Source organism: Monodelphis domestica, chromosome 1 (genome assembly GCF_027887165.1).
Source record: "Monodelphis domestica isolate mMonDom1 chromosome 1, mMonDom1.pri, whole genome shotgun sequence".
In the NCBI taxonomy this organism is placed as follows: Eukaryota; Metazoa; Chordata; class Mammalia; order Didelphimorphia; family Didelphidae; genus Monodelphis; species Monodelphis domestica.
Window position 1 is genome coordinate 20,798,264 of NC_077227.1, and position 142,589 is coordinate 20,940,852.

At 49.3% G+C, this 142,589-nt stretch overlaps 2 protein-coding genes across 12 annotated transcripts in view; both read right to left on the reverse strand.

Annotated features, from left to right (window-relative positions):
* Positions 1-9,297: 9,297 nt before the first annotated feature.
* On the reverse strand, positions 9,298-49,023 carry CCDC6 (coiled-coil domain containing 6). The gene is made up of 9 exons (XM_056795788.1): positions 48,384-49,023; positions 33,201-33,350; positions 23,199-23,327; positions 19,439-19,542; positions 18,745-18,905; positions 18,444-18,600; positions 18,079-18,179; positions 13,901-14,025; positions 9,298-11,859 (listed from the first exon to the last, which is right to left on the reverse strand). The coding sequence occupies exons 1-9, from the start codon at positions 48,774-48,776 to the stop codon at positions 11,683-11,685; spliced, it is 1,497 nt and encodes a 498-aa protein (XP_056651766.1). The 5' UTR covers positions 48,777-49,023; the 3' UTR covers positions 9,298-11,682.
* Positions 49,024-133,704: 84,681 nt separating this feature from the next.
* Positions 133,705-142,589, reverse strand: part of ANK3 (ankyrin 3) — a 754,092-nt gene continuing 745,207 nt past the window's right edge. For all 11 annotated transcript variants that reach the window (XM_056795799.1, XM_056795855.1, XM_056795804.1 and 8 more), the window contains one exon: positions 133,705-135,169. The gene's annotated coding sequence lies outside the window, so the exon portion shown is untranslated. The remainder of the gene's footprint in view (positions 135,170-142,589) is intronic.

Below are 142,589 nucleotides of genomic sequence, written 5' to 3' on the forward strand. Positions count from 1 at the left end.
AGGACTGATTGTCCTTGTTTCTCCAGCACCTAGCACAGTGTCTTGAATGGGAAGAGGGGCTTAATAAATGTTTGTTGGATTGGACTGGTATATTGTGAATGAATATACCCCTCCCTTTGGCTTTGCTCTCACTTCCTTGGGGCTATTAGGGATTTCATTTTCAAGCTTTCCATGAGTAGAGATTTAAATTCTTTTTGGTCCAGATGTGTTACTTTTTGTTTTTCAGTTGTTTTAGTTGTATCTAGCTCTTCATGACCTCATTTGGGGTTTTCTTGGCAAACACACTGATGTGGTTTGCCATTTCCATCTCCAGCTCATTTTATAAATAAGGAAACTGAGATACACAGGATTAAGTGACTAGCCTAGGGTCACACAGCTAGTGTCTGAGGCCAGATTTGAACTCCGGAAGATGAGTATTCCTAACTCCATGCCCAGCACTTTATTCACTGTGCCACGTAAATGCCCATGATATTTCACATTCAAGTTTCCTATGGCTGTTGATTTCAATGCTTTGGGGTCCAGACCTGTTATTATATGAAAAGGCAAAATTCCTGATGTGCAAATTCCCTTCACCAGGGCAGATCTCATCTTCATTGTCTAGGACACTGAGAAACAAATGATTTGCCCAGCTAGTGTGTGCAAGAGTCTACTATGTGTCACAGCCACAGAACTAATGCTGGAAGAATAAACTGTGTTGCCTCCAGAAAGTGAAATATGAAAGACTTCATTTTCCATGTTGGTCTCCCTGATAATATCTCCAAAGATGCAGAGTGTGGGGAGGTTCTGGACCACTTGTGGATGGGATTTATTTTTCAGATATGAGGAAAAGTAAGCTAAATATATCGGAGATTTGTGATTTCGCTTATGTACTCTCTTTTCTTTTTCTTTGTATATGGAAATATTTATTTGGTTTGGCTTTATAAAATTCAGAAAAATATATAAATATAAAATGTGTTAAGAGTTTGCTACATGCCATGAAATGTTCAGAGACTTGAACCCAGATCTTTCTGACTCAAGAGACCTATTCCCTAGCCACAGTGCTACATCATTTCTCACTTGCCCCATAGTAGACATTTAATAAATGTTTGATAGATCAATGAATGAATGAGCACGTTGGGAAGTTCTGCCCATTATCCAACACACAGGGCTTAAAGTTAGCAAAGGAAAAGCCCAGCTGGCGCAACAGAGGCTTAGTCTGGGAGAGTCAGGCTGCTGTCCTGGCACAGAGACGAAGTCATTTCAAAGCTCTCCCCTTCCCCCAAGATGCTCATTCCCTCCGAGTTGTATTGGGGACCTTGAACTTCCCTCCAGATGCCATCAAGTTCTTTGTGGAGAAGACAAAACTCCTTTATGCCCTTGTATAGTCAAGCTGCCAATGGGAAAGCAGCTCCGGCCAAGGGGCAGCCTTTGCCCCTCCTAAGGCGACTCTGGCCGAAGCCCCGTCATTGGCTCTCCCTGATTCTGGACTCTCTTTTGCCATTTACCTGGCAACCACAGATCGAGAGCAGCCGTTTCCTGGGCTCAACAGCAGCTGATCTTGCCTAAAATTGTTCTCAGATATAGGGCAAAAGCACTGCCCTGAGGAAAATGATCCTCAGCCCTCCTGCAGAGCCTAAAGGATGGGCCACACAGGACTGAAAAACTCACCCATCTTCAGGCAAGTTTTTCATTCACTCTGAAAAAACCAGGAGGTGGAGGAAGGGAGAAGGTCTAGAATTCTTAAACGTAAAACACTGCGCAGATTCTCAGCCGGTTAAACCCCTACAACAACTCTTGTGGGGCCGGTACTGCTGGTCCCTGTGAATCTTTGCAGAGCTCAGGGATACAGGAATGGCTGTTAAACAGAACCACATGTTGAAGGAGTCAGCCAGCAGCTCATGATCACTGACAGATAAAACGTGTCATTTCCTAAATGGTCCTTTTCATTCTGACGGACTCGTGCTGGCCTGCAGGTAAAATCTGCAAACCCCCTCTCCTCTCTCTGAGCCAACCCGCTACATCTGCTGTCTCCCCTGAACCCCGCTTTGTGGAAGGAGGTTCTCCTCTCTCTCCATACCCCAAAAGCCCACGCCTCCCTTCGGGGGTACATCCCTTCCCTTCCTCTGTTGATTTTTAAGACAACATGCAGAAGCTTTGAGCATCCTCCCAGAGTTAGAGTATACGTGCTCGCCAAGGACCAGCAGGATCAAGGAGGGTGCCAGGAGGCTGGCAGCCCAGGGGAGGACTCGATTCAAGGGGTTCCATCATTTATGGTTAAAGGAATAAAAAGAGAAACCAATCGTCCTGCCATTGGCTTAACTCTACTTCCAGCTCCATGAACAGCTTTTTAACTACAACAAAAGCTTCACCAGTCAAAGGTCTCACGTCCGCTTCTGCCACCCCAGCATGGCACATGCCCCAACCAAAACTAAAACATGAGTGACAGCCCTTTTGGGGAGAAGTTTGGCTTTTACCTGACACAAGGTGAAAGTATGAGCTTCTCTGGGGCTTCCAGACTTAGGACCTGGAGCTCCTCCCCATGGCAACTAGCGCTCTGGTCCTTCAATTCAATAGGCACTTACTAGGTGCCTACCAGGTCTGAGTTGCTGTGCTTGGTGCTGGCTAGACAAAGCCAAAAACCAAACAGTCCCTGCCCTCGAGGTGCTTGTGTTCTACCATCGATAGCAACACACACACACACACACACACACACACACACACACACACACACAGGGTCCAGTCTCTGTCCTCTCAAATCAAACCAACAAAAATTTATTAGGCATTTTCAGTATACCAGGAACTATGTAGCTCAGGTTACATAAAGACAAAACTCAATGGTCCCCTAGTGCTTCCTCTCTCTCTCTCTCCCCTCTCTTGTCTCTCCATGCCTCTCTCCTCTCTTCTCTCTCTTTCACCCTCCATCTCTTCTCTGTCTCTCTCTCTCCTCTTCTCTCTCCATCTGTCCTGTCTCTTCTCTCTCTCCCCCCTATCTCTCCCCTCTTGTCTGTCTCTCTCCCCTCTTGTCTCTCCATGTCTCTCTCCTCTCTTCTCTTTCACCCTCCATCTGCCTCTTCTCTCTCTTCTGTCTCTCTCCCCCTCATATCTCTCCACTCTTCTCTCTTTCACCCTCCATCTCTCTCCATCTGTCCTGTCTGTCTCTCTTCTCTCTCCTCTCATCTCTCCATGTCTCTCTCCTCGCTTCTTTTTCACCCTCCATCTGTCTCTTCTCTCTTCTCTGTCTCTCTCCCCCTCATATCTCTCCACTCTTCTCTCTCTTTCACCCTCCATCTCTCTCCATTTGTCCTGTCTCTCTTCTCTCTCCCCTCATCTCCATGTCTCTCTCCTCACTTCTTTTTTGCCCTCCATCTGTCTCTTCTCTCTCTTCCCTCCCTTGTCTCTCCATCTCTCTCCCCTCTTCTCTCGCCATCTGTCCTCTCTGTCTGTCTCTATTCTCTGTCTGGCTGTCTGTCTCTCTCTCCCCCTCTTGACTCTCCCCTCTCTTCTCTCTTTCACCCTCCATCTGTCTCTTCTTCTCTCTCCCCTCTTCTCTCTCCATCTGTCCTCTCTCTTCTCTCCCCATTTGTCTTTTCTCTCTGTCCCCCGTCTCTTTCACACACACACACACACACACACACACACACACTATATATATATATATATATATATATATATATATATATATATATATATATATATTCAGTTGAATAAGTCTTTTCAAGTGATGTACTATGCTAGTGCTGTCCTGGCTATACAAGGAGAAAAACAATGATGCAATCCCTAACCTCAAGGAGCTTACCTTTTACTACACATAAATAAATATATTCAAAACACACACACAGGTGCTAGGGGACATAGTGTATTGAGCCCCAGACTTGGAGTCAGGAAGACTCGAGTTCAAATCCTGCCTCAGGTATTCAGTGGCTATGTGATCCTGGGAAAAGTTGCCTGCCCTCTCTTGGCTAGTTTCTTCATCTATAAAATGGAGATATTAATGGCCTCTACCTCACAGAGTTGTTGTGAAGAGGAAATGAGATATTGGTTAAGTGCTTTGCAAACCTTAAAGTGATCTATACATGTCAGCTACTTTTATTATTACATATATATATATATATATAATCCTTTTTTAAAATTCATTTTATTCTTAACATACAAAAAACCCAAATAAAATGGATATTCCCATGAACAGAGAACAGAAAAAAAGGATTGCATAGAAACCTCCAACTCATCCTTTTATATTATTACTCTGTGAGGCTTTCCTGGCCCTCCTTAATCTTCTCTCTGAGATTAGCTCCATATATCTTCTTCGTTCATTGTTTTCTGCATGTTGTCTCCCCCATTCAAACATGAGGTCCTTAAGAGCAGAGACAAGTTTTGCTTTACTTAGTGAACCCAGCATTTAGCAAATTTCTTGGCACATAGTAGGTGCTTACTAAATGTCTACTGGTTTGACATAAACAGCTATCTTTTCTTTTTAAATATGTAAGCAATTCAATGCATAGCTTTCAAGGATGTCCTATTTGCCTGTTATTCTTTTTGGACCTTCCTCCTATGCTCTAAAAAGAAGATACCTCAATGATCTTGCTTTCTTTTCTCTCTCCTTTCTTCCTTCCTCCCTTCCCTATCCTTTTCCTTCTCACTTCTTCCCATTGGGGCAAAAAAAAAAAGCAAAGCCCTTAAACAAGCCTAATCAAGTAAAAACACTTCCCACATTGACCACATCTAAAAATATCTTCTGCATCGTGAATCCATCATCTCTGTCAAGAGCTGGATAGCACGCTTGCTCCATCAGACGTAAATGAGACCTGAGAGTGGTCAGTGGGAGCCTTTAAAGCATTTTTCTTGACAATATTGGAACTGTATACTTTGTTCCGCTGGGTCTCACTTTGTGAGTGCTCACCAGTATTGGTGCACTGATGAAGAGCCATTCTTGCGAGTGGCCGAAGGAGCCACTTCGAGGAATGCCTTGATGCAATGAGGACCGGGTTGGGATCGTTTAATGAAATTGAAGTAAAGCCAATCGGCACAGTTCTGAGTTTCTCTAGTTTCATTCAGCTGCGTGTTGTGGGGAGGCACTGGATGGTGGGAGTAATCCAAGATCTGGATTTGTTAAGCCATGATCGGAAAGAGGACAAAGGGGAAGACTTGTGCCTAAAGGATGGTGTCCATTTGGACCGATTCCCTAAAGAGGGTGAGATAAGGAAGGGTGTGTAGTCGGTGCAGAGGTGATGATGTGGGTAAAAACTGAGAGGTGGCAAGATGGCAGGTCAGGGCAGTAAGACGGCAGGAGATCAGATCAGGATCAAAGCTTCCCGGTGCACAAATGCAGAAGGGGCACACGTGTGAGGGGGGTCCTGGGAACAGAGGAGACAGGACTGGGAAATTGGAGGAAAGAATATCAACTGGCACCCTGACGCCTCCTAATCCACAGACAGTAGTTGAGGTGGAAAAGGGCACTGATCTCTTTGAGGAAGGAAATCTCCTGGAGGTAGGTCAATGATAGCCACCACAAGTCTGGTATAACATGTTCTGGCGAGGGTCACCATGGTGCAAATGGCTTGGGACCCAGGTGGTCCCTGAGTGTAGGATCTGCCTATCTTCTAAGTCATCTGCATTCCCAGAGCAGCTGCTGCTATCTCAAGCCATTTAGAATGAATGGATCATCTCCAAAGGCTGTGGTAGCCTTGGATCCTGAAGCTAACCTCTCATGAGTCAATTCTCCAATTTCCTTCATCCCTCCCGAGTTATTTTATTTTATTTTATTTTATTTTATTTTATTTTATTTTATTTTTTAAGCTCTTACCTTGCATCTTAGAATCAATGCTGGATATTGGTTCCCAGGCAGAAGAGCAGTAAGGGCTGGGCAATGGGGGTCAAGTGACTTGCCCAGGGTCACCCAGCCTGAGGCCAGATTTGAACCCAGGATCTCCCAGCCTGGCTCTTAATCCACTGAGCCACTCAGCTGCCCCTCTGAGTTTTATTTTTAGAAATTGGCAGAAATCGATTCTCTCTTCCCTACTCCTTACCATTAAAGATAATGAAAGTTCTAACAAATAGAAGTCAAGCAAAACAAATTCCCTCATTGGCCCTGTTTACAAATGGATGACTCATTCCATACTAACACTGCCATCGCCTCATTCTCCTCCTCTCACTCTGGCCAGTCCTCAGATTCCTTTGCTGGAGCCTCATTTATGTCTCATCCAAGCATGTAGATACCCAAAAGGTGCTTTATAAATTCTTCCTTAAAATGGATTCCTTTGAACCCCAACCACAGTACAGTCCTGATTTCCAGATAGAATGGAAGTCTCCCGAGGGTAGGGATGACATTGTTTTGTCTTTGTATTCCAGATCCTAGATAAGTGACTGCCTCATCCTAGGCACTAAATCAGCCAATCATTAATTAAATCAATTAATTAGATCATTAATTAATTAAACCAACCAATCTATTAATTATCTATTCTGCGCCAGGCACACGGTGGGCATAAAAGGGTAAAGGTGAAGCAGCCTCTGTCTTCAGGAACTTTCGCTTTGAATGGGAGAAGCCAACATAAAAGGAAGATGGAAGAGGAGAGTGGGAGCAAAGTGGGGGAGCCATCCAAGTCGGGGAATGGTGGTAGGGGAAGTCAGAAGCACGCCTGGGAGAGGAATGCAAGATGGCGGGACAGTGGGATCTTCCAAGGTAAGAAGGCAGATGAGATACATGGCGGCAAAGTCCAGAATCAAGAGGCAGAGCCATGTGAGAGGAAGGATGGTGGGCTTGCCTCGAAGAAGGGAGATGTGGCAGCTCGGGGAACTGTGGAGGATAGAACAATTACTGATGCATAGCTGGATGGTAAAGGCAGTAAAGAAGTACAAGGAAACTAGAGCTACTGGAGATCCTTAAATGTCCACTGAACTGGGGAATTAGGAGAGAGCCAGGCCTGGAGATGGGACATCCTGGGTTCAAATCTGGGATCAGACCCTTCTTAGGTGTGTGCTTGGGGGCCTCCCTCTTGGGACTCTTCTGCCTTGGAACCAATACTTAGAATTGTCAGATGTTATGGGCTTAATTCTTTTTATTGAAATGAATTAGAAGGGGAAATAGACAGGAATTTTCAAGTTGTCCCCATTTCCTTCTCTGGGTAAGGTCCGAGTAGAGAGCTGCCCCTCTGCCTTAGCCCCCCTTCTTCCTATTTTGCCTTAATTTTCATTCTTCTCTTCCTTACGTTGTCTCAACATCTAACTCGGAGATCTCCGAGTCCCTGCTGGAGGGTCTTGGTCTCCCATGGGTTCATGGTCAGACTTGGAAGACAAGGCATCCGGGCACGACGCTGGGTTGGTCCAGCATCACTGTATCAGACTGAGGAACGAGAGCATGGAAAATGGATCGAAGTCAGGGGCCCCAGACCAGCCACTTCCCTTCTCAGCACGATTATGGGCTTCTCTGCAGTGAGGAAAATGGTCACAATCTATGAAGTCGGTGAGTGGTGGCTGCCTTCCTGGACCCCATCTGCCTCAGTTTCCCCATCTGTAGAATGGGGGCTACACTAGCCCCCACCCCCATCCCCAGGGTGGCTGTGCGGTGTTTCTAAAGCAAACCTTTCATGTACTCTATAAACTCTACGTTAGTCATCCAGGATCCTCCGACTTTTTATGGAGTCACCAAGCCAGCAGGCTGGGGGACAAGCTAAGGTGGCCCGAGGAACAGCTGATCCAACGTCTTGAGCTCCTCCCACAGAAATCCTAGAGCGGGCAGGGCGCCGGGCGCCTCTGGATCTGGTTGAAGAAAGAAGTCATTGACGGGTCGCCAGCTTGGGAGGGCTGCCCGGGGCGGCTGGACCCTTTGGGTCAGGGACGGGGCTGACGGCGCAGGGGGTGTCCGTCCAGGCTGCAGGTGACCCAAAGGCTGGGTGGGCGGCTGTCGCCCTGGGGGAGGACGGTCAGGACCAGCCCTCGGCTGGGTCAAGTGTGCCCCGTGGAAACGGAGAACGTGGGCAGCCAGTCATCCCCAACGTGCCGGTTTTCAGAAGCCCAGTGAGAAGAGTGCGAATGTGGAGGACCAGGCGAGGATGCAGGAGGTGGTGCTGGGGGGGGGGGGGGGCGGTGCAGAGCCCTGGGCAGTCGTGGGTAGCCTGGAGGGCGTCCAGGGGGGTGCTGGGGGTAGTGCAGAGCCCTGGGCAGTCGTGGGTAGCCTGGAGGGCGTCCAGGGGGGTGCTGGGGGTGGTGCAGAGCCTGGACAGTCGTGGGTAGCCTGGAGGGCGTCCAGGGGGGTGCTGGGGGGTGGTGCAGAGCCTGGGCAGTCGTGGGTAGCCTGGAGGGCGTCCAGGGGGGTGCTGGGGGTGGTGCAGAGCCCTGGGCAGTCGTGGGTAGAAGGGCCTCACAGTGATCAGGGGAGAACTGAGGAGGCTTAGACTGGACAAGACAAACAGGTGAGGAGCTTGGGGAGACAGGACTGCTCTGCTGGGCCCCCGAGGCCAGAGCCAGGGACAATGGGAGGACACCTCAACAATTAGAACACTCCCCAAGGGGAAGAGGAATAGTGGGGCTCCCAGAGAGAGGGGGACCCTCCAGATCAGGGGCTCCTCCCTCACTTTTGGCCATCTGGTGAGGCCTTTGGATCCCTTCTTGGAACGTTCTTAAGTGCAGACCCCACAGTATGACCAAGGAAACCAGTTCTATGCAGTTATCAAAATGCGCAATGGAGTCAGGTTGAAACTTCCTGCTCTGAATCACTCTCCCGTGGAAAATTTCACCCCCAAAATAAATAATGTTTTATTTAGTTATTTTTAAGTCGTTGACCTTCTGTCTTGGTATCAGTTCTAAGAGAAGGGCAGCAAGGCCTCGAAGTGTGAGGCTAGATTTGAACCCAGGACTTTCCATCTCTAGGCCTGCCTCTCTCTCCGCTGAACCAAGGACCTACCTGCTCTTCCCAATCAATGTCGTCCCGCCACCCCCCCATCAGTATTTTAAAGAAGGGCAATCACTGCCCACTCCTCTCGCTCCACACAAGGAAGCCTCGTGGGGTGCTTTGAAAAGGCACGAGTTGCACCCCCTTTCCCTTCCCCCTTCTTGCCCGGCCGGGGCTCCCCTCTCGCAGGACCCATTTCTGGGTCTGGCCGCACCTCTGCCCAACCTGCTTTTTGCCAAGTCCTTCAGGGCAGGGCGGTGCCCGTCCAGGGGATGAGGCTCCTTCCAGCGCTCCCTGATTGGGCGGCGGGGCGGCGGGCCGTCGCGGCGACTCCCCTGGACTCTTCACGTCTTCTCGGAGAGCTTTTCCTAGCAGGAGGAGCGAGAGGAACTGGAGGGAGCTCGAGAGCACGGAGGGTCCGAGGCGTCAGGGGGCCATTTTAAAAAAATTATCTTTATTCAGGTTCTGATTCAGCACACGTATCAAAGACTAATCAACACAAAGAGGCAAAGAAGACATTAAGTGGAGGTCGTACATCTCTCTCAACTCTGACCAAGCAAGATCGTCCGGACGCCTGGGCTGGGGGGCCGGACGCCTGGGTCCCTCCTCCGAGGCCCCGAGGGGCCGGGAGGACACGCTTTTAACGGCCTGCGTGAGGGCCGAAGTCCAAAGGAGGCTCGGCCCGATGAGAGGATGTTCTTGGAATCGGTGCTGTTGGCCGGGTGGTCTCGGCGCGTTTCTGCGGGAGTTTCGGCCGGGACGTTCGGACCGAGATGCAGGCTACAATCTAGTCGACGAGGCAAACTCAGCCAGGAACCAGTTAAGGCATGAATGAACACAGACACAGGCAGGCAGGGCGCGCGGCGCCCACCCCATGGGAGGAGCGGGTCCCCCCCCCCCAAGCAGAGGCCGGGCGCCGCCCCCAAAGACTGCCTCGAGGCTGGCGGCTGGCCTGTCTCGTTAGAAAACTCCCTTAATTGGTCAGAATGGCTCTCGAGCGCGGAGCTCACGTAGCAGCTTCAAGACTGGCTCACGAATCGTGGGAAGAAACTACCGTTTGCTACCTCCTCTTTGGTAATCCGAGACGGTTCTGCGTTGGTTCCCCGCGAGACGGGCCGCAGCGCTGAGCACGCACGGCTCCTCCACAGCCCCCTCGGCGGGGCGCCGACCGGCTCTTGGGTCCGACCGTGGAAAGGCCGATCGACGGCGGGGGCAGAGAGGGCGCCGGGCCGAGCCACACCCTGGTCACGCCTTCGTTCCACGGGGCGGCCTTCCTCCTCCGAGCTGGCGAGGCCCGGGGTCTGCGGACAGCCGCCTCCGGGAGGCCCAGGGTAGCGCCGCCCATTTACAGCGTCATCCGCAGGGGGGCCGCCGGGATCCTTCGTCCGAACAACGCCGGGGAGGGCGGCGACGAGGCGGGGAGCGCCCCCTCCGGGAGCAGAGGCGGCGCAGCAGCGGCCCGTCCCCCCGAAGGGCGCCGGGGCTTCCGCTCCCAGGCCTGGAGCAAGGCGCTGCTTGCTCTGGCTTCCGGCCGTCCTTCCCCTGCCTCCGGTCCGCCTCCAGGGGAGTCACCTTTGGTCAGCCGTGGGCTCTCTTCGATGCTGACACTCGTGGGCTCTGGCTGGGGAAAAGGCCTCTCCAGCCACGGAGAACACGAGGGGACAATCCTTCCGGTGCGGAGAGCCTCTTCTTTTCTGGGCCGCTGGACAGCCGGGATGCGTGCCTCAGGCACCCCCATCGCTGGGAAGGGGGCCCTCGGGGCAGGGGACAAGGGGAGCCTGGGCTCAGGGGCCGGGCTGGGGCAGCGGCCCCAAGAGCCGCCCGAAGCAGGCCTGGTGGCTGGGCACACGGGCAAGGCTCACCGCCCCAGCCCGAGCACACGCGGGGCCGAGGGGAGCCCCTGGGCGGGGGCAGGGCAGGGCGAGCCTCGACTCTTAAATAGGGACTCGGAGGCAGAAAGGACAGGCTACAGGACTGCACAATATTTAATATCTACAACGTTCCTTTGCAGGCGGGTTCCACAAGGGGGCGGCGAGGCGGTGCGCTCACACGGGGACGCGGAAGGACGGTGTGGCTCTGATTAGAGCCCACACAAGTTACACACTCACGGAAAGACTGAGCGGATGGGCACACACGGGGGTCACTTCACTACCACGGACAGAAACAGAAACGGGACCCCCAGGGGCGGCGTCCTCCCGCCTCCGGGCGCTCCGCCCTCTCCGGCTCTCTCCTGGCCTGCCTTCCTGTCCTGTCCGCTCAGTCCGCCTCTGGGAAGAATCTGCTTCCTGAAAACCCGCCTTCCAGCTCTTCGAGGAAGTCCTGGCGATGAGGGGGGGCCGAGGGGGGTGGACACGACTCGGACAGAACGTGCCGGACACGCCGGCGTGGTCAGCTGACGGGAGGGGAACCATCGGGCCATCTCACGCTCGGCGGCCCCGGACGAATCCCACGTGCCCGACGGAAGGGGGCGGATGGGAATCTGACTGGACACAGGCCTGCGGAGGGAGCCGACTGTCCTTCCGGGGGCACCGGCCGCCCTTCCTGCCAGGGGCCGAGGGGGAGGGCCGGGGAGGGGGAAGACGAGCGTCTCCCTTCCGTTTTACCAACCTAAAAGCCAGGAGGGAAAGCTCTAGAGCCGAGCCAGCGAGTCCCAGCCACAAAACAGCTGCCGTCCATTCAAGTAAAGGCCGACGGACAAAGCGGTCCCGGGAGTCGGCGTCATCGGCCGCAGGCTAGCCGCGTCTGCGCAAACACCGCCGCCGCCATCCGTCCAGAGGCTCCGGCTGCCTCCCCGCCGAGCCCCCGCCGCAGCGCATGCACTAGGGCTGAGGGGGGGGGTGCACCGAGTGTGGCGAGGGGGCGGTCGGCGACGCGGCCGAGGGCAGGGAGGGCTGCAGGGGCGGCGGCGGCTGGACGGGGGTCTGTGTGTTCGGGGACGGCGGAGGCGTGGGCCGCTTGAATTTGTCCGGGCTGTTGCTCCTGCGGGGCGAAGGCCTCTGTGGATGGAGAGAGAGAGCGCGTTAGCCGGGGAGAAGCGGGGCGACGAGGGGGCTTCAGAGGGCGTCGGCCGGACCCCTCCTGGGCAGCAGCGTCCAGCCCGGCACGGCGTAGCCGCCAGAGGCCCGGCCGGCCGGTTTCTCCCTGGATGGACCCAGGCTGACGGCCCATGAGAACTGGCTTGGGGGGGACGACGTACGTGCCCGACGGACCTCCTGAGGCCCCGGGCAGGGGTCCCCAAGGGCAGCGGAAGGTCCTCAGGGCGCCCCAAACTCGTGAGGACGTTCAGTGGCTGAGTGTCTAATGAGGCATCGCGGATAGAGAAGTGCAGAAGCTGGGGAGGGGCACAAAGCCTTGCTGAGCACGGAAAGGGGTCGAGACAAGCGGACCCCGGAGTCGGAGGACAGGAGGGGCGGCACCGCGGAGAAGGGAGCCTTTCTTCATCAGGTGTGGGCTGGACCTGGAGTCTCTGGGCTCCTTTCTCTCCTCATTACCCTCCGGCCTCCACTTAAATACTTCCCAAGATGGAAGGCTCACTCCCTGGAGGGAGGCAGCGAGGGGCGCTGGAAAGCCACCACCAACTGCTGGGCTAGAGGAGCCGGCCTCGGACTTTCTAGGGGGGTCCCCCCTCCAGCGAGTCCCCTAAGCTCTCTGGGCCCTCGATGAGGGGATGGGACAAGGTGCCCTCCCAATGGTCCTCCTTACGGGATGCCAAAAGCTGCCACCAGGCCATGAGGGTCCGGCAAACGGCAGGCACACTTTTTGCCCCGTGGCCCAACTCGGACCAATCTAGCCCTCCTCTGGCCGCAGCCTTCCCTCCCTCCACGTTCTGGTCCTCCCTCTGGGGGCTCGAATGCCTTCGACGCTGCCACGGATCTCAGCATCGGAGGGCCAGGACCGCGGAGGTCATCGAGCCAGCCTTCTCCTCTTACAAATGAGGAAACTGAGGCTGGCTCCCTCGCCGAGGGCCCGAGACCTCCGAGGCAGGATCCAGAGCGCGAGAGCTCTTCCCGATTCCACGAGCAGCCGAGGCAGCCGGCCACCAGAACTCGGGGGGATCTCAGCCCCCTTGGGGAGCGCTCCCGACTCACAGCCCTGTTTCCGTTGGCGTCTCTGGCCAGCGGGGGACGCCGAGGTCCCCGAGGCAGGACACTGGCTGCTACTTCTGCCCCTGGCGTTGCCCCGGCCAGCGAGAGGCCCCGTGACTCGAGCAGGCACACCGCTCCGGGGGAGCCCTGGTGAACCTGCCTCACCCCACGGAGGCGAGCAAGAAGGGAGCTCCGAGACCCGGATCACTCCCCGGCCCCCGCGTGGCACGGCCGAAGGGGTCCAGTCCCGTCCCTGGGCCCCGTTCTGAAAGCTCCGAGAAGCTCCAGGCTGTCCTGCTCTGCGGCCGGCTGGGTGGCCCTGGGGGGGCGGAGCTCCTGGCCCGGGAGGCTTGACAAGGCGAAGGCCCATCGGTCAAGATCTGCACACGGCCCGGGTGTGGGGCGGGCAGAGGCCCGGGCACGGCCGTGGGCCCTGGGCAGCCCCCCTGCTTCCTCTTTTGTCAGCGAGGGCCCCCACGGCTCAAGCTCTAGTCCTGTCCTGGGGCCAACAACAGAGCCAGGGGACCGAGACTGGCTGGCAGAGACAGGCAGAAGGGGCAGGCGTGGGTCACCCCAACGCCGGGGGGGGGCGGATTCTGGAGCTGACAAACATCCTCGGCTGGCACTGCCGAGATGCGCCCGCCACAGGGGGACGACTGATTTCAGGAAGACGTGAGGACGGCCTGGACCACGGCAAAGGCTGCAAATGAGGGGGGACGGCCCCCTTTAAGCTCAGGGGGTCAAGGGGGCGCCTGCGCTCCTGCGCCTGGGACGGGAAGCGTCGGCTCTTTGACTGATGACCAAACACCTTTTCTCGGGGAGAACCTCTTTTGGGGGGGAAAATTCTAGTTTTGCATTTCAAAAGTGGGTGTCCAAGACAACAGGCTTCGGCTGACTCTGGAGGCACTGTGGAGGGAGGGCGGGCGAGGCCGAGCGGGACGCCGATACTCACCGTGATGCCGTGGGAAGCTCCCATGTGCTGCACGTGGAGTCCGGGGGAGTTGTAGTAAGACATTCCGGCTCGAGGCAGCGACGTGGGTGGGGTGAAGCCAACCGTGTGACTGGCGTACGAGAGACCTGAGAGGGCACACAGGAAGGGCCCGGGGTCACTCCCAGCTCCAGCGGCAGCCCCGTCTCCCCACCCCCAACCCCCCGCCAAGCCCCTGGACACCTGCCCAAGGGGCATCGAGGGCAGGGCAGGAGACGGAGTGATGCCCAGCGGCCGGCCCTCCTCGCTCTCCGTCCCCTCTCTCTCCCCCAGCCCGGTGGCCGGCCCTCCTCGCTCTCCCCCAGCCCGGTGGCCGGCCCTCCTCGCTCTCCATCCTCAGCACAGCCTGCATCCAGGCCTCTATTTCTTCAGCTACAGAATCGGGGGGTCCCTCAGGTGCTCCCAGAGCGGGGCCGGATCCCCTCTAGCCCAGGGGCTAAGTAAGGCCGGTGCAAAGGAAACCAAAGAGATAGTTTAAGGCTGAGCGCCGGGGAAGGAAGCTCACGCAGAGCGGGGCTGACGGGGAGGAAACGGACACCTGCAGGCCCCGGAGAGGACGCCTGCGAAGGGCCCGGAACGGCCAGTGGTCGTCGGCCGGCTGGCGCGGAGCGTCCTCAGAGGGAACCAGACGGGGGCGGGGCGCTGGGGCTGGGCGTTCCCCTTTGGTGGCCCCAAACCCCAAATCCGCCTCCCCCGTGGCACGCCGGGTCCTCCCCGGGGCTGAGGCCGCAGCCTCGGATCTCTTCACGAGGTGTGGCGTGAGGGGAGCCCCAACGGCGCGGCCGGAGGGCCTTTCCTTCGGACGTCTGCCTCGCGGCCGGGCCTCCGTGGAAGGGGCGCACCCAGGGCGGCCCGTCTGAACAGGGGCGCGCGGTTCACTCCGGGGCTCCAGGGTGAGCGCAGGCTGTGTTGGCAGGCCTCCTGCCAGGGCCGGGAACCCTCCGGGCCCGCCCTGAGGGCCGTCGTCGGGAGAGAGTGGACGGGCCGGGCGGCCAGGCGCCCGGACCGGCGCCATGGAAGCCTCCTGCGATTCTCCAGATTCGGGCGGAGCCGTCTCGGTGGAGGACGCGAAAGCCGCCCCACGAAAGAACCGGAAGCCCGTTCCAAGGGCCCATCACGGCCCCTCCCGGGCCTGCTCCGGGCAGGACCAGCCCGGAGGGATTCGCCGCCGGCTCTCGGGTCCCGGCCCTGCTCCAGAGGACGCCGCCGATGCTGACCGGGAAAGCCGGGCCGTCGGCGCCTGCACGCTCAGGTCCGTCCTTCGGTCCTCCTCTGCGAGGGGCGCTCTGCCCCTTGGCTGTAATCCTGAAGGCTTACAGCAGCCGAGCACGCGGCACAGAGCGGAGCAAAGCAACAGCTAAGGGAGTCGTGGAAGACGTCCTCAGCGGCTCAGGCACCAGGCCGCCGCCGCCAGAAGATCTGGGGGTCTGAGCAGACCGTGAGGTGGATGAATGGACGAAGCCCCACGGCAGCCGGAACCCCAAATGATTTCTTGTGACACGAGGAACAAGGCGTCGGGAGGGCCGAGGCCACCGAGCTCCGACGGGGGGCCGCCTCCAGAGTGCCGCCCTCCTGGGGGAGACGCCGCCGCCTTCCCGGGTGTCGGGAGGGACTTCAGCGTCTTGGCAGGGCCCCGCTTCAGCGCCGCAGGGCAACGAGAGAGGAGGCCCTCCTCGCGCCGGGGCAGGCCGGCCCGTCCCCAGGAACGCGCTCCCTGGGGCTCCGCTCCCGAGGACGCAGACGCGGGCTGCGAATGCCGGGGCGGCCCTCTGCCATGGAAGAGGAGGCCCCCGGCTCTGCGGGCTCCTCCTTTTTCCCTTGGGTTTCTCACGAGGCTTCCCGCCAGTTGGTGAAGAGGAAACGTTCTCTCCTCGGTCTCCTCGGCCTCGCTCCTCCGCCACCCAGAGGCCGCGTGGCCGGTCCGTTTCCCGTGGCCGAGCGCCCCGTTCGGCCCTTCGGCCTTTCCTGGGATAGTTGTGCCCGCCGGGAGGCCCTGCTGGACGCCGGGGCTCCGACGTCATGCTGCTGAGCCGGACGCTTCCGGCGGCGCCATCTCCCCGTTCGGCCCCTCGGCAGGAGGGCCTGGGCTGGCGTCCGGGGTGTCGGCCCGTCCCCGCTCCCTCGCTGCCCTCTTGGGGGCGCCAGCCCCGGCCTCACAAGGACAGACACGGAACCGTTGCTGCCTCCGGGAGCGCCCTCGTCACAGACAGCCGCGCGGGGCCGGGCATCGAGGGACGCCGCCGCAAAGGGAGCAGAGGGGGCCGCTTCGGAACGAGCATGCCGAGGACCAGAACAAGCTGGGGAGGAAAGCCTGCTTTACGAGGGGACCCTTTAAGAGACAGGTCTTGGGGATGGGAAGCCCGGGGTTTAAACTTGACTGCAGAGGCTTCCTGGCGGGGTGGCCCTGGACGAGTCACATCCTGCTCTTCTGCCTTAGAACCGCACAAGGCAAGGAAAGGGTTAAGAAAAGGAAAGAAACGGAACGTTTGGGCCCAATCCAAGATGTCACCTCTGTGGTCACACGTAAAGGAAGGATCTTGGACTCCCAGCACAGAGGCATCCCGGAGGCCTGAGGCTGGCCTCCCATTTAACAGATGAGGAAACTGAGGCCCAGGGCCCTGAAGGGAACAACTGGGAACAGAGACCTGAAGTGTGTGTGTGGGGGGGCCTCAGGGAAAGCCTTGACGCCGGAGGAGAGACCCCCCAGAACAGAATCAGCCCGATCCGCCGGGAAGGACTCCCCATGGCTGGGCAGAAGGGGTCCGAGCTCCCTCCTCCCCAGCAGCTCCCGATGGACAGAAAAGCCCGACGGGCCCCGCGATGGTCTGGCTGCCCTCCTGGCTCTCCTCGAGGCACCCCGGGTCAGACACGGCCTCCCCAAGGAGCCGGAGCCCAGAGCCTCCAGCCCGCCGATCCCACCCCACGGCAGAGCTGGCTCTGGCTCTCCTGCCATTTGGACAGGAAGAAACGCTCTGGCTGAGCCTTCCCTGGACACGGCTCTGCCCAGCAGGAACGAGCCGGCCTCCTTTTCCCTCCAATTTCGCAGACTGCCCACCTCGGGGCTTCATCCGGGCCGGACGCGGCCCCACAAAGCACAAACACCAGGTCTTGCCGCGGACGGGCAGAGGAGCCGGGTCCAGCGGGACATTGGACGTGGCAGGGAAGGGGGGGGAACATCCCTCCTTTCGGCCAGGGGAGGTCCCGGGGAGAGGCTCCCAGTGCCGCCCATCCGCAGGGCTGCTCCCGGGCCGAGAGAGGTGCAAAGAGGAAGGTCAGGCTTCCACACGGCGGGGGGAGGAGGCTCCACACGGCGGGGGGGAGGGGGCTCCACATGGGGGGGGGAGGGGGCTCCACATGGCGGGGGGGAGGGGGCTCCACATGGCAGGCGGGGAGGAGGCTCCACATGGCGGGGGGCACTCATGTGCCCTCACACTGCCACCTAAGGGGCAAGGCTGGACCTCTCTTCCCGAGCCAGACATGGCTGCTGTGGCCAGGCCCCCGCCTGCTAACCAATGGCCGGTTCACCCAGAGTGAGGCCATCTCCTGACTGACCACCGGACCGTGCGAGGCTCTGCGCGTCCTCAGGAGCTTCTCCTCAGGTGCTGCCCAGAAGCCTCGGCTGAGCGAGGAGTCGGAGGAGCTCGGTGGGTGCCAGATGACGCTCTCAGGGGCTGTTGGGGCAGCAGGACGAGTGGCCCAGAGGGAGCCGGACGCCATCTTGTCTCAGAGTCCATCCGCTCTGGAGTTCTCCCCCATGATCCTTTGCGCCGGCTCCCATCCAACATGGACAGCTCCACCAGTCAATGAGCCACAGGAGCTCAGGCTGGGTGTGGTCTCGGTTTCCTCTCCCAGAGCTGGGAGAGCCCTTGGGAGGCGCCTCTGGGAAACAGGGGCCGCACCAAGATGGCTGCCAGGGCCGCGTGGCTCCCTTCAAACCATCACCTTCCAGGGTTCCTGGTGAGGAAGTGTCCAAGGGCAGACAGGAACCCGGGACGTCCCCCTCTAGGCCCACTGAAGCCCCTGAGCCCCCCACACGGCTCCCCGTGTGCATCTGACAGATGGGGCAGCGGAGGCTCCAAGAGGCCGTCCATCGGGCCTTCCCTTCCCAGGCAGCCTCCCCCCGGCCTCTGAGGAAACTTTACCGGGCGAGATGGGCCTGCTGGAGCTGGGAGAAGGCGTGTAGGGGATTGGGCTGGACACAGTGCGTGGCCTCAGGCCTTGGGCGGACATCTCGTTAAAGTATCTGCAAGAGAGCCAGAGAGGAGAGTCAGGGCGCTGCAGTGTGCTCAGAGTCCTTCTGAGGAGAGGCTGATGGGGAGGCAGAGCCAGGGAGACTCTGGCCCTGAGCCCGGCCTCCCCGCCTCCCTCTGCACCCCTCCCCAGCCCCCCCAAGGAGTCTGCCTTGGGCTCCCCTTGATCCCCTCCTCCCAAGACCTCCGCCGGGCTGAGCCTCTCTCACGGGCGCTCTGGGCGTGCTTAGTGGGGATGCCGGGGGGTCGGGGCTCACCTCTCGTCGTCCATCTCCAGGCTGGACTCGCTCTCGGAGAGCTGCCGGCACAGGGCCTCCCGGCGCTCCATCTCCCGCTGCAGCTTCCTCTGCAGCCGCAGGTTCTCCTCGCGCATGTGCCGCTCCTCCTCCAGGTACTGCGCCATCTTCTCCGAGTCTGCGGGCACAGCCGCCTCAGCCTCTCCCCCCTCCTTCCTCCCCTCGGCCCTCATCCAGAGGCAGGGAGGCCGGCCTCACTCTCCCCCCCCTGGGGCCCCCCAGAGCAGATCCCCGAGACTCCCCGCCTCCCCTCGGGCCTCACGCTGGAGCTGGGCCGCCCGCAGCTGCTTCTTGAGCCGCTCCACCTCGTTCTTCAGGAAGCGGATGTGGCGCATCATGTTCTCGGGCGAGTCAATCTCCATGGAGATGTCCCGCGGCGACGGCGGCGCCGACACCGGCTGGTCCAGCTTCTCCTGCAGGATCCTGGCCGGGAGAGGAGCCGAGAGGCCGGCCGGGAGTCACCCGCCTGCCAGAGCCCCGAGCCGAGCCCCGGAGCCCCCGCCCTGGCATCCACCAGAGAAACGGGGGGCAGAACCCCCGCTCGGGGCGCTGCAGGCCTGCGGAGGAGGCGTCTGGCCAAAAGCATCGACTCGGCACGTGGAACGAGGGGCTCCCCAGCCAGCCCAGCTCCCTGCCAAGGGACGTGCCATCACGGACAGCCCCGAAAGGGGGCCCCAAATCCTTCACAACCCCCCCAGCCCCCCAAGCCCTCACAGAGCCCCCAAACCCTCCTGGTCACCTGCACCCCCACGCTGACATCCTCCCCATCTCCAGTGTGTGCTGGGGCGGGGGGGAGGGGAGCTTAGAGACAGACAGACAGAGACACAGACAGGACAGAGCTGGGCAGACACAGGCCAGGCCTGAGTGACCACAAGTGACCGCCGCGCCCGGGGGCCAGACAAGGGGAGACGAGGCCCAGAAGCCCCCGAGCCGCCCCGCGCAGGGCCCGGACGCACCGTTTCTCGGCCTCCAGCTTGTCCATCCTCTTCCAGAGCCGGTTGACGAGCGCCTCCTGCTCTTGCTCCAGCGTGTTCTCGAGGTCGATCTTCTCGCGCCGCAGCTGGAGGACAAGAGCCGGAGCTCATCCTGGGCTCGGCCGCCCCTCCCGGCCCCTCCCGGCCCGGAGCTCTTTGCTGCTCCTGAACCTCCGGGCGTGCCTCATGAGTGCCTGGATTGGGGCTCCCCCATGTGTCTGTCCCATCTCTAGGGGGCAGGGCCGGCCCTGGGGTCGGGGCCCACTGCCTCTCGGCCTCCGTTTCCCCGTCACGCCAGTACTGTGGAGGGGAGGCCAGGCTGAGAGCCAGGTGCCCGGCGGCGGGGCTCCGGCGGAGGCAGCCTCTACCTGGAGCCGCCAGACAAGAAATCATGAATCAGGGAAGGCGGGCTCACGTGACCCCTCTGGGGGGCACCGAGGGAGCTGGAGGCTCGTCCGGCATCCCACAGTCGGGACTGGCACTCGGTCTGGGCCCCCATCTGCAGGGAGAGCTCGAGGCGGCTGAGAAAGGACGAGCCGCCCTCCCGGCCTCCCCAGGCTCTCCCCGGAGGCCTCGGGGCCTTCTCGGGCACACAGCCGGCAATTGGCCGCCTGAAGCATAAAGTGTGATCAGGACAGAGCGGAGGAACAAGCGAGGGCGCTCTGTGAGAGGAACGGCCACTGCGGGCCCAGGAAGGATGGAGGGAGGCCGGCTGCCCGGAGGAGGCTCCTCGAGGCGGAGCGGGGGCCTGGCTGGAGACTCGAGTTCAGATTCTGCCTCCGACACGGAGCACCTCATTCTCTGCAGAGTGGGCAGGTCCGGGGGGTCCTGAGGCAAGGCCAGGCCGGGCCGGGCGCCCCCCTTCAGCGCCGCACACGTGCCTCTGGGTCAGCCCTGCAGGGCCTGCCCAGAGCCAAGCGCCGACCAGGCCTGCTCGGTGAGAGGAACCTTCGTGGCTCCGCGTGTGCCCCCAGAGCAGCCGTCTGAACCATGGTCAAGGGTTCGACCAGCACACAGGCCGGGGGCAGCGGAGGGGACCGCACATGCCCCGTGGGAGTCTGGGAAAGGCAGCAAAGGGGCAGCGGGGTGGGCACTGGGTGCCGCCTCCTGGGACATCTAAAAGGCCTCCTTCAGCAGCCTCCAGGGACACCGTGATGGGCAGGTCCCCGAATGCCGCCCACCCTCCCCGGGGCAGCCTGGATGGCGGACACAAGCCACCATGTCGCCTGGGGCCTTCTGAAGACGTTGGCCGGAGGCCGCCAGGCAAGGGCCCGAGGCCTGGCTATGGCATTCAGGGCCCCTGGCGGAGCCACCCCTCCGGTCAGTCCTCTGAGTCCCGTCCCTCCCCTTCTCCGGGAAGCCTGGATCAGGTGACCTCGAGTGTCGCCACCACAAGACTCTCCAGAGGCTTCGCGCCAATCATGGGCCCAGGAAAGGGGCCTCCCGGAGTCTCCCCCTAGGCCAGAGGCAGGAGGGGAGGCTCAGAGCCAGTGCAGGAGGGGCCTGATGGGCAGAACCAAGCAACGCGGCCTCCCTCATCCCGCCTGTCTGTACCTCTGTCTCTGTCTGTGTCTGTCTGTCTGTCTGTCTGCACCTCTGTCTCTGTCCCTCTCTTTGTCTGTCTGTACCGTTGTCTGTCTGTCCCTCTCTTTGTCTGTCTATCCCTCTCTTTGTCGTTCCATCTGTCCGTCTGTCTCTGTGTCTCTCCATCTGAGTCTGTATCGATCTCTCTGTCTCTGTGTCTGTCTGTATCTGCTCTCTCTGTCTCTGTCCCTGTCTGTCTCTCCATCTGTCTGTCTGTATCTGTCTGTCTTTGTCTGTCCCTCTCTGTCTGTACCTTTGTCTATGTCTGTGTCTCTCCATCTGTCTGTCTGCACCTGTCTGTCTGTGTCTCTGTCTGTCCGTCTCTGTCTCTCCATCTGTCTATCTGTCTGTCTCTCCATCTTTCTGTCTGTCTGTCTCTCCATCTGTCTCTCTGTATCTGTCTGTCTGTCTCGGTCTGTACCTCTCTGCCTGCCTCTCCATCTCTGTCTGTCTGTCTCTCTGTTTCCCCCCTCAGGCACACAGAACAGATTTGGCCCCCCTCATTGGGCAGCCCTCCTGGTGAGCAGAGGGGGGACCATTAGGGAGGCCTCTCTGAGGCTGCCTCAATCCTGCCACAGCCGGCCATGTGGTCCCCAGGAGGCCGGGGTCCTGTCGTGGGACATCGGGTGCTCTCTGGCCGGACGGCCAGGACCAGAGCCCTGAAATGCCCGTCCAAAGCCTGCAGGGGGCGGCGTCAGCGCCGACCTCCATGCCTGTCTCTGCCTCCTCCTGGGGCCTCGCTGCCCTGGCACGGCCTCCCGAGGTGCCCACAGGCCGAGCTGTCCCCCCAATGGTGTCTGTCCTTGGCCACGTCCGAGTGTTCCCGGGGTCGGTCCGGGCACGCACCAGGCGCCGTCTCGGAGGGAAGCCTCGCAGGAAAGTCAGAGGCGATGGTGGGCCTCAGCTGGGGTGTGTTGGGGCAGGCGCAGACAGGACCCAGCGGAAGGACGCCGCCAGGCTGCCCCGGAGGTCCGCCTGTGCTGGGCCCCTTTGATCGACCCTGGCCCGGAGTGAGGACGTCGGCCCCCATCCGAGGGCCAGAAAGGGTGTCCGATGGGGGAGGCCCTCAGGCTCAGGGGCCGATTCTTCATCAGGATCCCCAGGAAGGCCTGAGTGGAGAAGATGCAGCCTTCTCTCTGCAGGGGAGCCCGGCGACAACCCTCACAACCTGCACGTCCCTGGGCACACCGAGCCCCACCTGGGGCCAGCACAGGAGCCCCCAAGGCAGACTGCGGGGGGGAGGAGGGGGGCGCCTGGAAAGAGCGGCAGCATCACTCCTGAGGGTCACCCTCGACCCTGGGTTGGCGGCGGAGTACCAGCCCCACTTGTGGCTGTCACCAAAGTGGAGCTGGCGGGGCCCCCATAACCATCTTCCTACACCCTTGAGGGAGCTGGTAACAAGGACAACACCATTCCTGCAGCCCTTTGGGATCACAAAGAGCTCCCCCAAAAGGGTTTCATTTTATGAGGGGAGGTGCTCTTCCTATCGCCATTTTATGGATGGGGAATCTGAGGTAGAGCATGGCTAAATGACTGGTTCAGGGTCACCCAGTCAAGTCGGAGACAGAATTTAAATACAGGCTTTTCAGACCTGGCTCTGTCTGGTCTGCCAAATTGACTCGCCATCCTTGTATCCACCATCATCAGGAATAACTAACTAGAGAGCCCACTGTGGCACCGGACCCCAAAATCAGCACAAAATGGGGCCACAAGCTGGTCCAGAGCAACGGACACTGTCTAGTTCTTGGCCGTTTCTTATCCTAGGCTCATCCTAGCATGTGGGGGACAGAAGACACTCAGCCCTCCCAAGAACTGACCCTCCAGAAGGCTTCTAGGGGCCACTCAGGCCTCCCTCAGCAGAAGGGAGCAGGATGGCTCAGCCACCTCCTGCCTTCCACTAAAGGTGGCCTCGGGGACCTACCTGGGGGCCAAGAGCACAGGCTATGTGCAAGGGCAGCCAGGGACGGCCAGAGGCTACAGGGCTCCGGGGCATCCCAAGTGGACAGACAGAAGTTGCAGGGCCCAGGGGAGTCTTGAATGGGTCAGCCCTCCCAAGGCAAATACCCAGGTGAGGCCAGATAGGACAGCAGAAGCTGCAGGTCCCAAGGGTGTCCCAAGCGAGTTAGCATCCAATGAGGCCAAGTAGGGGGAGGCATACCTGCTCCAGTGTGAGCTGCTTTGAGATGGTATCGTTCTCCAGTTTCTTGATTTTCTTCATCAGTTTATTGACCTGAAACTCTTGCTCCTGTTCCAGGTGCTGCTCCAGTTCTGCTTTTTCATGCTGGAGCTGGACACGGGAGAAGCAAAGAGAGAAGGCCATGAACTAGGGGACCAGGAGTCCAGGAACAACCTGCACCCCACTACGCCTCTCCCCAGCCAGGGAGTTAATTAACTGGATTCAAGCCCTTAGGTGACTCAGGCTCCAATCCACAATCCCTTTAAGGAGGGGGCTCCATAGTCCTTGTGGTCACTTGTGGGAGGCAGTGAGGGTTTTGCTCCCCCATCCCAGAGGAGGGCACTGAAGCTCAGAGCATCACTGAGGATGGCCCTCCCTCATTCCCTCCCTCCATCACTTCCCCTGTGGGGTCCCTGAGATGGGGAGGCTCCAGAATGATGTCCTGGGCCCAGGACACCGATTCGGTAGATGTGGACGGATCCCATCTTCAAGAGCTGCTCTGCCTCCCCATCGTGTCCTTCCAGGGATCCTGCACCTCCAGCTTAGCATCACAGCACCCCCAGCCACATGGCCCGGGGAGAGGCAAGGAAATGTGATGAGAAGGACCCCAGCCAGGGAAGCGATGAGAACTGGCCCTGGGGCATTTGGGGGAGCCCCACTGGGGGAGGGAAGGAACTACCTGGACCTCCCCAGGCTCACCACTTCTCTTTAGGCTGTCTTAAAGAGCTGCCACAGTGTTTTGGAAGGGAGATTTCCACCCGAGGCTTCCTCCCTTCAAAGTCAGCCTCTACCCCACCCATTGTGGTGCCTCTCGGGGGGCTTTTAACTGACATCCGTTACAGGTTTCTAAAACATTGCTTACAATTAAACCTTACTGGGGCAGCAGGGTGGCTCAGTGGATTGAGATTCAGGCCCAGAGACGGAAGGTGCTGGGTTCAGATCTGGCCCCCCCCATTGCCTAACCCTGACCACTCTTCTGCCTTGGAAACAATACTTAGCCTTGATTCAAAGACAGAAATGAGGGTTTAAAAATAATTTAATAATAACCATTTTACTTTAATATAATTGTCCTCCCGTGTAATCTCATATATTTGATTTAGTGCAAATAAAAATGTTATTTTGAGAAAGGATTCACAGACCTCACTGCCTTGACTCTCAAGAAATCATTTCCTAAGAACAATATCAGCTTCATTTAGTGCAAGTTCTAAATGCACCTCCCAAATGGGAAAAACAGGATTCCTTGCATTAAAACAAACACATCACAAAGAATTTCCAGCAGGCAGGGGCCCATTCTTCATTTTTATGTGCACTTCCTTGAAGGAATGAGAATCTCCAGGAGGCAGCGGGCGAGGGTCAATGAACCAGCCTCCACGGCGGTCAGAAGACTCGAGCCTAAGTCTCTGCTGAGACGAATTGGCTAGAGGATCGCGGACGAGCCAGCAAAGCTCCTCCGATGAGAAATCACCCACTGGCTGTGGGCCTGCATGGTGGAGGCGAGTTTCCACCCTGCAAGATCCCAATAAAATCAGTCTGGATTTGCTTCCAGGGTATTTGCCTTTTACCCGGCCAACATCTATTTGGAGTTGTTTTTCTTTTAATCCGACAACACAGATGGGGTCATCGTAGGAAGTTTAAATGACACGCAAACTTCAAAAAGAACGTTTGCCTCAGAAACGAGCCTGAGAAAGAGAGAGAAAAGTGGGCCTGTCGGGTTCAAAGTGAGGGGATCTGTGAGCCTCTCGAACACACAGCAAAGAAAATCGGGCACGGTCCTCGAGAGCCAGGCCCGAGTGCCAAGGAAGGCAGGATTCACCTTCGCCCACAGACACAAGGAAACAAGCAGCTCCGCTCCCAGCGTCTGCCGCTGTGACTCAGGAGACATCACAGTTCGGAGCAGGGTAATGAGTTCGGTTTTGTTTTCTAGAGAGAAAACAGGAGACAAAACGTATCGTGCCGTCTTGGAACTGAAAAACAAATCACTCGTGAAAATAGCAGCAGGCAAAAGATGAAAACCAATGGGGCAAAAAAAAGCCGGAGATGAAGATGGAGGAGGAAGCGCAGATTAATCGCAAATAAAGTCCACGAGTTTTCCAACACTTTCTTCCAAAGGAGGCAGGTGAAGAGAACCCCAAGATTCTTCTCCAAATCCTTCCATCTTCTTGGGAAATACGCCCGCGTGCCAGCACCTTGTTTTGTCATGATGACTTTTGTGGATACCGATGGCAGACAAGCCGAGCTCTATCATCGACGCGACAGAACAACCCCGGCTCACGGATGGAGGACGAGTGTCCCGAGTCACCGTGGCCACAGGCCGGCCGCACGACGGCCAACGGGGCCAGGCCGAACGGCGATGCTCACAGACGTCTCCCAGACCGGACGCTGTGGAGGGCCTCCCCCCGAGAGCCCACGTGTGCCAGGCTCTGCTGCATACATGGAGGGCACGAGGACAAAGAATGAAGAAAGCCCCCTCGCAAGGAGTTTAGGCGCAAAGACGGGCGCTAGCAAGGCCGTGTCCACCAGAGCATGGAGTCAGTGAACACAGACCTACACAAGGGAGTTGGGGGGTCGGGAAGGGCTCGTCAAGAGCCCGCAGGGGTGCCTGTTCACCAAATCAAGAGCCCTTTTCTTTTCCGTGATGGGGACGCTTCCGTGCTCCAAAGCTCCGAGTCATTGTGCGATGATGCGCACGGCCTCTGCTCTTGACTCGGGTGTGTAGCCTCTGCTTTCCCTTCTTACGGCCTCCTCGAGGACGTCCTTGATTTGCACAGGGAAGGCTTGATCCTGCAGACGGCACGAGTCAGAGAAGAGGCCCAGAGGCCAGCGGGGACGGCGGTCCCTCTGGCGCCTCTCTTCGGCAGTGATGAGGTATCGAGTGGGGGCCCACGGCCACCCCCAGGCCCTCCCCAGAGCCTCGGGCCAACCAGCCGCTTCTCCTGCCTCTGTTGCCCCTCTGGGACAGGGACATCCGGGCAGTCGTGCCGCTCGCTCCGGCCGCGGCCGTGACTTGGCAGTTCGCTTCTACTCTTCTTCCGTCGGTCGTTCTCCTCATCCTCGGTGGCCTTGGTGCGACTGCTCCGAGCTGCCTCCAGCCCGGGTTCTCTTCCTTTCTCCCCCTCACCTCCCGTCTTGGAATCAAAAGGCAGAAGAGCGGTGAGGGCCGGGCCACGCCGCGGGGGCCGCGCAGCTGGGAGGCGTCGGAGGCCGGAGTTGACCACCAGCTGCGCCCTCCAGTTCTCTTTCTTAAGACCGTGTTTACCCCCGTGCCGAGGGAGCTGGGTGAGACTCTGTGGAGGAGATCAAGGCCTGAGCCGGGGCCTCTGGCCGCCGTGGCGCTCAGGACTGCTGGCTCGCCTCTCGGGCTTGCTCGGGACGGTCACTTGATAGGGTCAGCCTCTGGGGCGAGCCGTATTCTCGCCGCGGCCTTGGCTCAGTAGACGCGGCCATCAGCATCGTGTTCCCTCGAGGCCGAGGCCTGGCATGGGCGGCCCCCGATGATCCAGCACAAACGTGCCTGAGGCTACGGCAGCGTCCAGGGGAGGGTTTCAGCCCCCACTTGGTGACGCGAAGCCCCTCTCCGCTCTCGAAACACCGTTCTCTGGTGAAACCCGTTTAAGAAAGCGGCTCTGCACACGCACAAGCGAGCCTCACGACGCATTCTCTGTGGAGGAGCCATGGCAGCTGGGAGGCCCGTCTGCCTCCCCCGGTGCGCTCTGGGGCGGCCACGAGCTTGGCCAGCACAGCGGCATTTGGGGTTCCAGCTTCCTCGTCGGTAAATTGAGTCTAAATCTGGCTGCTTCCACCTTCTCCGCAGCTGCATTTCTCCCCGAGGGCGAGGACGGCCTTCGTCGCCCCCCGCCTGGCACAGAGCGGCTGCCGAGGGCCGGCCTGGGCCCCGCGGGGCCCCGCACAGCCGCTCTGTCCGGGCGCTGCCGCGGGGGTGGGCGTAAGCCACGTGGGGCCCCGTCTGACCTCACGAGGAAGCCCGTGTCCTCGTCCTGCGGGGGGGTGGCTGGCGCTTAGCTTCCCAGAGCGCAGGGATGGCAGCAATCGCCCAACTCAAACCCGTCCTGTTGCAGAAGGGGATGAGCAGAGAAAGCGGCTGGGTGGCCTCCGGCAGGATTCCTCACCTTCCATCCTAGAATCAGGGCCGGGCACTGGTTCGAAGGCAGACGGGGGGCGAGCCAATGGGGTTCGGTGACTTGTCGGGAGCCGGAGGCCACATTCAAACCCAGGGCCTCCGGCCTCCAGGCCTGACCTTCCTTCCCGAGTCACCTCGCTGCCCCCCCAAAGGCTGACTGCTGCATCCAGGGCCTGGACTGGAGAGACGGGACGGCAGCAGCAACAAGGGGCCGCGGCAAGCTCCTGTCTCCGGTCTGGTTTCAAGAGGCAGCTTGGAACAGAAGGCCCGTCCGTGCGTCACCCGCCCGGACCTGAGCGGACGTGCTCGGGCACCTCTCGGGCAGGGGCTGCTCACGGCGACCTCGACAGGGACGAGCGTCGGACTGGCCGAACGTCGAAGAGGCTGGAAGGCAGCGAGGCGAGCGGCCTCCAACGCTCCTCCGACGCTCCTCGGGCGTGCTCCCAAGTCAGGCTGCGGCTCGGGGCGCGCTGCTGGGTTTCCCCAGACTGCCCCAATGACACAAACTCCTGCCTGGCCAGGCACCACCCAGAGACAGTGTGGAGCCAGCAGGCCCAGCCCGTCCTCAGAAGGAACACCGACTAGGCCCCGGGCTCTCAGGCCAAGCGCATGCCGGGCTTCCTCTGCCCAAGAGCAGGAAGATGGCCTGCAGCCACCACAGGGACTGCCAACGAGAATGGGAAGAGGACGGGGAGGAAAGGCCCACCAGCCAGAGAGCTCTGCCATCCTTGGGGCCGACCCCTCCAGAGGCAGAGGGCAACCTTGGCCCGCCTGCACCCTCCCAGAAGGCCCCTCTCCTTCCAGGCGACCCTAGAGCCTTCCCTCCAGGGCTTCAGTCTGGCCTGTACCCTCCCAGGAGGCCCCTCTCCTTCCAGACGGCCCTAGAGCCTTCCCTCCAGGGCTGTAGCCTGGCCTGCACCCTCCCAGAAGGCCCCTCTCCTTCCAGGCGACCCTAGAGCCTTCCCTCTAGGGCTTCACTCTGGCCTACACCCTCCCAGAAGGCCCCTCTCCTTCCAGGCGGCCCTAGAACCTTCCCTCCAGGGCTTCAGTCTGGCTGGTACCCTCCCAGAAGGCCCCTCTCCTTCCAGGTGGCCCTAGAGCCCTCCCTCTAGGGCTTCAGTCTGGCCTGCACCCTCCTAGAAGACCCCTCTCCTTCCAGGCGGCCCTAGAGCCTTCCCTCCAGGGCTGTAGCCTGGCCTGCACCCTCCCAGAAGGCCCCTCTCCTTCCAGGCAGCCCCTGAGCCTTCCCTCCAGGGCTGTAGCCTGGCCTGCACCCTCCTAGAAGACCCCTCTCCTTCCAGGCGGCCCTAGAGCCTTCCCTCCAGGGCTGTAGCCTGGCCTGCACCCTCCCAGAAGGCCCCTCTCCTTCCAGGCGACCCTAGAGCCTTCCCTCTAGGGCTTCACTCTGGCCTACACCCTCCCAGAAGGCCCCTCTCCTTCCAGGCGGCCCTAGAACCTTCCCTCCAGGGCTTCAGTCTGGCTGGTACCCTCCCAGAAGGCCCCTCTCCTTCCAGGCATCCCCGGAACCTTCCCTCTAGGGCTTCACTCTGGCCTGCACCCTCCCAGAAGGCCCCTCTCCTTCCAGGTGGCCCTAGAGCCCTCCCTCTAGGGCTTCAGTCTGGCCTGCACCCTCCTAGAAGGCCCCTCTCCTTCCAGGCGGCCCTAGAACCTTCCCTCCAGGGCTGTAGCCTGGCCTGCACCCTCCCAGAAGGCCCCTCTCCTTCCAGGCGGCCCTAGAGCCTTCCCTCCAGGGCTTCAGTCTGGCCTGTACCCTCCCAGGAGGCCCCTCTCCTTCCAGACGGCCCTAGAGCCTTCCCTCCAGGGCTGTAGCCTGGCCTGCACCCTCCCAGAAGGCCCCTCTCCTTCCAGGCATCCCCGGAGCCTTCCCTCTAGGGCTTCAGTCTGGCCTGCACCCTCCCAGAAGGCCCCTCTCCTTCCAGGTGGCCCTAGAGCCCTCCCTCTAGGGCTTCAGTCTGGCCTGCACCCTCCTAGAAGACCCCTCTCCTTCCAGGCGGCCCTAGAGCCTTCCCTCCAGGGCTGTAGCCTGGCCTGCACCCTCCCAGAAGGCCCCTCTCCTTCCAGGCAGCCCCTGAGCCTTCCCTCCAGGGCTGTAGCCTGGCCTGCACCCTCCCAGAAGGCCCCTCTCCTTCCAGGCGACCCTAGAGCCTTCCCTCTAGGGCTTCACTCTGGCCTACACCCTCCCAGAAGGCCCCTCTCCTTCCAGGCGGCCCTAGAACCTTCCCTCCAGGGCTTCAGTCTGGCTGGTACCCTCCCAGAAGGCCCCTCTCCTTCCAGGCATCCCCGGAACCTTCCCTCTAGGGCTTCACTCTGGCCTGCACCCTCCCAGAAGGCCCCTCTCCTTCCAGGTGGCCCTAGAGCCCTCCCTCTAGGGCTTCAGTCTGGCCTGCACCCTCCTAGAAGGCCCCTCTCCTTCCAGGCGGCCCTAGAACCTTCCCTCCAGGGCTTCACTCTGGCCTGCACCCTCCCAAAAGGCCCCTCTCCTTCCAGGCGGCCCTAGAACCTTCCCTCCAGGGCTGTAGCCTGGCCTGCACCCTCCCAGAAGGCCCCTCTCCTTCCAGGCGGCCCTAGAGCCTTCCCTTCAGGGCTGTAGCCTGGCCTGCACCCTCCCAGAAGGCCCCTCTCCTTCCAGGCGGCCCTAGAGCCTTCCCTCTAGGGCTTCAGTCTGGCCTGCACCCTCCTAGAAGGCCCCTCTCCTTCCTGGGAGCCCCTGAGCCTTCCCTCCAGGGCTGTAGCCTGGCCTGCACCCTCCCCGAAGGCCCCTCTCCTTTTAGGCATCCCCAGAGCCTTCCCTCCAGGGCTGTAGTCTGGCCTGCATCCTCCCAGAAGGCCCCTCTCCTTCCAGGGAGCCCCGGAGCCTTCCCTCTCTGACACTCCAAGTAGAGCTTGTCGTGCCTCCTTTTGGCGCCCCAGCATGAGGCCGTCAGCTCCAGGTGGGCAGCGAGCGCCACACAGACGAGGTGGATAACTGCCTGCTCAGGCTGATGAGCAGCCTCCGACCAGGCCGGAAGCCCATCCTATGCTCCATGCTGGGCTGGGAGGAGTGGAGGCCAGGGAGCCGCCGCTCTGCCTCCCAGGGAAGAGGAGGGAGGCAGGTGAGCCAGGGCCGCTGCGGACACCCCACACCTTTAGACAGCGTCCGTCATGCCTCTCTGGAAGCTCTGGGTTGGGCGTCGCAGTGAGTCCTTCAGCTCGGGAACAGCCGCCTTCCAAGGGGGCCCCAGAGCTGGGGCAGCTTCACAGGCCGGAAGAGAGCGGAAGTCCTCAAAGAGCGATAGACAGAAGCGGCACAAAGGGCTGTGAACAGTCCAAAGTCCTCTGCGATTTTGGGGGTACAGAAGGATGCCGTGCACCCCAGCACATCCCAGACTGTGCAGAAAGGCAGCTGGGCACCACAGGGTTCTGGGAGCAGCGAGTGCCAGACACGACGAGGAGCCGAATGACTGAGAAAGCTTGGGCGGACTCGGGGACCAAGCTTCAGTGTCAGCATCGAGAAATGCCTCTCGGCAGGGAAACACGGGGCCAACGGCTCTGCTTAGACGTCTGATCGTGCAGACAGCCCAGGGGGCAAAGGCCGACTTTGAACCCTGGCTCTGCCCCTCGGGGTACATCCTGGGACCTGGCGATGGTTCTCATCTATAAGATGAGATTGGAGGGGCAGCCTCAGCAGAGCCACTTCCAAGACCCCAGGCTCTTCTTCTGTTGATTTAGACAGTGCCTCATGCGGCACCTTTGGGCCATCCAGAAGCGTCTGTAAAGAACCTGTGCCAGGCCAGGAGGGACCACGTCCAGTTCTGGGGACTAACCCAAAAGCATCCCTACCTTACGCTAATGTGTATCCCATGAGCAAATACCAGATCGTGGGGTTGGGGGAGTCATGGAGAGAGAAGACAAGAAGTGGAATCAATAAGGCCTCCTTGGGGGCAGTTGAGTGGTTCAGTAGGGAGCCAGGTCTGGAGACAGGAGGTCCTGGATTCAAATCTGGCCTCAGACACTTCCTAGCTGGGTGACCCTGGACAAGTCACTTTACCCCCATTGCCTGGCCATCATGGCTCTTCTGCCTTCAAGCCAATAGGTGAAGGCTTAAAAAAATGAACACCATAATGCAGGGAAAAAAAGAAAAAGCATGTCCTAACCGTGTGATTCCAGGCAAATCGCTTATCTCTGATTGCCTGGCCCAGTGATGGTGAACCTTTAGAGACCTTGTGCCGTGCCCTGCCCCCTATACCCACCACTCCCCAGGGAGAGAGAACTGCTCCCATTGGCTTCTGAACAGAGGGGCAGGGGAGGGGAGTGGCTCCACCCAAGTCCCTCTGCCTGGGGGTGGGAGGGAAAAGCATGTGCAGACAAAGAGCACTGCATGCCGTCTTTGGCCCCCGTGCCACAGGTTTACCATCACTGCCCAGCCCTCCCCACTCCTTTGCCTTGGAACCCATACGCAGTACTGATTCTAAGCTGGAAGATCCGAGTTCATGAAGGAAAGGTCTTGTCTGAGTCAATGATTGCTAGTTTCTCCCACTGACATTCCCAATCAGGAGTCAGTCTCCTCGCCCACTCCCCAGCTCAGTTATCCCGGCATCATGCTTCCTCCTGCTCCAGGGGGGCCTCTGGGGCTGCTCTGTGCTCCAAGCCGGCTCTCTTCTCCTCTCCTGAACAGCTGGCCTGGAAAAGGCTGAATCCATCGACTCCCAGTCCTTCTGCCCTAGTCCATAGCTCAGCAATCCTAGTGATTCCCGCTGCATGCCCTCTCCGGAGGCAGGGGGTGCCAGGGTTCCTCTCTGGAGGCAGGGGGTGCCTGGGTTCCTCTCCGGAGGCAGGGGGTGCCTGGGTTCCTCTCCGGAGGCAGGGGGTGCCTGGGTTCCTCTCTGGAGGCAGGGGGTGCCTGGGTTCCTCTCCGGAGGCAGGGGGTGCCAGGGTTCCTCTCTGGAGGCAGGGGGTGCCTGGGTTCCTCTCCGGAGGCAGGGGGTGCCAGGGTTCCTCTCTGGAGGCAGGGGGTGCCAGGGTTCCTCTCTGGAGACAGGGGGTGCCAGGGTTCCTCTTTGCCCACATGGGGGCTTGGTTGCGGGCTCGGCCTCCCTGGCACTAGCACGGGGCTGGATGGAGTCATCAAGAGGAAAGCTCACGGAGTCAGAATCTGTTCTCGGGGCTCCCTGGGTATCCAGAAGCCTCTCGAGGCTGCTTCGTTCTCCGTCGTTTCCGAATGAGTCTTCCGGCATTCAGCCCTCTCCAAGAGCAGGCATCCCTTTAGAAGGCTGCGGGAAGGGGTCCCGAGAGCCAGGCCTTGAGACAGGCTCCTGGGTTCAAATGCGGATGCTTCCCAGCGGGGTGACCCGGGCAAGTCCCTTAATGGCCCAGGCCTACCAGCTGGAAGGGGAGGAGGGCTGCGTGACTGCGGAAGAGCTTCCCGCCCCCCATGTATGCGCCCATTCTCCGGCCGGCCGGCGTTCAGTCGTCTCTGGTTTTCGGCTGCCGTGAAGTCTGGCGGCGAGCGTGCCGCCCCCGCACCCCGCTCCGGAGAGCCAGAAGTGGGAGGCTGGGCCATGCCTCGCACCCCAGCACAGAACTGTGTGTTTAAACGCTCACCTTCCGCCTCAGGGTCAATGCTGTGGATGGGCTCCAGGCCAGAAGAGCAGCAGGGCTGGGCCAAGCGGGTCCCCCGGCCAGGCCCTGCCTCCTGCCTCCAGCCCCTGGGCCCTCCTGTGGGCTCCCCGACACCAAGTGTCAAGGAAAGCGTTTGTAGAAGCAAAGAGGCACGCCGGGCCCCAGAGGGCCCCGGGGCAGGCCGGGCGGTGCCCGCGTCTGCCCCCTCCCGGCACGGCCCGGCTTACCTGCATGAGCTTGCGGGAGAGCTCGTTGGTGAGGAACTCCTCTTCCTTCTCGTAGTTCACGGCCAGCGTCTCCTTCTCCTTCTGCAGGGCCTGGATCTTCTTGAAGAGCGTGTTGCTGATGAACTCCTCCTCCTGCTCGGCCCGCGCTTGCTGGAACACAAGAACGCAGGCACGGTCAGGACGCGGCACTGCGCCGAGGGGTGCCGCCGGGCCCCCCAGCCCCCCGCTCCGGCTGCTGCCTCTGGTGGCAGAGAGGAAACGCCTCCCCACCGCCGACCGCTGCTGGGCTCGCCGCGAAAGAGGCAGCTAAGAGGAGAAAGTGCTCGGCCCGACCGCCCGGGCTCCACGCGGGGCCCTGGAGGAAACACAAGAAGGCCCAGAAGCAGCCGGACGTCAGGGAGCGGCGAGAGCCCAGCTTCCCCCATCAGTGACACGGACGAGGCCTCGGGGGGAGCTCGGCTCCCGGCCACCTCCTCGGAAGGCCTCGTGCGTGCCCAGAGGGGGCCCTGCATTGGGGATCCGCCCCGGAGGGGCCCCTGCATTGGGGATCCATCCTCGACTGTCACAAGGGCCAGGGAAGCTCTGTGCCAAGAGGCAGAGGAGAGTAGAGGCTGCAGGGCTGGCCTCAGCCTGTCTTAGACGGGGGTGGCACCCCTTTTGGTTCCCCCGGTACCCCGTGGCAGGCCTGATGGCTGGACGGACCCCTCACTTTATGGGAATCTGAGGCGGGGGAGGTCCTGTGACTCCATTGAGGTCTCTGTGGCAGGTCTGAATCCAGGCCGAGGCCGGGCACTCGTTCTGCCAAGAGAGCTCCCCAGAGCCTGGGCCGGCTCACTGGCCTCTGCCCGCCTCGCACCCAGCACCCTGGGGGATGGGGGACCAGGGCGGGTGGCCGGGCCACGACAGGTTTAATAAACAACCGCTGAACGGCTCCAAGCCCTCCCCGTGAGGAGGGGAGCCCCCCCCCCCCACGGCCTCCAGAACCCCGGGCGGGCGGGCAGCCCCCCAGACTCCCCGGCTGGCCCCCGCTTGTGCTATGCACACAGACCCCTCCTCATAATGTGCATTAAATTAATTGGGCTTTAAAGGAAATCACTTCTAGCCAAGTACGAGCCCACAAAAGGGGAAGCTTTAAGCCTGGGAGGTGCTGCGGGGGCTCACACCAAAGTGGGGCCCCCCATCACTCCGCACTGCCCGGGCTCTCGCTCGCCTCCTCCCGCCGCCTCCTCCCCAGAAGCGGCCTTTCCGGGGTGCTCGGAGGCGAGCACGGGCGGGGGCCGGAGGCTCCTCTCAGAGGCTCCGGCCTGACTTCCACCATTCGGGGCCTGGCATGCAGCCGCTCCCTCGCCTTGAGACTCAGCCTGGCGGAGGCCCGGCACCCCGAGAGTCTGGCCCAGAGCCGGGGTTCAGGAATGGGCCAGGGCCGACAAGGGCCCGTCCGGCCTCCGTCCCACCCCCCCTCCCGGGCCCAGGTATAGGTGGTGCCTCCCTCAAAGCCAAAGCAGCACGTGGAGGGTGGCGGCTCTGGAGGCCCAATGGGGAGGCCGTCCCTTTGGGGGACTCCTCCAGGCATCCCTCGCTGACCCTCAGACCGTGAACTCTCAGCAGGTCTTAGCTTTTCTTCATCGGGAGCCAGGCCAGGCCCAGCACCCGGGCCTCCTCCCCGCCTCCTCCCCGCCTCCTCCCTGCCTCCTCTCCGGTTTGTGGAAGTGTGTTTGATTCTGTTGAAAAAGAAAAGACTCGGAGCTGGCTGAGGATCCGGCCTTCTGGCCTCCCCCCACGGGCGCCAGGCTTGCCCCTAGCTGAGGCCCTGAACCCGAGCTGGGGGCGGCCAGGCGTTTCTGGGAGGAGGCAGGGAGGCTGCTCGGCCTCCGTGCTGAGAGGCAGAGGTGTGCCCCGGGCATCCCTAGGAGAGGCTGAAGAAGGGCGCCAGCTTCCTGCAGGGCTCTTGGGGCTCCCCCTCACACGCACAACTCGCCTTCACAGCTCTGAGTGTAGATGCGGCAGGGACAGGCAGAGGGTGCCTGGGAGGGAGGGAGAGGTTCTGGGTTCAAATCTAGTCTCCTACTTCCTAGAGGTGTGACCCTGGGCAAGTCACTTCTGCCTTGGAGCCAAGAGGCCATTCTAAGGCAGAAGCTGAGGGAAGGGAGCGGAAGAGACAGACGGACGGATGCTGATGAGGCCACGGGTGGCGGGGACCCTCCTCCAGCGCCCCGAGCAGCTCCCCGAAGCCCAACTTCTCCGGCCTCCCATGAGCGCCCCCTTCCTCCGCCCGTGTCCTGCCTCCATCTAGCAGTCAGCAACATGATGTGTAGAGCCCGAGGCCCCCCCTCCGGGTCCACGGCTAGTCAGCAGCCCACGGGGTGGCCAGAGGCTGGGAAACTGGACTCTGGGACCAGGGGAGCCGGGCAGCCCCGTGGCCATCTCCCCCTTCAGCCGGCTCTGCCGAAGCTCCCCACGTGCCCGGGAGGACGGAGGAGCAAAATGAATACCTGAACCAGCCTCGGTGGTGGACGGCAGGGAGGGAGGCAGGGGAGGCCCGCAGGAAACGGAGGCCAGGGCGAGGGGGGCCGGCCGGAAGGGGCTCGGCCCTCCTCGTTGGAACACGGGAACAGACGCCCCTCCAAAGAAAAGGGCAAAGAGGGAAGACAATTGGAGGGGCTGCGGCAGACACCAGGACGGGCGAGGACAGGCTCGGGGCTCCCACCCAAGGGCTGAGGTCTCGGGGGTTCCCCCATCCCCAGGGGTCCTCCGGAGCCCCCCAAGTGCCCAGGCCTGCGCTGGGCCCCGAGGAGGCCCCCCCACCCTGCCCTGCCCGACGGCCAGGGGCCCCGGCGAGGTCCTCGTGGGCAGGGCCGGGGGGAAGGACCGCCCGCCGAGCGGCCTAGAACAGGCCCGACGGCGCCCCCACCAGCCTCCGGGGCCGACGTTGAGTGCCCAGCCCAGCCTCGGGGGGCCCAACAGAACCAGGCGGGCAGCCGCACCCCGGGCTCCCCCCGGCACAAGGCCAGGCGGGACGTCCGAGGACAGACGGGGCCAGAGCCGCCCGCGGGGGCCTCCCGAGGGAGCCCGGAGGCCAGGCCGGGTGGCGCCCAGAGGACGGGGCCTTCCCGGAGGCCGCCAGAGGAAGCGGCAACGAGAGCAGGCGGCGCTTCCTCTCCTGGCAGCCGCCCGCCATCCCTCGGCCGTGCTCGCGTGTGCTGGAGAAGCTCCAAGGGCCCGGGGCGGCCTGTCCTCCCCCGAATGAGGAGCTCCGCCGGCCCGAGGCCGTCTTAGGAAGAAGTGTGTGCGGGGCAGCGCCGGCCGGCCGAGAGCAGCTCCGGGAGGCTCTTGGGCGGAGAGAGATGACGGGCGGCTGAGCAGGGCAAGCGGAGCTGCCGGAAGCCTCCCTCAGCCTGGAGGCGTCCGGAGGGCCGGGCCGGGCCGGGGCTCCCCTCCAAGGGCAGCAGCCCCGCTTTGTCTCCCCTGGGCTCGGGGTCCGAAGGGAGCTCGTGCCCAGGGCTGCGGCCGGATCTCACGTCGGGCTTCCGCTAACTGCCGGTCCGAGGCTTCCGGGCCGAAGCACGGCCGGTCCCCAGGAGGAGCTTCGGGTCACACAGGATTCGGGCAGCCGCCGACCCTGCCTTCCGCGGCCTCCCGCTCGTTCCCGCTCTGGGGGCAGCGACGGAGGCGGGACCCCAGTTTGTTTGGGGAAAGTCAGCCTGGAGGGGGAGCCTGGACACCCTCTGACCCCTCGGCCAGGCTCTCTAGCCTTCAGGGACGTTCGGCCTTCTGGCCTCCCTCTGTCTGAGGCAGCCGCCCAAGAGCAGAGCTGCGGCTTTGGACTGAAGGTAGGCCTGGGGGGGCTCGTTTGTCACTTCCTTAAGTAACGGGGTGAAACGTGACCAGGAGAACGGTGGCGGTCCAGCGGCCAACTTCACAAAGCCGAGAATCCGTCGTCCCAGGACTGGGCCCAGAGCGGGCCGGTCCCTAAAGTCATGAAGAAGCAGCGAGACGCCAGGCACGGGCCCAGCTGGCGTCCACGGCCAGCGGGGCAGGGCAGGCTCCGGCCAGTCTTCCTGGAAGCCGTCTGCCCCGGCGAGGCTCTTGCGATGTTCCGGCAGACCGCTGGGATGGGCACAGAGTCCTCCCGGTGGGACGGCCGCCCCACTCTTCGGCACGACCGGGTCAAGACGCGATGGCCGTGGATGGGGATCCTGGGACCGTAGAGGCAGAATGAGGAACTCTTCCATTGTACAGAGGAAGAAACTGAGGCCTGGAGGGGTTCCCTGACCAACCCAAAATAGACACCGCGTCTGGCCCCGACACGCGGCAGGTTCCGAGCTCTCTGGGCCTCGCTTATCCCCAGTAACGGCGGGCTTGGACTCGTCAGGCAGCGCGCACTAAGAGCGGAATGCCCGCCCGGCCCGCGATCCTGCGACTCGGGCCTCCAGCAGCCCCGTCTCCCATCCCGCGGGCCGGCCCCCGCCTGCAGCGAGGAGCCTCCCGCTCGAGAGCCCTCCGGCTCGCTGGTTCGCCAAACCTTGGTTAATATCAGGCTGTTCGTATCAAGCAGCTCGTCAATGTCACGCCATCCCGGAGAGCTCAGCAGAAGGGGCAGGACGCAGTCGGCAAGCACAGGAAGCATCGCCGGCTCCCCCGAGAAGGGACCGTCTGCTCCGTGCCAGGCGGATGGGGGTCCGTTTCCAGGAGGAGGTGCAGTCCGATTCCCAGGAAGCAGCCCCCGTGGGCCTCCACGCTGGTACTGGTACTGGCAGGGTCCACTTTCCCACACACACCCGGCTGGATTTTCTTCCTGCAAACACCTGCCGATTTCTCTCAGCTGTTCCGTCCAGGAGCAGCGTGGATGCTGAAGGAGGGCTTGGGCTGGGGGAGGACGGGAGCGGATCCCAGCAGGCACACCACCGGCCTGGCCTCCTGTGAGAGCACCACTTAAAACAGGCCACAGCCCCGGCATGAACGCTGCTCTAGGGAAGAACGGAGTGTGGCAGATCCTCAGCAGACCCGGGGCTGGACAGTCCTCTGACAACCATGGCCCCAGGGCCTGTCCAGAGGAGAAGAAGCCAAGTGACTTGTCTCGGGGCACGCACGTGGGCCAGTCTCAGCAGGACGGCCCCCCAGGCGCCTCCCTCCCAGGGCACCGTTATCCGAAGGGGAAAGTGTGGGAAGGGTCACATTTTCAGAAAATCATTGCTTTTCAGAATCCTCGCTTGGCACTTTAAGGGAAAAGGATGGGGGGGAGGGGGCTACCGCAGTCTCTCCCCACTCTAATCATGGGGGTGTCCTTTAAGAGAGGTCCCCATGCTGACCCACCCTCCAGCCACACCATGAACCTGGGCTCCTCGAGGAGCTCACGCTATGAAGCGGGGAGCACCAGCAGGGCGCAGACAGGATCCCCCAGAAATGATCCCAGAGCTCCCGCCCCTTGTATAGGCTGGGCCTGGGGGGGCATTGGGAGGCAGGGGGACAGCCAGAGGAACGCAGGCTGGGGAGCCGGGAGCGTCCCTGGATGGAGCGTACGGGAGGGCATGAGACGGAGAGGATGCAACGGGATCCCTGGGCAAGCGGGGGAGTAAACCGGCCAGAAGATGGGGTGAAGGAGGTGAGAGGGGCCTGGAAGGGCTCTGAATGCCAAAAAAGGATTTCCTGCCCCGTTCTGGGGTGATGGGAGCTCCTGAGGAGGGCACGCGCTCGGTCAGACCAGATTGCAGGAAGATCACTTGGACAGTCAAAGGGAAGCTGGACGAGAGGGAAGAGCCGTGGGGCCAACAGACCCATTCCACAGTCCCGGAAGGAGGGGAGGAGGAATGGGGCAGCGACAGGCTCAGGAAAGCAGGGGAGCATTCAAGGAAAGACAGGCAGGCATTGTCAGACTCTGAAAATGCTGATGAGAGACAGGACGGGGCGCCGCACAGGGGAGGGCTGGCTAAGGAGATCACTAAATCCGAGAGAGCCGATGGGACTGCCCAGTGGAATCCTGACAAGGAGAGGGCTCGGGCCAGGGTCCTCCAGCTCCTTGACTTCCCTGGAGGAGGAGCAGGCGGCTGGGCGGGGGAGAAGCAGGAGACAGGCCTGCCCCGAAAACCCGGAAAGATGAGGGTCTCAGCAGCAGCAAAGGCTAGAATGAGGCCGAGGAGGAGGAGGAGGCCTGGGAAGAGGCCACTGGAGATGGACAGAGCGGGCTACGTAGACGGTGAGGCTGGACGTCAGGCAGAGGGCAGTGAGCACAGAGGAAGCGGAGGTGCCCCTCGTCCCTCGAGCTCAGTCCTGGCTAAGAGGAGCCTCCACAGAGCTCAGGATGGAACCCATTGCCCCGTGGATGGGGCAGGAAGGGCCGCGGACCACTGGGCTCTCTCCACTCCCAATCTACGTCTGAAGCAGCCCTACACAAATCAAGGAAGCGGATGACCAGAAGAAGGGGGAGAGCCCTCTTCTCCCGGCTCTCCTGCTGTCTCTGACGCTTTGGGGAGACGGACATCCACCCAAGAGATAGGGAGGGAGCCTCCCCGTGTGCCCAGGGCCAGAGAGAGGGGGCAGAGGACGAGAGAATGAGCTCCTTGGCCTCCTTCTGAGTTCAAACCTTTCTGGGGGGCCCCTTCCCCAGCCAGCGTCTTCTATCTACTCCACACACACATGTGCCTCATATGTACATGCGTGTTTCCATGTCAGCTCCCCAGGGGCAGGGCCCTTTGGCCCAGTGATTCGTACACGGGTAGGGCTTCCTAAATGCCCAGGACAGAGCGGGCATCGAGCAGGTCTGCAGAAAGCATGTCCCGTACCCAGGCCAATCCCCAGCAGGCACTTCGGTGTCCTCGGGGGGTGCCGGGAGGGTTATGATCTCCTCTGAGCCGGATCAATCGTTGTCATACCCAATCCCCAAAGTACGTGTGTCTCCCCGAGGGGAACGTCAAGGTGGGTGGCTCAGAGCTTAGCTGGAGCTTTTCTAGGGCAGGGAGGAGGCCGCCAGCTGCCCCTGGAAAGCCTGCCCAGCGAGCTGCCTGGCATCTGGAGAATGTGCCAGCTCTGCTCCGCACCGAGAATCCAAGCCTGCCCAGGGCGGCGCTCACACAGCCCTCCCTAGATCCCCACCGGAACCCCACTGCCCACGGAGTAGCCCAACCGAGGGTCTGCCTGAGTCCAACCTGACCCCCCTTCTTGGTCCGCTGGGGTTCAGATTCTAAGCCGCTTCTGGACCAAAGCTGGGAAAGCCACATGGTCCGGCCAGAGTACGCAGGGCCGTGTCCAGCTCCTGAGTGACCGAGGACGCATCCCTCCCTCTCCGAGGGCCTGGCCCAGATGACCGCTGAGCTCCCCTCCAATTCTCAGGTTCTGATGTCCACCATAAGGCCAATTCTAGGTGTCCCCGTGGTCTGAATGAGCTGTTTGGGGGCACAAACCCTGATCTTCCACCCATACGCCGTCGGGTTCCATAGCGAGGCACTGGGGGTTAGGGGACTTCTCGGGGGCCAAATTGGAACCCAGGACCTCCAATGTCTCTAGGCCCGGCTCTCTCTACTCCTAGCTGCCCTCTTTATTGGATTTGAAGCCAACACAGCCCAGTGAGAGGGCGTAAAGGCCCTGCGGCGAGAGCAGGGGGCTGCTCTCTCTCCCCTGAACCTGAGGCCATCACTGACCTGGGGCTGTCCTCTCTGGGGAGCAGCTCTAACGGGCTCCCAGAGGAGCCACCAGGATCAGGTAGACGCTAGCCGGCCGATGAAATTCAAGTGGGGCCGCACCTGGGTAAACAGGATCACGAGCCCCAGCCCGTGGCCCCGGCGCCTCAGAAAGGTCAGCTCTTCTCCGAGGCTGGCCAGCTGTGGCACCCAGAGTCCTGGAAGAGAGAGCAGCCCCTGACAGCAGGCAGCGAGCACCTCTGAGCCAAGACACATTAATAACTAAGAGAGGACAAGCCGGGCTGCGGCCCTCCCAGAGCACGCACTGGGTGCCAAGTCCCTTGTGCTGGGTCCCGTGAGCCGGGCACCGTGAGCCGGGCACCGTGGGGCACCAAACGCCCACAGGGCTTGATTAGGATCAATGAGGCCCTGAGTGGGCCGAGAAGGGAGGGGCCTGGGGCAGGAGCCGGCCAGAGGATGTCAGCCCTCAGCACACGGCGGCCGTCCTCTAAGGCTCCGAGTGATGGAAAAGTGGCCGCCGCTGTGCAGGCTGGGAGTCTCCCCGCGACAGAGCGGCATCCCAAGTCTGGACCAAAAACAAAATAAGCCCCGAGGGAAGCCAACACAGCTTGTCGTGACTCCACAAGCGGTTTTGTGGCTACAAATTTAGGTCCGTCTCCGGCGTGACAGAGTCCCGATGAAAGAAAACTGAGAATGTGGTTGGGGGTGTCGCGGCCATGTTCCGAGTCTGGCTCGTCTGCGCTTCTCTCGGGGCGCCGGCAGCCCCGTCTCCTCAATTCTGCCGACAACGAGCCTCCTCCGAGGGGGAAGGCAGAAGGGCCCGAGGTCCGAACCTCCAGAGAGCCAGAGGCCGCCTGCCCGCTGCGAGGAGCCTCCACGCCAGGAGTGAGAAGCAGACGCCTCCCTCGGTGCCTCCGTGGATCAGAAACGTGTCCTGAAATACAGGCCGAGGGCAGGACCCAGGAAACACCAGCGGCTCGGGGGGAGGGACGTCGTTCCAGCCTGCGAGAGCCTGGACAGAAACCTGGAGATGGGAAGTGGATGGACCAGACCAAGTGAGAGAGAGAAGCCTGGCAGGAGCTGGAAACGTGGCCCCCGGAGGCGGAGGGGTCTGAGCTTGAACCCTGCCAGGAGCCAGGCTCTGCGGAAGGCCTGACGGCACCTACAGGGGACGCAGAGTCGGGGAGGCTGGGCTGGAGGAACGTCCGGGGCCTCCCTGGTACCAAAGACAGAAAGAGGAACGAGGCCAAAAGGCACCGGGCGGCCCTCAGCGACCACGAAGGGGTGCCAGGAGAGCAACGAGCAGGGAGAGTGGCGACACCTCTGCCAGGACTACAGAGAGCGCCCCAGCCGGACCCCGCGCACGCTCGGCTGTCCAGCTTCATCCAAACTCCCTCTGAGGAGGACCCACGTTGACCGAAGGAAAACCAAAGTGGCCCTCTCAAGCCCCCCTCCTGATGCTCTCTCTGTCTGTCTGTCTGTCTCCCTCTCTCCTACCCCTTAACAACTCAGAAATCCCACAGTGGGAGCCCTGGTGGCCCCCCAGGTGCTCCTACAAAGCAGGGGCCAAAAGGGCCTCCCCCAGCCAGGGGGTCCCAAGCACAGACACCACCCCGAATCCCTAAGGGCCGAGCCGTCTCCATGGAGCATTGTCGGGGTGCTGCCCGGCCCCCTCTGCCTTCCCTTCCCTCCGGCCTCAGGGGCTGGCGCAGTCCATTGATCCCCAAGGTCAGGGGAAGCCCCACCTGCGTGCTGGGGACCAGCCACGACCGAGGCACCTGGGACAGGGGAGGAGCCCCCAGGGAAGGTGTGAGAGCATCGAGCCCCTGTGGCGGCCAAGGCTCCGAGTTCCAGAGGCTCCCAGGGGGGCCTTGTGGGCCCCTGTAACGTGTTGGGCTGCCCGGCCCCAACTAGGTAACCGGACGGCGGAGCCCAGGGGCGGGGGGGTGGGGTCAGCCCCCCAAAGGATACAATGTATCCCGGTCATCCAGCCAAAGGCAGTGATGGGGGGCCGAGCTAGAGACGCCCCCCTCCATGCCCAGAGAAGAAGCACCCTTGAGGGGGATCAAAGCCTCCCCAGTGAGGAGGGACCCCGGAGGCCCCCTCGCCTGACTGATACCTGCCCAGGGGCTGCCGGACTTCCTAGAAGCCCTCTGAAGTCCCCCCTCCCCGCCCCGGCTGGCTATGGAGAACCTCCGTGCAGCAGTGGAAGGCCCGGATCCCCTCTTGGGGAGGCTCCCCAGGACGGAGGCTCGACTCCCTTCCTGGTCTCTGCATGCACAGATATCCTGGGGGGCCTGAATTCGTCCCTCTGGGTCCCAGAGGGTCTACACGGCTGGCCGGCTCGTCACGGGCCATGGAGCTTCTAAACTTCCTCCGGCCCCCACCGGCCCCCACAGCTTGTCCGCAGCTTCCACCAAGCCCCCCAATGCCCAACTGTGTGGAAGGAAGCGCCTCCAGCCGGCTCTTCTCAGGGTCTCCTGTCCCTTCGGGGGCTCCCGCCGCGGCATCTCCGGCCCTTCAGAAGGGGCTCTCCGTGGCCCCACGGCCGGGGCTCCCTCTGCCCCGCTGGAGAGGCCATCGTGCTGGGCGGCTGGCCCTGCGGCTGCCCCGTGACCCTATCAGAGTGCGCGGCCGCTTCCCTCTCCGGCTCCCTTTACAGGAGGAGTGACCTGCCCAGGGTCACCCGGCCAGGAATTCAGAAGCCGGTCTCTGGCAGCGGCAATCCAGAACAAGGAAAACGATCCTCCGGCCCTAACGGGGCGCAGACGCCTTCTCCCTCTGGCGCGAGCGACTCTGGGACTGTGTGTGGACCCCACGGGTGGCCCCGAGGGAACCAAGCGCCCCTACTTGGTTTTGTCTAAAGGAAACCTTCAGAGAAGGACATTCCGGGGCGCAGAAGCGGCTCCTGGGTCCCCCGGCGCTCCCCTCACTATGACTCGGGACACATGGAACGAAGCTAAAGCCGAGGCACCGAGGCACAAGGAACGGCGCTCCGGTCCCGGCCCAGCAGGGATGGACGAGCCGAGGCGCTTCTCGGGGTGCTGAGGAGCTCCTGCGGCTGGAGACCCTTCAGACCCCAAAACAGGGACCCCGAGCCCACAGGGAGGTTCGAGGTGTTTCTAATCCTGTACCTCCTGGGCAGTCGCTAGGTGACTTGGGGGTTTGGGCGCCAGGCCCAGAGACGGGAGGTCCTGGGTTCAAATGGAGCCCAAACGTTCCCTAGCTGGGGGACCCTGGGCCAGCCACTTCAGCCCATGGCCCAGCCCAATCCACAGGACTGATTCTGAAGGGTTTAAAAAAGGCTCCCGAGCTGGGTCCATAGGCTGCCCGGGCGCTCCAGAACCTTCCCGGCCCTGCTCCAGAAGGAGGCCTGGTCCAGTTCAGAAGCTGCCCGGGTCCCACAGAAAGTGGCAGCAGCCGAACTCGGGCCTGCAGCCGGCTCTCAGTCATCTAAGGAGGCCTCCGCTGCCACTCGTCCCCCAGAAGAGGCTGCGGGCCGTCCTGGAGGACCCGCGCCGCAACCCCGATCGGAGCCTGTCCCAGGCACCCGGGCTCAGCCCTTCCGCCGCAGCTCTCACCAGCAGCCCCGAGCACTGGCCGGCCCCCGGAAAGACTCTGACCAGCCAAACGCGGACCTTATTCACAGGCCGGTGCCTGAGGACCGCCTCATCAGAGCCTGACAGGAGAGCCGGGCAGGTGGAGCAGCTCCCGGCGGTGCTGAGCCCTCTGAAAAGGGTCAAGAAGGGAGGCCGCGGGGGGGCATCGCAGGGGCCCCGAAATGGACCCGGGAACCCCCAGGGGGACGGGGAAGTGGCACGGATCCCCCGATGCTCTCCCCAAATACACCACGGCCACGTTCTCACTCCGCTGGCCCGGAAGAGCACGAGAAGGAGAGCTGAGGGATGGGAACGGCGACGACGCGCGCGTCTTCCCTTCAAAGCAACAGGAAAGCCACAAGCGTCCGAGAAAACGCGGGCCAGGAGTCGGCGGCTCCGGTGCCGGTCCTGCCCTGGCCTGACTCGGGCCGCTGGCCGGAGCCCTAAATCGGTGGTCCTCGTCCTGTGCCTGCTCCTCCTACCGGGGAGGGGAGAGCGAGGGGGCCAGCCAAGAGGGAAGACGACCAACTAGACACCGTCTGTCTTAGAGCCGATACCCGGGATGACCCCCAAGCAGAAGAGCACCAGGGCTGGGCCCGGGGGTGACTTGTCCAGGGTCCCACAGCGAGGAAACAGCTGAGGCCACACTGGAACCCAAGTCTGCCCGGCTCTCGCCGCTGAACCGCCCAACTGCCCCCGAGGCCCCTGTGGGATAAACGGTGGGAGGAAAGATCCATTGGCAATGAGCCAGCGTGTCCCTTGTTGGCCATGGGGCACGGCACAGGCCATATACCCCGTCTGGGCTGTCCAAGAAGGTGCTGCCTCAGGGGGTCCTCCAGGATCTACGGCGCCTCCCCCTCCTCAGCACCTCCACACCCGCCAACACCCCCAGGCAGACCCAACGCTTCTAGTGTTCTTTTCCGCAGGCTGGAAGCAGATGGACAACACAGATGGGCAGAAGGGCACTGACCTGAGGACACACCTTGTGAGACCTTGGACAAGTCACTTCCCCCTCAAAGCTCAGAGGTCTCATTATGGAGAAGTCGAACAAGACATCCTCTAAGGCTCCCTGCGGCCCTTCCTTGTGTGGGTCCCTTTAGCCACACAAAGTACCTGGGAGACCAAACCTCTGCTGCCAAACGCCGCCAACCTGGAGTCTGTTTGTAGACTCCTCCCTCGGCTACCAGACGGCTCTCCCCCAAGGGTCCCAGCGAACCTAGAACGCTGTCAGGGCCAGGGAAGCATCCGAGTCCCCGGAGTCGCCGGCCCCCCCGACACAGCGGGCGGAAGGCCCCATCGGGCCCAGAATGACTGCCAGCCCCCACGCAAAGCTATCTGGAAAGCTCGTTTTCCTGAGGCCACAGCACGCCGACTTTCCTCTGCCCCACTCCGGCAGCCCAGCCCGGCCAGTCTTCAGAGGAGCTTCCGGCTCACCTCCCCTGGCTGCCCACACACCGCCCACGTTCCCCTGCTCACCCCTCTGGGCCGGCTCCCGACGTGCCCAAAGGGGCACCGACCACCCCTCTGGGCCGGCCCTTCCCTACGTGCGTGCCCAAAGGGGCACCGACCACCCCTCTGGGCCGGCCCTTTCCAACGTGCGTGCCCGAGGTGGCACCAACGACCCCTCTGGGCCGGCCCCTCCCGACGTGCCCGAGGCGGCACCGACCACCCCTCTGGGCCGGCCCTTCCCTACGTGCGTGCCCAAAGGGGCACCGACCACCCCTCTGGGCCGGCCCTTTCCAACGTGCGTGCCCGAGGTGGCACCAACGACCCCTCTGGGCCGGCTCCCGACATGCCCAAAGGGACACCGATGGCCCCTCTGGGCCGGCCCTTCCCGACGTGCCCGAGGCGGCACCGACCACCCCTCTGGGCCGGCTCCCAACATGCCCAAAGGGACACCGATGGCCCCTCTGGGCCGGCCCTTCCCTGGCTCCTCCCAGCAACCTGGGGAAGGGGTCCGAATGCTTATCTGTCCAGTCACGCTTCTGCTCCATATAGATTCTGCAACTTTGGAGAAGTCTGGAAAGCTTTTGCCGTGTGGGAGCCCGAACCCAAGCCTGCCGCTCCCTAACTCTGTCTTCCCATAAGGCACTCTCTCCATTGCTCCGAGGATTCCCAGAACCAGCCACCTGGATGTCGGCACCAAGCAGAGCCCAAGTCAGCTTCTTGCCCGTGGAAGCCCAGCCGCTCCCGTCACGCCATGCAGGCAGGCTGGGCTGGGAGCGGACGCAGTAGGGGCCCCCTTCGGGCGAGCTCGGAGGAGGGAAGGCCGGTCCCACTTGTGACTTGGGCTCTTCCTGTGGTGTGACCTGTGGGCCAAGCCATTAACCTCTGCCTGACCCCAGTGACTCTCCAAGGCGTGGAGCCTTCCATTGATCGGGGCTGCTCCTCCCCACCAGGAGGCCCGTCCTTGAGGAGAGACTGGCACGGGGGCACCTGAGGCTCTCCGTAAACTCTGGGCCGGCGCGAGCGGTCCGTGCCCCAGGCCGGCGGGCAGTCGGCGTGCCGGACGCGGCTCTCCCGGGCTCTGAGAGGGCAGCCTGCCCCCTCCCTCACTAGCCATTTCTAATTAGGCTGCCACACAGAAGGCCATTTGAGTCAAAAGTCTGATTTCTGACAGCTTGGGAACGCGGCCTGCTTTGCTCATGCGCCGGAGGGAGGGGGGAGGGAGTGCCTCTCACACCCCAAAAACCAAATAGGGCCAAAGAAATCTTTCCTACTCGCTTTTTCCTGGCACCAGGTCCTCCTCCCTGACGGTTTTTCCAGTCACTCTTCCCAGCCTGGGTTCACTGGCCATCCAGGATGGTCCTGTGGCCTGGGCGGCTCCGGGGAGCTGCCCGGCCTGGGGGGTGGACACACAGACATTCCTCTGGCCGGCTGTGAATGGGGCCGCCTGTATGGGACTCTGCATGTTAATGAGGGGGATCGGGCCAGCCTGGCAGGCACACAGAGCCCTTCCCATGGCTGTCCCTCCTCAGCCTGGGATCCGGCGGCTTCCTGCACACACTTAAGCTCATCCCCTGGCTGGGAGCTCCTGAGGCCAGGTGGCCGGAGCACAGATGGTCCCCAGCGCCCAGCCCCCTCCTCAGCCTCCTGGCCAGCCCCAGCTGGGGGCCACACAGGGGCTCTGAGTCACCCAAGAGGGACTAAGGAGGGCTTCCTGGAGGGAGGGCCATCTGTGGCCTCTTTCTTCCCCTTCTCCCTCAGCTGGGAAACTCCGCCTTCCCAAATTCCCTGCCTCTCTCCCTCTCTTCCCCAACCTGGGCAATCTTGCCAGCTCCATCCTCCCTGCCAACTGAGTGCCCAGCCCTCCTGCCCCCATGGCAAGGGAGCCTGATCCTCTCCTTCCTCCCTCTCTCAGCCGCCCTGCCAGCTTCCCTCCTGGCTGCCCCCCAGCCCTGCCAGGCTCTGCCACACGGAAGGGGGTCCCGAGCCCTCCGCACTTCGCTCAAAGCCCTCCCGCATGCCAGGGGCGAACAAACAAAAAAGCCACTTTCACGGTGTGCCCAAAACGCCTGCAGCCCCTCTCTCCTCGCTCCCCCGGGAGGGCCCTGGAGAAATGGGGTGGGAGGTCAGCTGTCTCAGCCCTCCCAGCGAGCCCCCACCTAGACACGCTGCTCAGGGTGCCAGCGTCCCCGGCCGCTGGGGCGGGCGAGCTGGGCCAGAACACGCCTCCCGTGACAGCAGAAGGGGCCCTTTCCCCGTCTGCGACCCCGGGGGGATGGCCCGCAGGGCCTGCCCTCCGGGCATCACGCCGGACGGACCCACAGACACAGACAGACCCGCTCGGGATCTGCCCATCCTAGTTCCCGGAAAGGACAGACCCAGGCCTCTCCCCCCCACCCCACCCCCGGAGGACGCGGGCTCCGCCTCTTCCCGGCCCGAGGCTCCGTGCCCCCTCCCCCGCGCCCAGGTGCTCCTTGGTGCCCCCCGCCGGGCCGGGCACTCACGATGGTGACGCTGGCCTTGCGCAGGTCGCGGTTCTCCTCCTGCAGCGCCTTGCACTTGAGCTTGTACGTCTCCAGCTCGATCTTGAGCACCTTGTTCTCCTGCTGCAGCGACGCCAGCCGGTTGGTGAGCTCCTCCAGGCGGAACGGCGAGATGACAATGCCGCCCGGCTTCCCGCCGCCGCCGCCACCGCCGCCCGGGCCTCCTCCTCCTCCTCCGCCGCCGCCTGCTCCGCCGCCGCCACTGCCGCCGCCCGTGCCCCCGGAGCACGACGACTGTCCGGCGCCCCCGGGCCCGCCGCCCCCCGGCCCGCCGGGCCCCCCGCTGCCCCCGGGCCCGCCGCCCCCCGGCCCGCCCGCGCCGTCCGTGTCGCTCTCGCTGGCGCTGTCGGCCATGGCCCGCGGCGGGGGCGCGGCGGGACCGGGGAGCGAGGGCGGCCGGGCGCGGCGGGGTACCGCGGAAGGCGCGGGGGACGAGAGAACGCGGCGGGGCCGGGCTGGACCGGGGCTAGGGTCGGAGCCGGGCGCACGCTCGGAGAAAGAGCGGAGCGGAGCGAGCGAGAGAGAAGAGAAGAGCGAAGCGGAGCGCGCGGGCCCGGGACCGGCGGGGCCTGCGAACAGAGACCTCGCCCGGGCTCGCGAAGAACTACAGCGGCCGCGGGCACGCCCCCCGGGGCGGGGCACGCCCCTGGGCACGCCCCACTCGGGCGCGCCCCGCCCCCGCCGCTCCGGGACTCCGGAGGCGGGGCCCAGCCTGCGTGCCCGCGCGCCTGCCCAGCAGGGCGGGGGGAGAAGAGGGGAGGGGAAGGGGAGGGGCTATGGAGGGGAAGGAGTGGGGAGGAGAGAGGGAGGGGTGAGTGGGAAGAGGGGAAGAAGAAAGGGAGGGGTAGGGAGGAGGAGCTCCGGCCCGAGCACCTCCCAGTCCCATGTGTAATACACTGTAATCTACACGTCCGGCATCCATGCATCCATACAGACACAGAGACATGTCTGGGAGCTTATAAATATAAATAAAATGGATTAAGGACTCGCCTAGTGCTGGAGCCCGACCTGCTGCAGGCAGAGAGGTGGGATCAAATCGTCCCCAAGAGGAATCTGACCCCCGCACCAGTCTACCTCTGCCCTGCACATGTTGTCCCAAAAGTCTTGGTGCTGATTTCAGTTTTAATAGCTGGAGATGTAAGTATATGTGTATGTGTGTGCCAGTGTAGACACCATGTCCAAAAGTCTTCAGTGCAGTTTTCAGCTATTAATAGCTTAAAACCAGGTTAAGACTTTTGAGACACCCTTCCATGTGTATATGTATGATCATGTATGTTTTCCTATGGATCTATATATAATATGCGTGTATGTGTGCAGACATATATAGACCCATTGTACTACTGCATGTGTATATCTGCATGTGTGTAGTATGTGTGTAAACCATATGTGTATTTGTGTGTATTTGTGTAAGTGCATATTGTATGTCTATGTGTTGTCTATATGTGTATAGATGCATGTGGGCATACACACAAACACACTCAGGCTCCTGCTCCTTTAGTAAACAAATACAATGTGCTAGACACTGTACTCTGGGCTAGAGACAACAGGAATGAAGCAATTGCTGCCTTCTAAGAGCTAATCCACATTTGGGTACATTTTTTGTATTTACTTCTGGTAAATATTTTGTGTATTTTATATGAAAGCATTTCAACATTAATTTTATATTAAATTTTAAATTAATACTAATTTGATTTTAAATTAAGTTTGTATTAAGCCCCTACGGTTTGCTGGGTACTCTACTGATTTCCTCAGGCTTGAGAAGCTTACTTTCTACCTGAAGGATGTCACTGTTTAACTGGGGGGATTTTGATGAGACAGCTCAGCAGAGTACAGAGGCCTTGGTTAGGAACATCCTCAGAGTATAGCCCCCTGTCATTTTCTGAAACTGAGGCTAAGAAAGTTCCATTTGTCAGGGGCGACATGCCTAGGTGGCTCGGTGGGGGGAGCACCAGGCTTGGAGATGGGAAGTCCAGGGGGGAAGGAAGAAAAAGAAGAGGAGAAGAGAGAGAAGGAAAGAAAGAAAATTATGTGGGCCACTGAAACATTCTGGGTTACTCATTATACCCAATATGTGGCCCAGGTGGAACTGGAGCCCAGCTGTTCTAGATTCTCAAGTCAGCTCTCTCCTTTAGGCAACACTGCCTTTCAGAGCACTCTGTAGTACAGGAAGAGATGGATTCCCATGAACAAGGATTCTGTGCTACTATGGGGCCCCTAGTTCAATGGATGTTTGGGGCCTGTGTGTATATATAGTCTTTGTGTTCAAATTTGAGTTCCAATTTGGCCTCAGACACTTTCTAGCTGGGTGGTCCTGGGCAAGTCACTTAACCTCTACAATGACTTAATCCACTGCCAAAGGAAATGGCAAACCACTCCAACAAACCTGCGTAGAAACTCCCATAGCCAGAAGGACCCACAGAGTCACAAAGAGATCAACTGAACAACAATGACATGTATATGCTCAGCACTGGGAAGGCAAAGACAGAAATGAATTGAGCCCTGACTTTCAAGAGCTTTCTTTGACTACAGATTATATAGTAACATCTGACTGTGCGTTCAATTCAAGAAGCATGTCATTCCTGACACACAGTAGGGACTTTGTTGATTAATCCCTGGGCATCACACTGTCCCCAGGAAATTTACAGAGAGTGCGTGTGGACAACGGAACATTTATGAATAAATATATATTGAATTCAACAAACCTTGCAGGAGCCTGTGCTGGGGATATTTTTTAATGAATTAAGTTTTTACATTTTGAGTGGTAATCCATGTATGATCCAATGGAATTGCTTGTCAACTCCAGAAGGGAGGAAGGAAGGAAGAGGGGAGGGAGAGAACATGAATCATTTCACCAAGGAAAAATATTTTTTAAAATAAAATTATATTAACCATTAAATTCATTCTAGTACATGAAACACATATATATGTAAGATTTATTTAACACATTTATTTAAAAAAAAAACATTTATTAAACACCTATGGGCTAGACATCGTGCCAAGCACTGGGGACATTAAACCCCAAAGTCCCTCCCTGGAGAAGAGTTCTATTCTCTCATAGGATAGATCTACGGAAGGTGTGTGCTGCCATGTCAGAAATGCATGTCCACATGGATTGCCTAAAGGATTTCTCTCTGGAATCTCTCCTACCTCTCTACAAGAAATACTGTGATTCCTGTCTAGGGGGAGCCTGGCTACAATCTAAACACGGTTATTGGGTCTCAGAAATGGGTAGTAAACTGGAATTCTATCTTTCCATCCCCACAACCCCTGCTGTTATTGCTCATTCCAAACAAGAACGCCAACTCCTAGAGTCACTCTTTTAAAATCTTTAGACCCTCACCTTCTGTCTTAAAATCAATACAGAGCATTGAATCCCAAAGCAGAAGAGTGATCAAAGGCTAAGTAATTGGGGTTAAGTGACTTGCCCAGGGTCACACAGCTGGGACGTATCTGAGGTCAAATTTGAACCCTGGACCTTTCTCCATCTGCTCCCCACCTAATCACTCTCAAGGCAGCAAAGAAATACCAAGAAGCGCCCACTTTCTCGGAACTCCTTGCCACCAAGTGCAGGTGTCACAAAACAGAGACTGAAACTTTTTCATTTAAACAAAACAGCAAACAGAGATCCCATCAGAATATACCAGAGTGAATGTGCTCTTTGGATGGGAGACAGAGAGAAACCCAGCTGGAAATCCAGGCGTTCCCTCCCTCGGGGTCTGCCTGGTCCACACTCCCTGAAGAGAGCCTGGGACCCTGGGGCGCTTCTAGAGCCAAGTCTTCCCTCTCTAAAGCTCTTGGACCAATTCTCCGAGATGAGTCATGGCACACTCGGCAGTCTCTCTGCCAGTCCAGAGTCAGGAATCTGGAGCACACAGTGTGCCCCAGGCTTAGATGGAAACCAGATTATACTTGTAACTGATACCCAGTTCAATAAACAAGTTGCTACTGTGTCCCAGGACTGTAAATATGCTGTACAGTGGAGGAAACTCAATTGGAGTCAGGAAGCCCTGGGTTCCAATTCCACCTCAAAATACTTCCTCATTTTGTGATCCTGGCCAAGTCACTTCACACTGCTCTGTGCCTCAGTTTCCCCATCTGTCAAATGAGAGAGTTGGACTCTGGCCTCTGAGGTCCCTTCCAGCTTTAGATCTATGCTTCTAGGCTATTATGTGAAGGAGGTTAGGCTAGGCATTGGGGATACCCTTTTTGTTTTTTAAATGAGAAGGTCCCTGCCCTCAAGGAACTTCTAGGGTACAGGGGTGCCCTTGGATGGGATCCGAGAGAGGGGGGACAGGGGAGAAGGAAACCTCTTTGCTGTGGATCCCGTGCTGGGCTCGCTCATTCCTCTGAGATTCCAGGAACAGGGATGGAAAGAGCCCTGGTCTGGGGTTTGAGTCCCTGCGGAGTGGCTTGAAACCCAGCCCTCCTGCTTATTCGCCCTGTCCCCGAGGAAGCCAAAGGAGGCAAGAGACCAAGGGGCAAGAACCCTGGCTCTGCTCCCCGGCAGGAATGTCCCCTTCTCGGGGCCTCATTGCCTCATCTCTACAATGAGGGGATTGGGTTCTAGATCCACCATTCTAGACCACATCTAGGATCTGGTGCCCAGCACACAGTTTGTCCTTGTTCAGTCCTGTCTGACTCTTCGTGCCCCCTTAGTACCCCCAAGGGTACTGGAGTGGTTTGCTGTTCCCTTCTCCGGGCCATTTTATAGATGAGGACATTAAGGCAAACACGTGTCAGTGACTTGTCCAAGGTCACATAGCTAGTAAGGATCTGAGGCTGGATTTGAACTCAGGTCTGGTACTCTATTCACTGTACCACCTCACTGCCCCTAGCACACAGGGGACATTTAATAAAGACTCCCCATGGATCCAGGGTCGTAAGTGTTATCCCCATCTACAGCTAGGAAGCTGAGACCCCGAGAGCCAGCTCACAAGGGGCCCGACCCCTCATTTCTCTAAATGTTCAGAAAAAAGTTTCAAGAGGTTAAGAATGGAATCACATGTTCCTCCTGCTTGGAAACCCAGCCGTGAAACTGAGCGGACTTGTTTCATTATCTGAGCTTAGTCAACTGAAAAAACAAACAGGTCCTAGCAGAAGGCCAGACGGACTGGGGAGCCCCAGCGCACCCCTGCCCTCCCCCTCCCTTCCCTGCCTTCCTCTCTTCCCTCTTCTGGGCTCTCCTGTCCATTCTGGCTCTCCCCCTCTGCCTCCTCCCCCCTCCTCTCCATCTGTCTGTCTGTCTGTCTGTCTGTCTCCACCCCCCCCTTAGACACTTAAGGGTTGCACCCCGCTGACTGGGGAAAGTGGGGCATCCGTCTCCCCTCAATTTCCTGCAACTAGGAAAGCTGGCCGTTACCAACTGGGGCTGGGAAATGGGAAGAGCCATCCCCTGGAGCGCGGGGAGTCTTTGAAATGACATCACCTCGGAGCAAGATGGCTGCGTGCAGCAGACAGCTCAGAAATGCCCGGCGCTTCTCCAGGGCCCGAGGCTGGGCAGCCGCCGGCCAACCGACAAGCTCCCACGTGGTGCCTGTGGGTCCTGCTCTCCCGGCCCAGCCAGCCAGCTCAGCAGCACCTGCGCTGCAGGGGACCGCCTGCCTCCCACCCCCTGGCCCCTGCTCGCTCCTGGCCCAGATCAATCCCCAGGCTGGCCTCATTGCCTTCCTCTCCCCCACTGACGGGGAGCTCAGCTCCTGCACTTGGGAAGGGCTGCTGGAAGCCCAGCTGGCAGCTCTACGAGAGAAGCCTGGCCTGGCCTGGCAGGGGAGGGGATCAGGGCCTCGGGGGAGCGGTCTGGGGAAACCCAGATGTCCCATTCCTTCCCACTGGTCCAGATTCCAGCACAGCCAAGCTGGGGACTGTGCAGTGTCTGCCCAGCTCAGCCTTGGCATCTGGGGACTAACATGCAAAAGAGCCTTCCTCTGTCTGTCTGTCTGTCTGTGTCTGGCTCCCTTTCTCTGTCTCTCTCCCTCCCCTTTCTCTCTCCCTTTCTCTCTTTCCTCTTTCTCTCTCTCTCTATCCCTTTCTCTCTGTCTCTCTCCCTCCCCTTTCTCTCTCTTTCTGTCTCTGTCTCTTTCTCCCTTTCTCTCTCTCCCCTTTATCTCTCCCTTTCTCTCTCTCTATCCCTTTCTGTCTCTCTCCCTCCCCTTTCTCTCTCACTCCCCTTTATCTCTCCCTTTCTCTCTCTCTCCCTTTCTCTCTCTCTATCCCTTTCTCTCTTTCTCTCTCTTCCCTTTATCTCTCCCTTTGTCTCTTTCTCTATCCCTTTCTCTCTCTGTCTCTGTCTCTCTCTCCCTTTCTTTCTCTCTCTCCCCTTTATCTCTCCCTTTCTCTCTCTCTCTATCCCTTTCTCTCTGTCTCTCTCCCTCCCCTTTCTCTCTCTTTCTGTCTCTGTCTCTCTCTCCCTTTCTCTCTCCCCTTTATCTCTCCCTATCCCTTTCTCTCTGTCTCTCTCCCTCCCCTTTCTCTATCCCTTTCTCTCTGTCTCTCCCTCCCCTTTCTCTCTCTCCCCTTTATCTCTCCCTTTCTCTCTCTATCCCTTTCTCTCTGTCTCTCTCCCTCCCCTTTCTCTCTCTCTGTCTCTGTCTCTCCCTCCCCTTTCTCTCTCCCTTTCTCTCCTTCCTCTTTCTCTCTCTATCCCTTTTATCTCTGTCTCTCTCCCTCCCCTTTCTCTCTCCCTTTCTCTCTTTCCTCTTTCTCTCTCTATCCCTTTCTCTCTGTCTCTCCCTCCCCTTTCTCTCTCTTTCCCCTTTATCTCTCCCTTTCTCTCTCTATCCCTTTCTCTCTCTCTCTGTCTCTCTCCCTCCCCTTTCTCTCTCTATCCCTTTCTCTCTGTCTCTCCCTCCCCTTTCTCTCTCTTTCCCCTTTATCTCTCCCTTTCTCTCTCTATCCCTTTCTCTCTGTTTCTCCTTCCCCTTTCTCTCTCTATCCCTTTCTCTCTGTCTCTCCCTCCCCTTTCTCTCTCTCTCTCCCCTTTATCTCTCCCTTTCTCTATCCCTTTCTCTCTGTCTCTCTCCCTCCCCTTTCTCTCTCTATCCCTTTCTCTCTGTCTCTCCCTCCCCTTTCTCTCTCTTTCTGTCTCTGTCTCTCTCTCTCTCCCTTTCTCTGTCTCTTTCTCTGTGTGTGTGTCTCTCTCTGTGTGTCTCTGTGTCTTTTCACCCTTGACAGCGCCTGGTCCCCACCTTGCCCTCTCCCATCTGGATGGCCTGGCAGACCTAGCTAGCCAAGAGCTAGACTGCAGAAAGTCCGAGGAGGGGAGGAGATTCATTCCAGGGCCTGACTCTCTTAAAGGGGCCACATGAGGAAAGGTTTCCCAAAGTCCTGCACTGGAAGAAATCCTAGCTCTAAAGAAACCTGGTGTTTGGGCCCCACTTTGCCAGTGGGAAGCAATCACAGTCAGAGGAACTGGAGAGGGTGGGAGGAAGAGTGGGGAGAAGACAACCTTCTGTCTCTCTCTGGTTTCCCTGCTGACACTGAGAGGGCAGAGATCCCCAGAACACCCCCCCAGCCATGGGGGCTTTTATTGCCATTGGGGAAGCCTCCCTTGGGCCCGCTGAATTTTCTGTCCCTGCAGAAACAACCCCCCTCTAACACACGCCATTTCTCACCACACTGGGTTGTAACGGATGCCCAAAGGAAAGCCGGGTGGTAAAAGGACCCATCTCATTAGAGAACCCCCCCCCCCAGCTTTCCAGGGGGGATGAATAAGAAGCAGAGCTGGGAGCCAGCCCTCCTGGGCCTCGGAGGAAGAGGAGGAGGCCCCTGGTCCCATGGGAGTCTCCCTGGCAATTCAGCTGGGCCCCAGTTTTCGAGTGGCAGCAATATGGAGCCCCGGGGACAGAAGGGCTGGTGGCCTGGTCCCAGGGCGGACACTTCTTTCTCTTTCTAATTCCAGCGCTGCCACCGACTTCCTTGGTGATGCTGGGGCCTGGCTGGTTCATCAAGAAAATGAGAATGGTGCCAGTCAATGCTGGAGAAGTTTGGGGGCTCCCTTTCTTTAATGGCTCTAAATAATCCAGTCTAAGGCCTACCTATTGCTCACATCCGAGTCATTGGGGGAGGGGGCTTCATGAAAAGAGAATGGAGTGGGCAATCCCAGGGCTTACCAGGGCTATTTAGAAGGAAATTGGGCTCAGTGGAGTAGAGCTGGCTATTGTTGGAATTACTCTGGCTCCAAACCCTTAATCGCCCCATAAATGTGAGCCATTATTGCCAAGGTCCTTGTTATTGTGAGATCATCACAATGGCCAGTGGCATTCCTCTCTTTAGCACCCTTTCCTTTTCTAAGCTCCATCTAAAGGCCACATCTAGGGAACTCATTTCAGCAGCCTTACACAGGGTGGTCTCTTTCAAAAGGCCTCTCTATAGGCACTCCAGCCTTAAATGGGGCTCCTTTGAAAGAGCCAAGCTCCCCCGTGCCAATTAGCATGGGCAGGGGCCAAAGACACTTTTCAAATCCTTGGAGTCCCCCCTTGCTAGCTAAGCCCTGGGAGAGCCATCACCCAGAGATCTCACAACCTTAGAATTATCTCCCCTAACCAGCTGCCAAAGGAGAACTCCATCCCGAAAAGTCTGGAGACACCGCCAGGGAATTCTCAGCTTCTGCTCTCCTTTTCAAATGTGTTTATTGGGTGCATTTCATTGCATAGCTCACCTGCTCTTTCTCCACTTTTCCTTCTTTCCTTCTCCCCCCTTGTTTCCTTCTTCTTTTCCTCTTTTCTTCCCTTCTTTTCTTCCTTTTTTCCTCCCTTTCCCCCTCCTCTTTCCCTTTTTCTTCTCTTCTCTCCCCTCCTCCTCCGTTTTTCTTTCTCTCCTCCCTTCTCTCCTTTCCCTTCTCTTCCTCCTTTCTCTCCTTCCTTCCTTTTCCCCTTATCTTTTCCTTCTCTTCCTCTTTTCACCCCTTCTCCTTCTTCCTCTCTCTTTTCTCTCTCCTCTCCTCCTCCTCCCCATCTGTCCCTTCTCTTTCCTTCCCCTCCTCCTTCCTTTCTCTCCTTCCTTCCTTCCTTCTCCCCTCCTCTCCTTTCTTTTTGTTTTTCCTGATCCAGGAGGATATCCTTGAGAACTGGGCTGTTTTTACCCTATATCCCCCAGTGTTTAGGCCACTGTAATCCCTTTATAAACACTTGTCCAGCTGAATTGAATTCCTCTCTTCTCAACCAGTCAATAAGCATTCCTTAATCGCCTCCTCTATGCCAACCACTACGTGTGATGTTTGGGGCACAAGGACCAAAATGGACCGAATCCCTCTAGAACATCCTGTGGGATAGAGAGCCGAGCACTCACTCAAAGCACAATACCCACTTATTGATTGACTGCCTGCCCTTAAGAAAATTCATTCTTTCAGAGGAAATCTTGTGTAAACCCATATGTCTAGAGGAAATAAATCATTTCAAGGGGGGACCCAAGGGTCCTGGGATCAGAAAAGGCCTCGTGATTTCTGGATTTATTTCTTCTTCCCTCTTCCTTTCTTCTCTTCCCTCCTCTTTTCTCCCTTATCCCCATTGCACCAAGATATCATAACTGCAAAATGAACCCCCTGGGGAAGGCCAATCAGCCAGAACCCCCCTCCCAGTCCTGAAATTGCCCTCAGGACGGCACCCTGGAGTCTGAGTGATGCCTGCAAACCCTGGAATTAAGGAAATCAGGCTGAACCCCAAACCCACCGAGGAAAGGCTGACTAGTCTTCCAGCATGGGCTAACCCTTAGAGGCAGGTTTTCCCTGTGTCATGAGGACCCTGGCAGGCAGCAGCGAAGAGCGTTTATGACCCCTTGGAAGATCTTCCTCGGTTTTTCAAACTCCAGATTTGGGGGAAGCTCACATCACCCAATGGAAAGTGCATGACTTTGGCTGCTCGGGGCAGAGATCTTCCAGACAGAACTTAGAGACATGGGCCATAACCTCTCTGGCTCCAACTAACCTCTGGGTTTTGAGCAGATGCAGCGGAGCCAGCCACTACTCCTGCCATGGAAAGGGGGCTGGTTAGACCCAAAGAATGCTCCTGAGCTCAGATATTCTCTCTACCTCTGGCTGGCCCCTGGCCAGCTAGGTAAGCTCCCTTGTCTCAATTTCCTCTTCTGAAAAATGAGGGAGTTCCGCCATATAACCTCCAAGGTCTGCTCTAGCTCTAAATCGAGGGTCTCAAGTATTCTTCCTAACTTTGGAGAGGAGATCCCCGCCTTTCCAATAGAGGGTTAAATTGATCAGGAGGAGAAGGAAGAAGAAACTCTTTTCTTGTTTGTTTGTTTGTTTGTTTGTTTTAACCCCTTAGAATCAATACTGTGTTTTGGTCCCAAGGCAGAAGAGCCATCAGGGCTAGGCAATGGGGGGGGGGGGGGGGGGGGGTGAGTGATTTGTCCAGGGTCACGCAGCTATGAAATTTTTGAGACCAGATTTGAACCCAGGACTTCTATCTCTGAGTCTGGCTCTCAATTCTTTGAGCCACCTAGTTAGTTACCTGCCTAAGATCACTGATTTTGCTTTCACAGTGAGAAAAAAAAATGTAGCAAAGGGATGGCAAAGATGATCAGAAACTGAGATAAACAGCTCTTTCTAGTTCCTGAATAATGGCTACCCCTGAGGCTTGGAATCCCCATTAGGAGTCTGTGTATCCCACCCCAGAGGAGCCAGACCCCTGAGTGACTTTGGAGTTCTCAGCCCATTTCCTTATTCCCACAGGTTCTCAGCTTAACTCAGCACTCTTGTCTGGAAGGATCAAATCAGGACAATCACTAGGGCTTTTGTCCCCCAGAGAAGTCTCCTCTAAGAAAGCCCAGGCTCAGGGGGAGAACTGAGTTTTCAGAAAGCATTTTTTCCCAAAGCCCCCCGGCCCCTAGTTCTGTGTCCCTCCCTTTCCCATCACGGGCATCTTTTCAGACATGCACTTTATTGGCTAATTGGAGTGGAATTTGCAGGCTTTGCCTTCATCATTAGGCCCTTTGATAGCATTTTTCTGAAAAGAAGGACTATGGCCATCCCTAGCATTCTGGGGCTCGAGCATTGTGTCAGGGCCCTGCCTTCCCAACTCCTTAAAACTGGCTAATGAAACGGAGACCTTTGATTGGCGCTGATTGTGTCTGCCCCTCTCAGAGAGTTCATTTGCACCAGATCAGAAGGGAGGGCTTTGAAGTTTTCCAATGGAGTAAGGGGTTCCTTTCCCTTCCCCAAACCCCAGTTTGGAGCATGACTCAAGAAGTAAATTAGAAAGCCTAAAGAGGGTCCTGGTCAGAAGAGCCTGGGTCCAATGGATGTCCTCTCTGGACTTATGGGTACAGTATTCTATTAGGGATCTGGCCCAGCTGCCTCTGAGCGCCATGTTTTCATAGCCAAAGGAGAGCTCTATAATTCTTAAGATGGGTGACTCCAAGAGGACTCAGGGTCCCCTCTGACCTAATACAATCCAATAAGCACTGATTAAGCAAGGCAGTGCTGCACAGTGGTATGATATTGGATTTGGGTCAGAGTCAACTGGATTTGAATCCTTTGGCAAGTGGCATCCTCTCTAAGCGTCAGTTTACTCTTCTTCTACCCAAGGGAAAGGGTTGAGAGAAGGACCCGTTGAACTCAAAGGTCTCTAAAACCCTGTCTAACCCTGAATCTATGATCTTGAGAAGAAAATGGAAGAGAGAAGAAGGTGTGAAACCTCTGAGGGCCTTCCTAACTCTTAATCTGTGATCCTACCATGGGTAAAATACTTTGGCAGGAGCTGGAAAAATAAAGATTAAATTAAAAAATAGTTCCTGACCTCAAGGAGCAGACACTCTGCAAGAGGGATACCATAGGTAAACTTCTGTTTAAAATTTTGTGATTCGTTTTAAAAAATAGAGAAATTATTTTTCTAGTATGGAGAGAGTGAAAAAACAAAAACAAAGCAAAAAAAAGGATGGAAAGAGTGCTAACATTTGGGGGAATCAGAAAAAGCTGATCCTTAAAATAAGCCTCAAAAGGACAATGGGGATTCTGAGAAGCCGTGGTGTGACTTCATCATTTTTATTTTTAAAACCCTTCTCTTAGAATGGATGCAAAGTATTGGTTCTAAGGCAGAGGAGCAGTAAAAGCTAGGCAATGGGAGCTGGGAGACTTGTCCAGAAAGTATCTAAGGCCAGATTTGAAACCCCATCATCTCCCATCTCCAGGCCTGGCTCTCTCTCCAATGAGCCACCTAGCTGTCCCCTGTGTGGGACCCCATCAGTAAGCAAAGATGTCTTCTAGAGACTGGATAAATAATTCCTCAGACATACCCATATGACATATATGGATACTGTTGTGATTAGGAAAATAGAATTATGGACAGAGCTGGGAGGGATCTTAGAAACCCAGAGGCCAAACTCGATTTTACAAACCAAGAAGGCATAGATGGATTAAATAATTTGCCCAAGATAGTAACAGTCAAAATCAAATCCAGATCTTGTAATTCTAAATAGAGTGCTTTTTCCACTCTACAATCTATTTTTATATAGGCATACATATGTGTGTACACACACAACTAGCTGTTCTCATCATCGAAGGTGGTGCAGTGGATAGATTGCCAGCCTAGGAGTCAGAAAGAATCAATTGTGTGTGTTCATTTAAAGACATTATTGAATTCTTAGGAAGTCTTTGTCCTTGTGTACTGCAAGGGAAGAGGGAGATGTGATTTTTATTCATCCCTCCAGACTCGATGTAATCACAGGATTTCGCAAATTTTATGATGTCTTAATGGGACAACAAGGTGTTAAACTAACTAAAATTTCACCTATAATCCCTTAAAAAAAAAAGAATGACCACCTCTCTGATGGAGTCTGAATGTGATTGGATGAGCAGATTAGCCATGGCCCCTGGAGACTTCCAGTGGATTTGAGAGTGGAGGATCAGAGACTTTGAGGAATGGGGCCTTGAGGAATGGGAGGAATCCCTCCTTTCCTGCCCTTGAACATTTAGTAGAAACTTATCTAGAAGTACACTCTCTACCACCAGTATGAGGGTATGACTGAGCATTTGATGTAAATTTGAAAGAGCCAGAGACCCATCACCTTCTAGACTTGCAGATTCAAAATGGCAGTCACACTCAAGGGAGAGAGCAGCTTTGAGGGATGGAAATCCTGGCAGCAAAGATGAGAGCTAGCTCTGGACTCAAGAGAGAACTAGTCCCGGCAATAGAGATTTGAAACTAGCCCACAAAGGACTTTAAATCAGAATGTAACTGATATAAGGTCTTAATCAAGTTCATTATGCAGTGGAGAAGAGCCCACCATGGGAACTCAGCGAAGCAATCTACCCAGCAGAGATGCTGCAATTGAGGGAAATTGTGGGAGGACTCCATGAAAAGAAAAAAGACTTTAAAGCTGTGGAAGCCAGGAGTTGGATGCTGTCTTTGCTACATATTGTATTTTAAAGTTGAGCTCATTCTAACCATAGAGTTTTGTTTATTTGTGGGAACGTCCACCCCACATGGATGGGAACCACATTGACCCTGCCATCTTGGTAAATGCATTTGCTAAGAGCTAATTATGTCTATTGGCTTATTCTTACTGGAAAGCATACTGGTAGGAGTTCATAAGCTAGAGTATTAGGCCTGGTACCCCACAGAGTTTCCCCCCTCCTTAAATCTTGAGATAGCAGCTCTCTCTGGATAACCAACTCTTGAGTGTGAATTCATATTGACAGGGCGATCCCAGACATGGAACTACATGTATTAATCAACTGGCACAACTGTTATTATACACGATGACAAGAAAAATTTAAAATAATATTTTATTTTTTCCTCAATTATATGTAAAAATAATTTTTAACATTCTTTTATTTTTAAAGTTTGAGTTCCAAATTCTCTCCTTCCTCCCTTCCTTCCTTCTGCCTTCTCTGAAACCATAAGCAATCTGATACAGGTTTTACATGTACAGTCATGTAAAACATTTTTCCATATTAGTCATTTTGTGGATGAGGTCTGAACTAAAAAACCAAACAAACACGAGAGAAAGTGAAATATAGAATGTTTTGGCCTGTATTCAGACTCTGTCAGTTCTTCAAGAAATTAAAGAGAGAGAGAGAGAGAGAGAGAGAGAGAGAGAGAGAGAGAGAGAGAGAGAGAGAGAGAGAGAGAGAGAGAGAGATCCTTATGCTTGAGAAGGCTAAGAAATCCTGGGCTGAATGATCCTGTCCAACCTATCCCCACCCCCTACTCCATCAACTAGAGGTTTGATTTGTCTTCAGTATCTCCCTAATTCCCATTTTGGTTGTATAGGTCTGGACAGGACCTTTATGCTTTCAAAAATTCCTTTCTCATTCATCTGACAAGTCACAAGACTTGAAGACCAAAGACTTGAGTTTGAATGTTGGCTCTACCACTGACCACCCAATGATCTGACCAAAGCCAAATTTATTCCTCAAGGTTTCAGTATTCTCATCTTTTGAAATAAAAAAATAATAATCCAAACCATATGTTTATTTTTAAATTTTTCTTTTAATTTAAAAAATTTTTTCCATAGTTACATGATTCTTCTTGTCTCTCTCCCCTTTCCCCTCCTCCCTCCCAGAGTTGACAAACAATTTCACTGGCCAAACCATATATTTAAAGAACTTAAAACTTTATTTTCTAAATAATGTCAAAATGATTATTTAATATCAATACCCAAACCTCACAAAAAATATGTTAAGAATATCAAGATTCAAAGATTCATGGGAGTAAACCACTAGTTTAAAAAGAAAAAAGGTCAGAACCAGGAGAAGATATCAAAATGCTAGGGAACTCAAAAGTGACAATCATAATTTTGAATGTGAATGGGATGAACTCACCCATAAAATGTAGACAAATAGGAGAGTGGATTAGAATCCAGAATCCTACCATATGTTGTCTACAAGAAACACACATGAGGCGAGTAGATACTCACACGGTCAGAATTAAAGGGTGGAGCAAGACCTATTGGACCTCAACTGACAGAAAGAAGGCAGGAGTTGCAATCATGATATCTGACAAAGCCAAAGTAAAAATAGGCCTGATTAAAAGGGATAGGGAAGGTAAATACATCCTGTAAAAGGGAGTATAAACAATGAGGAAATATCACTAATCAACATGTATGCACCAAATGGTATAACACCCAAATTTCTAAAGGAGAAACTAGTGGAATTGAAGGAAGAAATAGATAGTAAAACTATACTAGTGGGAGACCTAAACCTACCACTATCAAATTTAGATGAATCAAATAAAAAAAAATAAATAAACAGAGGTAAAAGAGGTGAATGAAATCTTAGAAAAACTAGAGTTAGTAGTTATATGGAGAAAACTAAATAGGGACAAAAAGGAATATACCTTCTTTTCAGCAGCACATGGCACATTCACAAAGATTGACCATATACTAGGTCATAAAAACATGGCATACAACTGCAGAAAAGCAGAAATAATAAATGTAACTTTTTCAGATCATAAGGCAATAAAAATAATGATCAGTAAGGGTACATGGAGAGTTAAATCAAAAATTAATTGGAAATTAAATAATATGATTCTCCAAAATTGACTAGTCAGAGAACATATCATAGAAACAATTAATAATTTCATTGAAGAAAATGACAATGATGAGACATCTTTTCAAACTCTAAGGGATGTAGCCAAAGCAGTACTCAGGGGAAAATTTATATCCTTGAGTTCATATATTAACAAATTAGGAAGGGCAGAGATCAATGAATTGGTCATGCAAATAAAAAAAAATTGAAAGCAAACAAATTAAAACCCCCCAGAAGAAAACCAAATTAAAGATCCTAAAAATTAAGGGAGAAATTAATAAAATGAAAAGTGATAGAACTATTGAACTAATAAATAAGACTAGAAGCTGGTATTTTGAAAAAACAAACAAAATAGACAAAATATTGATCAATCTAATAAAAAAGAGGAAAGAAGAAAATCAAATTAACAGTATTAGGGACGAAAAGGGATAATTCGCCTCCAATGAAGAGGAAATTAAGACAATCATTAAAAACTATTTTGCCCAATTATATGGCAATAAATATGCCAATCTAGGTGATATGGATGAATATTTAAAAAATATAAATTGCCTAGATTAACAGAAGAAGAAATAGAATTCTTAAATAATCCCATATTAGAAAAAGCAATCAAACAGGCCATCAAAGAACTCCCAAAGAAAAAATACCCAGGGTCATATGGATTCACAAGTGAATTCTATCAAACATTCAAAGAACAGCTAATCCCAATATTATACAAACTATTTGACACAATAAGCAAAGAGGGAGTTCTACCAAATTCATTTTATGACACAAATATGGTACTAATCCCAAAGCCAGGCACGCCAAAAATGGAGAAAGAAAACTACAGACCAATCTCCTTGATGAACAGAGATACAAAAATATTAAACAGGATACTAGCAAAAAGACTCCAGCAAGTCATCAGGGGGGTTATTCACTTTGATCAGGTGGGATTTATACCAGGAATGCAAGGATGGTTAAATATCAGGAAAACCATCCACATAATTGACCATATTAACAAGCAAACTGACAAAAATCACATGATTATCTCAATAGATGTAGAAAAAGTCACAAAATACAACACTCATTCCTATTGAAAACACTAGAAAGTATAGGAATAGAAGGGTCTTTCCTAAAAATAATAAACAGTATCTATCTAAAACCATCAACTAATATCATCTGCAATGGGGATAAACTAGAAGCCTTCCCAATAAGATCAGGAGTAAAACAAGGATTCCCATTATCACCTCTATTATTTAACATTGTACTAGAAACACTAGGTGTAGCAATTAGAAAAGAAAAAGAAATTGAGGGTATTAAAATTGGCAATGAAGAGACCAAGTTATCACTCTTTGTGGATGACATGATGGTCTACTTAAAGAATCCTAGAGAATCAACTAAAAAGCTAGTGGAAATAATTAACAACTTTAGCAAAGTTGCAGGATACAAAATAAACCCACATAAGTCATCAGCATTTCTATATATCTCCAACACATCACAGCAGCAGGAAATAGAAAGAGAAACCCCATTCAAAATCACCTTAGACAAAATAAAATACCTAGGAATCTATATCCTGAGACAAATACAGGAACTATATGAACACAACTACAAAACATTTTCCACACAACTAAAACTAGACTTGAGCAATTGGAAAAACATTAACTGTTCATGGGTAGGACGCGCTAATATAATAAAAATGACCATTCTACTCAAACTTATCTATCTATTTAGTGCCATACCCATGGAACTTCCAAAAATTTTTTTTACTGAACTAGAAAAAACCATAATAAAGTTCATTTGGAAGAACAAAAGATCAAGGATATCCTGGGAAATAATGAAAAAAAAAAACAACACAGGAAGGTGGCCTTGCAGTCCCAGATCTCAAACTATATTACAAAGCAGCAGTCATCAAAACAATTTGGTACTGGATAAGAGACAGAAAGGAGGATCAGTGGAATAGACTTGGGGTAAGTGACCTCAGCAAGACAGTTAATGCAAACCCAATAGACCCCAACTTCTGGGACAAAAATCCACTATTTGATAAAAACTGCTGGGAAAAAAATTGGAAGACAGTGTGGGAGAGATTAGGTTTGGATCAACACCTCACACCCTATACCAAGATAAACTCAGAATGGGTGAATGACTTGAATGTAAAGAAGGAAATAATAAGTAAATTATGTGAACACAGAATAGTATACATGTCAGACCTTTGGGAAGGGAAAGATTTTAAAACTAAGCATGACTTAGAAAGAGTCCCAAAATGTAAAATAGATAATTTTGACTACATCAAATTAAAAAGTTTTTGTACAAACAAAACCAGTGTAACTAAAATCAGAAGGGAAGCAACAAATTGGGAAACAATCTTCATAACAAAAACCTCTGACAAAGGTTTAATTACTCAAATTTACAAAAAGCTAAATCAATTGTACAAAAAATCAAGTCATTCTCCAATTGATAAATGGGCAAGGGACATGAACAGGCAGTTTCCAGCTAAAGAAATCAAAACTATTAATAAGCACATGAAAAAGTGCTCTAAATCTCTGATAATCAGAGAGATGCAAATCAAAACAACTCTGAGGTATCATCTCACACCTAGCAGATTGGCTAACATGACAGCAAGGGAAAGTAATGAATGCTGGGGGGATGTGGCAATGTTGGGACAATGTTGGGACATTAATGCATTGCTGGTGGAGTTGTGAATTGATCCAACCATTCTGGAAGGCAATTTGGAACTATGCCCAAAGGGCGATAAAAGACTGTCTGCCCTTTGATCCAGCCATAGCACTGCTGGGTCTGTACCCCAAAGAGATAATAAGGAAAAAGACTTGTACAAGAATATTCATAGCTGCGCTCTTTGTGGTGGCCAAAAATTGGAAAATGAGGGGATGCCCCTCAATTGGGGAATGGCTGAACAAATTGTGGTATATGTTGGTGATGGAATACTATTGTGCTCAAAGGAATAATAAAGTGGAGGAATTCCATGGAGACTGGAACAACCTCTAGGAAGTGATGCAGAGTGAGAAGAGCAGAACCAGGAAAACATTGTAAGCAGAGACTGATACACTGTGGTACAATCGAATGTAATGGACTTCTCCATTAGGGACAATGCAATGTCCCTGAACAACCTGCAGGGATCTAAAAAACACTATACACAAGCAGAGGACAAACTGTGGGAGTAGAAACACCGAGGAAAACCAACTGCTTGACTACAGGGGTTGAGGGGAAATGACTGAGGAGAGACTATAAATGAACACTCTAATGCAAATACCAACAACATGGAAATGGGTTCAGATCAAGGACACATGTGATACCCAGTGGAATTGGGTGTTGGCTATGGGAGGGGTGGTGGGAGGGGGGGGAAGAAAAGAAAATGATTTTTGTATTCAATGAATAATGTTTGAAATTGATCAAATAAAAATCAAATAAAAAAAGAATCACGAGGATAAAAAAGACATTGAGATGTGGATGGTCTATATTCTCAGGCAGAATTTGGAGTCAGGATCTAGATGTAAATCATTCATCTTATCATCACTTATCATCTGTGTAACTTTGGTCAAGTCATTTAACCTGGCGGTGCTTTGTGTGGGGGCATTGATGACTCCTTCAGATGATACCTAAAAAGAATTTTCAACCATTATGGATTCCTGGGCAAGAAAGTGAAGACCATCAGGACAGTTTGGACTGACTATTACCCATTGAAGGAAGAGGATGTAGAAGACAAAAAATTAATCTTTAAGTGAGCAATATCTAAGGTCAAATTTGTGTTCCTGGGCTCCTTCTTACGAGAGAGATGAAAAATTCCTAGCCAGAGATGAAGTTGATTTAACTAAGAAATTACCTAAGTAAGAGTATATTGGAACATCAATGGATGGAGAGTCAGAACTAGAGATGGGAGGTCCTAGGTTCAAATCTGGCCTCAGAAACTTCCTTTGTGACCCTGGGCAAGTCATTTAACCTCCATTGCCTAGCCCTTACCCATTCTTCTGCTTTGGAACCAATACTCAGTATCAATTCTAAGATAGAAGATAAGGATTTTTTTAAAGAGTATATTTGCTTGATGCCTTGGCCAATCTAACCTAAAGAGTTTCATACAAAAAAGAACAGAGGAGAGAAATTGACTGTAGTCTTCAAGTTATATACTACTATATAGAGTCACCACAACGAAGAAAAAAGAAACTGCTGACCCCAGAAATTTATGGGAGGCAAAGTCCAAGAAATGAGATGGAAATAAAACCCACAATCAAGAATACTCAAAGTTTAGGCAATAAACAAGAAGAAGCAGCTGCCCTAATAAGAGGACAAATAATTGGGCCTCGTGGGTATTGCTGAGTCTTGGTAAGATGAAATCCTTGATTGGTTTAGAGCACCAGATAGGTGTACTTTATTTAAAAGAAAGAGGAAAGGTTTTTTTAAAAAAGGGAATGCATTGTATTATATTGTATATTGTATATTAAGACATAATCATATGAGGAAGTCCTGGGAGCCAAAAAGGAAATCATGATGAAAGGAGGTGTCTCACTGATTGTCAGTGAAGAAAGAAAGAGAAATAAGAGGCTACTGGAGACCAATGGAATGGAAAAGAAAGAGATGGAGAGTTTGGGAACTAGATCACAAGCCTAGCACAAATAGGCTGGGGGAGGGAGGACTTAATTTATCCATACAACTGCCTTGGTTCTTCCAAAAATAGAGTGGGTACCAATTTCTAGAATTCTGTTGGTGGTAATTTCACCTTTCAAAAGGTAGAGACACTAACTAATGCTAAAGAAGAAGAAGAATTGTGGCCAAAGTCTGCCACACATTCAAGATTTGAGGAAAGATAGACAATGAATAAAAGCCCTTAGGGGAAAAGATAAGAGATGCTCATGAATGAAGTTCTGAATATACAAAGAAAGAGAAATAACTCTATTGGGCAGAGAAAATGGGATGTGTCTGAAGACACTATCCCGTAGGATTATAGGAAACTCCCTGCCTTGTCATAAGCATGGGTCCAAGTACTTTCATTGTTTAGCAAGGAGTTTTCTCCCCTAAAGCAGTCTTAAGTACGGGTGGAGTAGAGGTCCTCCCATTTCTGATCCTGGCGAGTTCTCACATCAAAATGGGGAATGTTTCCAGTAGGGAATTTGTTCCAATTAAGAATTCTCCGATGGGGAAATTTTTAACATTCACAAGTCCGAGAAATTTCAAGATATACAGAACCTAGATTTTTAAAAAGAAATATCCTCAAGATGAAAGTAAGGTCAGGCAATGAATGTATGGCATATCATAAAATTATGAAAATGTTATAGATATTAAAGAGCAGAATGAACCTGAACTAGCCAGGAAAGCTAAAGATAACCAAGAGGATTGGTTTATTTGCTTGTTTTTTGCTATTTTAGGAGAAAAAGTAAGACCAAATCAGGGATAGGATATTTTCTTGAGGGTACATTACATGATATAACAGAAAAGAAACAGAGGCAAAGCTGCTTAATTTTTATTTCATTTCTGTTTTCCCTGCCAAGAAGAATGACCTTGACATTGGAGATAATAAAACAGAAACAAATAGCAGAGAGTTGATACCCAAGGTAAGGAGATAGTAAGAGAGCCCCAAGATTCTTTTGATGGAGTCAAGCCCCTTGACCCAGATGAGCTTAGCTCCTGAGAGAACTGGCAGATGAGAGGCTGAGTCACTGTCAAGGATATTCAAAAGATCATGGGAAATGGGAGGCATGTCACGGTGATGGAGAAGGGCTAACTGTGCACCAGTTTACAAAAAGAGAAAGAGAACAGCATCTGCAAACCAGAAGCCACTGGATGTGGCTTTCAACTCCTGGGAAAATTCTAGAACAGATCATTTAAAAAGGTGACTGGTGAACATCTAGAAAGGGAAGAGGCTATGACTACAAAAAGCCAATGAAGCTTCATCCAGTTCTTACCGACTTCAACTCATTCCCTTTTTTGACAGGATTATTAAACTAGAAGATGAATGAAATTCAATGGATTCTGGTCACATAACTTTTGATAAAATATCTCTTACTATTCCTATGGAGAAGATAGAATGATGTGGATCAGACTATATTACAACCAAATGGATGAAGAACTTATTGGATTACCAAACTCAGAGTAGTTGTTGATGGTTCAATGGCCATAGCAAGAAATTTCCAATGGAGTACCCCAAGGATCCATGTTTGACCTTATGCACGTCAACATTTTTATCTATGACTTGGGACAAGGTGCAAATGGTTTGTTCATCAAATTTTCAAATAATACAGATCTAGAAGAGAAAACTTATCCAGTGTATAACAGTATCAATATCAATAATATGTCAATAAACATCGGGGTGAATCTACTAAAATGATATTCAGTGGGGAAAGATCTAAAGTACTATGGGTACCAAAAAATCAACATCTCAAGCATAAGATGGAAGAGGCATTGTTAGGCAGTAGTTTTGACAAAGATCCTTGGAGTATAATGGATTACAAGCTAAGTGAGTTAGCCAAGTGATAAGGCCATGAAAAAAGTCAAAAATATGATTTGGGGCAACATTAAAAGGAGCTTAGAATCAATATTGATTCTAAGGCAGAAGAATGGTAAAGACTAGGTAATAGGGGTTAAGTAACTTGCCCAGGGTCACACAGCTAGGAAGTGTCTGAGATTGGGGCCAAGATTTTAGGAGGACATTGATAACCTATAGAGTACCCAGAGAAGGATAACCAACATGTGGAACCTACATTTTTGATATATGAAGATTCATCAAAGGAATGAGCAGTGTTTAACCTGAAATAGAAGAGACTCACTGGAGGCATTAAAGCTATCTTCAAGTATTTGAAAAGCAGACCATGGGGGAGTGGAGTGATTTATTTTCTGTTTGACCCCCGAAGGTAGAACCAAGAACAACAGGTAAAAGAAGTAAAAAGGCTAATTTAACCCTGAAATAGGGAACAGTTTTCTTACAACTAGAGATGGCCAAAATGGGAATGGACTACCTGAAGAGATAATAAGAGTAGCCAGCATTTATAGAATACTACACAAATATAATCCTAATTTATTTTCCCAACAACTCTGAGAGGCAGGTGTTATTATTATCCTCCTTTTGCAGAAGAGGAAACTGAGGTAGAGGTTGAATGACTTACCCAGAGTCACTCAGGTGCTGAGTGTCTGAGATAGGATTGAACTTGAGTCTTCTTGACTCTAAGACTATCAGTTTGTCAGATATGCTATCTGGTTGTGGTGGGTTCTCCCTTGTTGGAGGTCTTCAAGCAGAGACAATAATTCATTGGACATATAGCAGAAATCCCTTCCATAATGGACTAGCTGCCTGTTGAGGTGTCTACCAATTTTCAAATTTTGTGATCTGTAAAGACATCAACCTTTATTGGTCTCATTCTAGACATCTGTAGAGTGAGTTCATTTGACTAAAATAGAAATTGACCTTTTTTTGGTATCAAGGACCCTTTGGCAATCTAGTGAAATCTATAAACTCCTTAGTAAATGCATAAAAAATAAAAAGCATATATATATATATATATATATATATATGTATATATATATATATGTGTGATTATTTATTTAAAAATAAGATCCTGGTACCCAAGAACCTGAATACTAGATGATTTCTAAGGTCCCTTTCAATTCTAAATCTATGATCTAATGATTAGATTATTCCTCTTTCAAATTGTTTTTAAAACTATGATTCTACTAGTTTTATCTTGTGCAAGTCACTTCCATTTGGGCCTCAGTGGCTTCATCAATAAAATGAAGGATGAAGGAGTTGACAGCTCTATCACTACTAGACCTATATATATACTCCAGAGACCAAAGAAAGAGGGAAAGGATCCATTTGAGCAAAAATGTCTTTAGCAGCCTTTTTTATTATTATAGTAAAGAAGTGGAAACGAAGGAGATGCCCATCAGCTGGAGAATGGCTGAACAAACCATGGTATGTGCATTTAAGGGAAAATTATTATACTGTAAAAAATGCTGAAAAAGACAGTTTTGAAGAATTGTATGAACTGATGCAAGATGAAATAAGCAGAACCAAGAAAACAATTTCTACAGTAACAACATTATAAAGATAAACAACTTGAAAACATTGAAGAATTCTGATCTGAAATCAGTGACCTCCTGTTACCTGTCTCCTGAAAGAGAGGCGATGGATTTAAGATGTAGAATAATACATACATTTATGGGTATGGCCAATGGGGAATTGCTTTGTTAGACTACACAGGTCTACATACACAGTTTGGCTTGTTTCGATTGGGAGAGGGAGAGATTGGAGGAAAAGGAAGGCAAACAGCAAGATTATCCACTCTTCAAAAAAAAGTTAGGAAGATATAAAGGGGGGCATTGAAACAATTTTTTAATTCACTAAAGAATCAGAAGGAAACACAAGTAAGCAAGACAGCTTTAAAAATTAGTTTGAATTTATTATATACTTAAATAAAATTGAGTAGTATGTAATATTCACAGTTTATGTGCAAATATATATTATATCCTACTTCTTATGTGGGCATTTTCAGAGTTTGGGGGGTTTTTGGTTTCTTTGCTAAGTCCCAAATTTAAAAAGAAAAATTAAATGAGAGGGTTGGACTAGATGACGTTTAAGGTCCCTTCTGGCTGTAATCCGATTCATTGACTATCTGCATCTTTCTATAGTCACTAGAAACCACGAAACCTGTGAAACTTTCATGCTAGCCAAAGAAGATAACTTAGAATTGTAAAGCAAAGTCTCTGACTTCTGAATTTCCAAACCTCATCTCTCTGGGGCAATGGGCAGAGTCCTCTCTATGATGCTGGGAATTGCTGTACTGGTGCTGTGCAGCTCTTCTAAGGATGTTGTGATGATTCCTGGCATCCTAAGACCTACCTCTGACCTGGATTGATTCTACGATGGAAAGTGAGGGTTTAAATCTATATATAATGAGGTAGATACATGGAGATCCTTTTCTCTCTTTGTGGAGTCTCTAGGACTGACTTCAATCCCCTGACCTATCTCACCACCCTCAGAAAAGATATTTTTAAAAGACCTTCATTTCCATCAGCAGCACGAGTACATTTAAAGAACTTGCCTTCCTTTGGTTGTATGAAGAATTGATTTCCTCAGGATAATGACCTTTCTGACACTGATACAGCCCATCAAAGCTGGCAAAGCTCTTTAGAAATATGATCTCATTCCATCTTCACAACAACCCTAGGAGGCAAGAGCTGTTATAATCACCATTTTACAAATGAGGAAACTGAGGTAGGCAAAGGTTAAATGACTTGCCCAGGGTCACACAGCTAGTAAACTATCTGAGGCTGAATTCAAACCCAGTTCTCCATCTGTTTGGTTTCTTCAACTCCTCTAGAGCCTTCAATTTGAGACTTTTAACATTTCTGGAGCAGGAAGGAAGGGGAGGGAGGGACAGGAAACCTTCTAAAAACCCAAGAAAACAGAGCAGTAAAATCCCAACAAAGCCTTTTCATTTCTGTGCTTTGGGGCCCAGGGCCATAAAAACCCTGCCCCAAGTAGACATTCGGATTTTCTGTCTTCAAATGAATAGTTCTTCGGCACCTCTGACACCTGCCTTGGTCCTGGAGTCCAGATGGCATCTATATTGGGTCAGGAGTCCTTTTTTTGTCCTGGAGCCACCAATTTCTTGGTGTGGTGGATAAATATGGTTCCCCCCTGCTCCAATCTATACAGAGAGCATTTTCCCCAAAGATTTCCATATGATTTGACTAAAAGATGGTTGGCAAGAGGATGGCAAAGAATTGATTTGATTGGCTTGTAAAAGGTCTAAACGCGCTACCCTCTTATAGAGAATAAATCTACATTGTCTCAGCCTCAGCTTCCACCAACCCAGGCAGATTTTTCAGTTCTTAATAAAATGTGGTTAAAAAAAGAACAAAACAAAACGAAACGAAACCCAATGTTTTCAGCAGTAGTTTGTTATAATGAGTTATTAGCAATTTAATTGCTGCTTTGGGGAAATGGCTTTTGTTGCTGGGTAGGGTGACTTCCTGATTTTTTTTCTTCTTTAATGACATTAATTAAAGAAATGAATTACTTTTTTTTTCAGTAATGGGAGGAAGATGCTGTTTTCCCTCCTTTTGGTCTGAGAAAGAGGGATAGAAGAGATCTCTGAGTAAGGGCTTGTAATTAGGGTCTTAAGGGAGAAGCTAGAAGTCCCTTCATTGAAGATGATCCTTGGGATCCTTGGGAGGAAAGCCCAAGGCCATGTTCCAAGCAATGACTGGACAATTTAGAGGCAGAGATTCTTCCTGAGAAAACTCACGTCCTTGCTAAATGATGACTATCCTGTAAATTTATATAGTTTTGATTACTCTTCACATTCTTCGGTTTTCAGTGCTTAAACCAACCAAGGAGCTCTTCCCAATTATAATTACATATAGAAGGGTCCACTTGGGCCCAAATGGTGCCATGGCAACCAAGCTCAGAGATAAGATCCTCCATATCTCCCTTGTTAGACAGCATTGGGCAGATGGTAGGACATTCCAATCCTATGATTCTCATCTTTCTTAACCAATTACCAGACTCAGAAAATCCCAAAGAGTTGTAGATAGAGCATTGACCTTAGTGTCAAAAAGTCTTGAGTTAAAATTCAGCCTCATACATTTACTAGCTATAGTGACCCTGGGCAAATCACCTAACCTTGGTCTGACTCAGTTTCCTTATCCACAAAACTGGGCACAATAAGTACTTTTCAAACTTTAAAACACTATAGAAAACATTATTATTAACACATCTTGGTCTTTACCAATTATCTCAGAACTATCTGTTCCTCCCAAAGGAGGGGACATACATCTAATATATATTAAAGATGGAACTTCATTTTGCATGAAAGGGGAGGTTTCGGTATCATCTCAGGAGCTACCACAGCCCCACTCCAATCCCAAACCCCATGTAGGCTCCAGCCTTCTTGGTGCCCAGTTTAGATGGGTGGAATATCCTCTAATAGGAGGACTTGTTTGGACATATAAACTTTGTGTCATGGTTTTTTCTTTTCCTTTCCTTAGGGCAGATACTAAACTGCCACATAAAAAACCTGTTTGAAGGCACTTTTGCCACCAAACATGAGAATTGAAATGGATATATCAATTACTTTTTTTAATATCAAGTACTCATACAGAGAACCTCCATCAAGTGTCTGCAAAAAATTCCTTACCCTCAGGTCAACCCATTTGCAAAGAAATGCTTGAATGTGGTGTGTAAATGGCTTCTAGATTCCCTGAAATGAATATTTGCTTCCCATCCTTATTCCCATTTCCCATTCCTACTTCAGAAAGCCTTAGACAATCCTTGATGCTTTTTATAAATAATAGAAGGTCTTGATATAAAGATAGAGTTGCTTTCTCTCTTTCCTTGATGCTGTAGATAGTTTTGAAGAATCCATTCATAAGGGAAATTTTCCACCCCGTTAGTCAAAGGAATGCCAGGATCCAGAGATTTAGTGGATTTCCTACATTGACTTTTCTGTGCCAAATCTTTGGGGGCAAGACTGTCTACTTTTTGATTTGGATCCTTAGCCCCTAGCATAGTGACTGGCTCATAGCAAGCAATTCCTAAGGGCCATTGGTAAATGGGTTGGAAAGAAGACATGTAGAGAGACAGACACAAAAGGGAGGTGCTGCTTGGGTCCAGAATGGACCATTGGAGAGGGGAGTATGAGCAGAAGGTAGGAAATACACTTACAAATGAGCTCATTTCATAAATCAGTTGGGTAAAGGAGTATAGCCAATTGGAGTCAGTGGATGCTGGCATTAATGCCTGCCTCTGTGGGTTTTGAGAATCAGATTCAATAATGTATGCAAGGTTCTTTATAAACCTTAAATCACTGTATAAATATTATTATTATCATTACTGCTATTCCGCCAGATATAGCGACAGAAGGCCAGCATGGCGTAATACAGAAGTTTTAGTCTCAGGGCCCTTTTAAACTCTTTTTTTTCAGAGTTAATTAATTAATTAAGGTTATATTTTAAGCTCCCTCCCAACCTCACATTAAAAAAAGACCAGCATTTAATAGATATATACAAAATGCTGGTCTTCTTTTAATTAATTTTCATTAATAAATTTTAATTAATATTGGATAGTTCTGTATATATATTCCTTCAACCATATTCATCATTGAGACCTTTTCTTCCATGCTAAGATCTTTCTATATTGGAGATTTATTTCTGCCTTTTTACTATATATATATATACTATTACTATATTTTACTATATTATTATAATTAGATATTAATATAATATTACTATGTTATATTAATTTATATATATATATATATAGAACTATCCAATACATACCTTCATATATCAGTTCTTTTTCTGGAGGTAGACAGCTTCTTCCTTCATAAATCCTTTTGAGCTAAGAATATTCAGATCATTCATTCATGGTTACTCTTTGAATAATATTGCTATTGCCTAGACAGTGTTTTCTTGGTTCTGCTCGTCTTGATCTTCGTGACTACTTTTTATGTTTTTTTAAAACTTAACCTGTCCAGGGGCAACTGGGTAGCTCAGTGGATTGAGAACCAGTCCTAGAGATGGGAGGTCCTAGGTTCAAATCTGGCTTCAGCCACTTCCCAGCTGTGTGACCCTGGGCAAGTCACTTGACCCCCATTGCCTAGCCCTTACCACTCTTCTGCCTTGGAGCCAATACATAGTATTGACTCCAAGATGGAAGGTAAGGGTTTAAAAAAAAAAACAAACTTAACCTGTCCACCATTTTTTTGGGCACAGTAGTAGTCCATCACAATCCTATACCACAACTGTTTTAGCCTTTCCCCAATTGGTGGACAACCCCTCAATTTCCAGTTCTTTACCAATCCCCAAAAAGAGCTGTTATGAATATTTTAGAACATATAGGTTCTTTTCCTTTTTTAGGAAATAGACCTAATAGTGGGGTCAACGGGTATCCACAGGTTTTTAATTCTTTGGGTATAATTCCAGATTGTTCTCCAAAATGGTTGGATTAGTTCATAGTTCCACCAGCAGTATATTAGCATCCCAATTTTTCAACATCTCCTCCAGCGTTTGTCATGTACTCCTTCTATCACTGTAACCAATCTGATAGGGATAAGATGGTACCTCAGAGTTATTTTAACTTGCATTTCTCTAATCAATAATGGTTGAGAGCATTTTTTGTTATGAGTATACATAGTTTTGATTTCTTCTTCCAAAAAGTGCCTGTTTATATTCTTTGATCATTTATCAACTGGGGAATGATTCACGGTCTTCTAAATTTGACTTAATTCTGTATAGATTTGAGATATACGGTCTTTATTTAAAAATCTGGCTAGAAAAGTTTCTTCCCATTTTCTGCTTTCCTTCTACTCAAACTTCTTAATTTAATATAATCAAAATGATCTCTTTGACGTCTCCCAATGTTTTCTGTCCCTTGTTTATTCCTAAATTCTTTTCTGATCCACAAATCTAATAGTAATCCATTTAGTGCTCTTCTCATCTGCTTATGATGTCTCCCTTTATGCTTTATGTCTAGGTCATGAATCCATGTTGACTTTGTCTTGGTAAATGGCATGCCATACTGGGCTAAACCTAGTTTCTAGTGAATTGCTTTCTAGTTTTCCCAACATTTTTTACCAGATAGTGAGTTCTTATCCCCAAAGCTTCGATCTTGGTATTTATCAAGCAGGAGGTTACTATAGTCACTGACTATTGTCTATTGTTCACCTACTCCATTCTATTGATGTACTGATCTATCTCAGGCAGTAACAGAGAGTTTGGAGGTACCAAGGTGGCTCAGTGGATAGTGTTTGGCTTGGAGACGGGAAACACTTGAGTCTCAGAGCCTAGCTGTGTGACCCTGGGCAAGTCACTTTTTTTTGGTAATATAAAGAACTGCGGATGCTTTGTATGGGTTTAGTTTATATCCTGCTCTTTTGCTAGAAATTCTCAAGGACTCCTCCCCAAGGAGTTTTACATGATGTGAGTTTCTACCTGTCTATATTTACAGTGGTTGAAATGAAAATGACTCCATATTATTATGAAAATAGTTTTGACCTTGTGGGTCCCCTGAAATGATCTTAGGAGCTCCGAGGACCCCACTTTGGAACCTTGAGGGTCAAGATCGGGCTGCTGAGCTTCGAATCCTGGACTTTGACTCTTCCATCCCTCATGTACTAGGCGTGAGGCCTCAGCAAATCATCTAATCCCCTTAACTCCCAGTTTCCACCTCTGTAAAACTGAGATAATAATTACCAACAAGAGTTGTTATCTCAATATCAATGAGATAATGTTTGCTCAACTTTATATGAGTGTATAATATTATATATCATAGAATAGAATAAAAATTACATAAAAAAGAAAAATTATATATATATATATACATATATATTTCATACTAGTTTTTGATAGAAAGGGCTCCGATCTTGGAATAAAAAAATTGGGGGTTTAAACCCTGATTCTGGTCTCTGCTAGTCATGTCACCTTAAACAAGTCACTGTTGTCTCGGTTTTCTTATTGGGGGTACTAGTACTTGGATTAGGGTTGTAGAAAGGATGAAATAGTCTAATGTAATACAGAATACCTTAATAAAATACTCAATGCCTTGTAGATGTTCAAGAACTATATCACTGGGAGCTAGATGCACATGTATACTGGCCTATGTGATTCTAGACAAGTTCCATCCACTCTCCCGGGCGCCATATTGTCTTCATCTCTGAAAGAGGGAGGCTGGACCAGACAATCCCTGGGGCTGCTTTGAGCTCTAAATCCCGTGATCATTTAGGATCTGGGGTTGAGTCAGTCTGATTGATGCCAGCTTGAGGCTGCCCCTCTACATTATTATTCCTCCACGTGACCTGAGGACTTTCCAGGAGAACTAGATTTCTACATTTCCCCCAGGAGGGCTTTGCCATTTCCAATCCTCTCTACCCTATCCCTTCCCTATGCCGCTGCTTCTGTTCCAAGGGTGATGGACAGCACCTCTAGGCTTTGACTGTATAACTCTAGACATGGCATTAGCATCAGAGGGCTTGGGTTCAAATTCTGTCTTGCTATTTTCCCTCCTCTATAACCTTGGGCAAAGCTCTTGATCTTTGTGGGGCTCAGTTACCTCATCTGATAAATAAAGTCAAAAGGACCTTCTAGCTTAAATATAATCCTATAGGGTAACTTTTCCTAAATGTTATATTTTTTTCCTTTTTTTTTATTAACCCCTGCCTATCTTGGAATTAGTACTGAGTATTGGTTCCGAGGTAGAAGAGGGGTGAGGGTTAGGCAAATGAGGTTGAAGTGACTTGTTCAGGGTCACACAACTAGGAAATGTCTGAGCTGAGCCATCTAGTTATCCTAATGTCATAGTTTTCAAAAAATGCTTTTTCTAGAGAATTTTAAGAATTATTCATTTAAAAACTATAATAAAGAGAAAACTGGTCATTCAAAAGGGCTCCATTGTCTAGTTGGGAGAAAAGGATAGACTAGCCCTCTGCTAGACACATTATCTCGCCCTTTGAATGATGAATATGCAATCAGCCCAACCTGGGATCATAGATTTAAGGCCAGAAAGGACCCTACCTGCTATTTAGCTCAACTCCCTTATTTTACAGAGGAAGGATGTGAGGCCAGGAGACTTGCAATGACTTACCCAAGGCCAAACCTCTAGTAAGTAGCAGAGATAAGATTTTATCTGAGGTCCTCTAATTCCAAGATGGCACCATCTGGTGGAATGGCAGGAACTCCAGGCCCTTTATCACCTCTTGTGATCCCCCTTGCCTAAACCCTCTCTAGCCTAACAATAATTGGAGCATTAGTTACCTCCAGAAGAGCTTCACTGGGCGGATTCTGGGACAACCAATGCCTAGTCCTTCCCTGGGCCCTATTGGAAACCTCTCCGTCTGGGTGAGATCCGCCAGAGCCTGGCACAGCCCTGGAAAACCCGAGATGCCCCCCGTGCAGGGATGGCGCATCCCAGGAGACGATGAGAGTCCTCGTTTACCAGTTGTCACAGTGCTTCATTTGGGGGGAATCGGTGCAGGTTCTGTGCCGGCTTTGCTGGTTTACATCTTTGTTCTTCTGGAACCCAGAAAAATAAAGCGTTCTCCAAATGCCTTCACTTTCCACAAAGACTGGAGGAGCTGGAGCATCCCAGCTGGCACGAAGCCCCGGCTCTGTGTGGCTCCTGCTGAGGTTGTCTTGGACATCACTGCAGGGAAGGCAGGAGCTCCAGGTGGTTACCATGGTGACCGACTGCAAGCCAAGACACATCCCTCCCTGGGGAAGAATCGAGTCTGTTCCGACAGTGGGAAATGGATTTCTCCCAGGTTGCTAAGACCCCATCCTCTGTGTTCCAGGCTCCTTCCCTGATGCCGTTGGAAGCTGGTTGGGCTCTCTGTCTTAGCAAGCCTACCCTGGCCTTATCTATTCTGCGTTAGTCAAAGACAGAGGGAGGAGGGGCCGACGCTCCCCTTCAATACCTGGCCTTGCTTGGTGTTCATATTAGTAATAATATCAATAACAGTCCCGGGGAACATCGATCTTCAGGTCCAGGAGGCACTCGATGCATATTATCTTGCCTGATCTTCACAATCATCCTAGAGGTGAGGGCTAGACGTAGCTTTTTATCTTAGAATCAGGACTATGTGTTGGTTCCAAGACAGAAGAGTAGTAAGATCTAGGCCATGGGGGCTAAGGGACTTGTCCAGGATCACACAGCTAGGAAGTATCTGAGGCTAGATTTGAACTCAGGACCTCCCATCTCTAGGCCTGGCTCTCAGTTGAATGAACCACCCAGCTGCTTTGATCACTTTTTTTTTTTTTACACAAAAAAAGATCCATAAATCCTGTGCTTTCAATTGTCTGAGGAAGTTCTGGTGTGAAAACTGCCTCCATGAATTTAGATAAGCAACTTTTTTATAATTTATAGTCAGAAAGTGGCTGGAGGTACTGAGAGATAGAGTAGTTTGCCCAAGCAATCAATCAATAAACATTTTTTAATATCTAATATGCCAGGCACTGTGCCCAAAGGTCTCCCAGTCAGGTATAAGAGGGGAGACTTGAACTCAAATCTTCCTCATTCCAAGGCTGGTCCTCTCTGGTCATTAAAGGTGGCATTAGCTTCTTCCCACCTAAAAATGGCATGGTAGTGTGATAGGCGACAAAGTATTGGATAGTAAGTCCGGGGTTTGGAGAGCAAGATTCAAATCCTGTCTCAGATGGTCACTAGTTGGTGGGACCATTTTTCTAAAGTCTCTTTTTCGTCATCTGTAAAGTGGGAATGGTAATAATACAGTACGTGTAACTCTCTCCATCACAGGGGAGTTATGAAAGATCATGCTTTACAAAACTTAGAAGTCACTGTTTAGATTTAATTATTTTTATACCCATTTTATAAATGAAGAAACAAAGTCAAGTTCAATGGTTTGCCCAAGATCACACAACTAGTATAACTCAGAGGCAGAGATAGAACCCAGATCTCAACTGACTCCAACCCTAGGACTTTTCCTACTCTGTCATAATCCCTCAGAAATAAATCTAGGAGCTGGACTTTGAAACCCCCATGCCATCTTCCTTTTCCATACATTGGAACCAGATATCACCTGTGCCTAAAATGCTCTCTCTCCTCGTCTAAACCTGCCAAAAAGCTTTGAGGCTCAGCTGCCACCTGCCCTTCAAAGGTTTCTTTGACTTAGTTCAGTGCATTTTCTCTCTCCTCTAATTTCCCAAGAATACCTTGTTTGGGACTCTTTGCCTGCCTGCCTTCCTTCCTTCCTTCCTTCCTTTCTCTCTCTCTCTCTCTCTTTCTTTCTTTCTTTCTTTCTTTCTTTCTTTCTTTCTTTCTTTCTTTCTTTCTTTCTTTCTTCCTTTCTTCCTTCCTTCCTTCCTTCCTTCCTTCCTTCCTTCCTTCCTTCCTTCCTTCCTTCCTTCCTTCCTTCCTTCCTTCCTTCCTTCCTTCCTTTCTTTCTTTCTTTCTTTCTTTCTTTCTTTCTTTCTTTCTTTCTTTCTTTCTTCCTTTCTTTCTTTCCTTCTTTCTTCTTCTTTCCTTCTTTCCTTCTTTCCTTCTTTCCTTCTTTCCTTCTTTCCTTCTTTCTTTCTTTCTTTCTTTCTTTCTTTCTTTCTTTCTTTCTTTCTTTCTTTCTTTCTTTCTTTCTTTCTTTCTTTCTTTCTTTCTTTCTTTCTTCCTTCCTTCCTTCCTTCCTTCCTTCCTTCTCCTTCCTTCCTTCCTTCCTTCCTTCCTTCCTTCCTTCCAAAAGTTCTGACTAAGCACAAGTTGTGTAACCTGCTGATCAAGGGGAACAGGGATATAGGATGAGTCCTCTGAATCTTCTCCATCTTACATTTACACAGATAAATAGATGCAAAAGAAAAAAAGTGTACATGAAGTCCTTTCAAGGGAAAAGAACACTAAGAAGTGACAGGACTGGGAAAGGCTTTGTGTAAAGAGGAGGAATATAAGTGTCAATGATGCTAAGCCTGCTAAGAGCTGGGTGAAGTGGGGAAAGACAGAAGGTGATTCCAGGGTTCACATCTATCTTAAGGAGAGCATTGCCCCCCTCTCATGTGTTAACCCCACTCCCAACAAGTTCAGTATTTTTGGGAGTGCATCTGCTAAAACCAGAGCTCAAAAGCCCCCACCAATGTGCTTCCTTTTAATGATCAGTCAGCATAAAACCATTCAAAGCAAAGGAAATAACTGAATTCTATAGACTGGGAAGTCTTTTCCTACAGCTACATCATCCACCACCAGTGGATAGACATAGGACCCACACAGTAGGACATTAATTCAGGGCACATACTTGGGGGCAGAGGAACACATATATGCGCATGTGCACACACAGACACACACCTGTGATGCTGAAGAGATGCTGATGGATGTTTGGTGAAGTCATCCTGCTGGGCTTCAGCTTGGGTCTTTAACTGGAGCATCTCCTCTTCTCTTCTCCACAAGAAGAGTAATGAGCTCTGCCATCCCTGGGGTGAGAGCCCAGAGGCTAAGTAAGGTTTGGCTCCTTTAGAATGATGAGGCTCTCACACATCTATTTATCTGGCTAGAGAACAGTCCTACATTACATCAGGAAGGAGGTCAACCTCTCTTTAGACAGCTGGTTGGCCAATTAGAGTCTACCAGTATTTAGTTTGTCTTCTGAAGCCAATTTGTTCTGCTTTCAGCCTCATCTTTTCCCCAGCCTCTATTTGACTTAAAGTTAGGAAGCCACTTTGGGGGCTCTAAACAAGTCCCTTTCTGGCTCCAGTCTGTTCCTGAGTCCTGCGTTCTCCACATCTTCCTACATAATTTCAAGGCTACCTTTCAACAGTCTGCAGAAATCTGAGTGGTTTCCCTTCTGTCCTGTCATCCCAAGGAAAGTTGGGGGGGGGGGGACAAAAAATAAGCCCGAGTAACGAGTGTTTACAGAGTGGTTTCAGGTTTGCCCAGGGCTTGATAAGTATTAGCTCGTGTGACTCTTGCAATGACTCTGGAAGTAGGAGCCGCTGCTCTCCCTGTTCACCAGAGGAGGAAACTGGGGCCAACAGAATTAAGTGAGCCTGGCTGACGTCCCTACCAGCCCATGTCCGAAAGTCTCAATGATTTGGGTTTGTTTCCTGCTTTCACATGAAGTTGAGGCCAGCCAAAACCTCCCAGGCTTCGAGCTGCCCCTGAATTCCATTTTTCTCTATCCACGATACACCCTGGCGAAGGGAAAGGGGCGCCATCTTTTTTCTTCTGTGTATTTCCAGCATCTGCCACATGGCCTTGGACTTAATGTTGGTTAGTTCAGTCTGATTAGAGCAAAGGAACAAGGACTGCTGAGCAGCTGCCCTCCTGCCCTTGGGTTTGGAGTCTCTGTAGCAGGGCACCCAGCAGGCAGCTCGGGCTCCATCTGGGTTCAATGACAGCCTTCACATTTTGTCCCAGTGTCCTACTTAAAGGAATGGCTGCACTCCTGAGTTTCCCCTTGGGCATCCTGCTCAAGAACTCTCTAGGAGGGAAAGTCAATGATTTTTCAAAACTTGCTTAGGAACTTATGGGAAGAACAGAAATTCTGATAGGTAGGAGAAACAAGGCTCCCCAATCTCTCCCACCTCCAATCCCCATCCCCCCCAGTCTCTATTGAGTGGAGGAAGTTCTGTCTGCCTCATAACGCCTCCAATCCATCCAAATGTCCCCCAGACCTTCCATTAGTCTGTGCTTATCAATTGCATACAGGTAGTCAGGTAGTCCAGTGGAAAGAGGGGCAGGATCTGGCAACAGGAAGTCCTGAGTTCAAATTCAGCCTCATATACTTCTTAGTATGACCTTAGTGGGCAAATCACGTTATCCTGCTTGCCTCAGTTTCCCAAACAATTTTACATATAGAAAGCACTTTTCAAACTTTAAAATATGATATAAATGCTATTATTCTGTTAGTTATTATTTATAATGCTAGCTATGATTATATATTGCATCCTGCTCTTTTATTTATAATGCTATTAAAATAATATGAACATTATTATTTATAATGCTGGATATTATATATATAATATAATAGATGGCTATTTTGTTTATAGTGCCATTATAAATTATATTATTATAAATCATATAAGTGCTATTAGTTAGAATGCTATCTTATATAATATATTGACATTTTATTTATAATGCTATTATAAATTCTATAAATATTATTTGAAATGTTAGCTAATATATATTATATGATACATTGCTATTTTATTTATAATCCTATTATAAATTATAATTTTGTAAATCAAATAAATGCTATTACTTAGAATGCTGGCTATAATACATAAAATATTTCTATTTTATTTTAAATGCTATTATACATACTATAAATATTATTTGGAATGTTAGCTATTATATATTATATGATACATTGCTATTTTATTTATAATGCTATTATAAATTATAATATTATAAATTATATAATTGCCATTACTTAAAATGCTATTATATATTATATAATATATTAAAATTGTATTTATAATGCTATTATAAATTCTATAAATATTATTTGGAATATTAGCTATTACATATTATATGATACATTGCTATTTTATTTTATTTATAATGCTATAACTTATAATATTATAAATCAAATAAATGGTATTACTTAAAATGCTATCATATATTATAGGATATATTGCTATTTATAATGCTATTATAAATTATAATATTATTATAAATTATATAAATGCTATTACTTAGAATGCTGGCTATCATATATAAAATATTGCTATTTTATTTTAAATGCTATACATACTATAAATATTATTTGGAATGGTAGTTATTATATATTATATAATATATTGCTACTTTATTTATAATGCTATTATAAATAATATAAATATTATTACTTAGAGCTGTGGCTCTTATCTAGAAATGCTATTATAATGCTAGCTATTATTTTAAATTAATTTATTAGTAGTAGTAAACAAGTAAGAACCTGAGAATTAACTGGGGTCACAACTGGATTCTGGAGAACTAGTTGGAATGTCTGTCACCGATAAGATCAAGCCTTTGAGAGTAAGTCACTCAGTCATTGAATGGTCCAGTGGATAAAGTACTGGGCTGGAGTCAGGAAGCCTCAAGTTCAAATCCAGTCTCAGATACATATGACTGGGCAAGTCACATATACAACCTGTGCCTCAGTATCCTCATCTGTAAAATGTGGGTGATCATAGCACCTACCTTCCAGGGTTGTTAGGGATCAAACGTGGTATTTATAAATAAAGTGCTTGGCACATAATGGACACTGAATGCTGGTTCTCTTCACTCAACACAACGCCAGAGCCAGGGGCCATTTGAGTGGCCACAGCACCAGGACTCACTGGAGCTACTTGGAATCCAGAGCAAAGACTGAGATTTTCTTGGTATTCATTGACTCAAGGCATTTCCCATAACTCTGGGTATTTTTCATCCATTTCCCCCATTTAAGCTGGAAACCTGTTGAATACCTGCCATAGTGGCCCAAGAGAGACCACTGGCTTGGGAAGGGAAATATTCATTCTTCGGTTCTCATCCAGGTCTCAACACATTCGAAAACTATGGAAAAATCACACGTGGGGCAAGTGGCTTGGAGGAGGTAAAAGAAAAAATGAAGAGAATGATTTGGTTTTTCTTTGGAGAATCTAATTGAGAGTCAACTGGTCTAAGGCTATTTAGTAAGTGTTAAAAAAAAAAAACCAAACAAACCAGTGAACGTGGGTGAATAAGTCATAGCCAAAAGGTTTGGGATCTCGTACTTAAAAGTTCCCGGGTCATCACACAGACAGCAAGGGCAATCCTCCTCTCGGAAGGCTGTAGCTGATCTTTTCTATGACAAATTAAGGGGAGAATAAAAAGCCAGTCCATCATCTGGACATCTCTCCTATTCTCGGACTCTGGCACAAAGTCTGGTCTCCCCACTGGGGCTGGTCACAGGTCCCCAAATATGTCGGTCATGTAAACCACCACATCCCCAAGCTCTGGCTCTCCTGGGGCTTTGCCTCTCCTGGACAGGATGTGAAGATGAATGAATGTTGCCCTTGACTGCCAATTGGTCCCATCCAGCCCCCGCCATCTTGGATGCGGTAGCCCCATGCTTTGGCCCCGACCTAATTGGAGAGCACTGAGCAATGAAGGTCAAGCACACGAGGGTGCAGAGAACATGCCAAGATATTTTTGGATCTTTGGTTCATACATTTTAATCCCTATCCTGAACTCATGTTGAAAAACCTGTTAGACTGGAATGATTTGGAAGATCCAAAGAAGGGCTGGCCAGCGTTTGGCGGCCCCGGCTTCCTTTGCTCCCTGTTTTATTATTTGGATGTTTCCTGATGTTCCTTTGTTATAAGGGGGCATGAGTTCAAGTGGTTGGATTCTGGACCCTGTGCAGCCAGACCGCCAGTGCCTCCTCTCACGCTGCTGGAGAACAGACTTCAGTCTTCCTCTGAGAGTGAAAAATGACTAAGAGTTGAGGAGGAATTGTAAGCAGCAGGCATGAATAAATTAAATTTTCTGGGGGTTGGAGAGGGAATAACAAGTTTGCACCTTCCCCAGCTTTCATTCTTATCCACTTTCTTAAAATCTGCTTTTCTACCTTTCTAGATTTCAGTTTAATTTTTTTTTTTTAAATCTGTCCTATCTGCAAGGCATTTGTCTGTGGTTTGGCTTGATGCATTCATTTTACCTGGAGCTCTTGGGCAGCTAGCTAGGTAATATAGCATCAAGAAGGTTCATCTTTCTGAGTTCAAATCTGACCAAAGACACATTACCCTGGGCAAGTCACTTTACCCTATTTGCCTCAGTTTCCTCATCTGTAAAATGAGTTGGAGAAGGAAATGGCCAACCCCTCCAGAATGTCTGCCAAGAAAACCCCAAATGGGGTCACAAAGAGTTGGACTGACTGAAGAACAACATTTTGCCTTCAACAGGCAGAGCTGTCTAGGGATCTTTTTCACCTACAGAGGTAACTGTCAGAGGGTGATGGAGGTCCAGAGGACTGTCCAGTGGGGTGTGAGGGGAAGCCTTGGGGGGGGGGAGGCACCGTAATGTCCCCCATCACCAGCTGACCACAAGCATGGCCATTCTGGGAGATGGGGCAGCCTGGCCTTCAGAAGAGACTGTGACGGAGAAGCACTGTGTAGGGGGAGCTCTGACCCAGTAAAGTGAACCCCTCCAGAGGGTGAGATCCTGAAAAATAGCCCCGTCTGCCTGAGGCTAGGCAGGTTCTGGGGATTACAGGACCTCGAGTGCTCAGTTCAGCAACACAGAAATTCCCAAACCTTCAGAGGTTTCCAGCCTTCTGGAGGTATTTTGAAATGTTCAGTGTCATAACTTAGAAATGGGATATATACAACTAAATCAACAACCAACAAGGGAAGGGGAAGAAAATGGGCATTTGGGCAGCACTTCTTCCATGTGAAATGGCAAACCTCTCCGGTATCTTTGCCAAGAAAACCCCCTGCAAAGTATTGGTGTGCTGTGGTCCACAGGGTCAGTCACCAACAGTGGAGACATCACCAACCAGTAACAATAGCACTTATTTACTCTGTGTCAAGTGCTTTACAAAGATCATCTCAGTTGGTCCTCACAACAATCCTGGGAGGAAAAAGCTGTTATTAACTTCATTTTACAGTTGAAAAAACTGTGACTTTCCCAGAATGACACAGCTAACAAGGATTTGAGGCAATATTTGAACTCAGATCTTCCTGATTCCAGGTCCAGCACTGTATTTTGCCACCACTTGAGTCTTGATCCAAAATAACCAAACCTCTTTGATCTAGCATCTTGTGTCCTGAGTTCTAGTTCTATCAGAAGATTCTGATTTTTTTTAGAACACCAAGTATCCCTAAGGATTTTTAATGTTTCCTCTGTCTTCCATGGGTCTCATTAAAAAAGAAAATACACATTTTTAGTGTATGCTACATCATCATCAGTAAGCATTTCATGCTCTGTCCATGCAGGCAGGATGGGAGATTCCATTCCCATTCCCCTCTCCCCCCTCCAACAGAGTATTCCTTTGTTCTTTTGGACATCCCCCAACTGTATTTTAAAAGAACTAAGTTATTGTTTCATAAAGTTTCCATCACCTGCATCACTAGTTGTTTTAGTCTTGTTCCAACTTCCACTTCCATCATTTACTGTCTGTGTGACCTTGGATAAGTCATTCATCTTCAGAGTTCAGTTTCCTCATCTGCAAAATGAGGAAGTAGGATCAGAGGGCTTCTAAGGTCCCTTCCAGATTTAAGTCAATAATTTAAGTGATAGTGAACCATGTCCATGAAAAGAAACAAACTCTCACCTTCTGTATGGAAATCAATATTAAGTATCAATTCCAAGGCGGAAGATCAATAAGGGCTAGCAATGGGGGTTAAACGACTTGCCCAGGTCACCTAGCTAGGAAGTATCTGAGGTCATATTTGAACCCAGGACCTCTCCTTTCTCCAGACCTAGTGCTCTTTCCACCCAAGATACTTAGCTGCCCCTGAACTATAAACATTTGGAAACAAACCAACTAACACAAATATATGCGAATTCAGTAAAACCAAACCTAACAGAGGGGTGGGTAGCTCTTTTTCAAAGACATTTTTTAAAGGCTTTGACCAAATTAAACTTCAAAAAATCAATTTATTAATAGACGTGCTCTGATGGGAAGTCATTGGAACTGATTTATTTCACTTCTCTGAATCCCAGTTTCTTCAACTGGAAAATGAGGAGCTTGGACTCAGTGCATCCTTGATGTACCTGTAACCCTATGGGATGTATTGATGGGCAAGTGTATGGCTAAGCAGATACTTCCCATCCTGAAAAGAACTCTGTTTTCACCTTTCTGGATATAGGATGGGGGAGGAAGAAAAGGAGGAGGAGAAAGAGGAGGAAAAGTAGGAGGAAAAGAAGGAAGAAGAGGAGGAAGAAAAGGAAGAGGGGAAGGAGGAGGAAGAAGAGGAGGAGGAGAAAGGAGGAAAAGAAGGAAGAAGAGGAGGAAGAAAAGGAAGAGGGAAGGAGGAGGAAGAAGAGGAAGGGAGGAGGAAGAAGAGGAGGAAGAGAAAGGAGGAAAAGAAGGAAGAAGAGGAGGAAGAAAAGGAAGAGGGAAGGAGGAGGAAGAAGAGGAAGGGAGGAGGAGGAGGAAGAAGAGGAGGAGGAGAAAGGAGGAAAAGAAGGAAGAAGAGGAGGAAGAAAAGGAAGAGGGAAGGAGGAGGAAGAAGAGGAAGGGAGGAGGAGGAAAAAGAGCAAGAGAAAGAGGAGGAGGAGGAGGAGGAGGAGGAGGAGGAGGAGGAAGAAGCCAAATTGAGGTTGAGAAACTACAGAGGGCTTTCAGAGGCTTCCAGGGCTCTTCCCACTGTACCACCAGCTCATCAGATACTCTGAGGAGATAAAACTGGTGAGAATGGCCCCAGATTTGGGGAGGGCCCAGTTCCCATTGTCCAATTCCTTGACTGGAGCTAATTTCCACCCACCCTTGCTTCTTTCCATTGTCTCTGCCTTCTCCCACCTGCTCCTTTGTCCAGCCCTGAGGTTCTTGATGCTTCCTGTGGGATACAATCCCACAATGCCATCATCTGTCTGGCTTGTGCCAAGAAGGGAATGCACACACACAGGCCTGCCAGACTGAGCAGAATCAACACTTCGCCATTAAAAGACAGCAGGCTGGCCTACTTAAAAGGTGAGATGCAAATGACTAAATTTAGGAACCTACAAAGCACCCACGGAGGCAGATAGCCATCTCTGTTCCTGTTGTTCCACCCCTCCCATCCTCTTCAAACCACTGAGGCTGCAGCCAGAAAAATTATTACCCTGGGAAGACTGGAGGAAAGAAAAAACAACCTTGGGAGTTTTTTAGAGCATTTGCAGGGTCACAAGAGGAGGAATGAAAAATGCCATGAAAGTCAATCCTAGTAGAAAGAAGTTGGTTCTGGATGCAGTCTGCTGGACAGAACTGGCTGGATCCATTGTCCCCAAGTGGCCTTCTCCATCCTGTCTGGCAATGTTCGCCCCCTTCTGTTACCTGGTCTATATTTTCCCTAAGAAGAGGAGTACTGAAGTCACAAAAACCTCTTTAAAAGAGAGAGAGAAAAGATCTGGGCTAAGCGAAGGGGCTGTCAGTCATTCAAACGCTAGTTTAAATTAATTGAATCTAATTGTTTTTCTAGAAACTCTTGTTGGAGGGAAGGGGAAGAAAAAAGGAAACAGAGTGATGTGGCCTCAAAGATCCAAGTTTGACTCTTGGGTGATTCCCTTCTTTGGGGCTCCCATTTCTTCATCTCTTATGTGAAGGGGCTGGACTAGTTCATCACTGGAGTCCCTTTGCATTCTATATCAATGCTCCTTTGAGCCCAATGTCACATCTCCTCCAGGGTTTTGCACATAGTAGGTCCCATGTTCATGGACTTGAAATGAATGATATTACAGCAAATTATGGTGGCAAAAGATTTGATCAATCCTTAACTGGATACTTCCTACCAATATCCCTTCCCTAGCTCAAGGACTTTCTTCAAGACTCAGATCAAGCACCACCTTCTTCAGGAGACCTTTCCTATTCCCCCACAGGTCAATGCCTCCCCTGAAAAATGGCCTGTGGATTTTGTCTATATTTTGCTCAGATGTGCAAGGTGACATGTGTCCCCCGAATGCAATGTCCTTGAGGGCAGGGATGGTTTTCTTTTTAGCTTTGTATCTCCAGGATAGAGGATGTTTTTGCTTGGTTGTTTGGTTGTTCTTCAGTCATGCTCTTTGCCCAACTCTTTGGGACCCCATCTGGGATTTTCTTGGCAAAATTCCTGGAGAGGTTTGCCATCTCCTTCTCCAGCTCATTTTATAGGTGAGGAAATTAAGGCGAAAACGATTAAATGACTCACCCAGGATCACACAGCTAGTGATTAAGGCCAGATTTGAACTCAGGGAGATGTCTTCCAGGATCTGCCAAGTCTGGCACTCTAATTCACTGTGCCACCTAGCCGCCCCACATAGCAGGTGCTTAATAAATACTTGTCAATCGTTGATTGGGGTGGACATTCCTTCAACCAAAGCAGGTCTCAGCCTTGCTATGACTCAGTGGCTGGGCATGGAGAGATGCCTTGGCCAAAAATGGGTATCAACCTGTTGGTGAGCCTCTCCTAATCTAACTAGGCTGGTCTTTGGAGAGTGGGCACATTGTAATCACTAAGATTGCCCAAACCTGTGATCCACTGGCATCTGCTTTAACAACCCTGAGCTGGCTCCCAGGGAAGGCACTGGAGAAAGCCTGGGATTGGGGGGGAGGGTGGCACCCAGGCTCAAATTCCGCTCTACTAATTGCCACCTGTGTGGACTCTGATCTAGCTAAACTCTCTGAGGCTCACCTCTGGACTGGCTGTAAGCCAAGGAAACTCACCTCTCCCGAACTCAGTTCCTCATCTGTAAAATGAGGGGAATAGACAAGAGTTACTCTAAGGGCCTTCTTGAAACCGTGGATGGCTTTAAAGGCTGATGAATCCAGAGGTGGTATTTTATCCTGTAGGTAGGAAGGAGCCATGGATGTTTTGTAAACAGAGGAGGAACATGGTGAGATCTGAGGTTTCCGAGTATCAGTTTGGCAGCTGCCATGAACTGAAGAAGGGGAGGGAATGAGAATGAGAAAAACTGGGAAGGTTATTGTAATAGTCCAGGCAAGTGGGGGGATGAGAGCCTGAGCTGGATAATGGCATCAGGAGGAGAGATTATAGGACATGAGGAATCAATTGTATATGGTAAGATTTGGGGGAGGGATAGGCTCCTACATGATGGGGCTAGAAGGGGTGACAAAGGACACCCTGTTCTACAAACAACTTACTCATCAGCTTTCCCTGGGTCTTTGATTCCCTCCTTTAGAAATAATCCTCTGTGTTAAGGTCCAGTGTCTTCTCTGTGACTGCCTTTTGGGCATCTCAAGCTGGATGTTCAAGAGACATCTTCAACTAAATATGTTCAAAATGGACCTCATTATCTTTCCCCCTAAGCCCTTCCTCGTGCCTACTGTATTACTGTAGGGGCTACCACCATCTTCCCAGTCCCTCAGGCTGATAACCTGCTTGTTACCCTGGATCCCTCCCTCTCACCCTCATATTCAACATGGTGCCAAGGCCTGTCAATTTCTCCTTTGTACCATCTCTTGAATGCATCTCCTTCTCTCCTCTGACACTGCCACCACCCATGGGCAAGCCCTTTTCTCCTCTTACCTAGACTATTGACAAGAGTTTCTGGGGGAGGGAGGCTGCCTACCTCAAGGCTCTCCCCACTCTAGTCCATCCTCCATTCAGCTGTCACTGAAGGTCACTCACTAAACTCCAGGGGCTCCCTATTGCTTGGGAATCAAATAAAGTCCTGTTTGGGTCAGAACCCTTCCTGACCTACTCCTTTAGGTCCCTCTATGCCTTTCCAGCCTTTTCCTTCCAAGTCTGGAGCATTCTCTCCACTCTCTGCCTTTTGACTTCCCTTCCTTCAAGTCCAAACTAAAATCCCATCCTGAATTGGAAGCCATTCCTGGACCTCTTAACTCTCATGCCTTCTCTCTGTTAATGACTTTCTATTTGTCCTGTGCAGGCTAAATCCTATATAGGGTATCCTGTATTTGTTTGCTTATGATCTCCCCTCTTAGAGTGTGAGCTCCTTGAGGGCAGGGGCTATCTTTCACATATCCCTAAAGCTTAGTCCAATGCCTGGCACATGATAGGCACTTAATAAATGCCTATTGACTTAGGCTCTCAAAGTTATCAGCCATTAATGCTCTAGCTTAATGGAGTCCATAGATCTCAGACTCTTGAAATTTAGAACATCAAGGGACCTGAAACCCCGCCACCCCCATTTTAGACCTAAAGAAACTGAGGTCCAAGGAGATTTCGGAATTTGCCCAAGTATAGAAACAGATCAAAATATTAGAGGTAGGATTTGAACCCAGGTCCTATGACTCCAGATCTGGTTCTTTTCCCAAAACTCTATGTCATAGTCACTTAGCAGGACATATGTAGATGTATAGGGATGCCTCTCTGATTTTATTAGCAAGTTTGCTGATTTCTTCAACTTTTGCAGCCTGAGATTCATCATGCCAACTCTGTTGACCAATTGGCTAGAAATATGTCAATGGCTTTTGTTGTTCAAGAACAAGGACTCAGCCTGCAAAGTGGGTCTCCTTGAGCCACCTATGTTGTAGTTTGATGAATCAGAAGGGGATGTAGGGGATGAATCAGAAGCTATAAGAATTTGCCCCTCATTAAGAGGTGATGATAGACTTGTTCAAATTGGTGTCGCTCCATTTCCTTTTAATGAATCTAATGAAAAACTCTCCAGACCTAAGCTGAGAGCCCGCCTTCTTGGAGTTCGGCACTTGGGCACCATTTCTAGGGACATTCAAGATTTATCTGCAGCGGCTCACTTCATTGGCCAAAGTAAAGTTCCTGGTAGAGATCTGCAAACAACAGCAGATTCTAGACTCTCCCCTTGGCTACGTCTCTGGATCTCACCTATTAGTACAGGCTAGTCCTGTTTTTGTTATAATTGTTGGAGGCTCATTTTTTCTTTTTTTGTTGCGATTCATTATAGTCACGGTGAACCTTGTCAGGACTCCGACTTCCCTGCCAGTAAATCCAAGGCAGGATTTGACAGGAAGCCTTTTGGACTCCAAGTCCAACTCTTTCTTTACTGCCTTCTCTGGCTTCCAAAGCTGCCCTTCAGGGTGGTCCAAGCGATAAAGGGCAGAAACGAAAATCCAAACCATTGCCTGACATTTCCTGTGCGACCCGAGACAAGTTAAACCTCTGTTTGTCTCCTTTGTAGAATGGGTTAATAACAGCTCCTCCCTCCCAGCGTTGTTGGAAGGATCAAATGATTAGGAGGGCAAGCTGGGCTGCTCAGTGGATGGAGAGAAGGGGTCAGAGAGGGGAGGTCCCGGTTCCAATCTGGCATCAGACGCTCCCTAGCTGGGTGACCCTGGGGGATTCACTTCACCCCCATAGCCTAGCCTTTACCGCTCTTCTGCCTTGGAACCATTATACACTATTGATTCCAAGATGGATGGTAAAGGTTAAAAAAATAAAAAGGATCAAATGCTTGGAAAAGCCACAGTGACTGGAACAGAGAAAGGATTATAGCTCTTCTTTTTCTTATTATTCCTCCCCACCTCCACCTCTTGAAGCCGGGAGCTCTCTTCAAGGCTCTGTGGACGCACCACCTGCCCCACAAGGCCTTCTTGGAGCCCCCAGAGGGCCAGTGTCTGCCTCAAAGAGCTAATTCTCCCTCTCAGATTCCTTTGTATTGAATTCCTATCTCTTCTCTATTTCCGATAGAATGCAATGGGCAGTCCCCTCCCCTCCCCTTGCAGTGCCTGGCACCGCCCCGGGGCATCCAGGTGGTGCTTAATAAATGAGAGCCGGGAGGGAGATGTTCCTGGCACTGGCAGAGACGAGCCCGGGGGCTCCCGCCCAGACGCTCTGCTCTGGTCTGGCCCTCGATCCCGGGCGGGCCATTCTCTTGCCCAACCTGCGGCCGCAGCTGCCGGAAAGATTCCTTCTCTTCTCGGAGACCGTCAACACTCAGACTTGGATTTGAAGTGGGTGCCAGCGTCTGTCTGCCTGGAGAGGGCTGAGGGCATTTTTTAGCCCGGAGACGGAGGGCGGCCGGGCCAAGGTAAACAGCCCATTGGTGAGCCGGCCCCGCTCCAGAGCCTTTTCTCCTTCCGAGACCCGGATCTCTGCGCGGGGCCGCTGGCGATCTCTCAGTGTCCTTCCGACCAAGCAAACAGCTCGAGGGGAAACGGGATCTGCAGTCCCAGAGAGGAGGAATCCTCTTTATTCATTAACTTTTGAGGAGCTAGGCCAGATTTCTTCCCCATCACAGATTTTAAGTCCAGCGCGTCTGATTTGGGTAGGAAGCAGGGCCTTCCATCCTCATTGCTCCCCAGTGCAGAGACAAAAAACAACCCCAACCCAAGCCAAATAAAGCGTGGCTTAAGGGGGTGTAACTTCATTCATTCATTCATTCATTCATTCATTCCATTCATTCATTCATTCATTCATTCATCAAGCATTTACCGACTGCCGAACAATGGTAATAATCGCTAGCCATTTATATATTTATCGTTAAGGTTGCAAAGCGCTTTATAACTTTCACCACATTGATTTTCCAACAACCTGGGGAATCAGGGGATGCCAGTCTCCTCATTTTATAGATGCAAGGAAGAAACTGAGAGAGCAACGGACTTGTCCAGGGTCACACAGCCAGGAAGTGTCCGGCCGTTTGAACTCAGGTCTTCAGGGTTCTGCTTCCAGGGCTGCAGTAAGAAAAGCAAAATATCCTCGAGGATTTTACGGTAATGCATCGGTGAATGGAGAGAGAAAGGAGCAGAAGCCAAGCTTCAGCCCCCTCCCCATCCGCCCCACTTCCTGGCCTTTTCATATGCAAATATAGCTGGAGAAAGGCCTCCTGGGCTCTGAAAGAAGGCTGGTGTGACCGACTGGACCCTGGGGGTAGAAGTGGGGGTGGGGAGAAGGATAATGTGCAATAAACCTGATAAATAGAGAGGGCAGGTATGAATTAGAAATAAATGGAGCTTGGGCAGCTAGGTGGCCCAGGGGATTCAGAGCCGGGCCCTCGGGGTTCAAATGGGACCTCAGATATTTCCTACTGGAGGTCCTGGTTAAGTCACTCAACCCTCATGGACTGGCCTTGACCACTCTTCTTCCTTGGAACCAATACACAATATTGTTTCTAAGCTGGAAAGTAGAGAAGAAAGGAAAGAAAGAAAAGAAAGAGAGGAGAGAAAGAGAGAAAGGAAGAAAGGGAAAAGAGAAAGAATTAGAGAGGGAGAAGAGAGAAAGGAAGGAAGGAAGGAAGGAAGGAAGGAAGGAAGGAAGGAAGGAAGGAAGGAAGGAAGGAAGGAAGGAAGGAAGGAAGGAAGGGGCAGGGAGGGAAGGAGGGAGGGAGGAAAGAAGGAAGGAGGGAGGTAAGATCTGGATTGGCTAGTTTGGTGCTTCTGAGGAGGCTGAGATGGAGGATATAGAACACCCTGTTTAAGGAAATTGTTGGAGATATATAACTGAAGACACTCCTAACCTCTATGCCCAGAACTCATTTTTCTGCTTTAAAGTGAGACAGACAGACAGACAGACAGACAGACACACACACACACACACACACACACACACACACACACACACACACACACACACACACACACACCTACATCCAGCATTAAAACATCTCCAGGGGGAAAAAGAAAGCCCAGATGTGTGAATGAACTACATCCCAGAAATAGATTCTTATAAAATCTAGCTGGTGAGGAGCTTGGTTTCCTGGGGTTTCTTGCTTGGGACCACTGTGTCTAATAAACTGGCCCCCATAGCTTCTGGGGCCCTTTTGCCCCAGGAACGTTTGGGTTCAAATAGGAGGATCTGGATGTGCAGTACGGCACTGAATTCTCCCCTTTCCTCATGAATAACTTCTGTATGGCTTTTAAAAGAATTACAATAACTTTTCCAAATATTCTTTTTCGATTTTAAGAGGAAATAAATGTTGTTAAGAACATGGTGCACACTGGAGATCCTGGTGCAAAAATGTCATTTACTCAACAGCACAAAATCGGACTAAATTCATCTGCCAAGGAGCCAACACACTGTATTATTTTTCCATTAGGGCTAGAGCAGGGGGCAAATAGGGCTTCATCCTGGAGAGTCAGCATCCAGAGGGGATGGGCCTCTTCTTGCCCAAGTGCCTGTATTTTTTCTCCATAAAATACCTGGGATGCTGTGTGTAAACCCTCCTCCAGGATGATCCTGGGAACTATTCTGTAAGAAGAAGGCAGAGTCAACCCCTCACCCTTCCTTTTTAAACCCTTATCTTCTTAGAATCAATAATGTGTATCAGTTCCAAGGCAGAAGAGAGGTAAGGCTTAGGTAATGGAAGTTAAGTGACTTATCTAGGGTCACACAGATAGGAATTGTTTGAGGTTACATTTGAACCCAGGACCTCCCATCTCAAGGCCTTGCTCTCAATCCACTGAGCCACCCAGCTACCTCACCAGCAACCCTGCCGCTTTAGGAATTTACCTGAAGCTGGATTGTCCTCTGCGTGACCACCATAAACCCTCAACTATTTTCCCTTCAGATGGGAATATGCATAGCTCTGGGTTTTGCCTCTCATTTTTCAAATATGCCAGCATCTATGGAGATACTCAGCTCTATAGTGCAGGGGAAGCAGCTCAATTCCAAGAGAAAATTGAAATCAGGACTGAGTATAACCCCAGGATAGAGGTATTTTGAATAGAAATAGCCTCGTTATTATTTTTTTCCAATTGCCTTTATTTCCTTTTCCCCTTGATCCTGGAAGAAAGAAATTTATAAGATTTTATGGCTCATTTTCTACATCACACAGATGATGAATTATTGAGAAGCCATTTGGTCTATAAAAATGGAAGGCACAACACGCCCACCTTCAGGAAAGGGGCTTGGATGGGTTCCAGTCACAGTATACTACAGTGACAAGGCTCCAGGAAAACAAGGCAAATCTGTCCCTGATGAGGAGCTCGGATCCTTCAGGGGGAACTCTATGGGGAAACAGCTGCTGAGGAGCCATCTGGGTGGTCATCCTTACTGCTTGGGCTAGACAGTCTTCCCCCAGCAACTCTCCTTTCTATGGTGGATGCTTCACTCACTAGAGTTTGACTTGAGGGAGAGCCTATGTTTCTCCGGCATCTTTGCCACGGGATCTGACTCATGGGCATCCACGAGCTCCATCATTTAGATACAAAACTGTGCCTTGGACTCTTCATTGATCTTCCATCTCTAGTTAGACCCAGCTCTCAACCACATTATCTGCCACTGTTCTCCATCACCTCTTGACCTGGCCATTTTCCACAAGGTAGTCTAGGCTCAAAGGTTCAGAGCTGGTAGAATTAGAGGGACCTTGCTCATCATCCACATGGGTGCCTAGAATCACAGATTTGGAACTCCAAGGGGACTTCCACCTGGTGCAGCCTCCTCATTTTACAGACAAGGAAACTGAGACCCAGTGAATTTAAGTGATTTGCCCAAGGGCATAGTAATGAGTTGCCCATCCCACATTCAGATTCAGGTCTAGCTCTCTTCCCCAGAATCATCATACCTCCTTAATGACCTGAATCATGATGGTGACTTTTTCCCCCTCTCATACAGTCTTCTTTTACTTGTTAGCAGTTCTCTCTCTCTCTCTGTCTGTCTGTCTGTCTGTCTGTCTCTCTCCCTCTCTCTCTGTCTCTCTGCCTCTCTCTCTCTCTCTCTCTCTCTCTCTCTCTCTCTCTGACTCTGTCTCCCTCTCTCTGTCTCCGTCTCTGTCTCCGTCTCTCTCTCTCTCTCTCTCTCTCTCTCTCTCTCTCTCTCTCTCTCTCTCTCTCTCTCTCTCTCTCTCCCTCTCCCTCTCCCTCTCCCTCTCCCTCTCTCTCTCTCTCTCTCTCTCTCTCTCTCTCTCTCTCTCTCTCTCTCTCTCTCTCTCTCTCTCTCTGTCTCTCTGCCTCTCTCTCTCTCTCTCTCTCTCTCTCTCTCTCTCTCTTTCTCACTCTCTCTCTCTCTCTCTCTCTCTCTCTCTCTCTCTCTCTCTCTCTCTCTCTCTCTCTCTTTCTGTCTCAATGAATCAGCAATAAGCATTTATTAAGGACTAAGTACTGGGAAGTCAAAGAAAGACAAAAACAGACTGCCTTCAAGGAGTTCCTCCCATTTTAATGGGGGAGACAAATACAAATAATTCCATCCATGCCAGATATATGCAGAGATCAGGGGAGGTGTTGTTGTTGTTGGTCCTTCTTCCAAGGAGGACCAATGGCATCACGATGTCTTGACTTGCACGTGACCTGCATTTTAGTGACGTAGAATGACAATCTGAATCTGCCTCAATGTCTGTCCCAGTGGCAAGGCGAAAGCCAGGATGAGTGGCCCTGGCTCAGGATGCAGGCGATGACCCTGGCATCTTCCCCATTGGAGCAAGCTCTAAGCACTCCACAGCACCTGCTTCAGCCCGCTTCAGAGCTGTTGGAACAAATGGTTCTGATCTTAGACAGAAGGCACTGAAGGGAGAGCAGAGGCCAAGCCAGGCCTCCTGAAGAAGGCAGGACCTCAGCTGAGCCCTGAAGAAAGGCAGTGACACTGTAGAGATGAGGAGCCAGAGCATTCCAGGCAGGGGAGATAGCTGAGGCAGAGGCATGTCTGGAGGCAGACAGTTATGTTTGAGGAATGTCCAGAGAGAGTAAAGTACTTGGAGGGAAGTCAAATAAAGGTAGAAGAAGGTGATACTGTGAAGGGTTTAAAAAATGAAATAGAAGGTTTTATATTTGATTCCAGAGGTAATAGGGAGCCAATAGAATATTGAGAAGGGGGACTGACATGGTTGGACCAATCATTTTCATCCTGTCTGACCGTTTGTGACTCCATTTGGGGTTTTCTTGTCATAGGTTCTGGAGTGGTTTGCCATCTCCTTCTCCAGCTCATGAGGAAACTGAGGCAAAGAGGGGAAGTGACTTGCCCAGGGTCACCGAGCTAGTAAGTCTCTGAGGCCAGATTTGAACTTGGGAAGTTGAGTCTTCCTGACTCCAGGTCTGACACTCTCTCCACTGTACCACCTAGCTGTCAGACCTGTGCTTTAGGAAGATGGATTTGGCACCTGAATGGAGGATGGTAAATAATTAAAGCCCATACTCAGATCCAGGTATGTAAACCTACAAGTTCATATATGTATTCCCAAATGCATAATTTTACTCTTTCATTCCAAACACTTCTGCCAACACTGTGCCTACCAAGCACACTGGGCTAGATGCTGAGGACAGAGAAAGGATGCAAAGTTTACAAAAACATGCATTGGTTGATCTTGTGGATTTTAGAATCTAGGAAGAGAATCAGAGAAATGAAACCCTCCCAAATACCTGAAATGTGCCTAAATAAGAGAGGTCGAGCCATCTGAGACCCAAGGGGAAATCGTTTCTTTTTTATGAAGATATTTTATTTTAAAATATTACATGTAAGAACAAATGGCCACATACATTTTCCAAAGTTATAGGATCCAAATTTTCTCCCTTCCTCCCTTCCCTCCTCCCTCCCAGAGCAGGCAAGCAATCTGATCTGGGTTATCCATGTATTATCAGGCAAAACATATTTCCACATTGTTCATTTTTGTAAGTGAATAATAAATAAAACCACCCCCCAAAAAAAAACCCAAATAAACTATTTTTTTAAACCTTTACCTTCTGTCTTGGGTTCCAAGGCATGCAACCTTTTAAAGCCCTTTGGACATACTTCTAAATTGCACTCTAGAAAGATTGGATCAGTTCACAACTCCACCAACAATGCATTAGTGTCCCAATTTTACCACATCTCCTCCAGCATTTATCACTTTCCTTTACTGCCATATTGGCCAAGCTGATAGGTGTGAAGTAGTACCTCAGTTGTTTTAATTTGCATTTCTCTAATCAAGAGGGATTTAGAACATTTTCATACAATTACTGTTAGCTTTGATTTCTTCATCTGAAAATTGCTTATTCATATTCATATTGACCATTTATCAATTGAGGAATGACTTGCATTCTCATAAATTTGACTGAGTCCTCTATATTTTAGAGAAATGAGACCTTTATCAGAGAAATTTGTGGAAAATATTTCTTATTGGAATTCTGGTAAGCTTCCTGTATGAAGTGGTTTTTGTAGTCATCATGAAAGGATATGTAGGAATTAAGCAGGTAAATGTGGAAAATAGGACATTGTAGGTACAGAGAATCACATTGGAAATGTTCCAGAGCTGGGAGAGCTCAGAGAACATTTGGGGAATGGAAAAGTAGTCTAGTTTGTTTAGAAAGAGCATTTTTATGCATGTATTGAGAACTAGGCACTGTGGAAATTGCTAGGGAGAATTGCTTAGGGTTAGAGTTAGGGAGATCTGAGTTCAACTTCAGCCTTATTATACTTAGTATATGACTGTGGCAAAATTACTTAACCTGTTTGCCTCAGTTTCCTCATCTGTAAAATGAGAGTAATACTAGACATGCCTCTCAAGTAGATGGGTACCTAGATGGTTCAGTGGATAGAATACTGGGCCAAGGATCAGGAAGAGTTAGAATCTGGCCTCAGACCCTTAATAGCTGTATGACTCTGGGTAAGTCACTTAACTCTGCCTCAGTTTCCTCATCTGTAAAATGGGCTGGAAAAAGAAAATGGAAAACCATTCCACCATCTTTGAAAATTTCAAATGGGGTTTCCAAGAGTTGAAAGGACTCAGCAATAACAACCTCTCAAGGTAGTAAGGATTACAACCCCCAGCTTCTGCTACCTTCCCAACAGGACAGGTGCCAGTAGGACACATAAAACCCCCATAGGATGGGATACTTCACAGGCTATCTCTAAAGCTACAGCCTCACCCTTCCCTGTGCTAAAGGCTCTGTTTGGCACCTCTTGACCATTTTAACCCAAAGTCAATGGTGGCCAGTCTTCTATCCATCATCAGTAACATCTGTTCTCCTTTAACACCCTAGCTTCACATGCCAGAATGGGAACCCAGTTTCTTACACTGCACTTTAGCTCCTCCCCTTGTTTCCATGGTTCAGTGGTGGTTCTCTTAGGGACCATATAATGCTTGCCTTCAGAAAGGAGAGAATGGGTGAATGGTTATTCCAGGCATATCTTTGCTTTCACCTGGAAGGGCTCTCAGTCTACATGGAGTCGTCTACCCCAAGGTTATGTGAAAAGCTTGAGTTTATTCACACAAATTTTGAGCCAAGACACAGATAATATAAAATTTTAAAACAGGATCAAACAGAAGTACAGAAGGACCAAAAACAGAAGAAAGAGCATGTTTGAGGGCAGAGTTTTCAGACAGGTTGCACTCAAAGCAAGATCTTCAGGAGGATCTGTTTGCTTTGACCAAAGGGCTAGCAGAGCATCCCAGAATTTTAGATCATTTAACTCAACTCATACTCAATCAAGAATCCCCTCAAAAACACACCCAGGGTGTCATCCAACCTTTGATTGAGGTCTTCTCCTCAGGAAACCCATTCTACTCTGAGAGAGCTGTAATTGTGAGGAAGGGTTTCCTGACATCAACTCTGTCTTTTTCTAGCTTCCATTGCTTCCAGTTCTGCCCACCGGAGGCAAAAAGAACCAGAATGACTCCTCCGTTCAGTGATGAACCTTAAAAGACATAAAGTAGGTCTCACATAGAAAGTCAGAGTGTTGGGCTTGGCATCAGGAAGACCTGAGTTCAAATCCAGTCTCAGACACTTACTAGGAGGGCAACCTAGTCTCTCAATGCCTGTCTGCCTCAGTTTCTTCAATTATAAAATAGGGATTATGGCATTACTTACCTCCCTAGCTTATTGGGAATATCAAGGGCTCTTGGTATAGTGCTTGGAACATAGTAGGTGCTTAATAAATGCATGCCTCCTTCCCCTTTGTTGGAGCTCAGAGGACAAGTCATGTGTTGAAGCAGAGATGTGGGAGCCATTTCCTTATCTGTGATAGATAAAACCATGAGAGTGAATGGCGTGGCCAAGGGAGTGGGAGTAGAGAGGGCAGAGAAAAGGTCCAAGATGAGCCCCCTGGGGGATACCTACATTAAGGGGATGAGAAGGGCAGGAGGAACCAGTCAGGGAGATTGAATCAGGAAAGGGCATATTGGCTGTGGAACAGGTTATTCTGCTTTAGTCAATACACTAATTGGTTTAAACCTTTCTGTTCAACTTGGTGCTCTTGCATATATGGGGTCTAATGCAATTGTAAGGTAATAAAGTCCCTCCTGCTGTTTAATGGCTTTTGGGTGGGGCGTGGACAATTTTATGAAAGCCATAAGGAGGGGAAGGACTCTGGACAAAGTTCAGGGATGGGACGAGTGGGGGAAGGACGTGTTTCTCACTTCCCCTGACTTTCTCAAGGAACTTTCCAAAGAGTTTATAGACAGAATATTATTGATAGTGGGCAGCTCCTAAACTGGCCATTTCTTATCTCCTATTTTGTTTGGCAAATGATCCATATGGAGAAACATTTCCATCTTAGGGCTTATTTCTTCCTTATTACAGAATCCCTATGACCAGCGAGATTGGACCCTGCGGGGGTGTTCAGAACCTAATGGAGAGCACTCTGTTCTCGGACCCATGAAGACCTGGGTTCAAATATCACCTTGACACTTACTGCCTGTGTGATCTTGGGCAACGATAATAATGACAATGAAAATGATGTTTGGTTCAGTCGTTTTCAGTAACGTCCAACCCAAGTGAGGGTTCTTTTGGCAAAGATACTGGAATGGTTTTCCATTTCCTTCTCCAGCTCATTTTATAGATGAGGAAACTGAGTCAAACAGAGTGAAGTGACTTTCTCAGGGTCACCCAGCTAGGAAGTCTCTGAGGTCAAATTTGAACTCAGATCTTTCTAACTCCATTCCTGGCACTCTGTGCCACTCAGCTGCCAGTGATAATAATTGTCAGCATTTAGAGATTGCTTTTTAAGCCACAAAGCAAAGCTCTTTACATGGTATTTTACTTGATCCTTCCAGACCTGTCAGGTAGGTGCTATTATTAATTGTTGTATGGGGGGGGGAGACTAGAACATACACAGAACACCTTGGATGCTCTTACCCACATGGGTGCTTCTCAAAGAGTTGGGATGATGTGCCAAAAAATACTCTGAAATAGTTTGGAGAGTGTGTAGACATTCTGTTAAATTGGTTCTCGTTGGTTAACTCTTCGATTGACTGGAGAGCTGGAACTGGGGGGAGCCTTCCAAAGGCACGAAGCAGAGCCTCTGCCATTGTCCTTGTCGATCTCTACTGTTGGCTCTTCCCTCTTGGTTCTGCCAACAGCGATTAGAGAAAGCAGTGTGGTAAGGGGGGGAGCCTGCTATGAGGCTGACGTGTTTCCCCATGAAAAAGGCTCTCAATCTTTTGGCTCAGGCTGTCATTTTAGGTAAAGAACATGGATCTCTGTTAAAAAATTGATTCCTTTATTTGATTGCTTGTTACATGGAAATACCCAGTTAACTCCCTCCATCCCCCGACTAGAGAAGGCTAGAATGACTGATTGGTCTGTTGAGAGCTTTGGGATGAAGAGCATTAAGCCTGGGGCTCTGACCCTGTCAGTTGAGCCAGCTGGCCATGGGTCCAGGGATCTGGACTTCCAGGAGTTGTAAGAGTCTAGAACTTTGGAAGATGAGTGCAAGACAAGATTTTGCCAGACTCATCGGGTGGTAAAGCTTCATTTGAATGTGAGCTTGGTGTGACTAAGGCCATCAGGAACTGTTCTAAATCTGTCCCCACTCTCCTCAAAGATCACAGTGAAATAGAGGAAGGACTGATGTTAGTGGGGGAAATGTTAATATTTTTATTCTTATTAGATCTTTGTAAAAAAAAAAAAAGGAAGGGGGCAGCTGGGTGACTCAGTGGATGGAGAGTCAGGCCTGGAGATGAGGGATTCTTTGTTCAAATCTGGCCTCAGGCACTTCCCGGCTGGGTGACCCTGGACAAGTCACTTAACCCCCCATTCCCTAACCCTTACTGCTCTTCTGCCATGGAACCAATACCCAGTATTGATTCTTAAATGGGAGGTGAGAGTTTTAAAAACAAAAAAAAACATGAGGGAGTCAGAGTTGATGGCCCCTAATCCTTTCCAGCTCTGGATCTTGGCACTATGGCTCTTTGACTTGGTCACACATTCTTACTGTTTCTGGGCAGGAAAAGCTATGGCAACATCTGCCAACAAAAGTAGTAGAATGATCAACTTATCTAAGAGGTCACCTTGTTCTCTAGTGGAAAGACAGCTAGGCTTGAAACCAGAAAGACCCGGGTTCAAATCCTTCCTCTGGCACTTAGAACTGAGAGGTGGGCTCACATCCTACCTTTGGTGTTAACATTTATTTATAGGAATACTTACTTCATAGTCATTGAAGAGGGAAAAAATACTTTCAGCTGTGAGAAGGAATGGGCCAGCAAAGGAAGCAGGGAGAACTTAATAGAGGAGGTAGCAAAGTTCTTGAGAGTGAGAGGTGAGGAGGGAAGGCATCCAGGTGTGGAGGGTTACTTGTGCAAATTCACAGAGAAGAGAGATGGAATGCTGAGTCCTAGAAAGAGTTGATCATCCAATGTGCCTGGAGTGTATGAAGGGTGATAATGGACAATAAGCTGGAAAATTCAGGTTGAAGCCACATTTATAGTGTTGTAAACATTTTTATAATCCTTTCTTAAAAATTACCCTTGATAAACCCAAAGATCCTAGTTTTGGGGACCCAAATCCACTATTTGACAAAAACTGCTGGGAAAATTGGAAGACAGTATGGGAGAGATTGAGTTTGGATCAACGCTTCACACCCTACACCAAGATAAACTCAGAATGGCTGAATGACTTGAATATAAAGAAGGAAACTATAAGTAAATTAGGTGAATACAGAATAAATGGTATACCTGTCAGATCTTTGGGAAAGGAAAGATTTTAAGACCAAGCAAGAGTTAGAAAAAAAATCACAAAATGTAAAATAAATAATTTTGATTACATTAAATTAAAAAGGTTTTGTACAAACAAAACCAGTATAACCAAAATAAGAAGTGAAGCAACAAATTGGGGAAAAAATTTTCATAACAAAAACGTCTGACAAAGGTCTAATTACTCGAATTTATAAAGAGCTAAATCAATTGTACAAAAAAATCAAGCCATTCCCCAATTGATAAATGGGCAAAGGACATGAATAGGCAATTTTCAGATAAAGAAATCAAAACTATTAATAAGCCCATGAAAAAGTGTTCTAAATCTCTTATAATCAGAGAGATGCACATCAAAAGCAAAACAACTCTGAGGATCACCTCATACCTAGCGGATTGGCTAACATGACAGCAGAGGAAAGTAATGAATACTGGAGGGGATGTGGCAAAATTGGGAAATGAATGCATTGCAGGTGGAGTTGTGAACTAATCCAACCATTCTGGAGGGCAATTTGGAACTATGTCCAATGGATGCTAAAAGACTGCCTGCCCTTTGATCCCTTTGATCTGCTGGGTTTGTACCCCAAAGAGATAATAAGGAAAATGACTTGTACAAGAGTATTCATAGCCTCACTCTGTGGTAGCAAAACATTTTGGGAAATGAGGGGATGCCCTCTGATTGGGAAATAGCTGAACAAACTGTGGTATCTGTTGGTGATGGAATACTATTGTGCTAAAAGGAATGATGAACTGGAGGGATTCCATGTGAACTGGAACAACCTCCAGGAATTGATGCAGAGTGAAAGGAGCAGAACCAGGAGGACATTGTACACAGAAACAGATACACTGTGGTACAATCAAATGTAATGGACTTTCTACTAGCAGCAAAGCAATGATCCAGGACAATTCTGAGGGACTTATGAGAAAGAACACTGTCCACATCCAAAGAAAGAACTGTGGGAGTAGAAACGCAGAAGAAAAACAACTGCTTGATCACATGGGTTGATGGGGATACGATTGGGGAAATCGACTCTAAGTGATCACCTGAATGCAAACATCAACAATATGGAAATAGATTTTGATCAAGGACACATGTAAAACCCAGTAGAATTATGGATCAGCTACAGGAGAGGGTGGGGGGAAGGGAGAGAAAGAACATGACTTTTGTAACCAGAGAAAAATATTTTGAATTGACTAATTAAATAAATTTTTTTTGGGAAAAAATTACCCTTACCATCTATCTTAGAAGCAATACTAAGTATCAGTTCCAAGGCAGAAGAGAGATAAAGGCTAAGCAATTGGGGTTAAGTGACTTGCCCAGGGTCACAAAATAAGAAATGCGTGACATTTCTATGGTACTCGAGGTTGGCAGAGCTCTCTTATTTGATGCTCACAACAACTTGGGAGGTATTTGCTATATTAATCCCATTTTCTAGATGGAAAAACTGAAGCAAAATAGACATTAAGTGACTTATTCATGGCCATATTGTTAGTATGTAAGTGAGGTGAAATTGGAAACTCAGTTCTTCCTGCCTCTGGGTCTGGTATTCTGTCCATTGGGCCATCTTGCACAGATGGTCCTCAGGTTTCAAAGCATTTATTCCAGAGGCCAGAGAGAACAACTGAAGGTTTTCTTAAATAAGAAAGAGAGTCATACTAGTGACTTAGAGAGAAAATTTCAGATTGGAAAGGCGACTGATTAGTAGGCTGGATAAGAGAAGAGTGAGGGAAAGAGAGCAGTAGCTATGTGAGTGGAGAGAAGAGGATGTATATAAGAAGAACAAAATGGTGGAAGAGATAATGAGAGTTGGCATCTGATTACAGAATCATCAGATCCTGGGTAGAGATCTGGAAGGGACTTCATGGATTGTCAAGTCCAATCCCTTTGTTCTCAAATGAAGAAACCAAGAGCCTGCTAACGTAATTTGTCCATGATCACACAAGTTGTAAAGCTCAGAGGTAGGACTTAAACTCAGGTCATCTCCCCCCAAAGCTGTAGAGCTTAGAAAGATTTGAACCTGAGTGTTTGGGAGGGTTGCCAGTGCCCTTCATAGAACCAGTGAAGTTTGGGGGATGGCCGGGTTTGGGGAAAACCGGGTGAGTTCAGTTTGGTACATGGTGGGTCCAAATGATATCTACCTAGAGACCAAGCTCAGTGCTCTCCTCCTGTTCCATGGGTCTAGAGAATCTTCTGAAGCCAAGCTGAATCTTTTTATTTCTTGCCTTTTTCTTCCTTTTCTCATTTTCCAAGAAGCCCCAGGGAATCACAGGAATCAGGAGAAAGAAGATGAGTCTCTCTACTCAATTCCCAGAAACCTTTATTTTGTCATCTACCTTAGCAAAGAAATGAAAATGAATAACAAACAAATGAGTCTAGCCTCCCAAGGAAGGGAAGGCCTCTAGCAATGCTGGGTGATGAATAGGATTCTGAGCACACTCTTCACAGCAATGAAAATAGCAACACTGCACATTCTGGGGCACTCAGTGCTTTGTAAATGTCCCTCCTCTTTTCCATCCATGATCTCATTTCATTCTTACAGACGTGCTCTGATGATGTCTTAATAGCTGAGGAGATTGAGTTCCAAAGAACTTAACTGGCTTGCCAAAAAGTTGTTGGGAGAGCCAGAGTCTACGAGCTACCCATCTCCTTTTACTCACATATTTATGTGAGGTCAATCTAAGACCCAATATTTGTTGTTGTTATTGTTTGGAGACCTAGAATTTCTTCCCCTCTCATTTGCTCTGAGCTTTCTGCACTCCCGGAATTTTATGGAAAAGCCCATCAACCACTTCTTCTCTGAGATCCACTCAGGCTTGGTGTTCAGGTTTCTATTTATTGAGCCAGAGAAAGGTAGATGGTTTGGGTTTCAAATACTTTCAGTTCAAATCATCAATTGGATCACTTGAGATACAAATCAATTCATTAAAAACTCATTAAGCACCTACTCTGTGCAAAACACTCAGAAGGAAAAAATAGCTAATGGCGACATTTATGTACACTACAGGGGCTTTGCATGTATTAGCTCATTGGCACCATGATAACTCTGTGAGATGAGTGCCATTGGGATCCCCATTTTGTAGATAATCTAAGGAACTTAGACAAAGAAGGCTTAAGTGATTTACCCAGTATCAGATGGTTAGACAGTGCCCAGGAAAGATTCAAATTCAAGTCTTCCTCATTTCAATTCTAATTTCCCTATTCCAGGTCTGATACTCTATCCACTATCCCTCTAGCTGCCATTGCAAACTCCGATGCTATATCTTTGGTGTTCAGTCATTTTTCAGTCGTGTCCAACTCTTTGGGACCCCATTTGGGGTTTTCTTGGCAGAGATACTGGAATGGTTTGTTATTATCTTCTCCAGCTCCTCATTTTACCAAGGAGGAAAATGAGACCAACAGAGGTGAAGTGACTTGCCCAGGGTCAAACAACTAATAAGTGTCTGAGGCAAGATTTGAACTCAGGAAGATGAATCTTCTTGACTTTAGGTCAAGCACTTTATCCAGTGCACCACAAAGCTGCCTTTTTAAAATTTAATCAATCAATTAATTATTTTTAGCTGAAAATTTTTATTTAATTACTTAATTTAGAGTATTTTTCCATGGTTCCATGATTCATGTTCTTTCCTCCCCTCCTCCCCCCCCACTCCAATCCGGCACACAATTCCACTGGGTTTTACTTGTGTCATTGATCAAGACCTATTTCCATATTATTGATAATTGCACCAGGGCAATCGTTTAGAGTCTACATCCCAAGTCATATCACATAGCTGCCTTTTAAACACCTACTATGTGCTAGATGTTCCTTGAAGCCTGCCTTCTATGGGAGGTTGCAAAAACAATAAATATTTGCTAATTGGATGCTGCTACTCCCTTTTTGTCGGTTATGCATTATATATTCATTGCCTCATTCCTGAGTCAGAAAGTTCCTCAACTGTCTCTTCAACTGGAAACCAGGTCAATTGTTTAAGTACCAGCGATTCCCCCAAAAGGTTAGGACGGAGGGAGTTCGGAGGGAGGAGACAGCAGGGAAGACGAGGACTGTTTACAGAAATGAAGTTAAAAAGAATCCAGGAGATGGGAGAGGAGGAAGAAAGAGGAAGCACAGAATAGTCTGGGTCTTGAGTCTTTCTGATTTCTAGATTGGATATGGGTGTGAACTTCTAAGATGGTTAAATTACATGTTATTTTAAAAAAAATTTCTGGATACATTCTGTTGCATTGCACAGTCATTTCAGGGAAGACTCGCTTCCTTGAGGCACTCTCCAAATTGATTCCTTCCTTGTAACAACAATAATAACAACAAAAACTAATTACAGGAAAGTGTCTCCCCACTCACTGATGTCTGCGACAATATCTACATTGTTCTGTGCCAGCCATATAGTATATGAAACTACAGATTCTCAGGAAGGAAAGTCCTGTGTTTTTCCATCTTGCCTCTTGGTTTTAATAAAGGTCTTTTACATCTGGGCTTACTGTGGAACATACACAGAAATTATTCTAAATGTGAGCTTTCCAAGGTATGTGGATTCACTGAACCCTGAGTGGCACGGGGTACACTCAGTTTGGGGTCAGAGGACCCAGGTTCAGGCAACCACTCTGGTTTTGATCCTCTACTAACTGTGTGACCTTAGGCAAGTCACTTAAGGTCTTCGGGCTTCAGTTTCCTCTCTGGTAAAAATAAGGGGCTAGAATAGATGGCTTCTGAGGTTCCTTCTTGTTCTAGCTCTAAAATCCTATGATCTAATCTGGCCTCAGATTCTTCCCAGCTGTGTGACCCTGGACAAGTCCCTTAACCCCCATTGTTAGCCCGTACCTCTATTGTGTCTTGGTACTAATACACAGTTTTGATTCTAAGATGGAAGGTAAGGCTTTAAAAAAATCTTAATTGGGGATGTAGATTCTAAATGATCACCTTAGTGCAATTATCAATATGGAAATAGGTCTTGATCAATGACACATATAAAAGCCGGTGGAATTATGCGTCAGCTATGGGAGGGGGGTGGGAGGAGGGAAGGGAAAAAAACATGAATCTTGAAACCATGGAAAAATATTCTAAATTAATTAAATAAAAATTTCAATTAAAAATAAAAATTAAATTAAAAAAATGTTTGAATCTTAAGCTCCCAGGAAATAGGAGTCTGGATCGAGTCACCATGCTGGGGCCAGGAACACAGAGGTGGGGAACCGGGATGCAGGGCAGTAACCCCGAATAAGAGAAATCAGTTATGAAGTTGGAGTCTGTATCCAGGAAAACAGGCAGGAGTGGGAGGAGGAGAGGACAGGGAAGGAAGAAGCATCATGTTTCACACTCACAGGCTGGAACAAGATTGGGCTCCAAGGCTTCCTGGATTCCCAGCTTCCCAGCTGAGGAGAGAGTGCCTCTGGGACTGACATGCTGCATCATCGCCTGATGGTGGCTCCTCCCATCCCAGCTCTTTGCCTGTATCCCTGGTCCACTGGGTACCCTTCTCTGGAGCTCATCAAAGGTTTGTGAAGACATTATTTTCTCTAAGAGAAACTTCAAGAAACCATTTTCCCCTTTCATGCATCATCCTGGCAATGCTCCAATGCCACCCTGCTTCTGCCCCTTCCCACTGGGCAGAGATCATGCCCTAAAAAAGCCATTCCTGTCCTGGGTCCATCATGATGGACCCAGAGCATTACTCTCCACAATCAGTTAGGAGGAACAATTAATAAGACTAGAGAGAGATACTTTGGCACTAACCAATCCCAAATATCTCCCCTCAAGAGCAAGCTGTGTCCCTGGGAAATTGTCCAGAGAGGCTACAGAAGCTTTCTTCCTCAAAAGGAAAAACAAAACAGTGTGGTCCAATGGTAAACAAAGAGCTACGGTCAAGTCAAGCCACAACTAGATCTATGATCCTACACATGATCTCGAGCCTCAGTTTACTCATCTGTAAAATGAGTGCTTTGGACTTTGTGGTTTCCGAGGTCATCTCCAGCTCCAAATTCATGATCTTATGAAGTCGGATTCTTTAAAGACTGAGGTATTTCCTGTATAATAGCTGTGAAACACCCCCCAGAGAGATGGGCTTTGTTTCTCAGGGAGCCTTGGGATGGATGCTTGTGCCAGAATTTCACAGATCTAGCCCTGATGTGCTCACTTCACTGTATACCTCCATTAGGGCTGTCAAACATGTGTCCTGGCAGCCTCACTCTATGGTTCAAGACTGCATCATCATGGAGTCTGTGGCTAACTAGGGAAGGGTGGGAGATGTTGGTCCTTCAGAGACATACCTTTGGAAAAAAAGATTTTTAAAACTGGAAAGCAATGACAGCCCTTGTTTCATGGCTTGAGACTGAAAGGGAAGAAGGCTAAGGAGGAACTGGAGACTTTCCAAATATTCTGACAATTCGATTCCAAAGGATCCCAATGAAGAAGACATTAGGTAAGATTTCTGGGTAAGAGGATAGATGTAGCCTCACAGAGGACTCTCTAATGAACTCAAAACTAGGAAAAATGAAAACAGCAAAGAAAAATAGTGTGAAAGAGCCTAAAGACTGTCCAACAGATAGAATGGGACTGTCAACAATATCGGTGGACCCAGAGGGAAGAAAATTTTCATATGACCCACCCTTTAGGTAATTTACTATTTGTATGATGATGAACTCAATGACTTGGACCTTTGTTTCCCTAACCTGTCAAATACAACTTGAAGAACCCACCTTATAAGGTTATAGTGAGGCTAAAACACATGTTTTGCAATCATTAAATACTAAAAAATAGCAATTATTATTATAATTAATAATAAAATATGCATAATGACATATTCCAGAATAATCTGACTTTTAAACAATGCTGAAGACAAAGAATAAAAGGACTACTTGGAGTAAGATAGAGCTGGCTTTGTTTTCTTGTTGCCCCCCCTCCCCCATTAGACTGTAAGCTCTTTGAAGGCAGGCACTGTCTTTTGCTTCTTTTTGGATCGCCAGCAGCAGAGTGCTTGGAACACAGTAGGCTCCTGCTAAAGGGTGACTGAATCAAATTGAATCGAAGATAAAGACCAACACAAGACGGAGGAACGTGTCCAACTGTTGCTAATGCTAACAGGTGTCCCAAATAGTGCTGCTCTCTCTCTCCCCTGGCCTCATTTTCCTCCCATTTTTCTCTGCGAAAGAGGGTGATTTCAAGACTGGAAAAGGTAGAACGAATGCGATTCGGAGTCATTTGAAGCCCAGCTTAAGTGAGTGTGAAATGAAAACTATTGCTTAGCAAAAGCTCTTGGCACTAAACTTGGCCCTGTGAGATGTGAGGAGAGAAAGATGGGGAAGGCGTCAACAGACCCAGAATCCTGATTTCCAGAGATTCCCTTAGCACAACATTTTGCTTTTCCTCAGTCCCTGCCCACATGTAAATACACAGCTAGAGGAGCTCAGATTTGGGAGGGACTGACTCTCTTTTAGAGAAAAAGCCCTGGCTTTGCAATGGAAGGCCATGGTTCCACTCCTACCTATCGTGGTTAATGTCTGTGTGACCCTGTGTGACCCTGACCTCGGTAGCCTCATCTGTCAAATGGGAAGTTTGGAAGAGATGGCCTCTGAGGTCTAGCCTTAACTCTATCATTCTTCCTCTGAATGTTAGAGGATTTGGGGGATAAAAGAGCATTCTTGGTGGCAGGAAGATCAAGAAATTATATAAGTTCTCCTGCTTGGGGTCTTCCCAGCTGGTGACACTGCCAGCACCATCTTGGATCGCGCATTCCTTAGTCACAGTCCCTAATTCCCCTCCCCTACTTTTCTGATGTCAATGACATTGGAACATTCATCTCACAAATCGTCAGAATCTGGTGAAATGGAAACTTCCTGAATCGAATTCTGAGAAAGTATCATTAGGGAAGACAGGAAGAGCATAGAATATGGAGCTACTGCCTGGGTTTCAATCCTACCTCTGACCCTTATTAGTTGTGTTACCATAGCAGAGTCGCCTAATTTCTCTGACTCTCAGTTTACCCATCTGTAGAGTGGGAACAATGATACCTCATGGGTTCGAATTGGTTTTTTTAAATTGTCATGCAAAACACAATCCATATGGGTTATTGTTATAGGAACAGTCATACATAAACAAAACCTCCAAATAAAACCATAAATGTACTGATGTAAAAGACGACAGTATTCATGGGGTTAAATTGTGAGGCTCAAATGAGGTAGCCCATGTAGTTTTGTTTGTCTTAAGGATTTGCGTTATTATGATCAGCACTATTTTTCTTCTTAATAGGCATGATGCACATTCCCTTGATTGGTGTAGATAGCAAGCCTAGTCATCTGTGTCTATGGTCTCCCATAAATGGTCCATGGAGGAGTCATCCAACACATGGAGTGCCTTCTTCCAAGTTGTTTCCATTTCATGGGAATCAGTAGTCTACCTGGCCATTCTGTTCTTTTCTGATCAAATCTTTCCTCCTAGATATCCTCCTTGCACATGAGTCTTCATTTGAAAAATATGGTGGTCTACTTGGACCCTCCATGAATCCCTCTCTAGTCCTTGGCGGTCCATTCAAATCTAGAGTCTTTGGAGCTTATGGGATGCCAAGATTCATGACCCTACAACATCACCAAGGAGGCATTTGAGTTAAAAAATGAAAACATGGTGCCAGGAAGAAGCCTGGAGTCACTGGAAATACTGTACAATTTCCCAAATGTGAAATGCCCTATTTCCTTTCTCCAATTCCATTCTTTGTATGCTCTCAACCTGAATCCTGGACTACTACAGAAAGTTTGCTGGTGGGTCTCCCTGTCTCCATTTTCTCCCTACTTCAGACTAACCATCCAGTTGCCAAAGTAATCTCCCAAAGCACAAATATAATATGTCATACCTCTACCCCATCCATTCGAGAAACTCCAGGGGTTCCCTTTTGCCTCTAGATTCAAATATAAAATCTTCTGTTTGGTTTTTAAAGACCTTCATAGGGACAAATAGGTGACTCAGTGGAATGAAAAGCAGGTTTAGAAATGGGAGGTCCTGGGTTCAAATCTGGCCTCAGATACTTCCCAACTGTGTGACCGTGAACAAATCACTTAACTCCCTTCGCCTAGCCCTTACCTCTCTTTCTGCTTTGGAACCAATACACACTATTGATTCTAAAAGAGAAGGCATGGGTTTAGGGGAAAAAAAGCCCTTCATAGCCTTCCTCATCTTCACCACCACCCCAGGCTTTATGTACAGTATTACATTCTGCCATATTTTGTGAACAAGTAAAACTGGCCTTCTGACTACTTCATTCACACACAACATTTCATCTCCCAATTCCATTCATTTTCACTGGCTGTCCCGCATGCCGGGAGTGTTTTCCCTCCTCGCCTCTGCCTCCTGGCTTCATGGATTTCCTTCAGGTCTCAGAAAAAATCCCCCCTTCTATAAGGTGCCCTCCTCAATTCCCTTTAACGCTGGTACATTCCCTCCATTGTTTATTCACCCTGTATAGATTGTTTGTTTGTAGGCTTCTCCACTTGGCTGCAAGTTCTTTGGGGTTAAGAACCGTCATCTCCCTCTGTGTATCTCCATCACTCAACACAAGTCTAGCACAGTGTAAGAACTTAAGAAAAGTTTGCTAATTTAAGTTGACTTAAGAGTAACTTCTTTTTGTCTGAAAATTTGATTGTGAGCAGATCACCATTCTGTGGCTTGGTTTTCCCATTTGTATCCTCAGTTGTAGAACACTGGACAAAGATCTCACCTTTGGAGCACCTGCTCAATGTTTTGTGTTATTCTTCGTACTTGCTGATCTCTTTGTCTGCTCTTGACATTGTGCCATATCTGTGAAAGTCGAAAAGAGGCCATACAGGAGGGAGGGCTATTTATTCATTTCTTTGGCCTCCTGGTCAATTAGTTAATCATCTTGTGCTCAGCCTACTCATGAGGAGACTCTCAATACTAAGCTCTCCTGGCCCTTGGACAGTGGATTCCATCTGTCATCAGGACTGTACCATTGTTTGACGGCGCCATTAGAATGTGAGCTCCTTGAGGACAGGAACTGTCTTCTGTCTTCCTTTGGATCCTCACAACTTAGTACAAGCGCCTGGCACATAGTTGGGGCCCAACAAATGCTCGTTGACTGAAGAAAGCATAATCAATCTAGCAGATTACCAGAGTTATTCTCCTCATATAGTCTTCAAGAGCCCATAGTCATGTCCACACCATACTGGAGGAGGGATGTTAATGCATTTCCATTTGGGAATATGAATTTCTCAATGATTTGTTAGCTTTTGAGCATTTCTAGTCCAGGGTATTTCATATGAATAGGAAGGTATCTACTCCCTACAGCCATGTTTGTCCAGTCCTTTCTAGTCCATAGGTCATTACCCTTGGCAAAGAGTCTCAAGCAAGCACTTATTAAATGCCTACGGGGGCACAGGGGAAAGAATTCTTGATTTGAATTCAGATGGCCCAGGTTCAAATCTCAGCTCTGCTACTTACGGTATGATCTCGGTCATCGCTAGTCCTCCCTGGTGTAAAAAATAGACTCGAATACAGGACTACAATCCCCATAAGCCTTTGCTCCACTTCCCCAGAATGCCTTGTAATCTCACCTGGGCCGAGATGGAGAAGGTATTTAAGCTGATTCAAAGGCTTTTGAGGCGCTCTCTCTCTCTCTCTCTCTCGGCTCTTTTTGGACTTCCGTTTTGGAGCAGGCGGTCTCTTGCGTGATGTGAGGTTATTTTGTCTAGGCCTCTGGCCTAGGCACATGTTTCTTACTTGTATATTCTTTAATCTTTAACCTTTAATAAACCTCTAAAAAATATAATACTCCTTGCAGAGAGAAACTAATTTCTACCTGCCTCAGTCTCCCCGTCTCCCCTAAATTTTAATCTTTACACTGGGTTCCAGTTTATCTATAAAATGGGGGCGTTTCTAAAATAGTTAATCTATAGAAAAGAGAAAGAGAAAAAAAATAATTTCTAAAAACCCTTCTAGCTCTAAATCTGTGATTCTATGAGCTTCCATACACTATTTTAGGCGTCAGAGACACAAAGACATAAATGAAGCAGACCCTACCCTCAGGGAGTTTACATTCTATCTGAGGAGTTGACATGGACATGGACCAGCATATGGCAAATAAATACATTAAAAAACAAAGAAGAAAAACAAGAACTGAGTCATTTTGTCTTCTCTCTTTTAGTGTGGTCAGGATCCCAACCTCTCAAGAAGCGGCCCTTTCTTTTCTCTAGTCCTTGGCATCATCTAGACCCAGAAGCACATGGAGGAAGAAGCTCCCCTAAACAGAGTCCTCACCCACACCTATTGGCTAAGTTTTCTATTTCTATGCATACTTTGAGTCTTCTCTTGGTACCATTTACTATTGGACATGATTTGATTAGGAATTTAGATTTTATTACATGGTCATATATTGAGAATTGTTCAGGTAAAGGAAGATATTTTTCTCATTTCTACTACTATTAGTTCACATTTCTGTAGCATGTAAAAGTTCATAAAGCACTCTCCTTGTAACAAGCTCACAGTACAAATATTATAATCTACATTTTACGGATAAAGAAACTGAGGCTTTAAAGCAAAGCAAGATGATTTGCATTTTTCAAGGGGAAAAAAAGTCACTCTGTTGTACCCCATGCCTTCCTCTAAACAAATGGAAATGTAGGTGAATACACTCCTTTAAGGGCTCTGATTTCAAGTGAAGTCAGTATGCATTTAAGAATTTTTGAACCCTTACCTTCTTTCTTAGAATCGATAGTAAGTATTGGTTCTAAGGATGAAGAGTGGTATGGATTAGGCAAAGGGTTAAGTGATCTGCCCTGGAAGCACATGAGGTTACATTTGAACCCAGAACCTCCCATCTCCAGGCCTGGCTCTCTATCTACTGAGTCACCTTGCTGCCCATTAGGCAAGCATTTATTAGTTGCCTACCATGTGCCAGCAGTTATGCTAAGTGATAGATATACAAAGCCAGAAATGAAATAATCCTTGTCTTCAAAGGGTTTCCATTCTGCCAGGGAAGATAAAATGAACACATGAGAATATAAAAAATAAATATACACCCAAAATTCTGGGGGATACAATATATATGTGAGATAAGTAGATAAAGGGTAGCCTGAAGAGGACAGCCATTGTGCAATGCACAAAGTGCTGGGCCTGGAGAAGACATCTTCTTGAGTTCAAATGTGGCCACAGACACTCATTAGCTATGGGATCCTGGGCAGTCGCTTAATGATGTTTGCCTCAGTTTCCTCACATGTAAAATGAGCCAGAGAAGGTAATGGCAAACTCCTCTAGCATCTTTGCCAAGAAAACCCCCAACTCATGAAGAGTCAAATATGAGTGAAATGACCCAGCAACTGTAACCTGAGTAAGGAAAGAAGTCTAATACCTGGAGGACCAGGCTGCTCCATGGGTGAAGAGACAACTGAGCAAGATTGATGGACAAGGATTTGGAGATGGAGTGTGTTCCTGGCACTGGAGAGGACACTTGCCTAAAAGCTCCAGTTGGACTTTGGCATATGCCTCATGATTCGCAGACCCGGGCTCATTTGCCAATGGGACCCTCTCTGTGCCTGACTTGCCAGCCGCCTCCTCTTGTTCTCCTATTCCCAATCGTGCCTTCTATTTATGCCTATGAACTGCTCTTGACACCTTCCTGCAAAAGATACAACTTAGAATCTTCTACTTGGGTTGTATACAGTTTCCTCTCAATTAGCCAAGAACGTGACAACTTCCAAGGAAAGGATGAGTCCTCTCTGAGTAATGAGCTGGGTTTCTAAGCCGTTGGCTTTTTCGTGTGGGATCTGTATCCATTAGACTGCTGGGTTTGGCTTCTAAAGCTGTTTATAACCTGGCCTCTTCCTATCTTTCTAGTCTTCTTGTACCTTGATCTCCTAATACGACCCGCCATCTTTTGTCTTTGGGCACCTTCCTTGGCCATCCCCAACACCTTGAGTTTTCTCCTTCCTCATCACCTCTTGGCTTCCTTGATTTCCTTCAAATCTCAGCTAAAATTCTTCCCTCTACAAGAAGCAGCTCCTCTTCCCCAAGTGGGTGCCCTCCCTGTGTTTAAACACACGTGTATACACATCTTGTTTGTACATAGTTGTTTGCATGTTTTCTCCCTTGAGAGACTGAGCTCCTTGAGAGCAAGGGCTGTTTTCTGCCTTCCTTTGTATCCTCAGAGGCTAGCATAGTGTCTGGCACACAGTAGGAGTTTAATAATGGCTTCTCAAGCTGTCTTATTTTCTCAGCACTTATGTCTGGAGCCTTTTGGGGAGTTACGCATCAGTTGGAAAATAGAATTGCCCTAGAGAAGCCTCCAGTCTGTTTGGAGAGAACCAAGTACACATGAGGTATGCAGGAAACAGATTATAAAGTAAGGTATAAAGTAATAAACTGACTCGGCAGTTCTTTCTTGTGGGTGACTCATGTTCACATTTGGCCCTGGGAAAAGAAGCTGAGACACACTGCTGAGGGAGATCACTGGCCAAGGATTTACTTGAGAGAAGCCAACTGGAGGTTGAGAAAATGGGGGCCAGCGGCAGCGCCAGGGGTCTAGAAAGTCATCACGTCTGGGAAAATGTGGTATGTCTTAGTGCTACAAGGAGAATCTGGGATTGGGAACCTTTAGAAAGACAGTCCAGGGTTCACTCACTGTAGGATTCTGATTGACATCTTTTCCTATTTGGAGGACCCAAACCCTAAGCATGGGGAAATAACTATTTTCCCATACAAGTATAATAAGACGAACAATGTGGGGCAGGAAAAAGAGCCCTGGCTTGAGAATGTGGGGGATAGGGTAAGTGGGAGGAAACCCTACTAGCTCTGGAGTCAGAGGACAAAGCTTCAAATCCTGTCTCTGGTGTATATGCTGAGTTTTTACCTTGGACAAGTCAGTTCTCTCTGGGTCCTATTTGCTCTGTCCTTTCCAGTGCAATGGGCATGAGAATTGGGCAGAGAAACTCAATTGATAAGCTCTGATTAAAAGTCTATGCCAATGTGATGGAGTTAGAAGACCTTGGCTGAAATACCAGTGCCACTTAACCTCTGGGACTCAGTTTCTTCATCTGAAATGTGCGTTTTGGACAAGATGGTCTCAGAGGTCCCTTTTGTCTAGAAACATAGGATTCTGTGATCATTATCTACATGGATGTGGGTTTAAATCCTGCCTCTGCTGTTGACCAGATATATTGGTGCCTCAGTTTCTTCATCTATAAAATAGGGACATTGAACTAGATATCTCTAAAGGAGATTCCACCAGGAATTTCTCAATCAGACAAGTTCAGTGACCATGAGAAAAACTTTTTGTGCAGAAGGTTTCTAAGACCTGCAATTCTGACACACCCTGGAAGCCCATGCAACTTTCCAAGTGCAGAGCCTTGGTTGATGGAAAATCACCTAAGGTGAGGCAACAGAAAGAGTTAGAGGTTTCCCATCTGAAGCTGCCTGGAGGCTGGCTGATGAAGCTCTACAGGGCAAGTCCTAACTGGGGCTTAGGAGCACAGCCAGCCTTCCTTGCCGCCAAAGGAAACTGTCTGATGTTCCAGGATGAGTCACTCTCCATGGCACTGGAGTTGGGGATCTAGGAGCATCCAGGGACTGAACAATCCTAAGTCCTCAGTCACAGCTAGAGGCAAAGGAGCCTATCCAGGGGAGGGAAGGAGGTGTTTTGGGGAGAGCACTGGCTCTGGAGTCAGAAAAGTTGGGTTGATTCCTGCTTCTGATACTTACTACTTCAGGGCCATTGTAAGGACTAAGTTAGTTAACACCTGTAAAAAACACTTTACAGACCCTAAAGCACTATAGAAATATCATTATTTTAAAATCTCCCTGAACTTTAGTTTTCTGGACTATAGAATGGGGATAATGATTCACTTAAGCATAAGGATAAGGTTAGGGACTAAACCCATGATTTCAAAGGTATAGGGCAGCTAGGGAGTTCCAGAGGGCACAGGATGCCAAGACTGAGGTCAGAATGATTCATTTTTTTTTTGCGTTCAAATCCTGCCTGACACATTTTTTAGCTGTGTGACCCTGGTGAAGTCACTTAACCTTGTTTGCCTCAGTTTCCTCATCTATAACCCAAGTTGGAAAAGGAAATGGAAAACCACTCTAGTATCTTTACCAGGAAAACTCCAAATAGAATCACAAAAAGTCAGACAAGACTGAAACAATTCAACAACAACAAGGAAACTTGTATTTGAGGGAACTCCCTCTACAAAGCAACTTGGCACTTGGAAGGAAATCAGGATATACTTCCTCTAAGAGGAGTTTTTCTAAATTGAATTCCATCAACTTGTTTTAAAATTTTTATTAATATCTATGGTTTTTTTTAAACCTTTACCTTCTGTCTTAGAATCCATACTATGTATTGGTTCCAAGGTAGGAGAGTGGTAAGGGCTGGGCAGTGGGTGTTAAGTGACTTGCCCAGGGTCACACAGCTGGGAAGTGTTTGAGGCCAGATCTGAACCCAAAAGAGAATTATATTTCAATAATTTCATTTTAAGCTTTAATAGCTTAAAATTGCACTCATTTGTGGGATGCCCTAAACAATTGGTTGCCTTTGAATCCGATGTATTTTATTTTATACTTTTAAAAATATTATCTGAGAAGGGGTCCCCAAGCTTTGCCATACTACCAGTAGGGCCCATGATACAAGGAAGGTTACTCTAGGAGTTGCCACTTGAACTGAGTCAAGACTGAAAATAGAGACAGAGATGGGATTTTATTCCAGGCATGGCAGACAACTTCTGCAAAGGCATGGAGACGAGAAATGGGATTTTGAGGACAGAGAAGAGCAAATCTGGCCATTTGGAACAGAGAACATACAAAAGAGAAGAACATGTGGTAAGCCTAGAAAGCTAGGCAGCAGCCAGATGGTGAAGAGCTTTAAATACCAAACAGTAACATTCATTTTATTTTGGAGACGAGAAGGTTTTTTCTGAACGAGAGTGGCATGGTCAGGCCTGTGCTGGAAGGAGTGTAAATTCTGGGAAGGCCCACCAAGCGGAATAGTCTTCTCCTGGCCAGGGGATGGATGGACGGAAGAGGTGGAAGAGTCCAAGTGTCTCAAGTGGCCACCAGAGGGTGATTCCTCCAAGTGGCCACCAGAGGGTGATTCCTCGCATGGGGACAATTCCAGAAGTTAGTCTACTTGAATATAAAGGGAACACAGTCTTTGTTGTAGAGAAGAGATCTGCCACAGAGGAAACCAGGGATTCCTGGGGGATGATTAATCCCAGGCCCTAGTTTGGCCCTCTGTCTTCCATAGTCTTTTCTTTTGACTCTTCCACTGTGGGAATATTTCTTTCCTGGTTACAATGGCAGCCACCCAGGCCATGGGGCTGTGGCTTCCTGTCTAATGCTCATAAGATCTGAATGCCAACTTCTTGTGGGATGGGGCTGAGTGCCCAGGCAGAGCTGGGCATCCATGGACTGGTGGAACATGTCTTGGCTTAACTCTAGCTGAGCTTAACTGACTCAGAAAATGAAGTGTAAGTCTACAAGCAGTTGTCAACAAGTTTTTATTAAGGTGGCCTTGGACAAGTCACTTCCCTCTCTAGGAGGCACAGTTTTCTTATCTGTAAAATGGCCTGGATGGTCCACCTTGGGATCAAAGCTTTGGAGCTTGTAGAGGTCTTAGAGGCCATCAAGTCCATCCTTTGCAATTGACAGATGAGGAATCTTAGTCTGGAATTGGTTGAGTGACTTGTTCAAAGTTATATGGGGACTAATCAGGTCTTCCTGACTCCAAGCCCAGCCCTCTCTCCACTACATCATCAAGCTGCATGATGCTAGGGGATATGAGATCCAGAAATGGCAAACAGGCTCGGCTTCTGAGGAGTTTACAGTATTATTGTAGAGATGAACTATGATAATATTAATATCCACAAGAACAATTCACATTTCTAGAGCACAGAGCCCAGCATTGCCATATAGGCAAGCACAGAACCCATAGCATAGACATTATAGAATTGGATGATTGTGGGACTTTGCTCAGAGAATTTTAGGAAAAGATGCCAGAAAGGGGAAAATGAGGAAGCAGGTTAGAAGTTCATCTGGTGGAGACACAGGCATCCATTAAACATTCTAAATGCCTCATTTACCAAGAAACTCCCTGAAAACTACCCCATGCTTGATAGAGGGAGCACACTCAGCATCTTCTCCCTCCTGTAAAGAAATGGAGGCTCTGAGCTGCTAACAGTCACATAGCAAGCATCAGGAGGCAAGCACGGGATCTCAGCAAAGAGATTCTGGGAAATTCTGACTCAAAGGTCTGCTTAGATTTCTGCCTAAATGCAAATTGCTTTTGGAAGGAATGCAAAACCTTTTCCCAACTTCAACCAGCACCTCCCTTTTTCTTCCTATTAAACTAGGGGGTAGGCATAGGGAACTCCCAGGTGAAGAAATTCCCTCTATCAGGTCAGCACCTTCTCTGAAACTTCCAGCTTTGGAGTTGCCTTGAGTGCTGAGTTAAGTGACTTGCTTAGGGTCACACAACCAGTATGTGTTAGAAGTCGGACTTGAATTTAAGCCTTCCTGGCTTCAAGGATAGCCCTCTATTGACTATACCACGTGCCTTTCTTTTTCTAATATATTTCTATTAAAATAATTTGTGACGGTCAATTTCCATATGGCATCAGATTGTCTGCTTGGCACATGGTCAGCATTTCCCTTTTTTTAAACCTTTACCCTCTGTCCTGGAATCTATCCTAGGTATTGGTTGCAAGGTAGAAGCATAGTAAAAGTTAGATAATTTGGGGCTAAGTGACTTGGCCAGTATCACACAGGTAGGAAGTGTCAGAGTCCAGATTTGAACCCAGGACCTCCCATCTCTAGGCCAGGCACTCCATTCATTGAGTCACCTCGCTACCCCCATAGAAAGCACTTCATAAATGCTTCTTGATTGACTTGATGACTTCAATGTGCTACAAAGTCTCTTGGATGCACTTCCCAAAACTTTGAGCATCCCTTGGGCAGCCATCCCTCGTAGAGATGGACAATTCCTTGGACCCACAAACCAAGGAAAGCAAGTCTTTGTTCTCAATGAACCCTACCCACCCTCACTAATTGCTCTCTATTATTCCTAGAAACCACTAGACATGTCATACTTCCCAAAGCTGTGTCCAGAGAGTCTGAAGTCTTCCCTTCTCTTCTGCCCTCCTTCTCCCCCCTCTGTTCTCCTCACCTTCGAGTACTCTCACCTTTCTCCTGTTAGCTCAGATGCAGAGGCTGTTTGGGGCGTCACTTAATAAAATGCCTTTTAATTTATAATAGAAATCAAATTGAAGATGGGGGGTGGTGGGGTGGTGGCTGGAGACACAGAAGGGACTTCTATGGGGTGGAGAAGAATTGTCGCTGCCACTACATTTTTCTTGACTTTGCCTTGAAACCAAGCTACAGAGGAAGGATTGAGGAAAGGGGGAAAGTCTCATTCTCAGTGCTTTGATACTACCCAAAATGAGATAGATAAAGCCTTCCCACGAATGGCAGAAATCGCACATTATACTTTCCTCTCCGAGCCTCTCCTTCCCTTCTCTTTCCTCTCCATCCCTCAGGATGAGCTCTGGGTATTATCATCCTCCAGCTTCCCATCTAAAGGCAGTTGGGTGATGTGGGGGATCAAGTATTGAATGTAGATTTAGCAACTCTTGAATTCAAGTCCTCCCTCAGACACTTCCTAGCTGTCAAACCCTGGGAAAGCACTTTTACTCCTTTCAAGTACAGTTTTCTCATCTGTAAAATGGGATCAATGATAACAACAGCATCTACTGCCCAAGGTTGCTGTGAGGAGCAACTGTGCTAAAAAATGTAGTGTGTTCTAAAAACCTTAAAGAACTCTGTAAACATTACAGCTCTTCTCTGCCTCAGTTTCCTCATCTGTTAAATGAAAGGGTTAGATTACATGATAATTTGTATACCACAGCCATCATTTGAATACAATATCTACATGTGTGGCTGCCCCATCAGTCACCCAGTAAACAGCTTTTTATTTGACAGTGTTACAGTGTCAGGGGACCTCTCTGCCCTCCTGGTCAGTTCCCCAATAATCCACAATCCCCATAAGGATCCAAGGCCATGCCCATCCATGAGATGCTCTTTATGGCTTCTACAAGAAGCTTTCTAGACTCAGCTGCAACGACCTCCCTTCCAGAGCATTGAGCCACCTAGCTGCATCAGGAGGCAAGCACTTTGCTCGCCAGGTAGGTCAATTTGGGGATGACCCTTGGAAGGCAGCAGACCCAAGGCAGTGAGCAGCTGATGAATGCGGTTATTGCAGGCAGAAGCTCTGGCTTCCTCTTTTTTCCTGTTGAACCTGGAGAAGAAAAGCGCTCAGTGGGATGGGCACAGAGGGAGCCAAAGATCCCCAGCATTCCTGTGGGCTCTCTTCACCTCTCCCACCGTCTTTGGACAGGCTAACCTCCATGCCTGGGATGCTCTCCTCCCCTCCCTCCTGATGCTGCCTCTGGGTCTCCCAGCCTCCTTCCTATCCCTTCTGCCAGAAGCCTTTGCCCGTCTCTCCGACTACCCTCTGAGATCGTCATCCATCTATTCTGTGTAGCTCTTGTCGGGACAAAGCCATTTACATGCCTTTGCCATTAGAGTCTGAGCTCTGGGAGGAGGTCAGGGATGGTGTGGCGGCCTTTTCTTGTGTCCTCAGTCTGAAGTTTAGTGTCTGCTGCATAAGAATCACTTAATAAAATGCCTTTTCATTTATAATAGAAATCAAACAGCTTGCCTTCTCAGTGAGGGGAGGAGGGGAGGGAGGAAGGCAGAGAATTTAGAGCTCAAAATTCTAAAAACAAAAGGCAAAAATTGTTTTTACACATAATTGGAAAAATATTTTGAAAAAACTTTTTTTTAATTAAAAATGAATTTATAATATAAAGGAAGCAGTGATCATTAGGGATATTCTTCAATAGTCAGTTCACAGTCAAGCTTGCTCTCACTTTAGGACCAGTCCACTACAAATTTTAGTTCCTTCCTTCCTTCCTTCCTTCCTTCCTTCCTTCCTTCCTTCCTTCCTTCCTTCCTTCCTTCCTTCCTTCCTTCCTTCCTTCCTTCCTTCCTTCCTTCCTTCCTTCCTTCCTTCCTTCCTTCCTTCCTTTTTTCTCTTTCTCTTTTCTGTCTTTCTCTCTTTTTCTCACTTTTTCTTTCTTCTTTTCTTACTTCCTTTCCTTCCTTTCTTTCTCTCTCTCTTTCTCTCTTTCCTTCTTCCTTCCTCTTCCTTCCTTCCTTCCTTCCTTCCTTCCTTCCTTCCTTCCTTCCTTCCTTCCTTCCTTCCTTCCTTCCTTCCTTCTCCCTCTCTTCCTTCCTTCCTTCCTTCTTTCTTTCTTTCTTTCTTTCTTTCTTTCTTTCTTTCTTTCTTTCTTTCTTTCTTTCTTTCTTTCTTTCTTTCTTTCTTTCTTTCTTTCTTTCTTTCTTTCTTTCTTTCTTTCTTTCTTTCTTTCTTTCTTTCTTTCTTTCTTTCTTTCTTTCTTTCTTTCTTTCTTTCTTTCTTTCTTCTTTCTTCCTTCCTTCCTTCCTTCCTTCCTTCCTTCCTTTTTTCTCTTTCTCTTTTCTGTCTTTTTCTCTTTTTCTCACTTTTTCTTTCTTCTTTTCTTTCTTTCCTTCCTTTCTCTTCCTTTCTTTCTTTCTCTCTCTCTTTCCTTCTTCCTCTTCCTTCCTTCCTTTCTTTTCTTCCTTCCTTCCTTCCTTCCTTCCTTCCTTCCTTCCTTCCTTCCTTCCTTCCTTCCTTCCTTCCTTCCTTCCTTCCTTCCTTCCTTCCTCCCTCCCTCCCTCCCTCCCTCCCTCCCTCCCTCCCTCTCTCTCTCTCTCTCTCTCTCTCTCTCTCTCTCTCTTTCTTTCTTTCTTTCTTTCTTTCTTTCTTTCTTTCTTTCTTTCTTATTGTGTAAGAATCAATACTAAATATGGGTTCCAAGACAGATGAGCAATGAGGTTTAGACAATTGGACTTACCCAGGATCATCTGGGAAGTATCTGAAGCTAGATGGAACCTGGGACATCCCATCTCTAGGCTTGGATCTCTATCTGCTGAGCCACCTACCTGTCCCTCGGTCCAAATATCTCTACAATGCCTTTTATTCTACTTCTTTCCGTAGTAGTAGAGGGTGGGATGCCAGCAGTTTTGGTTTCCCCCAGCTTGTCCTTGGTATCCCATGAGAAGCAAGCATGGAATGGTGAATAGAAGGCTGGCCTTGCCAGTCTAGAAGACCTGGGCACAAATCCTGCCCTTGGCAGTCCATTTAATCTCTCAGTGCCCCTGGCACGTGCTAAGACTCTAAGCTGCAGAGAAGGCACTGATCCGCATAGGCAGATGGAGTGCCCTCACCTGGCAGCTCCCTGTACTGAGGCAGACCCAGGTCCAGGCCTTCATCTTTATCCCATGAGTCACAGTCACTTAGCTTCATTGGAGGAAAGGCTGTGTTTTAAAGGAGGCTTCAAGAAAACCTACCAAGCAATCAGGAAGACGCCTTGTCCCTGCTTCCCCTCATCTCTAGCTCCCACAGTGTCTAGGTTTGTCCCTTGAGAAACAAAAGCAGAGATAAAAGACTGTGGCCGAGTTCAAGTCCACCTTCTGGTGAAGTGACTGCCTGAAAAACTGCCCCAAACCCAAGAATCAAAGCCTCGTGCAACGTTTCATGGCGGCGTCTGAAATCAGAGCTCAGAAAGCAGCTGGCAGGGCCAGTGTGTTCTCTGGAATGACCCTCTGAGTGACTCAGTGGCTGGGTAAGTTGGGACTGGGTTTTCGGTTTGATTTTTTAATCTTATTATAGGGCCAGAAATGATGACGTTAGTCATTAGCACGTAAGAGAAACACTCAAAGACAGTCGACGACTGTGACCAGCTATTTTTGGGGAAAAATCCCACTCAAATGATCCATCCAGTCTAGATCAAAAAGGGCCCAATGTATAGGCTCCATCTGAGGGTCTCAGATTTACAATGAGACAGTAGCTCGGGGAGCTGCGTGGTGCAGTGGCTAGAGTGCTGGGTCTGGAGTCAAGAAGACTCATCTTCCCAAGTTCAAATCTAGCCTCAGACACTTACGAGCTGTGAGACCCTGGGCAAATCACTTCACCCTTTTTGCCTCAGTTTCCTCATCTGTCAAATGATCTGGAGAAGGAAATAGCGAACTACTCCGGTATATCTGCCAAGAAAACCCCAAATGGGGTCATGAGGAGTCAAAGTGACTAAAGAACAACAACAGGGACATTCTAGGCAAACCCTTCATTTTATAGGATTGGAAACGGAGGCTCAGTAATGTGAACCGATAAGGGTATTTAAATATGAATCCCCTCTACACCAGCCCCAGCAAGTGGCCATCTACCTTACAGGGCAATCATGACCTTACATGCTGACCTATATCAGCCAGCTGGTGGTATAATGGTTAAACTGCAGGACTTGGAGTCAGGAAGAGCTGAGGTCAAATCCTGCCTCAGAGATTTGCTAGTTGTGTGACCCTGGATAAGTCACTTGATCTCAGCCTGACTCAGTTTCCTCAACTATAAAATGGGGCTAATGATAGCCTCTGTTTCCCAGGATTGCTGGAAGACTCACCTAGACAATAATATGTAAAATACTTTGTGATCCTTAAAATGCTACAGAAATGGAAGCTATTATTATATAGTAATGGCAGGAGCACTTTCATAGTCTAGATTAGGCCAAAGAAAAAGGTTCCAAAATTCATTCAAATGATGGTTGAGCATAGTTACACATATGTTCATATACATATAGGTAAACATAAAGGCATATATATATTCAACAAATGTTGGACTGAATTTAATTTGAATGACTGTGTGTATATGTTTATATATACCTTTAATATGTATATGTACATATGTTAGAATGTGTAAGGGACAGGTAGGCGGCTCAGTGATAGAGAGCTGGAAATGGAAAGTCCTAGATTCAAATGTGGCTTCTGATACTTCCTAGCTGTGTGACCTTGGGCTAGTCACTTAACCCCATTGCCTGGTTCTTCTGCCTTGGAATCAATATCAACTGGTTCCATAGTAATGATTCTAAAACAGAAAATAAGGATTTTAACAAACATTTTTTTTAAACCCTCACCTTCTGTCATGGAATCAATACTGTGTATTGGATCCAAGGCAGAAGAGTGGTAAGGGCTAGGCAATGGGGGTCAAGTGACTTGCCCAATGTCACACAGCTAGGAAGTGGCTGGGGCCAGATTTGAACCTAGGACCTCCCGTCTCTAGTGGCTGAGGCTGGATTTGAACCTACGACCTCCCTGGTTCTCAATCCACTGAGCTACCCAGCTGCCCCCTAACAAACATTTTAAGGAGAAAGAAAGGATGACAATCTGTTGAAAAACCAGGATGCCTTCTGCTTTGACATAATAGAATCCAGAAGGAATGTAAAACTGGCAATTGCAATAAACACCAGGAACTTTTGTCATTGACGGCTCTCATTTTTTTATAAGAAAAAACTAAGCAAAAATTGAGTCAGTCAGCTAATCAATAAACATTTATTAAGCTGCCTACTATGTGCCAGGCACTGTGTTAAGTGCTGGGGATTCACAGTACAGTAAAAGGCAATGACTGCTCTTGAGGAGCTCACAATCTAATGGTGGAGATAACATGCAAATAACTTTGTACAGCATGAAAAAATGGGAATAATCACTGAAGGAAAGGCCTGAAATGAAAAGGAACAGGGATGGTCCATGAGGAAAGCCAGGAAAGTCAGGAGGAAGACAGGAGGAGACAGAAGATTCTGGGCATTGGGGACAGCCAATGACAATGATGGAACTGGAGATGGAGGGTCTTGTTGGAGGAAGCCAGTGTCGCGGGACGGCAGTTACCAAGGGAGTGGTATAACATGGAAGACAGGAAAGATGGGGCAGGTTTGGTCATGAAGGACTTCTGAATCTCTCAAAGGAGGATTTTGTATTTGATCTTGCGGACATGATAGGGAAGGACGGCAGTTTACTGAATCGTTTTGGAAAGTCGCTTTGAGAATTGAATGGAGGATGGGGCAGGAGGAGTAGGGGGCTTACGGCAGGCAGACCCTACCTGTAGGCATTATTTGATGGGTCACGGTTTGGTGGTAGTGGTGGTGGGAAGAGTATAAAGTTGTTCATACACTGAGGAACATAATAGGCTAAAAGATTAGAATGAATTTTGACCATAAATAAGGTCCTCTTTTTCTGAATCAATTTCTGAATATTTGATAGGAATCTCGAGCCATTGTCAGTTCCAAGTCGAGTTCCCTGTTCACTGTTATCTACAAATCAGACATTATTTATGGATCTAGCAGATAAACAGTTCTTAGATAGACCTGTGGCTTCCCAAGTGTAGACATATTCCTCAGTGGTATAGACCGCAGCACCTCTGGGACTTATCCTGTGTCATTCTTGTCCATATCTTGTCTTGTCTTGACTCCACCATAAAGGGTCCACACGACACCCAGAAGGGTCCTTCCTGTGAGTCTCTTTCCACTTTGCAGGGCAATCTTCAAGGTGTCCATTACATGACTGGTCCCATTTCCTCTACCAGTCACAATGTCTCTAATGCTGCCTTTCCTATCACGATCTTGGGCCAATCTGGGACAACCTCCACCCAATCATCAATTTCTTCTGTTTTGAGTCTTCCGTGCTTTTGAGTTTTCTGAGATGGAAGCGTTCCACAATGGGTAGCCACGGAAGAGTCCTGGGAGGATGTGAGTGTTAACCAGAAGACAATTCTGAGATCCTGTATCTCACTCATAGCAAATGTAAAGCTCTCAGAAGAAGAGAATAGTCCAGGTTGGAGGATTTGTGGAAAGAAAGGCAAAGAAACACACAAAGAAACTCTAGGTAGAGCTAGGAACTGGCCCAACCATTACGGAAAGCAAACTGAAAAGAAACTAAGAAAGTGAGGAAAAGGGCCATAGCTTTTGGTCCAGACATCCCTCTGACAGGCATGATCTATGTAGGGCCAATGATCGAAAGGTCCCCTGTACACCAGCATGTTCATGTTCCTAATAGCTTTAGTGTGTGTCAAAGAATTGGAAACAAAATACATAGGCTTTGACTGGAAGATGACTAAACAAATTGTGGTACATGGTTGTCATAGAATCTTGCTGTTCCAGAGTAAATGATGAAGATGAAGATGATACAAAATGGCAAGTGGAAGAATTAAATTAATCTGTATTGGATATTAATTTAACTCTTACAGAAGACTTATATGAATTGATGTAAAGTGAAGGATAGGGCAGGTGGATGGCATAGTGGATAGAGCCCTGAGCCTAGAGTCAGGAAGACCTGAATTCAAATCCAGTCTCAGACACTAGCTGTGTGACCCTGAGTGAGTCATTTAAAGCCACCTGTCTCAGTTTCCTCATCTGTAAAAGGAGCTAGAGAAGGAAATGGCAAACTACTCCAGTATTTCTGCCAAGATAACCCCAAATGGGGTCATAAAGAATTGGACATTATTGTTGACTAAACAACAAAAAGTGAGGGAAGTCAAACTAGGAAAGTGAAATCTATAATGGATAAAAATGTAAGTGGCAGGTACGGTAACAAAAACTGGCTTGGGATGCTATGAAATAATAATGAACTGATTTGACCTGTAAGAAGAAAGGTGACTATGCTATTCCCTACCTTCTTCCAGTAGAATCCTGTCTATATTTGCAGGTCTGTGGGAGGCACTGGTTGATTACGCAGAATTTTCCCTCTTCCTTTTCATTCCTTTTTATAAGAAGGGGCTCTCTAGACAGGAAGTAGCATATGTTGGGGAAAAGATCATATGAAAATAAAGACATGAACTATAAAAGATGGGTTTGGAATTGGTGGAAGCCTCTAGCCATTTTCAAAATGGGATCCATTCTCCCAGAGAACTAGGAGAGGCTTTCATGACCATTGAATCCAATTCCTTCCTTTACATATGAGGAAACTGAGGCCCGGGGAGTGGAGAGATAGTTCGTTGCCCATGATGCTGTTGTCTTCTTTGGGTCATATACCATTCCAGCTGCCAAAGGAAATACATAATCCATGGGTGACTTCATGGGCACCAGAACCCGAGCACCTAGAATGGATTTCCAGCTCTTCTACTTACCTCACCAGTGGATCGATTCTGGGCAGGTCACTTACCTTTTCTCAGATTCAGTTCCCTTACGTGTTAAGAAAAGGACCGGAACTTAAGAACGTTTCGAAGGACCAAGCTGCATCAATTGTCACTGAATTATTTTTATTTTTGAATTCGTGAGGCGAATAAGAAAGAGAGCATGATGAAATGTTTATTTCAAAGCAAAATGATCATATTTGCTTATAGTTATTTGTATTTGAAATGCATATGAACAGAGAGGAGGAATGCTAATACAATTATAAAAATAACTTTTTCATCCATTGATGGACTTGGTCCTTCTAATATTAATGGCGGCAGGCAGGGAGGGGGTTGGCGTTAATTGCAACTGAAAGCGAAAGAAAAGAAAGCATCCTCAGTGCTCAACAAGGTAATGACTAAAATCAACAACAAAGAAAGTGGCAAAAGAACAAAAAATGAAAACGGGGCATAGCGGACAGGAGGTTGGCTCGGGGAGTCAGGACCGCCTGGTTTCAAGGCTTGTCTCCTATTTCCTGGCTCTGATGCTGAACATATTAACCTTCCAGTGTCACCAGGGACACTCTAAAATGGAATCATAGGTCAGTGGACATCTACACTGGCAAAGGGACTTCTTTATCAAGAGTTCTCACACTGATGAAAGCTCTGGACTCACATACAAAAATTAATATAATGCTATTAAAAAATGGAACCAAGAGGGGCCGAGGTGAGGAATCAGGATCACAACAGAGGAGTCAGGAAGTCTTGTGTCCAATCCTATCTTAGACAAACACTAGCTGTGACCCTGGAGAAGCTATTTAAACCTGTCAGGCTGCTTCCTCATCTGTAAAATGGGGATAATGAGCGCCTCCCTCCCCGAAAGTGCCACGTAAATGACAGCTATTATTATGAAATAATGTAAGTCAAAGGACAACCAGAACAGACTCCACACCACGATTATCCAGATGGAAAGGCAAATGGGAACGAACAATGAAACCTGATGGAGACACAGCATGCTGAAAAAAACGATGAAAAGTAGCTGCAGAACAAGTTTTATTGGTGCCACCGATGTTTAATATTGAGCTTTTTAAAGTAAATTGTTCTTTTTTTTTTTAAGTTGACCCATCAAGCAGGCTGGCCCTCATCATTTCTTAGGTCTCTTCGAGCTCTCATAGTTGATGATTTTTTAAAACTACATTTTTAGGGGCAGCCAAGTGGGTCAATGAATAGAGAGGCAGACCTAGAGATGGGAGGTCCTGGGTTCAAATCTGACATCACACTTCTTAGCTGTGTGACCCTGGGCAAGTCACTTTACCCCCTTTGCCAATACACAGTATTGATTCCAAGATGGAAGGGTTTAACCCCTCCCTCCCCCCCCCCATCTTTTTGCCTTTGAACAAATTGGCATTCTATGCAAATAATTGAGTGGAGACCCCTCCTTGCCTGAGTTAGGCATCTCCTGGGACGTGTTTAGATAATTCCAGAGATCTGATTCATTTTGGGGGATGGCTTTAACCAGTTTCTGAACACAGAGACGGAATTTGGACACCACAGCTCAAGAGAGAACTCGTGGCCCACCATGGATAATCCTTGTGCCCGGAATGAATCAGCTCTCCTCTCTGGAGAAGCAGACCGGACTGAAGGAAGGTGCTTTTGAGAATGACAGAACTGAAAACTGGAAACATGGCTTTGCTCTGAGAGACCTCATTGGCTCCAGCGAAGCAGTGGTGGATTGGCAAATCACACACAGAACTTCATCAGATCCCGGAATGAGGGGGAGCTCGGAGGCCGTCTAGTCCAACCCCATTTTACAGATGAGTCAACTGAGGGAATTTTGCCCGTGGTTACTCAGGATTTGAACCCAGGTCCTAAAACTCGGCTGCTGGGGCTCTTTCCACTGTACCAAACTGTAGTGGTAGTATTGGTGCACCAAAGATGGCAATGGATGGAAACAGGATGGGTTCATTACCTTTGGCCAAGCAAGCGTAAGGAGACTTCAGAGCACGCATCAGTGAAGAGTTTTAACACAATTTATTTTTATGCTTAAATAATTAACTAGATCATCCAGTGTGGTTTTTTTTCATACATATGTCATTAGAGCTATTTGTCAATGAATGCTGTTTTGATATGAATATAATCAACAAATTAAAATATTTCACCAAAACCCAAATAAAAATGCCCCTTAAAACACAGCAGCCTTAAGAACCTAATATTACACTGTTAGAATGGTTACAGATGATTGGCTTGCTGGAAGATTCTACATGTGAGTGCCAGTACACAAGACGGTAATAATTTTACAGCGTGCTGCCAGTCTATGAGCTAATATTTTCTGTTCAGTTCATTTGTTTTTAAATACCCCAAACTTGTGCTTCTATTGAGCACCAACCCATCTCTAAAGCTGCAAGCATTAACCCCCCTTTGTAAGCAGTAACAGTTAGCATCCCCCCTCCCCAGAAAGCAACTACGGTAGTCTTTTTTTTTTTGTTCCTTTTTTTAGGTTGTTTCATTGAAAAATTGGCAACAGCAACAAATAGTAGATGAAGGGTGTTGTGTTTACAGATAAAATCTCCTCTTTCGTGTCGCGGTATACTGTAGTGTTTGCAAAATTGGAAAAGATTTTAATCAAAATAAGGTGATACACATGCTTCAAAATATTAGTACTCTGCAGAAAAATTTTCACAGAACTACAGAATTCCTCATTTTGGGAATCATTTAAATTTGCAGCAGATTTTAAAGATTTTTTTAAAATCAAGCTAGCAGTTTTTGCATATACAAACATTATAATTGCTAATATACAATGAAGATGCCCACTCCCACCCATCCCCGGCCCCAAGTCTCCCCGATAGGTGAAGCCCCCTGGACCACCTATTCTGTTAAATGCATTTGTGATATTTCGTTTGTGTCCTAAGAGGCAGTGCCTTATCCATATTTATTCTATTTTTCTGTTAGAATTTATACAGTGTTATTTATTTACAGCAAAACTATCGATGTTTTAAAAAAGAAATAAACAGTGTTTATGCCCTGACAGTTTGGGTCCAAGAGAAATAAGGCGAGCTGCTGTGGGGTTAGCCATCTGAGTGTCTTTCAGTCACTTCTGTCCAGTCCAGTCTGGCCACAGGAATTGGGATCTTTTGTGATGACGTCAAACGAGGCTGGTAAGAGTGTGGTCAGTGTCTTGTGTGTGTGCTGCATCACAATGGTGCGCTCTCCTCCGATCCCGGGAATGAGAGGGGATTCCATGCTCATGCGAAATTAAAATGTGCGGGGCGTGTCTTTTCTTCCCTTTTTTTTCTTTTTCTTTCTTTCTTTTTGCTCATAAACCATGCGATTAATGTGTGCAAGCAGCAAACACGCACACGCACGCGCACACACACTCATCCACACACACGCACACATTCTCCTCGGTGGATTTCTAATTCCTGTTGACTTTCTTCCATGGTTCTCTCTCTTGAATACTGGCAGTAAAAGCATATACTCCTGGGAAAGATAAGAAAAACAAGCAGTGAGAGAGAGACAGACAGAGAGATAGTCAGAAAGAAAGTGACAGAGAGACTGAGAGATGGAGAGATAGAGAGAGTCAGAAAGAGAGAGATAAAGAGAAAGAGAGAGAGGAGAGAGAGAGAGAGAGAGAGAGAGAGAGAGAGAGAGAGAGAGAGAGAGAGAGAGTGACAGAGAGAGACGGAGAGACAGAGATAGAGACAGAGAGAGAGAGAGAGGAGGAGAGAGGGAGAGACAGAGACAGAGAGAGAGAGGAAGAGACAGAAAGAGAGAGAGTGACAGAGAGAGACAGAGAGATGGAGAGACAGAGATAGAGACAGAGAAAAAGAGAGAGAGGAGAGAGAGAAGGAGGAGAGAGGGAGAGACAGACAGAGAGAGACAGAGAGAGAGAGAGGAAGAGACAAAAAGAGAGTGACAGAGAGACGGAGAGATGGAGAGACAGACAGAGACAGAGATAGAGATAGAGACAGAGAAAGAGAGGGAGACAGAGAGAAAGAAAGAGAGAGAGGAGAGAGAGAAGGAAGGGAGAGAGGGGAAGACAGAGAGAGATAGAGAGAGAGGAAGAGACAAAAAGAGAGTGACAGAGATGGAGAGGTGGAGAGACAGATAGAGACAGAGATAGAGATAGAGACAGAGAGAAAGAGAGGGAGACAGAGAGAAAGTGAGAGAGAGAAAAGGAGGAGAGGGAGAGACAGAGAGAGGAAGAGACAGAAAGAGAAAGAGTGCCAGAGAGAGACTGAGAGATGAGAGACAGACAGACACAGAAATAGAGAAAGAGACAGACAGACAGAGAGGGAGTGAGAGAGAGAGAGGGTGGCTTTCCCTCATGACCTTGTCTTAGGTCTCATTCAAAGTCAAAAGAAAAACCAGAGAATGAATATCTGCTACCACATATATTTTACTTAATAAGATCTTTTCTTGGTCTAATGGCATGGGGTTAATAATGTTTTCAGACAACTAATATTTCTATATTTCTATATATTATGTACCATATATTCATAAATATAATATAAACATGCATACATGTATACTTATATATACATATTATATATGCATATATATATGCTCTAGAAAATTTCTAATGATGAATCAACATATTAAGACTTGGCAGAAAAATTTTAAGACAAGCGTCTTGGTGAAGGAGGAAAATTACTGGCCTGGCAGCTACTAATCAAGGACTCATTCAACACTAGGATGGCAATTTCCACTCTGATTTCAGAATCCACACCACTGTGGATGGCTGGAGATGTGTCAAAGAGCGAAGGTGACCTACATGGACATGGGGTGGTACAACCCTGCAGTCAGGAGAGAGCTCATGCTGAGGAATCCCTTTCTTGAGTTTTTGTCTCTTCCTGGCATAAGCTTATTAAATCTGCCCTACAACAATGCTCTGCCTCTGGCTTTTTCTTTATGGAAACATCATTCATTTCCTCTCCTATTTGCGCCTTTTATACTCATGCGCCAAGGTTAAGATCTTGCCTGATATCATTTTAGATGAAAAGGGAGGCATTTTTTCTGCTGCTGGAAAAACGGAAAATATTTATATCTACAAAACTGATGAGAAACGTTCTGAATATTTAGAAATCATCATTATTAACCACATAGGACAGGGATTGGTTGGATGACCCAAAGGATAAGAAAAGATATTTGTTCAAAACGTTTTGGCCCTACTGATGTAAGCTGCTTTGCATTTATGGGCAATATTCTTTCAGTGGAAAAGGACTACAAAAATACAATGTTGCATGTAAAAAACCCCAAACAAACATGCTTTCCTGAAAGCCCGAGCTGAGTGCCCTGTTACTTGTTTGAGATGCATGATGAGTAGTAAAACATCCAAATGCTTTTATGAAACAGAAGAGCCATTGGATGAAAAGGTAGGATCTGTCCAACTTGGGGTCCTGAAGGAAAAGAGCAAACTGTCTTCCCTCGCTGCAGACAATGCTAGAGAAAGAGCCAGTTGTTTTGACCGTTTGCTCAATAGGTTTTATGTAGCCTTCAACTCTCCAAAACAAGAAAATCATTTTGAGAGAGCCAGGGCAGATAGCAAGCCATTTCTTGTAGGTAGTTGGGGGAGGACAGACACTTTCGTACACTGCCTGTTACTTGGGAAAACGTGCTAAATATGGAAAAGAACACTTCTCCATTTGTGCTTCGGGTGGGGGTGGGTGTTTTCACTTCTGAAATCTGTTGTCATTTTTCCCATTTTGTTTTTTGAAGCCCAAGGTGGTGTGCCACCTCCCGTCATGCCAGAATTCAGGGCATCTGGCCAACGGAGCTGCCTTAGGATACGTGGTCCAGCCCAGTCACTGAGGGACACATACACAGAGCTGAAGCACTTTGGAGCAACATGGGGCTGGCGAAGTCTTTACTGGGGCTCCCGCTAAGGTATGCATTAACAAACCCATGGAGATGTCGCACTAATATTACTAGTGTTACAAGAGAATCTAAAGAACCAGTTTCAGTTTCTAGTTCCTGTTTTATGCCTCTGGATGACTGTATATTTCTTTGCATGGAATCCCATTAGAAAATCAATATTTTAGCGATCAGTTGTGAGCAATAATCCTAATGATTAACTGATTGAAAAATTATGCAGGAGAATCAGTAATCAAGAATCATATTGTGAGCAAAATAACAAGGAAAATCCTCTGAAATGCCTGGGGGAGGTATCCTTGCCAAGGCAAGTTTGCAGCACGTCCTTGGCAGCCTGGAATGTGTCCAGATGCTCCCAAGACTGGAAATTTATGACATCTCAGGTGGCTTTGAAGCTACGGAAGTGACCTTGGCTTTTTACCATTTATGGAACAGATACGACATAATTGGCCCCAAGATAAGAACATTTTACTCTCTTGAAGAAGGAAACCTTTTAGAAGAAGATGAAAACTTTGGTTGCTTCCCCCTTGGAAGAAATATTCAGAAGATCGCTGCTCTTTTAAGGGATGATCTATGGACTCTGACTCTCCATATACTATTGACACATGAGCTCTGGTCTGGGCTCCAGCTGAGCTGGGATAGGCCTGGACCCTGACAATTTATAATTTGCAATTTTCTACTATGATAAAATGTCAGTATGGCACAGATAACGGCCTCCCACAATCTATTTTTTGTTTTTACAGTACAGAGGAAAACATCATGAATTTAGATCCCATCAGAAAAGGAAACTGACCTCAGTACTATCGACGAAGAAAGAATTTGCTGAGAAAATGGATAACATAAGCAAGATAGAGGGAGCCAGGGGTCAGCTAGATGGCTCAGTGGAGAGAGCCAGGGCTAGAGATGAGAGATCCTGGGTTCAAATCTGGCCTCAGCCACTTCCCAGTTGTGTGACCCTGGGCAAGTCACTTGATCCCCATTGCCTAGCCCTTTCCACTCTTCTGCCTTGGAGCCAATACACAGTATTGACTCCAAGACAGAAGGTCAGGGTTTTTATAAAAATTAAAAAAAAAAAAACCCAGGCCAACCTGCCTTCCAATGCCACCTCAAACACCCACCGACTGTGTGATCCTGGGCAAATCATTCAATCTCTCAGTGCTTTAGGCAATTCTCTAACCCTGAAAATGTAAAGAAGGTATCAACCTGAACTGATAGAAAGAATTTCCTTACTTGGGAATTCCCTATATATATTACTAAATTCACAGGTCACTACTATCTAATTTACAAGGTTGTTTTGAGGGAAAATAATACTAAAGTCTAGCTTTTAACCTATCCTACAGATGTGCTTTGCAAACTTGAAGGCATGATATTAATGTGGATTATTATTATTGTTATGATTATTTCTTCATGCCTTATGGAATCCTCCTATTGAGAATAAGCCCTCTTCCATCGTCACAGATATGTCTTCATCTCTTTTCCCCTGACTGCACCGAACACTAGCATTCCCAGGATCAAAATGGTGCCAGTTGCCAGCTCTGGGGAGTTAGAGTTGCTCCTTCTCCCTCGCCTTCCTTCCCTTCGAGATTCACTGATTCCAGAATCACCAGATTCAGTCCTCATTTCTCATATCCACTTTCAATTCGACCACCATCATTCAATTTCCTCTTTTCAAGTCTGGGTCATCATTCCATTCTCCAGCATCCTCATCCTCTGGCCCTCCCTACCTCTAGGCCAGTCTCTTACTTCCTTTGATGTAGAGGCTAATATCTGGCTCACAGTTTTTCTCTCCTGCCTCATCTCTTGCTAATCTCCTCCATGATTTCTTTATCTGATCTTCACCATTCTTTGACCTCTTCATCTTCCCCCATTCCAAATGGGTAGACCATTGAATATTATCATCAACTGGAACTACTGAAGAGGCTGAGACTCCCACGTTTTGACTACAAACTCCCTACAATCCGACTCCCCCTCAAGCTTGAAGAATCTGGTCGTTTTTCCTGTGAACATTTCAAGCCCTTTCCTGTTCTTCCAACCCATCCCATTAACCCTTTCTTCCTGTTAGGATTCCATATCTCAGAATTAGAAGGAACCTCAGAATTCTACTAGTCCAAATCATGGCCGAATGAGAATCCCTTCTACAATATACTCAACAAGGAAGAGAAAAATAGAGGCAATCCATCCTACTTCTGGACTGTTGTTGAAAAGTTTAGCCTTATAGAAAGTCTAAATTCTCTCTCCTAGGTCTACCCTTAAGGGTCAAGAAGAACAAGCCCAAATCTTCAATGTGACAGTCCTTTGAATACCTGACGGCAGGCAGTATTCAAGTTTTCTCTTCTACAAGGCAAATATCCCTGGCTCCTTCAAGGGATCCTTATGGGACATGGTTCATCCTGGCATGTGGAAGATCCTTCACTTTCCCCTTGTTAGGTATAATAGGACTGGTGGATTTTTGTGAGTAGGGTTTGAACTACGTGGCCACTAAAGTCTCTCCCAACTCTTGAATTCTATGATTCCATGGTTATCAGTGCCCTTCTTTAGAAGCAGCATCTACCTCTAAAATGTACTCTATGGGGCTGCTAGGTAACTCAGTGGATTGAGCGCCAGGTCCAGAGAAAAAAGATTCTGGGTCCAAATGTGGCCCTGGGTAAGTCACTTAACCCTCATTGCCTAGCCCTTACCACTCTTCTGTCTTGGAATCAATATACAGTATTGATTCTAAGACAGAAACTAAGGGTTTAAAAAAAGAAATGTACTCCAGGCATGATATGATCTGACCAAAGCAGAATACCACTGGACTATAACCAGTTCCTCAATCCTGGCCTCTCAGTGTTGTCCTATGTTATCTTGGGGGCCGCCATATTATACTTGTTTACTCCTACCGAGCATTGGTCCAACGAAACTCTTTATTTTTTCCCTACATGCCTTCCCTCCACTTGTCCTGTGGATCTTGTTTGTATGCAGTTATTTGCATGTTTTCTCCTCCATTAGATTGTAAACTTCTTGAGAATAAGGACTGTCTTTTGCCTTTCTTTGTATTTTCAAAGCACAGTAAGTACTTAACAAAGGCTGGTTGACTGATCCAGCTGCCTGCTGAGTGGACAATGTCCTTGTCTTTTGACTGGTATCAGCAATAGTGATTTATTTTGGGGCCATCTGTCTCCCTACAAATGAGGCCAGTGGCTTTAGGGCAGTCAATAAATAAACACTATTAAGCACCTACTGTATGCCAACGAATGTGCTAAAATGAGTATAGAATCAAGAGTTGAATCTGGATTTCTTTATTCCTTCAATAATGGCAATGAGTCATCTAAATTCTCGGGTCCCTCAGTTTCCTCACTTGGAAATCTCTCACTTTGAATCCTTAAAAACCACCAGTCAACATTCTAAGGATCTTTCAGTCGGGCTTTGGATGGGAAGCAGTGAGTTTTGTAATCAAGGGAAGAAAACCTAGACATCATTGGAGACAAATAAATGTCCATATTTTCAATTATTTTGAAAAAAAAAATGGCTGCCCACACAAAGGCAGCCAGTTGAGCTATTGAAGCTCTGACAACTTTACCAGTGTGTTGATTTTTCTCTAGGGCCCCCATTCAGCATTTTGACATTACAGGCAATACTCCTGGGCTAGAATCCTGGGAACCCTCAGGGAAAGTGTCAGGTTCCACTTCAAGTCTGTCTGCTCTGTTCTTGCTATTCCTTCATGGAACTCCTGAGGCTACTTTTTACTTTCAAGACTGAAATTGGTGCTGACTTGGTTTACCCTCTGGTTCTAACAGAGCACAGTTGTTCAGCTCTGCCAAAGGGAGAAACGATATTCATGGGGAAGGTAGAGTTGGGGTTGAAAAGAAAAGAACTCACGGAGTCCCTCTGAAGGACAAAGCAATTCTATGGCGGTTCAGACAACAAGAGATACTTATGAACATTCCAGTTGAGTCCATTCAAAAAATGGTATCATATGGGGCAGTAAGAGTTAGGCAATAAGCATCTATGAAGCACTTATTGATATGGGATGCAGTATGAGTGGATAGTGGGGCACAATGGATTGAGGCTGTAGTTAGGAAGATCTGGGTTCAAATTTTGCTTCTGACACTTATTTTCTGTGTTACCCTGGGCAAATGACAACCTCTTAGTGTTCAGGCAACTAAGATGATTACTTGCAAAGAAGATGCTAAAGGAGTTTTCTCATCTGGGAGTTTCCTCTATTAATGAAATCACAGGTCCAGTTCCCGTTCGTATTCTTATTATGAACAATAACTTAATTGTGTAATAAATGACATTGTACAAAATCATGCCACATATAATAGCAGTAACAAATGCTCAAATGAAATGAAAAGGGGTCAGCTAGATGGCTCAATAGATTGAGAGCTATGTCTAGAGAAAGGAGGTCCTAGGTTCAAATCTGACCTCTGAAACTTCCTGTGTGACCCCCAGCAAGTCACTTAACCCCCATTTCCTAGCCCTTACCACTCTTTTTCCTTGGAACCAATACACAGTATTGACTCTAAAATGGAAGATGAGGGTTATTTTTTTGAAAAAAGCACAAAGGGATCTCAATGAAAATTTGATTTGCAGTCAGAACTAGTTTTATTTCAGTAGAAATTAAGCTTTTGACTGCTGGTCTACAAAAATGCCAAAGGGCAAATTGATTCAAACCATTTCTTAGGAATTATGGGTGAGCAAATTTAGTCTGTTGCCTGCTAGATTTTACAAGGCAACTAGATCTGTCTGCAACAAGCAGCAGATCCCTGAAAGAAGAGAACTACTAAGAAAGCAGCAATTCCATCTCTTTGGACACATATCATTTGTTCTTAGAGATGTGTGTCTAATTTGGAAGGAGACAGTTGATAAGCTGTGAAACAAATGACAGACATTAAAGGGCTCAGATGGTAATGGAATAAATATGTGAGCACTGATATGATTGAGTGAAGTCATAGTAATATTGTTTTGCTTTTCCTGGAAAAGAAGAATCAAGAGAAAGAAAGAAAGAAAGAAAGAAAGAAAGAAAGAAAGAAAGAAAGAAAGAAAGAAA

Excerpts from the sequence above, each read along its gene's own strand:
- CCDC6 (XM_056795788.1), bottom strand. The coding sequence starts at position 48,776 with ATGGCCGACAGCGCCAGCGAGAGCGACACGGACGGCGCGGGCGGGCCG. Across the intron at positions 18,906-19,438 it reads AAGCTGGAGGCCGAGAAACG|GATCCTGCAGGAGAAGCTGG; the intron begins GTGCGTCCGGGC and ends TCTCCCGGCCAG. Across the intron at positions 18,601-18,744 it reads GCGGGCGGCCCAGCTCCAGC|ACTCGGAGAAGATGGCGCAG; the intron begins GTGAGGCCCGAG and ends CTGTGCCCGCAG.